This window comes from Mustela nivalis (genome assembly GCF_964662115.1).
Source record: "Mustela nivalis genome assembly, chromosome: 5".
Taxonomy (NCBI): domain Eukaryota; kingdom Metazoa; phylum Chordata; class Mammalia; order Carnivora; family Mustelidae; genus Mustela; species Mustela nivalis.
The window spans coordinates 139,274,443-139,418,621 of NC_139024.1; the positions used below are offsets into that span (position 1 = coordinate 139,274,443).

General features: G+C 42.0%; 2 protein-coding genes, 1 long non-coding RNA gene and 1 pseudogene across 6 annotated transcripts; 2 read left to right on the forward strand and 2 right to left on the reverse strand.

Annotated features, from left to right (window-relative positions):
- Positions 1-20,647: 20,647 nt before the first annotated feature.
- Positions 20,648-66,188, forward strand: DSP (desmoplakin; the record flags this gene model as incomplete). 3 transcript variants are annotated; one of them, XM_082729824.1, is made up of 24 exons in its annotated part: positions 20,648-20,838; positions 33,580-33,682; positions 35,945-36,093; positions 36,801-36,975; positions 40,291-40,419; positions 41,581-41,631; positions 42,993-43,154; positions 43,691-43,795; positions 44,687-44,782; positions 45,311-45,436; positions 45,762-45,914; positions 47,693-47,847; positions 50,288-50,414; positions 51,474-51,675; positions 51,925-52,148; positions 52,836-53,002; positions 53,494-53,632; positions 54,165-54,358; positions 55,424-55,586; positions 56,040-56,123; positions 56,929-57,036; positions 57,549-57,647; positions 58,943-61,237; positions 62,249-66,188. In XM_082729824.1, the coding sequence occupies 24 exons, from the start codon at positions 20,648-20,650 to the stop codon at positions 65,495-65,497; spliced, it is 8,646 nt and encodes a 2,881-aa protein (XP_082585950.1). In that variant the 3' UTR covers positions 65,498-66,188. The 3 variants fall into 3 exon arrangements, with proteins under 3 accessions (XP_082585950.1, XP_082585952.1, XP_082585951.1); XM_082729826.1 differs by having other exon boundaries at positions 58,943-59,440; XM_082729825.1 differs by lacking the exon at positions 20,648-20,838 and adding an exon at positions 21,709-21,833.
- A 3,580-nt stretch (positions 66,189-69,768) lies between these two features.
- Positions 69,769-70,521, reverse strand: LOC309864169 (large ribosomal subunit protein P1 pseudogene; annotated as a pseudogene). Its single transcript has 2 exons — positions 70,453-70,521; positions 69,769-70,167 (listed from the first exon to the last, which is right to left on the reverse strand). The product of its transcript is annotated as a large ribosomal subunit protein P1 pseudogene (transcript).
- Positions 70,446-88,972, forward strand: SNRNP48 (small nuclear ribonucleoprotein U11/U12 subunit 48). Its single transcript, XM_082730398.1, has 9 exons — positions 70,446-70,672; positions 73,937-74,050; positions 74,297-74,357; positions 75,183-75,257; positions 80,394-80,582; positions 81,019-81,140; positions 85,107-85,192; positions 85,594-85,758; positions 87,994-88,972. The coding sequence occupies exons 1-9, from the start codon at positions 70,520-70,522 to the stop codon at positions 88,040-88,042; spliced, it is 1,014 nt and encodes a 337-aa protein (XP_082586524.1). The 5' UTR covers positions 70,446-70,519; the 3' UTR covers positions 88,043-88,972.
- Positions 88,973-93,086: 4,114 nt separating this feature from the next.
- On the reverse strand, positions 93,087-96,021 carry LOC309864697. The gene is made up of 3 exons (XR_014311693.1): positions 95,752-96,021; positions 94,277-94,624; positions 93,087-94,072 (listed from the first exon to the last, which is right to left on the reverse strand). It is a non-coding gene; the product is annotated as an uncharacterized lncRNA (long non-coding RNA).
- Between the last annotated feature and the right edge of the window lie 48,158 nt (positions 96,022-144,179).

Here is a 144,179-nt window from a genome sequence, read left to right on the forward strand (position 1 = left end):
GAAAGGCTCATCCACGTGTCATTTGCATCTTCTGATTTTCAAACCATATGCTATTTGCATCCTGATTTACACATGTTGTGGGCAACTTGGTCAAGTGTTAGTGTCTAGGGATACTGGCCCGTGAATCTTTACAAGCACGGTCTCCTTACATCTCCGAGTTCTTCACATTATCAGTCAAGGGTGGTGATCCCATATGAAAAGTGTCTAGTTCATTGCTATGTTGTCAGAGTGGCAACACATGGATAGAGGGCCTGCTTGGTGGCAGCCTCTTCTTCGTCCCTCCCCTGTCTGATACCAGCTTTGCTGAGCCTGGCAAATGCATGGCCAGGATTGCAAAACCTCCAAGTGCTTATGAAAGCACGGCCAGACCTGCTGAATTTTCAGACTGCAGAGCAAACCTGCCCCTCCTCACCAGTGTACCAACAGGTTGAGAAAAGTCTTTGACCATCATTCCCCAAGCTTCAGCACAAGTAAATTCTTGAAACAGGTCTCTGGTCTTTGAAATTCTTAAAAAGATGGGACTTAGGCAGGTGACTTTTAAAGTTGTTCTGAGTGATTCCCATGTGTACCCAGGGTAGGTACCAATGGCATAGAGCAGAGACTGATTTCTTTGTTCTTATTAAAAAGTACTACACACTCTTGATAAAAACTTAGAAAACATAGGACAGGGCACCTGGGTGGCTCAGTGGGTTAAGCCGCTGCCTTCGGCTCAGGTCATGATCTCAGGGTCCTGGGATCGAGTCCCGCATCGGGCTCTCTGCTCGGCAGGGAGCCTGCTTCCCTCTCTCTCTCTCTCTGCCTGCCTCTCCGTCTACTTGTGATCTCTCTCTGTCAAATAAATAAATAAAATCTTTAAAAAAAAAAAAGAAAGAAAACATAGGACAGTGTAAGGAAGAAAATAAAAGTCACCATAATCCCCCGTATCCAAAGATGAGGTTAATATTTTGATAAATGTTTTTTATTTCTGTTTATTACATGTGCAGGTTTCTGCAGCTCAGAGAGCTTTTTTCTTCCATTAGCACTGATCCTCATTCGGCAACTCTATCAACAAGCATTTATGGGAAGCTTGATAGCACTGGAATTTAAGAATGGCAAAGATCAGGGTCCCCAAATCCTCCCTGGGAGATGGATGGCTGGGGAGCCCAGGAGCGATGGTTCTCGTCCCTTGCTACACAGGGGATTGGCTTTCAGAGCACCAACAAAGGATTCCAGTATGTACCCAGGGATGAGAACAGGTGCCACAGAGCAGTGATTTTCATCGAATTGGCTACACATTAGAATCACCTGGGGAGAGTTTTTAAAAATTAAAATGCCCACCGCAAAGCAAAGGAGTCAATCTTCAGAAAAGGAATCTGACAGTTGTATTTTTTTCAAAGCTCTTTCGGATGCCCTGGTACCCAGTGAGGGTAGGAATCATTACTATAAGCAATCTAGGTAGGGGGGCGGAAAATCGAGATTTGAACCCATTTCTGACTGCTTGGCTTTGCAAGTCATGCATGGCTGGCGTAGGACCACGAGTTATGCCGAGGAGGCCATCTGGGGTAATGGAAATGGCCCAGGCTTGAGAGGTCATGAAGGAAACTGAAGACATGGTTTTAGTCTTGGTTTGCTATAAAACGTTTGCTATGTGATGTCGGACAAGTCAGGTTGACCTCTCTGGGTCAGGAGTCCCTTTCCACCTGCTTATTATGGCTACTATTCTAGTGTTTTTTAGACTTTCTTCCTTAACTGATGCTTTATTGGTTTTTATTTTGTGATCAGAACATAAACTGGATGATCAACTTATATATAGTTCTTAGCGTGAGTATTGAAACTAGGAAAAGCTAGTGGCGCCTGACTTGCTCAGTCAGTAGAGCATATGACTCTCGGTCTTGGGGTTGTAAGTTCAAGCCCCATGTTGGGTATACAAAGTACTTAAAAAATAAAATCTTTAAAAATATATAATTAAAATAAAAAAATTCAATGAATTTATATAGGCTAAGATTTTTTAATGTATCTCATATTCAATTTCAAGTTTTGGAAAAAGAAGACTTCTCACAAAAGATATATTTACTACACTTCTTAATATATTTATAAATATATAATTGAATATAAATAAATAAGTTAAAGACATAAATACATATATATATATATATATTTATATAAAGCTACATAATTGTAGTTCCCCTTCCCAGTTATTCTACTGATTGTCCAGCTTAAAATCTGGGGACAGATTGTTCTTAAAAGAGGCTCTAAAGGGACCTCAAGAGCATTATGCTAAGTGAAATGAGTCAGAAAAAGACAAATAGTGTTGGATCTCATCCACGCTATGGAATCTAAAAAGCTGAACTGGTAGAAACAGAGACAAGTCATTTGTCTTTATGGAAAAAAAGAAACTCTAAAGGATTTTTATTATTTTCATACTTGAAAGGTAAAAATAGTTGCAACATTACATGGTAGGGAGACTTTCAAGGGAAGTTTATCAGCATTCCATAAAAGCATACACGCTTCAACCCGGGCTTCTTATATGAAGATTCTGTGCAAGGTTTCATGAATAGAAAGGAGTTGAGTTATGTTTTTCCAGTTGTGTTTTCCAGGTACAGTTGCCCTGTAACTGGAAGCGGGGGAAATGGGGAGCTGTAAGTTAAAGGATATGAACTTCCAGTGATAAGATGAATAAGTTCTGGGGCTCTAACGTACAGCATGGTGGCCACAAACGCAATACTGGGTCATGTACATGAAAGTTGCTAAGAGAGCAGGGCCGATCTTAAATAGTCTCACCCCCCACACACACAAAGGTAATTATGGGAGATGATGGAGGTGTTAACTATCCCTGTTGTGGTAATCGTTTCACCATGTATGTGTGTATCAAATCGTCACGTTGTGTGTCCTACACTCACCCAATGTTGTATGTTGATTACAGTTCAGTAAATGTGGAAAAAAATAGAGGCCTTCAAATATCATGATCTTAAAACACTGATAATCTGCTAGGTCTCAAGTTCCACAAGTTCATGACATCATATCACATACATTACATGCTCACACATTTCCCATCTTTCACGGCACATGAACACATTTATAAGGAGAAGCTGAATTACCTGAGAACAAGAGGTCTCAGAGGACATCCACTTCTGTAGGAGAAGCCAAGATCAGGGAGCAGTTTTAGAAATAATTCTACTCAAAGACAACAAGGGAGTAAGGTTAAGTAACAGCAGATATTTACGACAATTTAAATGCGTGATTATGATTTCAAATTGCCATTTGGTTATTTTTCTTGGATTATAAAAGGCCAATGCACTAGGCTGCCCCAGCCGATGATCAAAGCCTCCCTTAATTTGATATCTTATTAATTTCTAGTTGTACTAAAAAAGAAACAGCCAGCCAACGAACTCACTTCTTTAAAAAAAAAAAAAAGAAGTATTTACACTTACCAAAAAAATCGTTTTTTACTTCTTAAATGTGGTGTTCTAGTACTATTAAAATCTTTCATTTATGAAGGGGTTTTATTTATGAACTACTATTCTTCTGGATTGTACAAGAAAAATGGTACATGCCACTGAAACTGATGGTTCATGACGTTCATCAGATTTGGCTTCTTTCTCTCCTGCTTCATCAGAGGCCAACCTGCCCTGACTTTAGTGTTTCTGTTTACTGCCTGAAAGTCTTCAATTTCTTGGTTCACTTCCCTTTTGCCCCCCCTTTTCCTTTTGTCTGTATTTTTTGTTTGTTTTTGCTTGAAAAATTTTTTTTTAAACATCAATCAATGTTTGCATGAGAAGGTTCAGATGACGTCTGGCCTATCGGTTCTCGAACTCTCCCTTTCCTGCCTTCTGAGCTGCACTGCCTTTTTCTCTGGGCATCTTGGCAGAAGCTATGCTGGGGAGCACCAGGGTATTTGTAGGGACAGTGCAGCATCTGCGGAGTCACTGGTTTCAAACTTTGTAAAAACATAACTCAACTCCTTTCTATTCATGAAACCTTGCACAGAATCTTCATATAAGAAGCCCGGGTTGAAGCGTGTATGCTTTTATGGAATGCTGATAAACTTCCCTTGAAAGTCTCCCCACCATGTAATATTGCAACGATTTTTACCTTTTAAGTATGAAAATAATAAAAATCCTTTAGAGTTTCTTTTTTTCCATAAAGACGAATGACTTGTCTCTTCTGCCAGTTCTTTTAAAAAATTTTTAAAAATTTACTTCTATCAATTCTTGAGATTGGAGAAAACAAGGTAAAGGGGTGTGTCTGACAGGGAAGGCTTCTAGCTAGGACAGCTGTTCCAAGGCTGCTGTTCAGGTCAGTGAAGGAGGGCTCTGTACGGAACAGCTTGGAAGAGGGCTGCAATCGAATCTGAAGGTCCGAGTGTGGGACCTCTGTGTTGCTATGTTGCCTTTGCCTTCTTCACCCACTAAGTGTGGGGTGGAGAGTGAGAGAAATGCTTCTCTCAGAGTGAGAACATGGCTGTGGTATAGCTATAGTCATACCTCAGTCATCCCTGATGATCAATCAACTGCTAAATAAGACTAACAGAAACTACCCCCGAGCCAACCCCATTAGGGGATCCATGTCCCTGATTAATGGCCTCTAATCTGTATTCATTGTTTACCAGCACCATAAAAAGGCCTTTAATAATACTAGAAAAGAAAACAATTAGGGAAGTTCAGGTTAGCTGACCCTGTGACCTACAGAGGCATAGACTTTTCTCTCTACAGTCAGTTTTGGCCCTAGAGTAAGTGTAGCTCCATACTTCCTTTAATTACGTGGGACTAGTTTCTCATCTCCTTGGGAAGCTCAAAATGCCTGATTCATGAATAGGCACTTTTTATCCTAATTGTTAGTATCTATCCCTCAGGCATCTTCTTTAAAGAAAAATACGTATAGCTTTGAAATTGCTTATTCTTTATATGGATTCAATTACCAACACAATGTCTTGAAATAAGCTTTTAAGAAAGTTTTTTTTGTTGAAGTGTAGTATACATACATAAATATAGACAAATCATAAGAGTTACAGTTGGATGAATTTTCACACCCACGTACACAGGGAAATAGAACCCTACCATCACACGAGGAAGCCTCTTCTCTGATGTCCCCTTGGTTACTCCCCCAAATAACCACTACCCTAATCCTAACACCGTATACTAATATTTCTACCATTGAACTTTTCCATTTTAACAGTTTCAATCTGGTCCTGTGGACAGAGAATTTCCTAGGTTTTTTTTTTACCTTAGCAATCTCAATTCTATAGAATGCTAGTTATTTTGCTTTCTGTTTGTGTCTTGTAAGTTGGACCAGCTTGATATAAAACCGAAGAACACAAAGGCTAAGAAAAGTCTTTCCCACAGATGGGGTCAGTCTTTTTTGTTTAATCATTTGGCCACTGAGGAAGCAAGATGTGCACACGTGTGTACCTTCCTATTTTTTTCCTGTTCATCTTCTCTTTTTTCTTTCTATGCCCTCAGTAGACAGTTTTTTCTACCCTGTGCTGTCCTTGCATACGAACCTTCCTCAACACATCCTGCTCTCTGGAATTAATCACAATTGCATACACTGCCTTGAGTCGATTCTACTATTTCTCACACAAAAGACACATACAACCTTGGGGAACGCCTTTTTTAACTTCTGCTTTTTTCTTTTTAAGATTTTATTTTTGAGTAATCTCTATACCCAGTGTGGGACTCAAACCCAAAACCCTCAAATCAAGAGTCGCATGCTCCGTCAAGTGAGCCAGCAAGGTGCCCCTTACTTCTGTTTTTGATGTAAAAGCAGGCAAGGGCAACACAAGCTAAAATAAACAAATGTAATTACATCAATTTTAAAAGCTTTGGTACAATAAGGGAAACCAATGAAACAATTAGATAACTGACTATCTGGAGAAGACATTTGCATATCTTATACCTAAAAGGAGTTAATGTCCAAAATATAAAGAGGACTTATGCAACATAGGAGCAAAAACCCAGACCATCCAATTTTGAAAAAGATGGGCAGAGGACTTGAATACACATTTTTCCAAATAAAAGATACAGGTGGACAACAGACATATGAAAAGTTGTTCACCATCACTCATCATCAGAGAGATGCAAATCAAAACCACAATGAGATATAACCTCACACCTGTCAGATTGGCTACTAGCAAAAAATAAGTGTTGGTGAGGATATGGAAAAGGGAATATTTCTCAGCCATAGAAAAGGACGAAATCTTGCCATTTGCAACAATGTAGATGGACATTGAGGGTACTACGTTAACTGAAAGAAGTCAAACAGAAAAACAAATATTGTATGATGTCACTTATAGTTGGAATCTAAGAAACAAAAGAAATGAACAAACAGTCAAAACAGAAACAGACTCATAGATACAGAAAACAAATTGTTGGCTACCACAGTGGGAAGGGTAGTGGGAGGTTGGGCAAAATAGGTGTATGGCATTAAGAAGTGCAAACTTCCAATTATAAAATAAGTCATGGGGATGAAAAGTATCACATAGGGGATAGAGTCAATTATATTTTAATAACTTTGTATGGTGACAGGTGGTAACTAGACTTGTCATGGGGAGCATTTCATAGTGTGTACACATTTCAAACACTATGATGTACCCCTGAACTAATGAGATATTTATGCCTATTACACCTCAATTAAAAAAACTATCATCCATGTTTTACGAAAACCCATTATGTCACCATCAATTAAGTTTTCCAATTAAAATGACAACCTTTGATTAGTCTAAATCCCTATTATTAAAACTAGTCAGTGAATTCAATATTCCATGGTGTCATTTTAAAATTAATTATAGTATATTTTCATACAAGAAAAGAAATATATGTTAAAGATTATTTATTTATTTTTTCATTAATCTCTACACCCAAAGGTGGAGCTTGAACTCATAACCCAAGATCAAGAATCTCATGCCCTTGCATAAACAATGAATTCTGGTACACTGAAAAGAAATTAAAAAAAAAAAAAAAAAAAAAAGAGTTGCATGCTCCCACTGAGTCAGCTAGGCACCCTGAAGGACTTGTTTTTTAAAAAACTGTAAGAAATCTATACCTGGAAGGGGAAAATGAATAGAAAACCAGCTTTTAGCATGTATAGCTTTTTGTTTTATCAGCCTGAGTCTGAGCCTCTGCTCTTAAATGATGGTGCAATGTCTGTGTTTATACATCTCTTTGCTGAAACCATAAGCATCCCATTCATTAGCTCATTCATTAATTCATTTTCTGAGCCCTGTTATGTGCCAGGCATTGCATTAAGGCTGGACTTCCCGAGGAGAGGTTTAGCGCTTCGTATGGTACAGAGACTTGGAACCCTGAATGGATTATTTATAGATTTGACCTTTAGAGTACAAGAAACACGTGGCTCCTTAAAATAGAGGATCATTGCTTTTCATTATGACATGGGCCTGATGAGAGGTCTAAACACAGTTTTGGGATGAAGATAATAATTTTGTGCACGTTTCTCTATAAAAAAAATAAGAATAAGCTCTGGGTTGGTTAGATTTAAGTAAACCCTATCATTATTACTTTTAAAAGTAAACCTCATCTCAGTTCTCAGTTAAGTAACAACATTGTAGTGCAGCCCTGTATGAATGGGGGCCTGATTCTTTGTGGGGCAAATGCTTACTGGATGTACTACTTTCAGCTCTACCAGGATAGTCAGAATCATAGTCTACATTTGGGTGTTGTCTATGGTTTAAAGTCTGATGTGAGGAGGATCTTTACGCCTCTTTAAGGAAGTATTAGGTTCCCGTACGAGAAAAAGTACTGAATAAACTTTTCCTACTATACAGTAAATCGTATATTTGATTCTTGCAATGATTTCTTGCTGGTCCATTCAGAAACACTCTCTAGCCAGATAATATAGACTTGCCTTTAGATAAAATCCAAAGATTGATGATAAAAGTTTCAACAGAAGGCACGAGTTGGAAGGAGGTTGATTCTCTTCTTCCCATGGCGAGTTATTAGTTGACAACTGGCCCATTTTCAGGTTTGACTGAACTCATACCCATTAGGGCAGATTTTTCTGAGATCTGCACCATGGAGAGGTAAGCACCAGTTCAAATGAACTTGTGAATTGTATATAAATTCGACCCACTGAATCTACTACTGTTAATTCCATTAACACTTCTACTAATTGTATTGGATAATCAGCGAATTGAGACCCCAGGCCCTTTTTGTATTCTTGCTGAATATGGAAGACAGATAAATGTCAGAGCTCTGCCCTAAGTTAAGATTCCTCCCCATAAAAGAATTCTGGACTCAGAAGGGAAGAATCCTCCTTTACAAGGTGACATGATCCTGTCCACTTGTGGCTCAGGGTCAGCAAACTCATGGATCAGTGGTTTCTAGTCTGTGGGATGTGGATGCCTGCAGAGGTGAGAAGTGTGTGTCAAGGATTTGCGAGCATTATCTATAATGGCATAAAGAAAGTTTTATACCTACATATACTATTTTTCAAAAATATAAAGATATGAAATTACGATGAGTAAATTATACACAAGTTTAAAAGCATTATTAAATTCATAGAGGTTTTTTTGTCATTATGTATTTCTTCCATCAGTTGCTATCAGAAGCATAACTTTGCTTACGTGCTGGTTTGCAATTCTTAACAATAAAATGGTCCTCATAATTTAAAAGTGTGGCAGTCATTGTTTGGAAGTGTGAGTGATTTATATTTATTTCATGGATGAGCTCCTCTCAGCTCCATAAAATAGTGAGGTGCTGACATTACAAAACTATTACAAATGGAACAAATATATTAATCCTACTGGGTAAAAGTCACAATATTTTTTTTACCACATTGTTTCCCAATTCCCCCTGTCTCTTGGCATTTGCAACTCTAATTGGGGAAAGATAGTAGAAGTATGCAAAAAAATTAAATAATGAGCTAAGAAAATGCAAAGAAAAAAACGTGTAGTACATGATCAATTGTCGAATGCTTTGAGCTCAGAGGAAAGAGTGGGAGGAGGGAATGGAATGGGGAAAGAGAGAGAGAGAAAGAGCTGGGTAATGTGGTGAGAGAGAGTGTGTCACCTAGGAGTGTGGACGTTAGGACAGGTTTTTATAGACTCTTATTCCTGGCTCTGATAATTACCATGTGAGTGACCATGGACAGATAACCTGACCCTGCTAAGCCTCCATTTTATCATCAATAAAATCAGGATTTTAATACCTCCCTCACAGTGTTATTGTGAAGATGACCATGACGAAGTGTTTTCAATGCATTCTGCTACACCCAGTCTACAGTATCTGCCAAGTGAACGGTAGCTACTATTTGTTCTATTAGATTGTCAATCCTGCCAGCATCAGAAGGATGACTTCTTTATGTTTGCTTCCCTAGAATCTAGCAGGAGCACAATGCCAGACTCATAATAAGTACTCAAAAACAAAACAAAACAACCAGTGTTTGCTGAATGAAGGAATGGAAGAGTAGACAGTAGATGGTGAGATGAATTTTGAAAAGGAACTACAAGCTTTGGTGACCTGGGAGGGGCTCATGAAGAAGCAATATTTAAGGTGAACTTAGAAGAATGTGTGGAAAAGGTGGGAGGGCATTGGAATGGGGGATGGGTGTGAACCAAGGTACAGAAGTGAGAAAACACAATATTTGTAGAGAGTAGATTGGGATACAGTTGTAGAGGGCATGGAATGCCAGGCTGGGGGTTGTGTATCTTATCTGCTGACAGTGGGGAGTCGGTGAAGAGTTTGATAATGATATGGGGAGAACTTTCCAGAAGGTTAGTCTGGTGCTGGTGTGTGGTTGGAGTGGAGAAAGGAATGGCACAATCTACTCTACAGCAGGTGCTGGATGGCTTCTCTGGTGATAGAGGGCACAACTGAAGCCTGGTGAGGTGAGAGCCAGACTGGGCCACTCCTTCTCCTATCACTAGGGTCATCTTGTGGACCTCTCCTTGCCACTTTGTTTTCATTTGACCAGAAGCAAGCAGATGGAGCCTGGGAAGTAGAGTCAGAGCAAGCTGCTTGCTCTTCTTACATTTCCAAGAAAGAGGTCTGTCTCTGTGGAGGAAATTATTTTTCCCAGATAAAGGAACCATCTCTGGGAAGAAACACAGAGAAAGAAAGAAAAAAGAAGGGAGGGAGGGAGGAAGGAAGGCGAGAGGAAGGGAGAAAGAGGGAGGAAAGAAAAAAGGAAAGTGCACTCTTTTCTCCTTAGGAGAATTCATTCATTTATTTACTATGTCTGTTAAAAGAAATATCTACTTTCCTCTTCTAATAAACACCATGTTTACTGACCGCTGACTTTGTTTCTGCAGTAACTGAGAACCATAATACACTTTTTTTTTCCTACACTGGGGACCAAACAAGAAGAGTGTTGGTGGAAAGAGTGGGAGGAGGGATGCTCTTATCTAAAATCTTATCTCTTATCTAAAATGTGGAGAATGTCCTGATTACCGAAAGTTTCATAAAACATACAAAGAACCAGAGTGGCTTTGGACCTTTCCAAAAGCAGCTCTGCAAACAGAAAGGAGCAATGCTTCTGACAATCTGAGGGAAAGTGATTTCCAGTCTAGAGTTCTATACCCAGCTAAATAATCAGTCAAGTATGTCATGGAATAAGGATATTTTCAGACACACAAGTTCTCCAGAAAGGTATTTCCCGTGCACTTCTTCTCAGTAAAGCTGGTGGAATGTGAGTGCTATCAAAACAAGGGAATAAAACAAGAGAGTGAAATGCATGGGATCCAGAAAACAGACGGTACAACAAACATGGCAGGGAAAAGAAGTGAAGGGAGCTCCCAGGCAGACTGTGGAGAAGCAGGTCTGAAGAGCTGTCGCTCAGATTAGAGCAAGTCAGAAGATTTCAGGAAGGAATTTTTTTTTTTTTTTCTGATTACATAGCTACGGAACAGCCATCACCACACAGAGTTACAAAAAAATTTTTTTTCTTGCAATGGGAAATTTAAAGATCTACTCTTTTAGCACCTTTTATAATTGTAACACAGTATTATTAAGTATAGTCACCAGGCTGTACCTTGCATCCTCATGACTTATTTATTTTGAATCTGCAAGTTGGTACATTTTGATCCCCTTCTCTGATTTCACCCACCTCCCACCTCCCCAACCAGGAAGGATTTTTTTTTTTAACAATTTTATTTATTTATTTGAGAGAGAGAGTGAGAGAAAGAGAGAGAGTACATGAGCAGGGATAGAGGCAGAGGGAGAAGCAGACTCCCCTGCTGAGCAGGGAACCTAATGCAGGACTCCATTTCAGGACCCTGGGATCATGATCTGAGCCAAAGGCAAATGCTTAACCCACTGAGACACCCAGGCACCCCAGGAAGGACTTTTTTTAAGCAGATGAAAGTAATAGAATATTTGGTGTGAATCTTTGTGTTGAGAAAATATTACTCAACTAGGGGAGAGTTGAGGAACAAATTAATGATAATAGATAACTAAGCAAAAAAAAAAAAAAGTACAGTTATGAATTCTGGGAGGAAGGGGAAGTTGTAAGGAAAAGAATAAGTTTATAATAATTTTACTACTTAAAAAACAACATAGGAAAATAATAAGTTTATAATAATTTTACTACTTAAAAAACAACACAGTAGCATTATTCATAATAGCCTAAAGGCTATCAACAGATGAATGGGTAAACAAAATGTGCTCATTACATACAGTGGAATATTATGCAGCCTTTAAAAAGCAGGGAGTTTTAACCCATGCTACAACATGGGTGAAGCTTGAAGATGTTATGCTAAGTGAAATAAGCCAGACCAAAAAAATAACAAATATTGTATGATTCACTTACATGAGGAACCTAGAACAGTCAAGTTTATAGAGACAGAAAATAGAATAGGAGTTAGGAGTTCCCAGGGGCTGGGTTAGGGGAGGGGAGGAAGGTATAGTGTTCAATGGAGACAGGGTTTCTGTTTGGGATGATGAGAAAGTTCTGGAGACAGATGGTGGTGTAGTGGTGATGGAGGGATGATGGATGATGGTGATGGTCACGCACGTTGTGAATGTTCATAATCCCACTGAATTGTACACTCAAAAATGGTTAAAAGGATGAATTTTATGCCATATATGTATTTTTTATTACAATTTTTAAAACTGAAGAAAACCCCTGTAAGGTTCTGTACAATAAATGGAGTTAGAATTATTATTCACAGATTGTTGAATACTAAAATTTTAAGACTCAGGTATTGGGGAATCTCACTTTCCTTTTCAAAGCTAGATACAAAAGCTACCTTTTCCCTACAAAATCGCATACCTTTATTTTATAGTTCTATTATTAGAAATGTATATTCTAACAAGCAGACTCCACACTAAGTTAGGAGACCCACGTGGGGCTCAATCTCACCACCCTGAGAGATGACCAGAGAGGAAATCAAGAGTCAGTTGCTTAACTGAGTGAGGCATCCAGGGCCCTCTCTAACCCATACATTTTAATGTAAACAATCTGATCACACTATATATTTGGCTTAAAAGTTGCCTTTTAAAAAAAAAAGAATGACTCTTGAAAATTTTATTTATTTATTTATTTATTCTTTTAAAGTAGACTCCACACCCAGCATGGGGTTCTACCTCCCAGCCCTGACATCAAGAGCTGCTCACTGTACCGACTAAGCCAGCCAAAGGCCTCCGATTTTTTGTTTGCTTGTTTTACTTTACAATGCGTTTGTCTTCTTTCTACATTGAGGACTATCTGAATGGACGACATCCATTTTCATAACATTTATTTTTAATGATAACAATGGGATTGAGGTATTTTCCATGTTAATGTAGTTCCCTCTTACAAAGACAAATCCCTTTGTAGTTTAAAAAAAGAGGCTTAAAAAAACCCTTTGGTATATTACCAAACTCAATATATTATATTTAAGAAAATCCTTTGGCATTGTACATATTTTCTCAGGGCTATGAACCCAAGAGAGATACTGACTTTTGTTTTAAGAATGCAGTAATTCTAATGTTAAATCATGAGATTATTTTTTCCTTATTTGGTAAAACAAAATAAAAGGTTGTTTAGAGATGACGGGTGACATTTCTCCTCAGTACCTTGGTGGGAATGGACTCCAGATGCTTTGCTAGATTCTACCTGAAGCCAAATTACCAAGCAGGTAAAACTCCGGGGAGCCGCCAGACAGGTTTAACGAGAATGATGTGTAGCTCTCCACACCCACCTTTGCAAGACCAAACTGCTTCACGGGGTTTGTTGAAACTGCCATGGAACTGTGCTATAATGATTTCCTAAATTTGAAACCTTTCTGTCTGATGTCAGCATGGCTTAAATGTTTCAGGTGAAAATTCAGCAACTCATGAAAAATGTACAAATCAAATCCCGTTAGGATTCTTGCAATGGGCTCTCATTTACGGCAGAAGAAACAGTCCTATAGGTTCTCCTCTTGATTTGCCTGATTTTTTTCTTGAATCCAAATCTTGCTGAAGGGAAGGTTTCTCGTTTGGAGGTGAGTGTTCAGTTCATTCAGTTCTGAGGAGCTGATTAAGGAAACCAGAAATAGCCCAGGCTCTTAGAGCTTCCGAAGTTTGAATGTCTATGGATTACTAAAGGTTTTAGGAGAAAAACCTCTGGTTTCAGATGTCTGCAACCCTTATACCGGGCGTGACAGAGAGATTGCTGGAAGACCCTGCAAGGACTTGCTGCCCCCACCCTCCACAGGGCAGGATTGTTTTCTTAAACATGTTTGGTGGCTATTGTAATTGCCCTCCATAAGATGATGGCTCACTGCTTCAGATCTGCCTCTCCCTGTCTCATTTCCCATCCACAGAGGATGCTATTTGGTATTGATGTGAAAAATTCTAGAATGGTGTGAATCACTCCTATAGGAAGCTTCAGGATCTGCACCTTGCCACTTTAAAAGATCCTTTTTAAAAACAAACAACAAAATGGCATGCATCTTTTAAAGCATTGCTGATAAGACATTTTAAATGAGGTTGGAAAACGCTCACGGTATAATGCTAAATTATAAGAAGCTGGATACAAATTTGTATATAGAATCTGATATCAGGTTAAAAAAAAATTCACTGAAAAAAAACTGGAAGGAAATCTACCAAAAACGTGTAGTGTGATTGCCTCATTCGGATGGCGTAGTTATAGATGAAATTTTCTTAGCTTCTCTGCATCCCACGTTTTCTGAGTTTTTTACAGCAAACAAACAAACTTTTACAGTTGTCAGGGGGAAAACCCCAACTTAAGATTCACCCTTTTAAGCAAGCCTTTTACGTGATTTGCTAGCAAACTCTCATGTCACATCTAGGTTTTACCACCACCCTCCCCATCCCCACAGGCAGGACCCTGATAAGGACTGCAACTTCTCATTACCTTGGTTGTTTCTGTGGGCAGTGCAAGAGTTTGAACAGAGTTTTTTCCCTGAGATGTGTGATCTGACCAAGTCTGACAAAATGAAACTATTGTGACCCTAGATTATGAGAATGCGTTAAAGCTAAGAATTTTCCCCACCAGCGCCTGGTCTATTTAGAAGCTCACTCTTGGATTTTTGTTACTACTAGCACTTGGTTTATGTTTCTTATTTTGTCTCCTGTGTTAGATGCTTCAGATGTCAAGATAATTAAAGACAGGAGTTAATTCTTTAAACTCCCTTTATTCTTTAAACCCATGCGGACATTTCTCTCTGCAGCAAGGAAACAATGTAAGTACAATAAATCTTTCCTGATGATAAAATGATAATGGTTGCAGGAACGTCCTATTTTACCTATGAATATCTAGAATTTTGGAAGATGGTCACTTCAGAGACTAGGTGACATGTCCTCTGCGTCATACTCTACTCAAAGTTAGATGTGAGATCATTTACAGCTTCATTCCCATTCTGATTTTAGGGTGTTTGTATAGGAACCCCTAATTTCACTTTTTCTAAATGATGGAAGCTGTATTTGTACAAAAATCAACCTAAACAAAACAAAAACATGCACTGTGATTTGCTGACACCAAGTAAAACACTCACCTCACCTATAGGAATAGGACTAAAAATAATGACTAAACTTTTTTTGGTGTGACTTTTGCAGAACAGGCTGATGATTTTATAGTGACTGCTTTTCCAGACATCTTATGTGTCTAGTGTAGAAAAATAACAATTAATCGGATAGTTCCTTGGTTTTAAATTGATACCAAATTACTGCTCAGAAATGTATGCTTTCATGTCTGATTGTGCAGGAATTTTGACAGAGTGAAAAGGGCAGGATGCCAGAAATAGAATTGTAGTATTTTCGATATTAAGTAACTCAGAAAAGGTTCTTAACCTGTCTGGGACTCGCTATTTTCTTTTATTAAAATGTGGGTTTGGGGGCGCCTGGGTGGCTCAGTCGGTTGGGCGTTGTCGTATTGGGTTCCACGCTCAGCGAGGAGTCTGCATCTCTCTTTCCCGCTGCCCTTCCCCCTCCCCCCAGCTCATGCTCGAGCTTGCTCTCTCTCAAAAAAAAAAAAAAATGATTAGAAAAATCTTAAAGTAAAATAAAATGTGGGTTTTGATTTATATGGCACTTGACTTGGGGAAATCTTTCTGGGGCCACAGCACTAGAAGGCATAGGGCAGGTGCTGTGGGGGGGGACAGTGGGCTCCCCCCAAGCTATTACCAGTCTGACACTATGACCACCTGTTCTTGCTGTTGGTTGTTTCTCACAGGGCTTCCTTTGTAAAGAGAGTTCCGAGGCTCTTAAAATTTTGAGAACAACCGGTATAAAGACTCTTTAAGACAGCTTTTATTTCTGAAATTCTCCATGGAACATCAATTTGGAATTCCTTCCGTAAAAGCTAAGTAGCTATTCATAATTTTCTTCACGTGGCTATTAGCACATGATGAATCCATGCGGTCTTTGGGGATAACTGGGTTTACCAGCAATCTTCTGCATCTTGACTTATTTATAGAAGTTTCAGTAAGTGTTCCTGTCCCGATGTGGTGGACAGACAGTTCTTCACAATAATGATAAGCTTAAAATATTACTTTGAGGGCATATTTAAAAGGCTAACTTACTTGGCACCTATATTATATTTATTGACTGCGTGTCTTATGCACTAAAAATTAGTGTGAGCTATTGTTTAGCGTGGTAGGTGAGAAGTCATTTGGCCAAGGGTGTGAATGGTCCCTATGTGGTCCAAAGCTGTGCTTGCCATCATCCATACCCTTAACCTCCAGCCACTCAACCTTGCAGCTTGGGGTCTTAAAGCAAAAGAGATTTGGGCAGGAAAGCACGAGTGGATCCCCAATATCTGTGCTATCCAGTTAGAGGCAGTCAAAAGAAAAAACCAAACCAAACCAAACCAAAACAAAACCCCCCAAAACAAAAACCAACCCCCCCAAACCCAAAAACCAAAACCCAAACCAAACAAAAATCAGACTCTTAAAACATAAAAGATAGCACCATTTATTAGATATGACCTGCGTGAAAACCAAAACAAGTGCCAACAACAACAAAGAATCTTTTCACTACAGCGACAGAAAAGGTATTTGAGAAGTTTCTCTCAGTTTTTAATGTTTTTAAAAGTTAACCCCCTTCCCTTGGTAAAATCAAATAAAAAAATTCTCCTATTCCTGAAGGACATTTGAACCAAGGATAATAAAGAGAGTTCTGGGCTAATGTATATGTTTTGCCAACATTTTCCTACTTCTGAAATGAAATTTATGTGGTTTATCAAATTGCTTTCTTGAATGAGTAGTTTCAATAAGGAGAGCTCAATTTTATTTTGGGGATACTGAGAACCCAGATTTAATGATTTCTGGAGGATTGTAATTTACTCACAAGAAAGAAAAAGCAAAGATTAAACCATCTGGTATTTTAATAGGCATTTTCTTTACCTCACGTTATAGTTCCAATCCTAGCTTCTGTAGTTATGATTTGTTAAAATACCGCTTCCCTGGCAGAAGAAACAGCTATTTTAACTCATGGGCTGTAAATCTTTTCTGTGGCTCAGGGATATCATTTCACCAACAAAGAGATATGAGAGAGTTCCCATGGGGTTTTGAGCAAGTAAATGATCCCTTCTAATCTCATTGAAATCAAGGTGCTCCGTTTAGTTTTAAAAATATGCTCAGGATCTGACTGATGCCTCTTACCTAACCACAAGGTCATCTCTAAGGTCAGCCAGAGAGAAAGTTACATGTCAGTGATCTGTCTCTAACAGTACAAGGGGATGTATCTACAAGTGGCCAGGAAAAAAATAGCTGACCTTACTTAGGTCAGCTAGTGAGGGCTTTGCCAGATTTTGGATGGGGCACTTTATAAGCCTCATTGTAAGAAATAAGCTGAATTCTTGTGCTGTGCTCCCAGGATTCTATAAATATGTGTTTGTAATACTGTATCAAACGTACTGGAATGATTTGTTTTCCTATGGCAGGCTTGATATCCTACAGAAAGGGAGCCCCGCCTTATTCATCTTCCTGCGATCATTCGCTGAGCTTATTGTGAAGCGCATAGTAGATGTTTATCTTTTTTTTTTTTTAGATTTTATTTATTTTTTTTGTCAGAGAAAGAGAACACATGCTGGGAGAGAGAGAAGTGGAGCAGGCAGAGGGAGAAGCAGACTCCCCTCCCTGAGCAAGAAGCCCAATGCAGGACTCCATCCCAGGACGCTGGGATCAGGACCTGAGCTGTAGGCGGGTGCTTAACTGATTAAGCCACCCAGGCATCTCACATTGTGGATGTTTAATAACTGCTTTTTTTTTTTTTTAAAGATTTTATTTATTCATTTGACAGATCACAAGTCGGCAGAGAGGCAGGCAGAGAGACAGAGGAGGAAGCAGGCTCCCCGCGGAGCAGAGATCTGGAAGCGGGGATCAATCCCAGGATCCTGAGATCATGACCGGAGCCAAAGGCAGAGGCTCAACCCACTGAGCCACCCAGGCGCCCCTAATAACTGCTTTTTAAGTGAATGAAGGTTAAACATCTGCAAAAGGGAATTTTATTGATTCATGGGGGATTAAACACTAAAAGCTAAGATTTCTATCTAGCCAAGAGCTTTTGATTTAATGGGTGATAGCATTATACAAGGTTTCTGCTTTCAAGAACGTTCATCTATTATAAAATTAGCAGGGCAAGATTATTATTTCCATTTTGCATGTGAAGAAATTGATCTCCTGCCCAAGTAAATTGTAGCACTAAGATCAGAATTCTGATTTTCTGATCTCCAGCCTTCAATGTGGGACTTTCCACAAGGTGAGCTCATTTAGACAACTCATGTGTATATGTCTGGATTCCATCTAACATGTCAATCTTTTATTTCATCTTTTTATCTTCCTTGGAGAAAGATAAACAGAAGCCATTGTCTTCCCAAACCTGATATGTTTGGTTAGCAAATCCCCTTTCTGGAAATGCCCTAAAGGAGCTCAGGAATCTGTAGGATAGGCTACCAAGTAACGGTAGCCAGAGGTGTGTAATTGGTGGGTTGTACTTTTCACCTCTTCCCCTGTCTGTAAAGAGATGGAACAGCCCTGTGAGTCTGGGTGGCGTTTGGGTCCACTGTGAGTTAGGTGGAGCTTTTGTCATGAATGGGCTGTGGTTTACAGATTTGTCTTGTTTTTTAGGAGAATTTTCCTGTGCAATTGCATGATCTTCTCATTACACAGCATAAGAATAAAGAAATCCCTGAAGATTTTAAATTGAAGATTTACTATATTTTTCAGGGCGGTGACAATGCCTCCTCATTCATCTTCGTATTATCCAAAATCTTACACTAGCCCTCCATACAGTCGGTTATAATTATTTGCTGAACCAATGAGACGCAGAGAGGTAACAAAACACCCCAAATTAAATTACGTGCCTTATGCACCGACATCCCAAATGGCTTTTCTTCCCTCCAGCCAATGGATATTATGGCCCGTTTGTGCTGATAAAGACTTTGAGCTAAAGATTCAATGTTCAGAAGAAACACCGTTCCTGTCTGTACATCAGAGCTAGTGTGATCATTTGAATTTGAACTTTATCATATTACCATTTATTAAAAAGGAGTCTAAACTGAGACAGTGATGGGAATTACTGAGTGTGCTAACAGTGGTAAACTTTGACCTCATGGTATTTAATCTGGTCAACTCTGAGGTTGATTGAGAAGAACAAGAACAGCACGTTTTGTTGGAGATTTGTGCCTAAAGAGTGAGCTGTGATTCGGGGTGCTATAATATGGGAACTTTTAGAAAACTTCCTACTCCCTTTAGGACATGTAAATGTAGTTCCATTTACGTTCTTTTCAGTTCACAAACATTTTGGGATATATTGTGTATGAAGCTAAGTTAATGGGCATTCCTTGGGAAGAGGACAAATATTTATTATAAAGATCTTTAAATGGTGTTTATTAAAGAGTAATCTAACAGTTCTCCAGATGATAAAAGCAGTTTTTTGCGGATTGCCTGACTGGGTCTGCATCTCAGCCCTGGTCTCAGAGACTACAGTGTGTTTCACACCTAACTGGGAGGGGGCCCTGGAGCAAGTTGCTGGAATGTTCTGACTTACTCATCTGTACCAAGTGGGTATCTCTGTCCAGGATTCTTTGCTGTTCTCAGACTGAAGTCCCAGGAAGGCCACTGACTTGTGGGAAAAGCTGATTTTCGAAAGGGATGGATCCTGTGAAAAGGTGCTCAGGGGCGTGAGGCAAACGTTCCCAAGGTTCTTTAAAAAAAAAAATAAATAAATAAATAAATAAAACAACAACAAAACAACAAAAACTGGATCTGAAGGTGGAAGTCTTTGCAACTTACTCAAAATGACCACCAACAGGCAAAGTAAAATAAATGACAATGTATATTTTCCTTTTACTTACTGCAAAATGGTTAGTGTGTTCTTTTTAATCTTCACAACAAAGAAATTAACTATTCATGGGGAAGACTTCCCCAGGAAGTGGTGGCTCGTTTTACACATCGGAAATCGGACTTTTGAGACAACTTTTCTGAAATCCCGGAATAAAAGAAGATTCCAAAAAAAGTTCCCTAAAATGAAACCTCACCATCTAAGCGTGCTCTTCTCAATTATGTTTCTGTTCAAAGCTTGGCTGGCACCGTTTCCAGGAATTAGCAAAAGTATGTGTTTAATAAGTAACCCTCCAATCGAATGGCCCTTATTTTTTTTTCGTCTTCTTTCCGCCCCGGGGACCGAGGAAATCCTGAAAAGCAGGGGCCACGCTTGCCCCGCCGCCGCACGCCCTCCCCTCGGTAGCCGCGCCAGGGGCGCTCGGGTCTCGGGGACCCCGCCCCTGCCGGCGTTCCCCGGGCCTCGGAGGCGCAGGGCGGAGCCGCGGGCCGGCGGGCGCCGGTGGGGAGGGGCGGCCCGAGCGCGTCGGTGACACCCGCGGTGGGGCGGGGAGGCGCAGCGGCCGCACCCCGCCCTGGGAAGAAACCCGCCAGGTGTGGCCTGGGCGCCGGGTGCCAGCGGGGAGGAGACTCGCGCCCCCACCGACCAACACCAACACCCAGCCGCGAGCCCGCTCCTCTGCGCCCTCGCCGCCCTCCGAGCCACAGCTCTTGCGCCGCTCCTGCTCCCCGCCCGTCGTCGTCCCCGCGCCCGACCTCCGGCCGCCGCACCGCGCTCGCAGCGGCCAGGACGGCCCTGGTGGCCAGGAGCGTCCCCGCGACCGACTGCGCGCCCGCCCCGGTTCCCAGTTTGGGGGCCTTCCCTTCGAACCCCCCACCCCACATTCTCCGAGCCCGCCCGCCCTCGCTTATGCCTCGGCGCTGAGCTGTCTCTGAGTGCCCGCCGACATGAGCTGCAACGGAGGCTCTCACCCGCGGATCAACACGCTGGGCCGCATGACCCGCGCGGAGTCCGGTCCCGACCTGCGCTACGAGGTGACCTGCGGCGGCGGCGGCGGTGGGGGCGGCGGCGGGGGCACCAGCAGGATGTACTACTCCCGGCGCTGCACGGTCACCGACCAGAACTCGGACGGCTACTGGTGGGTACCGGCCAGCGGGCAGACACCGGGCGCCCGGCCCGCGGGGTCTCCGTGCTCTCCTCTCCGAACCCCAGCACGCTGGGACAGGGAGGAACGAGCCCTCCTCTGGTCGACGAAAAAAAAACCCAGGTCCTGGCGGAGGAAAGTGGTTTTGCTCGAGCTCGTGAAAGTACTTCCTGCTGGCTCTGGGGCAGCAGCCCGGTGTCCTCCCGCCCCGTGCGCTGCTCACACCCGGGTGGGTGGGTGTGGGCGCCCGGAGAGGAGCGGTCCTTCCCTGCAAACGGGTTCTCCGTCCCAACCTTCTTGCTTCCCGCGAGCCGGGGCAGGAGGGTGGCCGGCGAGCGGTGCAGGAGGACGCGGCGGGGACTCCTCCCCTCCACCCCCTGCGCCGCCGGGCCCAGCTGGCATCCCCTTTGTCCCGGCCGGCAGGTGGGAGGTCGGGCGGGGCTGTGACAACAAAACCCTACCTAACCTACTATTACCAAAAGTAGAACAGTAAACGAGCGGGGATTCCGGCCTGACCTGTAGGCAGGGCTCGGATTCGGGGCTCCGCCGCCTCTGGTGGCTTATCCTAAATTCCTGGTCACCCCGAGACCACCCCTCTCGGGCGCCTGGCGGCTCCGCCACCCAGGGCTTTTGTAAGGAGGCTGCGCGTCCGGAGGCTCTGGGTCGGGTCTCAAGAAGGCCCCGCCTCGGTCTCCCCTGCCTCCCAAACTGAGCTTTCGGGCCGGAGCAGTCGCCCGGGCCCAGGTCCCGGCTCTGCCAGGACACGCCTGCCCCCTTGCCCCGCTGCGCCGCAGCCCCCGTACCTGTGGCCCTGAGCCTGCGCCCTTGGTTTCCTCCTTTTAAAAAAGCCCAGGAGGAAGGACCTCGGTGTATTATTGGTAGCCGAGCGCGGGCGCAGGGTCTTCGGGTGGCAGCGGGGACATGTGGCGGGGTGGGCGCTGCTTCCCATCCGCGCCAGCCCGCGACGCTGGGGGCCTCTCCCGATTCAGGTACCCCGGAGGGACCCCCGGGATGTGGGGAGGGTCTGTTTCTCAGAATCATTGCGGAAACCGATCGCTGGGGTCGTTTGGGTGGATGGGGGAAGATAATGAGGCTGCTTTTACTGGGTCCGCAGAGCTGGATGCCAGATGCCCACGGGAACCGTGAGAATTTTGCGGTCGGCGCCCTCCCCGCTCCCCTGCAAGCCCTTCCCCAGCAGGGCTTTTGGGAAACTGGCCTGCGTTCCAGAAAATTATTTACCTTGCCTGTGGCCTTAGGCTGGGGAGGAGCAGCCTGAATGCACTCCAGGAGTTTTTTTGTTTTACCAGCAGATTTGAACGCAGGGACTGCTCGAGTTGCAACCTGTTTTCTGACCTGTTTTCTGCTTCGGTTTATTTATGTCTTTATTTTCCCCGAGCATCTTGGCAATTGATTTCCTCTTTTTGAGTTAGCAAAGAATTGTCTCGATCTTGGAGCTCTTGTTTTTTGGACATAATGCACCCCGGGGAATTCCAGGAGACACGGACCGAGTACTAGGAAAAATGGGGAGAAAGTTTTGCCAGTTATTACTTTGGTTTTTAAGTTTGTTTTAAAACTTAGCCAACCGATTAAATCTGACACTTTACTTTTCCCTCCCAGTCTTCCTGTATTTGGGAAGCATGCTCTTTTAACCCACACATTTATAGTCCAGTCGGAATTTCGCAAGGATTCTTGGGCAGCAATTTTTCTTTTCTGGCATCTTATGAACCAAGTATTTCATTTTGATTTTGTATTTTTTTAAAAAAATATGATTGTGTTCATTCAGAGTCCGTTTTTTTTTTTTTTTAAATTGGCAATAAACAATTACTGGGTATTGGACTATTTTGCTCCCTCGGCCTCTTGTAGAGGTAAATTTGTGAAGAATTATGTATCCGCTAACGAACTGTAAGGATCCTTCACGGAGACACTAAGTTTTGAGGAGGATCAATGTTTTCCCATAGTATATACCTTGTGTTCTGTTTTTCCAGCCTAAAAGCTGTTTATGAGTATGTCAAGTTTTACCTCTCTGGGAAGGGAAGACAAGACTGAAATTTTGAATTACGTAATTTGGGTGGAAGGCGTTTCTTTCTGCGCTTTGATGTTGATATCCCGCCCCTCCGCCCCCCCTTCCCCCCACCCCCCTCTTCTCCCCCTCCCCCGGCAGCGGCAGCGGGGCATCTTGCTTGGGGGCTGGAGTCATCCTGGGGCCCTTCTTTCTTGATCCAGTAATGGGGATTCTCCCAGCATGCCTGGCCAGCCCCTGGTGCGGCTGACCCCTCTGGAATGAGAATTAGCACGCGCGCGCGCGCACACACACACACACACACACACACATCCCCAGTAACTGCTGACTTGTGGATCTTAAAAATAAGGAGAACTGACTGAAGAGAGACAGGACTTGCCCCGACACTTTTTTTCTGGTGTTTTTAATGGTTTTGCATGGAGGGACTGTTGTCCCAGAGCATGTACTTTGTAGAAGGTGGATTTCATCTCTGACCCGACTGCCCCCAAATGGAGGATTAAGAATTCACTACGTGCTTTTCTGCCCCCAAAGTCTTTCTAAATAAAGGTTTTTGTTTCTTTTTAAGGCACAAAAACTGGCATGGAAGCTATTGGTTGAATTTAAGTTTGTCTATTTAAACTGCCACTTTATTGTCCGAGTGTTTTTTTTTTTAATAAGTGCGATTTTAAAGAATTGGTGTTTGTATCTAACCTTTCCCTAAGTAAACTAATTTGAGTGAGTGTTTAAAGAGCCTAAATCTCCTTTTTCTCTCTAAGATGACTTTAAAACATCTTCCTGTGTCTGTGCTTTATATTAAGAACACTGTCAGTTCTTAAGACAGTATTTTATCTCATTTGTGGTTCTTCTTCCTTCCCTGCTTACCCATCTTTTGTGTTTTCTTTATTGTAGGCTGAATGGAATCAAAACTACTTTCATTTCTTTTTCTTTACTCAGTGTTTGAAAGTTCAGTAAATGTTATGTGCTTGACGATGTAAGAGGTATATTTTTGAAAATTTAAACTGTGGATTTTGGTTGTATAGGATGTTATACTAATATGCTTTTTCGTTTAGTCAGATCTACCCCAGTCTTGTTCCTTTGGTTAAAAGAAATGACAAATCTATAGTGAAATTTGGAGGCCAAGCGACAAAGTCCCACAGTTGTATATTTCCCTGATCAAAGTGTGGATATTATTGGAGGATTAAAAGCCAAATAGGGTGATTAAGCTTCAGAAATATGTGGTCATAAAGTTAATGCTTACTTTTCTCCAGAACTTGTGATTTCAAAGCCAAAATACATGTGAACCTTACTTGATACAAAGTTTGTTTTAAACTATCTTTTAGGGGCGCCTGGGTGGCTCAGTGGGCTAAAGCCTCTGCCTTCGGCTCATGTCATGATCCCAACATTCTGGGATCAAGCCCCGCATCGGGCTCTCTGCCCAGCAGGGAGCCTGCTTCCACCTCTCTCTCTCTGCCTGCCTCTCTGCCTGTCAAATAAATAAATTAACTAAATTCTTTTAAAAAGAAGCCTCTTCCTTAGTGAGAGATACATGGGTCCATTTGCATTGAATTTTAAGGCTGGGGAGAGTGCAAAGGTGTACAGAAGCCTCATTCTTCCACTTTGGAGACCAGTAGAGTAAGACTTGCCCTAAATCCCCAAGTCCATTCATGGCCAAGTTGGCTAGGGAACTCAAGGCTACTCCCCTCTGCCCTCCTGTCAGCCTGTGCCTTTAGACCATGTATCTTTTGTAGTAGACTGGACAGCCCTGTACTTAAACAACGGAAGTATCTCAGTTCCACTCATTCATTCATTCATTCATTCAGTAACTACGGAACATGTGGTGAGTGTTAGGTGTCAAGGAGAGTCAAAGGTTGAAAATACAAAAACTTTTTTTGTTTTCTATGACAAAGACTTCTTGAAAGAAATGGAGTTCCTTAAAGGAAAATAAGCACCATAATACAAAAGGATGATGGACAGGAGAGTATCAGTGATTCCAAGGCTTCCTAAAGATAACATCTGTAGTGGAGGCACTAGTGAGATTTTATAAAGAAAGTGATGCTGAATTAGACTTGGGAGTGTTTCAGCAGGTCAGGATGGATGGGCAAAGAACATTCCAGGGGGAGAGAGGAGCAGGAGAAAAATCTGGGAGACGAAAGACCAGGAGCACACATTCAAGGCCTGTGGAACAGTCTCCTTTCTGAGTGAGAAGCTGTAAGACATCAAGGAGGAAGGGCAGGTTGGGACCAGCCCTTGGGACACCTTGACTCCATGGTGGGGAATGTGCATAGGCAGAGGGGAGCCATTGCAGGTTTTCACAGAAGCCAAGGGGTAGAGTCCTGCACTGAAGGAGCAGGGAGCTCAGACTGTCGTAGTGAGCTGTAGGATGGTTTCTGTGCAGCTGTGTGCTGGGTCTGGAGGAAGGTGGCTTAAGGAATCCATCAGGCAGTGAAGGAGAGAGGTGATGAAAGTCTGATTGAGGGTGGTGGCCTGACCGTGGGATAGGAAAGTGGTTGCGGCCGGGTGGAGTGGAGGCTGCCCCTGAGAGCTGGATGCGAGAAGCCAGGGAGAGTCTGAGAAAACAGGCTTGGAGTCCAGTGACTCACAGCAGGGATCTTCTAAATATTTTTCTGGGAAGCGATTGCAAAGTAAGATTCAGTTTAGCTTAATCAAGAGCAGATAACACTGACATGGTTATTAACTTTGAGTAAGTTCCATCTTTTATAAAAGTATCAGATCAGTAGTTAATAATAGTTACCATCACCCGGGAGACACCTGTGATGTGCCAGGTATCTTCTGTCCATTATTGGAAGGTTCCCATTGTACAGATAGTAAACTGAGGTTAAAGTAGTGACTGCGATGTGGCCCGGGTCACACAGCTAGTGAGTGGCTGAGCTGCGTTTGAATCCAGGATACCACAGTGGGTCAAGAAATGATCAAAAACCTTGGCTGTTAGAATTATCTTTTGTACTTGAAAACTCTTCTAGCTAAAATGCTTTTACTCTGTTGCGTTCCTGTGAAATATTTATTTCATAACCATTGTACTCTTTTGTTATTCCTCTGGTAGGGTTTCCATCTGCTTAGGAAGAAACACAGTGTGATGCTGCCTTCAGCCAACTCCTGTTGGTCAGCCCTACAGAACAGCTTTCAACAGCAGTTAACTTTGTCCTCTAAATATGGGCATAATTTCATCGTAGTTCAGGTGACTGAAATGTCTTGGGAAAGAGAAAAAACCTGCTGATGGCCCTGATGGCTCAGAGCTGACTACCTAGGGTGGAGCAAAGGCGGGCTTGGGTGTGACTTGGGGAGTCCAGCTCAATCCTCAGCCAACCGGTCTTTCCAGATGAGGAGGTTCTAGAGGGCTGCTTCAGTCTGGAGGCCATGCTGCTCACGGCCTGGCCCCACCCTTCCCTTTTCTCTTTCTCTGTCCTCCATGGGAAACAGTAGGTGTGGTTCTGATAGTAAAGGTACCGCCCCACAGACCCCCAAGTCTCAGTGAGCCTCTCCTTTGGGGCAACATCCTGGAGAAATGTTAGCACAGCCCAACCATTTACTTCTTATCGCCCGCACCTGGGACTGGACGGGTCCAGTACCTGGGAGGGCCTCTTGAAGGTGAAATCCACACTTCATGAAATTGATGATGCTTTAGCAAACAGATTTTAAGTGCTTGCTTGGAATCACATTGACAATTTTTTATTTATTTGTTTTTTAAAGTTTATTTATTTAGTAATCTCTATACCCAGCGTGGGGCTCGAACTCACAACCCCACGATCAAGAGTTTCATGCTCTTGCAATTGAGCCAGCCAGGTGCCCCTGGAATGAAATTTTTTTGACGTGCAAACATAACGTCCCTTGCTTCATCTAGCACCTGAAAAAAGTTGAAAAGGAGCTGACTTCGTGAGGAATAACCAGATGACTTGTAAATAATTTTTTCCCCCCTCAGAATGAATGGGAGGTTTCTCTTAGGGGAATAATTCAAAATAGAAATTCTTATGACATTAAGGACCAAATACCCATGTGTCATCCCCCCTTAATGAAGGAAAAGAGGGCACCTTTTTCTGAATTTTCTTATCCCTTGAGTAAGTTTTGTGCTGTTAAAATGTGTCACTCTCTTTGAATCATCTCAAACTTTTTATTTCATGTCTTGTGATAATTTGGGGAACCGGTGAAGTGCCTCATATTTAATACCTAATCCATTTCTTCTTTTTCATGTTTTGGTTTGGTTTTTGTTTTGTTTTGTTTTTCTTTTTTGCTTCTCACCTTATCCCAATTGGTGCAAAATATCCTTGGGCAAACCTCAGAATTACACACTGAGACAAAAACACAAAATGAAGATAAAACCGAAATCTCAGAATCCTATCTTCAAGGCAGCTGCAGTGAGGGCTGGGTTTGTGCGGGAGGCGGCCAACCTTCCGGCTCCCCTTAAGAATCCCGTCAAGCGGGGCGCCTGGGTGGCTCAGTGGGTTGGGCCTCTGCCTTCGGCTCGGGTCGCGATCCCGGGGTCCTGGGATCGAGCCCCGCATCGGGCTCTCTGCTCTGCGGGGAGCCTGCTTCCTCCTCTCTCTCTCTCTGCCTGCCTCTCTGCCTACTTGTGATCTCTGTCAAATAAATCAAGAAAAAATCTTTAAAAATAAAAAAAAAAATAAAGAATCCCGTCAAGCCCAGAAGGCGGGTGTGTTCCTGTGTGTTACAGAGGCAAATACTCCAGGCCCGGCGAGTTAAGTCATTTGCTCCGAGTCACAGGCTGTACAAGCAGGAGTGGCTGAGCAGGGAATGGACTTTTGGTCTACCGACCTCAGAGTATTCATGAAATTAATGTTAGGTCTTCTGTTTGTCCCACAATGCTCCAATCCACTGAAAGCAGTGTGAGAATCATAAAATGGAAAGGAAGTGGAGCTTTTATTACAGACGGCTTCCAAAGCTCCCGGGTGAGGACAAAATGAAGGCTTGGAGAAGACCCTATTTCTAAAATTTATACGAAAAAACCCTTTTCTCACATCGTTGTGGTGGGAATGGGGGGTAGGGGACAGGGCAGGTGCGCTCCCTGACTTGGATTTGGAAATCAGGGTAAGGAGATGGTGGTCATATCCTTGGATCAGTCTTTTATTTACCTTTGTTTTTCTTTTTCGTTACTAAACCAAACAAACATGCATTCACTACCTTCTGTCTGCAAAACGAGGTTGTTAGGTGCATGGAGGAGTCAAGGGTGACTAAGATATGGGACTTTGCTCTCCAGGACTGGGGTACACAGGTGTGTAATGACTAGTGCAGAATAAGGGCGGAGGTGGGAACGCAAGAGCTCCAGGCAGGCAGCATGTGGTCTGTGACTTCTAAAGGATGGACACATGACTTCTCCGCTGTGTAGCACGTTTGATGTGTCTTGGAGGTGTGATACCGTCCTCCCGTGAAAAAGTAAAAAGATCACTTTTTCCTCTTTCAAGATCCTTGAAAGAAGCTCCAATAGTACATGTTAAAATGCTTTGAAAATTCTAAAGAGCGAAGCAAATGGGCTTTAAGATCCATATGAATGCATCACACAATTCTAATTTCCAACCAGTATTTATGGAGCTTTTCTAAGGCCGCTCTTCGTCGAACCTGAATATATAAAGAGACATAAAATGCCATTTCTGGTACTTGTTCAGGACCCTAGGTTGATGGAATGAACGAAAGAAAGGCCAGAGATAAAGAAGGTGGCGCAGAGAGAGAGAGAGAGGGAGGAAGAGAGACAGAGGAAAGAAGAGAAGGGGCCCAAGAGGAGAAAACGTGTATCCACAGAAAGAAATGCAGAATTCACTGGCATGGGCTGGGGTGTAATGAACAGCATAGATACTATAAAATGACTTTAAAAAACAAACAGTAAATATTTTTAAAAATTACCTTGTAATGCTGCATGCCTCTGTTCAAAATATGTCTTCTGTTTTTGTTTTCCTATAGTATTCTTGGCAGTGTTAAACTAGTGTCTTAAAACAGCTAATTCTGGGGACGCCTGGGTGGCTCGGTTGGTTAAGCGGCTGCCTTCGGCTCAGGTCATGATCCCAGCGTCCTGGGATCGAGTCCCACATCGGGCTCCTTGCTTGGCGGGGAGCCTGCTTCTCCCTCTGCCTCTGCCTGCCTCTCTGTCTGCCTGTGCTTGCTCTCGCTTCTCTCTATGACAAATAAATAAAATCTTTAAAAACACACACACACACACACACACAAAAAAAAACATCTAGTTCTGAAGTCCTATTTTTTTTAAAGAAAAAATGTTTTTTGTCAGTAGTAAAATAAAAGATAACTGTCTAATATTGTTCACATATTCGTGTGCTTTGTCCCTAATATTTGGATTAAAATCCAGAACGCACTTTCCGTTTAGCCATTGTTGAAGGGATCTTTATGTAAACTGAACCACTACTTGTTTAAACAAGTTTCAGAATGAATTTTTTTTTTAAGTGTTTGTGTAGGCAGGTTCTTTGTCGTATGAACCGTTTGCCTTTGTAAGTTTGAAGATAAAAACCAGAATTTCAGAAAAGTTGAGGACAAATGTTATTTTTTTAAGGACAGTTATTAATTTTAGAAGTCAGTATTTTTTGACTGATCTGACCCAAGTGAGTTTTGTTTTCTTGTGGGTCTTTTTTTTTTTTTTTTCCCCACATGACATCTTTCATCTTCCATGTCACTGAGTCACTGAAATGGGATTTAATACGTGAACTTTGAGCTTGTTAGTTCAATTCCCACCGTGGTTTAAAATCTCTGCACCCCAACACCTATATGTACCCGTAGTGAAAAGTTCTTTCCGGCCAGGTATTTTTAAAATCTTTCCATGCTTGTTAAATAAGTACATTTATTTAAAAATTATTTCTTCACCTATGCTAGAATTGTGCATTTTCCCAATCCCTGGATGAACTTAAGAGGAAACTTCCCTGCCATGAGACAGAACAAACGTGTACAATATTCTCGGTAGGAAGGAGTTCATTTGGTAGTTTTATGGAACAGTTACAGAAGAGTGAACTAAAGAAATCTTAGGTATCATCTTGCCTAGTGGATGAGAAAACCCAGGTCTAGACATTTCTGATGTTAAAAGAAAAAAAGTTCCAGAATTGTTATGTGATCAATACAAAATATGATTTGACTCAAAAAGTTGTGAAGGGCGCATAACTATAAAAAAAACACACATGTTCCCCGAAGCCAGCCCTCCCGGCTCTCCTGCTGAAGAATCCTGCACCGCACAAAGTCAGGGGCCTGATGCCAGACCCACTCCATGAGTCACAGTCTTTTTGCCTGCCCTTCCTCCTTGATTTCAGTAGATCCATTTCTATGGGGATATTCCCTTAGGCCAGAGACCCTCAAACAGAACAGGAAAGTGGATTCTCTTTTCCCTAGTCACCAAACCTCCATGGGTCCAAGTCTCCCTCCCTTTGTCTCCTGTTGACAGACTGACCTATGGGAAAAAGCGTACACCCAGTTCCCTTTCTCACCTAGCTCTGTTTCAAAAGGTTGTTCTGGGCCACACGTCGGACCGAAGTGAGAGTCTTAACAGATTAAAGAGGGAATGTGTAGGTCTTGCTTTAAGAGCCAGGCAAAGTCTTGAGAAGTAGTGTGTCAGATGGAACTTGGATAATTAGGTCATATTTTTCCTATAGACAAACAGCAAGGCCAAAGAATCTCTGTTACGTTGTTCTGACACTTAGCTTTTCCTTTTTTGTTGACCCTTAAAAAGATTCGATTTTCATGCATTTCTCTTGCTGTATAGTTGTCAGTGTATTCACTTAATTGCCAAGCGACACATATGGGGTTTTAGTGGCTATCTAGGGCATGTGTGGTGAACATAGGCAGGTCCTTTAGCAAAGTGTGAAGACCTTTTTTTGAGAATTATTAGCAGCATGAAGTTACCTGGGGCTTTTTGTTGTTGTTGTTGTTTTAATTTAAATTCAGATGTGTGCAGGGGAGAGGAAGCAGTGAAGATGGCTTCTTAATTTATAGAGATGTCCACTGCTGTCCAGACAAATGTCTTCTAAAAGTAGGAGGGAACCAAAAAAATATACAAAGTCCATCAGTATTTTAAGCCAACATATAACTTCCTCACCTCCCTTTTTGCTGGATACAGTTCACTTTTGTGTCATGTAACTAATAATTGGTTTTGAAGAAGCTGGTGAGTTTTATATTTTGTCAAGTGAACTTAGAATTGAGTGTCATAAACTCACCCTTCAAAAGACTTGTATGTACACTGTGGTCCCTTCATTCACAGCTGAGTTGGCCTCCCTGCCTTTCTCTCTCTCTTTCTTTTAAGATTTTATTTATTTATTTGACAGGCAGAGATCACAAATAGGCAGAGAGGCAGGCAGAGAGAGAGAAGGAAGCAGGCTCCCTGCTGAGCAGAGAGCCCGAATTGGGGCTCGATCCCAGGACCCTGGGATCATGACCTGAGCCGAAGGCAGAGGCTTTAACCCACTGAGCCACGCAGGCGCCCCCCCCCCCTCTTTTTTAAATACATTTTTATTTTGGAATGATTTCACATTTACAGAAAATTCGTAAAGCTACTGGAGAATTTTCCTGGACCCTTCACCCAGTTTGCGATACTTTTTACAACAGCACAAGTTATTAAGTCTTTTAAGGGACTCTGACTTTCCATTGCCCGAAGAGAGAGCCCTTTCATTTGTAAGCTGGGGACTGGCTTTCTTTGTGGGAATCACTTTGTGAACAGGATCGCTGAAAATGCTTCCAAACAAAGGTACTCTCATCCCTGTTCAAGAGAGAAAACAAAGATAATTACACAGGACCTTCCTGATTTCCTTTTCCATCCTTGGGTTCTAAATGAGCTTTCTGTATTTCCCAGTTTTTTTTTTTTTTCCCTTTGTCTCTTGAATTTCTTTCCTGTGATTCTAAGGCGATTGGAATTTTGTGCAAGTTTTGACAACTGGTGGAGTCCTGCTTACATCTCAGCGATGTAATGTGCCAGATTTCCTGTATCATTCAGCATGGAAGGAAGAGAAGGCTGCATTCACGGGGGGTGAGGGGTGGGGCGCGCTGGTTTTGATGGGTGGGCGGTCCGGGCTGCACTCTGCCCGGGCCTGCCTGGACCAGCGGTGTCATCACCCAGGAGTGGTTCCCAGGGAGAGCTTGGGTCCTCACCCACATACGTCAGCTAGTGCTGGCTTGTAGGAGCCTCGCTTGCAGGGAGGGATGGCAAAGAAGTGGCAGGGAAAGCTAGTGCTTCTCCAGTGTGAAAAGATGCAGAATCAGGGCCATGGAAGAAATTTCTTGCGATTTCACCCCATCTGTGCATAATAGTATAGCCTGGATTTTACAACACCCCCCTTTTATTAAACAGTGAAAATCTTTCTTTACAGCACACACAGACACACACCCCAACCCCCAGGTACACACACTTGTAGGAGAAAGTGAATGCATCAAACAGGCGTCGAACAGTTTTTTTCTGCAGGTGTAGGCTTGCCCTGTCCAAGGGGCCTGGGTGCCTCCAAGGCCCTGTGAGGGACTCAGGCTTCTTGCAACGCATTTGGGAGACCTTTTCCTGAACATTTAAACCATAATTCAACATGTTTTAAATCTCTCTTAAGCTAAGCTATAGGAGGCTGTGCCATGATTTAGAGTATCCCGGCAAATGACCAAGCAGGACTATTTTTATCATACCTTTTCTTTTGACTTCTATCTGAAACACATTACATTCCTGGCATCTCTTTCTTTAAAATATGGTACATCTACATTTCACCACCTTTCTTTTAAGATTTCTGAATGCATCTACCAGAAAAGTGTTTTGGGGACACACCTGGGTGGCTTTCTCTGTTAAGCACCTGCCTTTGGCTCAGATCATGATCTTGGGGTCCTGGAATCGAATCCCGCGTCCGCTCCCTGCTCAGCGGGGAGTCTGCTTCTCCGTCTCCTTCTGTCCCTTCTACCCTGCTCATTCTCTCTCCCACTCTGTCTCAAACAAAATCTTTAAAAAAGAGGATTTCATTTGAGAGGTACATTTGGGTGATTGTCCTTGTAGAGAAGAATATTCCATAGGGCCATCTTGGAAGGAAAAGTGGCTTGTGTTTGTATTAGAGTTGTTTACATTTCCCTTCACTTTCCTGACACCATATTTCTTTATCATTATTGTCTCCTTGTGATAGCAGAAAATACTTCTTTAGAATAAGCTCGTCTCGTGCCTCTAGCTGTTTTCCTCAGCCAGACTGGCCAGTGAAACTCTCATACTCTGGGTCTGATCCGTTGAGGTCTTTCCTTGGAGGGGCTTGTGCAGATAATCCTCATTGTGGATTATTGGGGGATGAAGTGGGAAAGGTGATAGATAATCTGCTAGAAATGTGTTTTTACAACTCAAGGGACTATTTCTGGGTTGGATCTTAGACCTGGAAAAAAAAAACTTTAGTAATTATTAGGCTAGTTAGTAAAATTAAAAAATGTTCTATAGATTAGCCAATCATATTCAGTTTTAAATGTCCTGATTTTGATAATTCTACTGTGGTTATGTAATAGAAAGTCTTTATTCTTAGGAAACATATGCTGAAATATTTTGGCATAAAAGCTTATGATGATCTTCAAGTGGTTCAGACAAGCGTGGGTATCTATAGGTAAATACACCTGCAGAGACGGAAGAGGAGGATACAGGAAACATGTTAGCATTTCTGGCTGAAGGGTCTATAGGAGTGTTTTTGTTGCATTTTTGCAACTTTTCTGAAAGTTTGAAATTGTTTTGAAACTGGAAAAAAAAATTCATGCCTGCTTTTTTGTGTTTGCTTCATCAGTCAAACCGGGACGATGTCCAGGCACCAGAACCAGAACACCATCCAGGAGCTTCTCCAGAACTGCTCGGACTGCCTGATGCGGGCAGAGCTGATCGTGCAGCCGGTGAGCTTGCTTGTCCCGCTCCATTGGCCACATCTCGCTTTGTTCTCCGTTAGCGTCGCCTTATCCTCCTGACCTGTGCTTCCTCACTCACGACCCTCCTTCTCATACTTAGGGTTTAGAGATTATCTTTTTCTAAGCGGACTAGAGAGGGGTGTGTATCTTCGTAACCTAGTGGCGATGTTGGTTTAACAATGGAAACCAGGGCTCGCAGGGTTTCCCCCAGCAAATATTTACACAGATGCCCACCCTTTTGGCTTTGCAACAGCTCCTCATTTATTATTGTTTGTGTGATTATTGTAGCACTTTCTCTTCCTAGGAATGCAGCCTGACTTGTGTATCTTGTGGGTTTATGTTGTACACCACCAATTTAAGAAGTTAGTTTTTTTCTTTAGGAAAAATTACCATATTGTGAGAACAATTCTGTTTGAGAAACAAGGAAAGGAAGGAAGGAAGAAAAATGAGAGAAAAAGGAAGGAAGAAAGAAAGAAAGGGAAAAAAAGAAAATGCAATTGAAAATTGAGGAAAATGGTAGCATTTAACAAAAACCTCCCAGTATTTCTGGGTATTAGCTTAGATTCTCATTGAAACAGGCTTAGAAATCCTGGACACTGTGAGGTTGTATGAGTCAAGTTTCTATTTTGAAACACTGTAGCTAGCATTCAAATTTGCTAAAACTAGACTAGAGAGTGGTGAGGCCATAGACCCCTTCTCTCTCCTGCCCCTGATTTATTGCACATCCCTGTGAAGAGACTGAGTTCTAGCCTCCCCGATGCGGACCGGGAATCTGGCCCATCACAAAGTACCCCTGTTAAATAAATATAAAGAAGGATTTTAACCAAGTGAATTTGCAAGGTTCTGTTTGGAGAATATCTTAATGTTCCAATTTCTCAATTTTGGAGATTTGGGGTGGATTCTGGTCTATTTCACCCAGTTAAAAAAATAACTTCACTTTAGTCCCTCCCTGTAAAAGGATATTTGGGACTCGGCAAATGAGCTTGGTTCTAGTTCGGGTCGTTTCAAGTCTCTGACTTGCAACGCACTCCTTCTCACAGAGCTGTGGTTCCTTTACCTGGAGCAAAACGGGAAGCTCCTGCGACTCAGACTGAACACGTGCACGCCCCAGACCTGGACACGAGGTGTAGTGGCTATGGAAACGCTTTCCATGTGGTTTCGGAAATTTACATGGCATCACGTTCTCAGTGTATTTTTATTTCTGTGCACGGAAGTGGAATAACGTCAGGGAAATGTAGTGTGTTTGCTGCCATTTCTGTTAAGAGAAAGAAGGTTTATTTGGCTGAAGCCCGATGAAAGCAGCAAATGTAAAATTCCAGGGAAAGCTCCTATATGGCCCTGTGGCAGCAGGCTTTTGCATGGGAAAAGAGGGTGGTTTCCTTTTCTAAAACAATTTTTAATTAGAAAGTATTGATAGCCTCACAAGAAGTTGTAAAAATAGTACAGAGCACTTCTCATGTGCCCATCACCCCTCCCCCAAAGGTGACATCTCACATAAGGGTCACGTGTCATCAGAAGCAGGAGATTGATTGGCCCAAGATAATGAATTAGATAGGCTCCCTTTTTTTTTTTTTTTTTTAAGATTTTACTTATTTATTTGACAGACAAAAATCACAAGTAGGCAGAGAGGCAGGCAGAGAGAGAGGGGGAGGCAGGCTCCCTGCGGAGCAGAGAGCCCTATGCGGGGCTTGATCCCAGGACCCTGAGATCATGACCTGAGCTGAAGGCAGAGGTTCAACCCACTAAGCCCCCCAGGTGCCCCAGTAGCTTCCTTATTAAGAACGGAAAAACTTTGTTCCCATAAGATGGAGGAAAATCGCAGTTCGTGTGTAAAAGACCTTATCTAGCATAATAGTACTATGTTCTTACCCCAGTGAAATTCCCATTGGCCGAATGTTGTTTGTAAACAGGAAAGATAGCATTTAACACATTGAAGAAAGGGAAAACTCACTGCTCCATAAATACACTTTTAAAAGCCTAGTAAAAATTTAAAATACAGTCCACAAATTTTGCTTCATGAATCCTCCTGAATTTACCTACCTCTCTCAATTTAATAAGGTAATTTCCAGGCAGGAATTCTTTGCAGTCACATGCAAAATGGAAACTCACAGTGTTTGTTAAGTTCACAGCAGACGCTTTTGCTGCCATTAACAAAAGTGAAGCTTCTCTCTCCAGCATTTTCTGCTCTAGTGTGAACACCCGTGAAGCTGTCTCTCTACATGTTTCCTTCATGTGAATTCTTTCCTTTAGGAGCTGAAATACGGAGATGGAATACAGCTGGCTCGGAGCAGAGAACTGGATGAGTGTTTCGCCCAGGCCAATGATCAGATGGAAATTACCGATAGCTTGATCAGAGAGATGCGACAGATGGGCCAGCCGTGTGATGCTTATCAGAAAAGGTGTTGCCTTTACCCCAGAGCCTAAATGCAGGCGTCATAAACCCACTTTTGCTCGATCCCGTGAAGGGAGCACAGCTATTCTAGGGGGAGGGCTCCCTTGCCTTGCTGTTCCGTAGCTACTCTGTACAGATGGACAGCACTCACTGCCTCCATCTTATGTGGCTGCCATGAAAAGAATCAGACAGACCCGCCCAAAGGAGCTGGCTTGTGTTGAAGGGTTGAATTTGTTCTGTGATGTTCGCTGGACTTCCATCTGGGGAGCAGCAATGGCCTTTGGCACAGCATTTGCCTTTCAAGGGTCCAATACCAAGTCAGGCTCAGTTTCATGTGTACAAAAATGAGACCTGTAGAGTTGGAAAAGCAGTTTAAAGCAGAAACGGGTTGTCTTGATTTTGTTGTCATGGTACGTGGGGCCCAGGATACGAGGCAAATTCCCAGGGTGAAATTTAGGGGGGAAAGCCGAGGTTGCTACCAGGTTAGGCAAAGCCAGCTACACTTGCCCTGATGTTTCAGGCTCTGACAATCACAGTAGTGAGGTTTTCATATGGGATTGCAATTCAAGTCAGATGGTAAAGAATTCTCCAAATCCAACATTTGTGACCTCCATCCTGGCAATGAAGGAGACTCAGAAAGGGGGGCGTTTGCCTAGAACATGGGCCCATAGGCAGTTTTCCTGCAACAGTGTGATTGTTTTCCTTTCTTTTCAGACTGCTGCAGCTCCAGGAGCAGATGCGAGCCCTTTATAAAGCCATCAGCGCCCCTCGAGTCCGAAGGGCCAGCTCCAAGGGTGGTGGAGGGTACACCTGTCAGAGTGGCTCTGGCTGGGATGAATTCACCAAGCGCGTCACCAGCGAATGTCTGGGGTGGATGAGGCAGCAGAGGGTAAGCACCTTCCTGATGAGGTTGGTTCTCGAATGTTCCAAGCAAGCCTGAGTGGGGCAGAGGTATAGAACGTGGCAGGCTCAGCCCCTGCGGTCTGGCCACAGAGTGGTCTGGGATTTCAGCCAGCGGCGGAAACCTGGTATTTTCCGTAGTTTCCTCATATATAACTTATTTGTAATTTTTTACTTTTTAGAGAGAGAGAGTGGTGCACTCACGAACAAGTTGGGGAGGGATAGAGGAAAAGAGAGAAAGATTGAGAATCCGAGGCAGGCTCCATGTTCAGTGTGGAGCCCAATGTGGGGCTTGATCTCACAACCCTGAGATCATGACCTGAGCCAAAATCAAGAGTCGGATGCCTAATCGACTGAGCCTCCCAGGTGCCCGGCCTTGTGTACAATTTAAATTGAAGGCTTCTATTTTGAAATAAATCAAACTTCTGACATTTTTTTTTCCCCCCTCTTTTGTGGCTTGGGGAAGGAGCCTCATGGTTTTCTGGTCAAAACTTCTCTCATAGGTTAACACTTAGGTATAATTTAATTAGTAGATTTTGAATGTCTAGCTTTTACAATTCACAACCTGAAAATGTGTTGGCCTTTATGCACCAAAAAACCTCATTGTTCTATCTGAATGGTAGGTGACCTCATCTGTGTGAGTACTTAAAAAAACGTGTTGTGGAAATGCATTTAAAATGGTAAATCCAGAGCTGGAAACGGTAAAACCGGATATTCTGGTTTGGGCTCATCGGTTGCTTCCCTTATATTTTTGAGGTGTCGGTTGTTCTTGGGCAACCCTTACGGCACAGGTGTGGGAGGTGAGCGAAATCATGGCGACCGGAGTCTATGCTGAGCCTTTCCCCGCCATGGCAGTTTCTACAAAGTGTTTCCCCTGCTAATTATTGTTTTGTTGTTTTATGTGGTCATTTTGCCCTTTAATGAACAGGTGGCATTAGAAATATGCCTTAATCTCGTCGCTGGGAATTGTATCATGCCAACTGCCTGCCAATCAGCCACCCTTCTCTGGAGATGGGGGATGTGTTAGGTTGATTGATCGGACAGACACCATTTGTGGTGCCATGCGGTCATGGTCGTAAGAAGCATTAGTCTTACTGTTTGTCGTCAGCCCAGTTGAGTAGCGGTTCTAAAGTTTGCAGCCACTCGAGATTTGGGGGGATGTATTCTTTCCTAAGTGGGTTTATGAGTCTACATGTTCATTCATTCAGTTAGTTAAGCTTCCCACTCCGTGTTACAAAGACGGTGCGGCACTATCACAGAAAGTAGGGCTTCTAGAAGAGAAAAGTCCATTGTAATCCCAGAAACCAGACTAGAGTCCTAGTTTTCATATTCCCTTTTGATCTTTGAACACACATTTCTAGAACTCTCTATATGTACTGGCACCATACCAGAAAGTGAGTGTTCAGAAATTCTTGAAAGTGGATATTATTGATGAAAACATGGACGCCCACACGCCACATTTCTATCCAGAGCATGCAGGGTTAATTGCTATTTGAGCTGTAATAAAATCCTGAGCAGATAGGGCTGGGGGAGGGGTGGTGCTCCAGTCCCTGGGGAAGAAAGGGAACCCTGAAAAGAAGGCTTGGCAGAGCTGATGGGGCTTAAACTACGTTGTACGTAGGTGATGTTAGGTGAGACCACCTTTGAACCGAATTACTTAGGAAACATCCAGTCCCTTAATTTCTTCTTAGTCAGTATGACAGTTACATGAAAGGACAGCTCATAATTGGTCATTTTCTGCCTGCATGTTGGGTGTAGGTTTGTGACACTCCCTTGTTGCGAAGGCTCAGAATTTTTTAAGTTTTGGCAAACCTAAAAATGGCCTCGTCTCCTGGACTCAGTTTTGTGTCAGGTAGGGGAGTGTTTTTTAATAGGTGCAATTCATGAGCGAAGCTCTTCAGATCAGCTGGCCTCCAGGGTTTCAAGGGAACTAAAACTTGTTCGATCACTTCCTGCCCGTTTGCTCTGGGATTCTCTGGGGCCCTTTCCCTCTTATCCTTCTTCCCCCAAGCATAGCCAGCATTCTTTCTCACTCCCCCGAGGGACTGAGCTGCAGGCCAGGCCAGCTGATAAGGGAGCAGTGTCCCTCGTCATGATCTGTAGGCAGTCACACATCTCCTGTGCCAGGCTTTTGTTCTGTTTCCCTGATTTGTGCTTCTGCTGATGGATGGGTCAGATACTGCACCCCTGGCTGGTAATGAGGGGCGGGCACGGGAGCCTGGTCATCTCATTAACTTCCCAAGTGCACTCACCTGTTTCTGCTTTAAAGCCCCAGTGAGCCGAGGAAGAGAAAGGTCGAAGTCCTAGGTAACTTTCGGCAGTCTGGCTGAAATGGCTCCCCTCTCTGAAGGCTTGCCAAGTGTATTAGGACATGGATGTGGCTTAGAACAATGTGTGTTATGTTCTTGCCGCAATACCAGACTGGAATGTTTGCCCTTGGCATGTCTAAGAGATGACACAGGTGATTTGGAAATTTACATGAGCTCATGCGAAAGACAGATGAGCTGATAGACTTGTGGACCAGAATGCTTGATTCTTATTATTGGATGTTCTTAAATTCAAAGTAGGGGAGACTCAAATTGGAAAGGGAATTAGATTTAATTTTTAAAGAGTTCACATACGCCCACTATCTTAATATTGCCAGCGTTAATTGAAATGAGCTTTGAGTATGCTCTGTAGCAACTTCTCTTTGAAATGGGCTACAGAGAGTTCGGGATCCTGAAAGATAATGGTAAACACTGAATTTAAAGCGTTGACAATTACAGGGATCAAAACAATTTAAGGGAATAAACAATGCAAAATATGTTTAGGTAGGCTGTTTAGCTTGGGACATAGTACATGACTAAGCTTAATGAACTATCTCACGGTTGAAAATGACTGAGTATAGAAACTTCTGTCAGTAATTTCTAATGTGTCATACATAGATATGCACACCTATTACACACACATACACACACACACACCCCGCTTATACAAAGGTAGATTTTTTTGTCCCCCCCCCCCCCCCCAGAGGACATGATGTAGCTTTCAGGAATCTCGTTCCTCCATCATCTTCTCTTCAGCTGTGTTGCGCTGGGGTTCAACAAGTGGGGGGGAGTATTGGGCCAGCCCCGTTCTCTGTTGGAGAGTTCCAAGCCTTTACACAATTTTTTTTTGGTTTCGAAAATACTGAATATATACATCTTCGGTTTTATCGGAATGGGAGTTATATATGTCCCTTGGTGCTCGGACCCCTGATGCGAGGGGTAGGGTGAGTTGGACACAAAGCTTCGGGCATGAAGGCACGCTCTCTTTCCCCCGGCAGGCGGAGATGGACATGGTGGCCTGGGGCGTGGACCTGGCCTCCGTGGAGCAGCACATCGACAGCCACAGGAGCATCCACAACGCCATCGGGGACTACCGCTGGCAGCTGGACAAGATCAAAGCCGACCTGGTACTTGGAGATGTTTCAGTTGTCGAGTCTTGGAAAAGCATTGTGTCGTTCCTCAATCCTGGGCATTTTTGGCTGAGACATTAGCCTAAGATGGCTTCCCCAATGGACTGGAAATTTCTAAAAATCCCATTTCATAAATGGGGAAGTGGACTCGGGTAGACCTAGTAGAGATTGTGTTAACTCTTAAGGAAGACGTAAGCAAAAGGCAAAAGGCGTACCCACGTGGTTTTGTGCATAGTTTGTAGATGAGTGTTTTTGAGGTGGGGGGGGATGGTGGGATTTTTTGTTTGTTATTTTCAGCAAGCAGAGCATCTCTTCAAATAGAGCACAGCAATTGTAGAGTTTTGTGGGCTTGGCAAATCCTTTCTTATATGTCTCTTACCGACACTCTTCCTTGAAGCTGGGTCAAGAATTGCATCATGAAATAATCACCTGGTTTTTATTTTTTTTTTTATCATTTTAAAAAAAGAATTTATTTATTTATTTATTTGTCCCAGAGAGAGAGAGAGGGCAGGGTGCACAAGCAGGCAAAGTGCCAGGCAGAGGTGGAGAGAGAAGTAGGCTCCCTGCCAAGCAAGGACTCGATCCTAGGACCCTGGGATCATGACCTTAGCTGAGGGCAGTGGTTAACCAACTGAGCCACCCAGGTGCACACTCCCCCCAACCTTTTTTTTTTAAAGTTTTTATAATCACCTGGTTTTTAGTGCCTGGTTCCTACCCAGGTCTCCATGCTTTTAAATCCCTCTTGTTTTTTTTTTACTTTGATCAGAGATACTCATGCTCACTTGTACTGCCTTTTTTTTCTCCCCTTACTTTTGTCCCCCTAAGTCTCTGACCAAATTTCTCCCTCTTTTCTCTAAGATCTGGGGAGTTCTAAATTATATTGTCACACTTAACATTTTTCAACAAGTGAGTCCTCAAGTGACAGTGATCGACCCTCTACTTTGTGGAGATGGTACCACCGGGCCAGCGCAGGGAGAGGGTTGCCTTCAAGTCCGACCGGGAAAAGGTCCCTGTGGGTAAACGTTTCTATAGAGCAAACACTTCTTTCTACCGAGTGATCTGAAGTCATTATCTGACAAAAGGGAGGTTCAGAAGGGCTGCGGTTGGTATACACACCCACAAGGGGAATTAAATAATTACTCACTGTTTGCCTTCTAGCGGGAGAAATCTGCCATCTACCAGTTGGAGGAGGAGTATGAAAACCTGCTGGTAAGCTGACTGACTTCTGAAGTCTCTGTGTTCAGTGTGGTTCTGTTCCATTAAAATGCAGCCCGCCTGGGTGAGAGGAACCTGACGGCTGTGGGGGTATCTGGGTATATGCACGGTGCCTGGAGATGCTACTTCCAGGTCTCCTGGCCGGTTTCCTTGAGAAGTGAGTGTTAGAAGACTGTTTTCTGGAAACCGTACCCGGTGCTGTTCTATTGTAAGTTGAGAGTCACGTAGATAGCACCTATTTTAAGTACTTAGAGTTAAGGAAATAAAGCTTTTTCACTTGTGACTTGCAGCCTTTTTTTGAAGTATAAGCAAAAATAAGACTCATTTTCCCCAGAGAGGGGTTTCTTAGACCATTATCACCATTTTTTAAAAAAGATTTTATTTATTTATTAGAGAGAGAGATCACAAGTAGGCAGAGAGGCAGGCAGAGAGAGAGGAGGAAGCAGGCTCCCTGCTGAGCAGAGAGCCCGATGCGGGGCTCGATCCCAGGACCCTGAGATCATGACCTGAGCTGAAGGCAGAGACTTAACCCACTGAGCCACCCAGGCGCCCCCATTATCATCATTTTATGACAAAGTGGGAATCAATTCACTGGTCTGGTAAGAAGAAGAGCTGTTGTCTTTTTTTTTTTTTAACCCTATTGTGTCACCTTCACCTTTTTAGTATTTCCTTGTGGTAGTGATCCTTTGTATTTATTGATTGATTTTAAAGATTTATTTAATTTTTGAGAGAGAGAGAGAGAGACAGAGAGACAGAGAGAGCGTGAGTCAGGGGAAAGGCAGGGGGAGAAGGAGAGAGAGAAAGCCGCAGAGCCTAACTCGAGACTTGATCCCAGGACCCCGAGATCATGACCCCAGCTGAAATCAAGAGTGGGACGCTCAACTGACACAGCCACCCAGGTGCCCTGGCGGTGATCCTTTTTAAATAGTATAACTAGCAGTGACACAAGTGTCCTATTAAGTCTGGCCGTGGCTGACCGTCCCTTGAATTTTGGGGGTACGGAAGAGGGCAGGAAAAGCTTGATTTATCTTTTTAAGATTTGAATTTTCCCCTTGTAATCTGAAACTAATTATTGAACCCAAACCTCAGTGTCTGGGTCAAGATCCTTCTGAATTAGGCTCTTCCAATAATCTAAAATTGTTCCCTTGTTCGTTGTAAGTTTGGATGGGTCTTTTTTACATACTAGGGGGTCACTGAACATTTTATTGGTTCATGTGATTTAATTGGTTAATTAATTAATTAATTAAATTACTTTTTGGCGAAAGGGACCACACAGACCAATCTCTGGAATCTGCAGAGAATCCCATTAACGTGCCTGCTGTCACCCTAACGCTGCTTTTGAACTTGCCGTGCAGAAAGCGTCCTTCGAGAGGATGGATCACCTGCGGCAGCTGCAGAACATCATCCAGGCCACGTCCCGAGAGATCATGTGGATCAATGACTGCGAGGAGGAGGAGCTTCTGTACGACTGGAGTGACCGCAACACCAACATCGCCCAGAAGCAGGAGGCCTTCTCTGTAAGCTCGCCCCTCCCGGCCGTAGACGTGAGGCTCCTGCCTGGGGATGGATGGGGATGAACCCAATCAGCTACTTGGAATCCAGCCTCTGCTGAAGTGGTCTTGGAGAGCCATTCCTTTCTGGAAGCTTTCCAGGGACTCTAGAGAGGCGGGGCATTGCTTAACATCCCGGAAGCCCGTAGAGAGGGTCACCAGGCATTCCGATATCCCAGAGTGTGGGTAGCACAGTGGGAGGGGGGTTAGAACCCACAATTAGAAGATCCCTGCGTTACTTGTCACTGTCCCTTTACTTCTGTTATCTGTGTGGATTTGGGCAAGAAATGTCACCAGTGTGCCCTCTGCCAGGTACTGGGTGACCTCAGACATTCTCTTTGGTCTCAAAAATGCTATGATTCTGGAGGAAACCGTAACATGATTCTTTGAGTTGTTCATTTCCACAGCACAGTTTTCAGTTCTGACTTCCCTTGAATACGGCAGAAATGCTGGAAGGCTAATGGTGACTTGCTCTGAAGGGTCGGTTTTTCTCTCATTTACAGATACGCATGAGCCAACTGGAGGTTAAGGAAAAAGAGCTCAATAAACTTAAACAAGAAAGTGACCAGCTTGTCCTCAATCAGCATCCGGCTTCAGACAAAATTGAGGTAGGCTTCATGTGATTTATATTTTTTATTAGAGAAAAAAAAGGGAACTTTTGGAAAAGACTATCTAGATGAATGATTTTTATCTGTCATAAAGCCATGACGAGTTTATTTTATGTATTTTGGGATCAACACCCTAGACTGGCGGTTGGCAAGCTTTTCTGGAAAGGACCAAATAATACACATTTTAGGTTTGCAGACCATTTGGTTTCTGTTGAAATTACGTGACTCTGTCATTATAGTATGAAAGCAACCATAACAATATGTAAGTAAAGGAACATGGCTGTGTTCCAATAAAACTTTATTTATAAACGCAGGCAGTGGGCCAGATGTGGCCCTGGGGCTATGGCTTGCTGACCTCTGCCCTGCAGAGGCTGCCATCTGTGGGCTGTGCTCAAGGCTGACATTAGCTGGTATGACATCAACTGGTATGGCCATACTGGTTTGTGAAAGAACAAAACAAAGTGTTTTCCTATCAGTTGGTGAGAGTCACTGCCTTAAGACCCTTAAGCCCTCTGCATGGGTCCCTCGGACGTACCCATCATCTAGCAGCAGAATAGGGACAGGGTGTCCTGGAGCAACCCTGTGACAGTTCTGCCTCTAGTTTCTGCTCTAATTCTGATTAGTCAGTAGCTATACCACTTGAGTGAGTATTTTGACCAATACTCCTAATGGTATCTATTTGCTAAAACTGGTTTTTAGGTTGAATCACTACCATACCATGAGTTCCCTGTTGGGAAATTCTGTTTTCACTCTTTAGAAAAACGTTTGCTTGAGTGGGTATTCGATAAAGAAATGTTTTGTAGATTTTACTGGGGGTCACATACCTGTGAAAGGACGGATGTCCTTATATGCCTGCGCGGTGACGTGATGGCGGATGTTTTCTTGCTTCAGGCCTATATGGACACTCTTCAGACTCAGTGGAGCTGGATTCTTCAGATCACCAAGTGCATTGACGTTCACCTCAAAGAAAATGCTGCCTACTTTCAGGTTTTTACGCTTAGTTGTAATTTAATTGTCGTTTAGGTCCTAATACCTTATTTTTTGGAATGTATTTTGTAAAAGCCCTGAAAACAACCTTGGAAATATTTTACAAATACCACTTATTGGCTTTTAGTTTGGAGGAGCATAGATTGGTGACCTGGGCACCCATTGCTCAGATGGCTCTTACTGTTACATGACTTAATACCGTTTCTTAAGCCACCTGTTAACTAGACCCCAGAAAGGTAGTCCTTGACCTGGAAGTACTGGAAATAGTAGGAAATACTAGACATTGCTGCTTATTGAGTGCCTTTTCGTGAATACGCAATCATGCTCATCTTTATTTATCATCTTTATTTTTCTCAAGATTTTATTTATTTGACTGAGAGAGACAGTGAGAGAGGGAACACAAACAGGGGGTATGGGAGAGGGAGAAGCTGAGCAGGGAGCCTTAGGCAGGGCTCGATCCCAGGACCCTGGGATCATGACCTGAGAGGAAGGCAGACGCTTAACGACTGTCACACTCATCATCAACAGTTCTTTGAAGAGGCCCAGTCAACCGAAGCCTACCTGAAAGGCCTTCAGGACTCCATCAGAAAGAAATACCCCTGTGACAAGAACATGCCCCTGCAGCGCCTGCTGGACCAGATCAAGGAGCTAGAGGTACCATCACCAAACGAAAACAGAGAGAATACTGATTACTTGATGTGGAAGTTCCTTTGGGAAAAAGCATGCTTCAAATTCTAGCCCCTTAGGCTTTTCACACAATGACATTCTTTCCAGCCCACTTACTTCCTGGCTCTGTAGCTTCTGAAGTGGCTAAAAGTCCCTGTGGAGGGGGTAGTTTGTGGCTTTTTGGAGCTCATGCCACGCGAGCAATGTCTCATCTGTCATGTCGTAGCAGCTAGGCTGATGTCCCTTACAGGTCTTCTGTGACATTCACAGAGTTATCGGCGTGATGAAAATACGATCTTATTTGCAATTGCAGAAAGAACGAGAGAAAATCCTCGAATACAAGCGTCAGGTACAGAACTTGGTCAACAAGTCCAAGAAGATCGTGCAGCTGAAACCACGGAACCCGGACTATAGGAGCAACAAACCCATTATTCTCAGGGCTCTCTGTGACTACAAACAAGATCAGGTGGGCACCGTTATTTGGGGGTGAAGCCCAAGTTTTCCCCTTTCTTTACAGTGAGAGCTTTGCCAATAGAGGGAGGAGAGTTTAATCCAGGTTTCAGTGGGCAGCACAGTTAAATACCTTTCTTTCATACACAAAGCAGCAAGCCGTGGAAATGCAGCAGCTCTGTCCAGAGTCCTTAGCGGAGTTTTTAGGACAGCGAGTATTTAAGCTATTTAAGTATTTAAGCTATTTTATTTTTAATTAAAAAAAATTTTTTTTTGGTAAAGATTTTGTTTCTTTGAAAGACCAGAGGGAGCAGAAGCAGAAAGAGGGGCGGTGGGGGGGACAGACTCCTCACTGAGCAGGGAGGGGAGGGGAGGCTTCCCAGGACCCTGGGATCATGACCTGAGCCTAAGGCAGATGCTTCACCGACTGAGCCACCCAGGTGCCCCTAGACTATTCATTTTAAGTCTTAATACTTCTCTTCTTCTAATACGCAAAACTTTATCTGCGAGTACCCTTTAAATCTTAAATTCTAAAATCTTTAAGTTTCTTGAAATCTCTTTTAATTTCTGACATAAAAGAAATGAGAGATATGACCATTATGCTGCAGGGGAAGTGACGATCAGTGCAGATTTTCTGTCATCACAGAACACATCAATTCTGTGGGCTCTGCAGTACCTACAAGCATCTATATGGAACGATGACTTGGTTTTACTAATTATTTGTGTAATTCCCACAGCTCTGATTTTTTTTTTTAAGATTTTATTTATTTATTTGTCAGAGATCACAAGGAGGCAGAGAGGCAGGCAGAGAGAGAGGAGGAAGCAGGCTCCCTCTGAGCAGAGAGCCCGATGTGGGGCTCGATCCCAGGACCCTGGGATCATGACCTGAGCCGAAGGCAGAGGTTTTAACCTACTGAGCCACCCAGGTGCCCCCACAGCTCTGATTTCTTACAAGAATTACGGAGGGTTTAAGAAACATGATCAGTTGCTTAGATGAGTGTTGTAAAACAGTGGGGTTTATTCTGGCAGGAAGAAATATTTTAAGAACTTGCATGGAGAGGAGAAGTCGAAATAGAGGTTGAAATACGTAAATATCAAGCTCGTTACATTTACCAGTGAGGATAGTTGTCATATTCAAAGTGTACCCCTTTCAAGAAGCCAGGGAGTTAATTTAGAAAGTGAGGTGTTCTGATGGTGGAGTTAATTTAGAAAGTTGTTTTTCTGGGGGACCTGATGCCAGAATTTCTTGTTTTTACTTCTAAATTTTAAGAGAGAGTACACGCGCCAATTGAGTCCCACATCGTATATCTAATATGTAAAATATGAACTCACAAAAATAGGAAAGCTGTGGGGTGAGTTTTTGCTTTACGAAAGGATTTCTCACTTTAAAAATGGATTCTCTGGGTTTTCTTTGGAAAGTTACTTTACTTAAATCACTATAGACAGGTTTTAGTCTCTTGTGCATTGTTTAATGCATCAGTATTGTTGGAATGTGTAAAGATCATCTTCATTTAAAGAAAAATAATAAGGGCCACCTGGGTGGCTCAGTCAGTTAAGCATCTGACTCTTGATTTCAGCCCGGGTCTTGTTCTCCCTGTTGTGAGTTCAAGCCCCACGCTGGGCTCCATGATGGGCGTGGAGCTTATTTTAAAAAAATAAAATAGAAAAAGAAAAATAATAAGGCAAAAGCTCAAATGGTTTGTACAGTTTTATCTCTAGTTCTTTCTTTGAGAAAAAAAGATAATCATGTGCACTCATGAGTAAAGCCAAAACACGGGGCCGCTTGCCTTACAGAAAATCGTGCACAAAGGGGACGAGTGCATCCTGAAGGACAATAATGAGCGCAGCAAGTGGTATGTGACCGGTCCCGGAGGTGTGGACATGCTCGTCCCTTCCGTTGGTCTGATCATCCCTCCTCCAAACCCTCTGGCTGTAGACCTCTCGTGCAAGTAAGTTGTTGAAGTTTCTAGTAGCCACAACATGAATTTGAGTGTGGAAAAATAGGGCAAATGCTTGTACAAGAAACACAGACATGCCCCTTTTCACAAAAACCCCCTCCCTTGAAAAAAGGAGCTTCAGGAAGGTCCCTTGCATTGTCATGCAACTTTATGTTGAAGAACTGTAGTTTTTATTGGAAGGTAAAAGAGAATGTCTGACTGTATGGGGGTTGGAGGAAACTTTTTAAAATACTGAATATTTAATATGTAAATATTAAACAATACAGTACTGCCCAAGCAGTGGGCCAAATTAGAAATCAAACAGCAAACCAAAATATGTCTCCAAACAAAAGAAAAACTCCACAATATTCCAAAACCTATGGGATGCAGCAAAAGGAGATACAGTAGTAAAATTTATCTATAAATGCTGGTATTAAGAAAAAAAGTTCAAATAAACAACATTATACCACAGGGAACTAGAAAAAGAAGAAACTTAGCTGAGATTTAGTAGAGGGAGGAAAGAACAAAGAAAAACAAATAAATAAAATAAAGACTAGAATAAACAATAACATAATATTGAAAGTTGATGATTAGTTTTTCTAAAAAGAGAAACAAAATTAGCAGTACTTTAACTACAGTAGCTAAAGGGAAAAAAAGAGAGAAGACTCAAAAATCAAAATTAGAAATGGAAGAGAAAACAGTATAAAAATTAACTACAGAAATATGTAGTATGATTAACAGATTGTTGTAAAGAATCATATACTAACAAATCAGATAACTTAAGGAAAAAACCCCAGATAATTCCTAAAAATGCACAAGTTACTAAGAGTGAATCATGAATCTTGAATCCAAGTAACAGGAAATTTTCTTACACCAATAACAAGAATGAAAGCTGAATTAGGAATTAAAAATCTCCCAGCACAGAAAAGCTCAAGACCACATGGTTTCATTGGTGAATTCTACCAAACATTTAAAAAATATAATTAATGACAATCTTTATCAAGATCTTACAAATAATGGAATAGAGGAAACAGATCCAAAATCATTCCATGAGGACCTTACGACCCTGACCAAAGCAGGATAAAAATAACATAAGAACAAAACAGTCTAGTTTGTCCCATATAAGTATTGCTATTCTGACTTTCTTTTGAAATTTACATAATAAATGTTTTTTATTTGCATAATGTTTCTCTGCCTCCTCACTTTCAATCTGCAGGTGTCTTTCAGTCTAAAATGAGTCTCTTGTAGGAAGCATATAGATGGGTCTCTTTTTTTTTTTCCATTCTGACACCCTGTGTCTTTTGATTGGAATATTTAGTCTGTTTAAAGTCAAAGTAAATATTGATAGATATTTATTTATTGCCATTTTATTACTTGTTTTGTCATTGTTTTTGGAGATGTTCTCGGATTCTTTCTTGCGTTTGTGACTTTTTGTGTCTTCTTTGTGCACAAAGAGTCTCCTTTAATATTTCCTGCAGGTCTGGGTTAATGGTCATCAGCTCCTTTAGTTTTTGTTTGTCTGGGAAACTCTTTATCTCTCCTATTCTGAATGATAGCCTTGCTGGATAGAATATTCTTGGCTGCAGATTTTTCCTATTCAGCACTTTGACTATATCATATCACTACCTTCTGACTTGCCAAGTTTCTGTTGAGAAATCTTCAGCTAACCTTACAGGTTTTCCTTTGTAAGTTAAGGACTTCTTTATCTTGCTGCTTTTGAGATTTTTTTTTTTCTCACTATATTTTATGAATTCAATTACAATATGTCTTGGTGTTGGCCTGCTTTTGTTGATTTTGGTGGGAGTTCTCTGTGCTTCCTGGATCTGGATGTCTGTGAAGAAACAATTCTTACCATGTATCTTGAAGGCATTGTTTCAAAGTTCTTCTTCCATTCTTAGAATATCACTAATTTTGCAGGTAGCCACAAATATAAAATGCCCTTCATTTTAATACCTGCTCATCAACATGGAAGTAGAGCTTTCATTATACAGATTGCCCCTGGCAGATTCTTGTCTACCTTATATCATGGAAATCCTCAGCCTTACACGGAATAGGAAGGGTAGCAAAATGAGCCCATGTGTTCATTTCCAAGCTGCAGTAGCCATCAGCATCCCATGACTGCTTTCTCCCTGTCATCCTGCATGGTGTTAGACCTCTGTCAATTACAAAGTTGCTGACAGACAACACGAGAACAAAGAAATGTATATTTTGACCCAAAGTTCGTTATCTCTACTAATGTAGATCATCGAGAATGAGCTTTGGGCAAGTAACTTTGTCCAGATCTGTTGAAATGTTGAGTGTTTAAAAAATATACATTTAAAAAACATACATTTACTCTGTTCATTCTTGTTGTAGTTTTGTATGTGGTGTGTAAGCATGGCAAGGTTTCCCGTTTGGGTCAGGGTTTGAAAGCCAGGCTCCAGCATATTTTCTTTCCCCTTGTGCCTTCTAGGATCGAGCAGTACTACGAGGCCATCTTGTCTCTGTGGAACCAGCTATACATCAACATGAAGAGCCTGGTGTCCTGGCACTACTGCATGATTGACATCGAGAAAATCAGGGCCATGACCATCGCCAAGGTACATCCTTAGGACCATTCAGGCTGCTGGCGGGTGCCTCACGCTGTTCCCCAGGGTGCTTGTTCCTGCCAGACACATTGACTAGCAGCTGAGGCTTTGGTATTTCATCTGGAGAGTTAGCTCAGCCTGCCTGAGTGGTTAGGGTCCATCCTACGTAGGATGGGAGGGAGTCACACGCAGTCAGTTCTGGTACAGACAGAAGTATAAATTAAAGTTGCCCGGCAAGACAGAAGGGCCCATGGAAAAGGCATGCGGTCCTGTAATATCCTGGATCTGATTCTCCTTTGAAGTAGTAGAAAGCTAGGTCATCGATTATTAACTGGATATCTCAGAAGTGAAAGGTAGGGTAGAGTTCTTGGAATAACACCCAAAACAGTTCTGTAGACCAGTGGTTTTCGAGTTGTGGTCTGAAGAATCCCAGCTTCAGGGGGATCCTCTAGGGATGACAGGGCCAGCAGAGAGGAGAGAGGCACAGAATGGATAAGTCTGGTCGGCTCCCCTTACTCCCCCTTTTCTCCATTTTCAGTCATTGCAGCTTTGCTGGAACCTGCTTTAGATTTGCAACTTCTCAGTAATAGTTCCTGTGATGAATAAAATTTTGTAGAAAAAAAATAGACAATGCACTGCTGTAGCTCTTAGGAGTAATCTTGGAGTCCTCAAGGTCTATATGTGTGTGTGTGTGTGTGTGTGTATAAAATATAATGCAATATATATATATATATATATACATACTTATATATATATATTTACTTATTTATTTGAAAGAGAGAGAGCGCACTAGAGGGGGAAGGGGCAGAGGGAGAGGGAATCTCAGGCAGACTCTGCACAGAGCCTGATATGGGGGACTCGATCTCACAAGCTTGAGATCGTGACCTGAGCTGAAACCAAGAGTCAGATACTTAACCAACTGTGCCACCGAGGTGCCCCAAAGACCTTTTGTATCCTAATGGGCCTCTGACAAGTATTGCCTTAAGGCCCCTCTAGCATAGCGCATTTTCTGGCACTCTTCTTGTTCACGGCATGGGGACGATCCAACACTCCTGCCTGGTTTACTTCCAGCTGAAAACCATGCGGCAGGAAGATTACATGAAGACAATATCTGACCTTGAGCTGCATTACCAAGAGTTCATCAGAAACAGCCAGGGCTCAGAGATGTTTGGAGATGATGACAAGCGGAAGATGCAGTCTCAGTTCACGGACGCCCAGAAGCACTACCAGACCCTGGTGATCCAGCTCCCCGGCCACCCCCAGCACCAGACAGGTTTGGGGCATCTTTTTCTTTGTCTCAACCACACACACACACACATCTCCAACAGAAAGTAGTTTGCATATAACTAGTTTCAGAATCCCTTCTTCAGAAAATAACATATCTAAGGTCACTTATACTCTAAAGATTCAGAATCAAATCAAAGGAGGGAGCTACAGTTTGTGCAGTATGGGTACTTTTTGAGGCCAAGCACCCTTCTCGCTAGGAATTCTCTGATGTTTGCGGTCCTAACACTTTTTACAGTAACCACCACTGAAATCACTCATACTTCCTGCCAAGATCTCAACCATAATAAAGTGATTGAAACCAACCGAGAAAATGACAAGCAAGAAACATGGCTGCTGATGGAGCTCCAGAAGATTCGCAGGCAGATGGAGCACTGTGAGGGCAGAATGACCCTTAAAAACATGCTCCTAGCAGACCAGGGGTCTACGCACCACATCACAGTGAAAATAAATGAGCTGAAGGTAGGCCTCCAGTATTGTTTCAACCAATACTAGCTATATTTGTATTTATCTGTGAACTAATTAAAAAACCAATTGGTTTAAATATTTATAGAGAAGAAGCACGAATTTTCAAGAAAACAGGCTTCTGTCAGGATTTCCTTTTTTCTCTCCTCTGCTTTCAGTTTGTAGAAGGTTACCAGGCTGGGGATTAAGCCACCTTTTTGTTCGTTTGTGGGTTGCTGGATCAGGGTACAGCGTTTCCCTTTGTGGGACATAGGGAAAGTTTTCATAGACATTAATTTGGTTGCTGCCTGATACAACCTATGGTATGGGCTAAAAAGATAGAATTATTTTTATTTATAGACAGAAGACTGACACGGAGAGATTCGATGGGGTGAGGCAGGTGTTGGTAAAAGCTCAAAGCCATGGACAGGTCTGGGACTGCAGCCTCGGTGTTTGAACTCCCCGCTCTGTGATCTTTTCTGCTCAGCCATGCCTGGGCACTGCACTGGGAAGTGCAAGTTAGATACCCTACAGAAGAGGGCCATGTTTACACTGTGCTGATAAGGCCTCCCCAAAGAAAGAAATGCAATGTCAACTCTGTCTCTCGAGGCTTTTCCATTTAGTGGGCTTGTTTGGGGCAAAAAAAAAAAGGACCCTAAGAATCGGATGGCTACATCTAGCACTTTCCTTCTTTTTTTTGAACAGAGTGTGCAGAATGATTCTCAAGCAATTGCTGAGGTTCTCAACCAGCTGAAAGACATGCTAGCGAACTTCAGAGGTTCAGAAAAATACTGCTACTTACAGAATGAGGTATTTGGGCTGTTCCAGAAACTGGAAAATATCAACGGTGTGACAGACGGCTACCTTAACAGGTAAACGCGAGTGACCTCAGTCACACATATTCTGCTGTTCTCAGGCTTCATTTTGTCACTGTTCGTTTGCTTTCTCTGCCTGACTCACTGTAGCCTTGCCTCCCAGTTACTTGGTTCACTACGGGCTTCCTCACATTCTTCTGTGCCTCAGGGAGAGGGTCCTCCGGCCTCGGTGTTCCTTCCACCGTAGTGAAATCTGATATATCTTACAGCTGAGGTATATCTATAAGAGTCAGGACTTTGAAATCTTCAGTGAACACACAATGGCTGTCCGAATCATGGTGCAGGGGTGGGGTAGGGGAGGGAGTCTGTTGCTCCTGCAGTTGGTGCAGGGGTGGGGCGTGGGGAGTCTGTTGCTCCTGCAATTGTAGAATGGGCAAAATGAATTTTTTATTGGCTGTAACATTCTTTCATTAATAGCGGCCAGAGCCAAACGTTCAAAGTCTAATTATGTCACCGGCAATGTTCTTGGCCTCCTTGGCTCCTTGCAGCTTATGCACAGTGAGAGCTCTACTCCAGGCTATCCTGCAGACAGAAGACATGTTGAAGGTGTACGAAGCCAGACTCACCGAAGAGGAAACCGTGTGCCTGGATCTGGATAAAGTGGAAGCTTACCGCTGTGGACTGAAGGTAAACGGAAGTCACAGTCCGTTATCACAGTGCTCGCGGTTATGGGAAATAATGCAGGACTGCTCAGTGCCTGATCCTGAGGCTTCGGTAACTTTTTAATGAGTCTTGAGGATTCCTGGATTTTGCTGGCCACACATGGTTGACTTTGTCGTTATCTCTAGAACACTTGCTTTCCAGAATGCGCTAGCAGGAACTATGTGCACAGGTAATTTGTGGTGAGATTAGTTTGTGGAATGCAGAGTTAAACATAATTAAACTGGTTTCTTTACGACAGGACTTTTCTTCCTCTTCAAGAACGTTTGTATGTGTTATAATTATTTAGGAATGGAATACAGTATGGTATTTAGCATTTCTCAAACAAATGAATTTCTCACACTGAATCTTTTGTCAATGGGGTAGCATCAGGAACTAGATCATGGACATAAATATTGGAAAATGCAATCAGTGAATATGTCTTCCTGGATTGATTAGCACTTAAAAATACAAGTGTTCCAAGAGATTAACTTGTATTCTTTTCTTTCTCCTGTGACAGAAAATCAAAAATGACTTGAACTTGAAGAAGTCCTTGCTGGCCACCATGAAGACAGAGCTGCAGAAAGCACAGCAGATCCACTCCCAGACCTCACAGCAGTATCCACTCTATGACCTGGATCTGGGCAAGTTCAGTGACAAAGTCACACAGCTGACAGACCGCTGGCAAAAAATAGATAAACAGATAGACTACAGGTGTGCCAACCTCTTTCCCTGCTTTCTTCCCGTTTGCTTGTTCCAAGATAACGTCACTTGAAGTGATCACTGTCAAAGTCGTGGTTTGGTTTGGATTGGTGTGTAAGTTAGGCACAAGGGGCACTCTGTTTTTGGAGGCAACCCTTTTGGAAATGGGAAGTGGGCACATCACAACAGGTGCTTGCATCAACCCCTAACAGGTGCTTTCCAGTCCCTTAGAAAAAAATGGAAGCCATTGATCAGGTTCTTGTAGGCCCTATGAACTCTTGTTAGGACGGTTGGAAGGAACAGATGCTTTGAGTGAGTGTTCTTCGGAAATTTAAGAAAATTGTGTCTTCTACCCCCTCATTCCAAATGAGGATTTAAAAGTATCCTGAATTTTGATGTCGTTCCTTTTAGTAACTACTTTTTAAAAATATCTTTATTGACTAAAAAAGAACACAGCCATCTTTATTGATAGCTAGTTCACATGTCACACAATTCCCCACTGGCAGTGTACAGTCTAGTGAATTTTAGTGCATCAGAAGGGCATCACCATCACCACAATCTACATCTACAACATTTTCTTTACCCTAAGAAAAAAAAAGCTCTGTTCCCATTAGTAGTCATTCCTTGTTACCTCGCAACCATTTGGCCCCAAGCAACCACCCGTCTTCCCTCTGTCTCTGTATATTTGCCTGTTCTAGACATTTTGTAGGAATGGACTCAGCCCATATGTGGTCCTTTTTGACTGTTTTTCCCCGCTCATCATAATGTTTTCAAGGTTCCTCCGTGGGCCAGCATGTCTCCATACTTCATTCCTTTTTATGGCTGAATAATATTTGATCGTACGGCTGTACCACATTTTATTTATTCCTTCATCCATTGATGATTTTTGGCTATCATGAAAGATGTCCCTAGGAACATTCATGGATAACTTTTTGTACGGGTGCATGTTTCCAGTTCTGAGCATGTAGCAGGTGGAATTACTGAGCGATAACGTGTGATATCATGTGATAACTCTGTTAAATACTTTCAGGAAAGGTAGCATTGGTTTAATAATTTTATTCTTTCTGTTTCCTCCAGACTGTGGGACCTCGAGAAACAAATCAAGCAACTGAGGAATTACCGTGATAACTATCAGGCTTTCTGCAAGTGGCTCTATGATGCTAAACGCCGCCAGGATGCCTTGGAATCCATGAAGTTTGGTGACTCCAACACAGTCATGCGATTTTTGAATGAGCAGAAGGTACAAGCCAGTATGTCATTCCCTTAGAGAACACTGCGCGTAAGCTGTCTTTTCCTCTGGTTTTCTCAGCAGTACCTAGGTTCGAAAGGGTATTTAATAATATTACTAGTTCATCTTGTGACTGGCTGGCAGATGGCCCAAAGGAAAAATAATCGAGATACTTACAAAGAAATCAATTATTAACTAGAAATAATGTAACATTATAGTAAAGTATCTTTATAAGTTGAGTCCTTAGGATCAGAGAAGAGCACAGATTAGAAAGCTTCCTCTTAGAGAAAAAAAAAAGTGTCAGTTGTGCTTCTCTTTGCTGAAGAGAAAACACCCTCATCTCCTAAGGTTTAGCTGTGAGAATGTGAGGAAACTGGGGGAAAACAGTTGTTTAGCCATGTAATAATATTTATATAAAATTATTTGTACACTTTGTTGTTTATAAATATTTTGTTTTTTGTATAGAACTTGCATAATGAAATATGTGGGAAACGAGACAAATCAGAAGAAGTGCAAAAAATTGCCGAACTTTGTGCTAATTCAATTAAGGTATGCTGGTTTCACAAAGAATGTTGGCATTTCATCAGGAATAATATTAACTGTGTTTACTTCAGCAGCACATGGACTGGAATTAGAATAAGACAGAATATTAGCATGGCTCTTGCACAGGGATGACATGCAAATTTGTGAAGTGTTCCATATATTAAAAATCTACGCTATTAACTGCATTATTTTCTTATTTACTTTAAAGTGAGCACACCTCTTTTTTTTAAATTTTAAAGATTTCTTTTCTTTTTTTTTTTTTTTTTTTTAGAGAGCATACACACATATGCACATGCTTGAGCAGGGGGAAGAGCAAAGGAAGAGGGAGAGAGAGAATCCCAAGCAGACTCCAGGCTAAGCACAGAGCTTGATGTGGCGCTCGATCTCATGACCCTGAGATCATGACCCGAACCAAAATCAATACTCAGATACTTAACCAACTGAGCCACCCCAGCGCCCCCAAAACTATAAACTTCTTGAGGATAGCTATTAGGCTTTCATGTAGTCTTTCCTGAACAGACCATAAAAATTTGTTAACCTTTACCTTGAATTCACTGCACATGGGCAACATCTGTGGGGTTGGGTTGGTCTTCATTCTTTACACTGGTAGTATGTGTAAGAATCTTCGTTTAGGATATAAACATGTACCATTTGGTTTAATAATGTAATATTAGCTACTTGGACACTATCCGTACATGATAGCCTCTGGGGTTGGTCATTAGAAATACAGCTTGTGATTAAAAACCATGCAACTGTAGCTGCATGGTTTGGGTCCAATAGGTATGTTTATCTTAAATTTTTTATTTGTCAGGATTATGAACTCCAGTTGGCATCATACACCTCAGGCTTGGAAACTCTCCTGAACATACCTATCAAGAGAACCATGGTCCAGTCTCCCTCTGGGGTGATTCTGCAAGAGGTAGATATGTCATTACCTGTTTCCTAGTTGTCTCCCCTACATCTTTTTTCCCTGTCCCCTTCCTATCTTCCCTGCAGACCCCGAATTCAACGTTTGTTCCAGGGGATCCACTCAAAACAGGTTTAAAAGCAGTTTATGCTCCCTTAGTGTAGGTCATCAATATGTGATGCATTTTAGGAAATGGTCAGTGGAAGTCTGAATCTAGAGTTTATATGCTAGAATCTTTGCAGGACCTGGGCTAAAATTCTAGGCTTAATGAGGGAGGCTCTTAACAAGTGGAAAATGTCTAGCAGATTTTTAAAAGACAGCTTCTTCCCAAAGACATTGGAGAGCATCACTGGTCAGATGGCTTCAGAGAAACACCCTAGGGTTGTGAGGTTGGAATACAATATTATCAGCCCTTGGTTGTACCTCTAGATTTTGGAATTAGCACACATGAACAAGGGGAGTTCTCTCTTTAAATGATCATTTCAATTTTCAATTAAAATTCCTTTCACTCCTTTTTTTGCAAGGCTGCAGATATCCACGCTCGGTACATAGAACTACTTACAAGGTCTGGAGACTACTATAGATTCTTAAGTGAGATGCTGAAGAGTTTGGAAGATCTGAAGGTAATTTACTTACCTGACTTCCTTGGAGGATCAGAAAAGAAAACGAAATAGAACCTATTATTATTGCCTCATTATAATCTGGATTTGGACACACTCACTGTAAACACTCACTGGTACATAGTTTGTTCATAAGTCAGGTGTGAGTTCTGTGATCTGGGATGCGGCTGTGAATGGAGTTAGGTAATATTTATAAAATTCTAGCTACTTTACCTTATACAAAAAGCCAGTAATTTCCTTTATTGTTTGGTTAAGGGATTTGCTTTATTTACTTTGTTTGTGTGTGTGTTCAGTTAAGGAAGAGAATGTCCTGGATTAGCTGGATTTGGAATTTTTATGTTGAGTAATTGTTTCATTTACTTCTCATTTCTTTTTTGACTTTTTAAATTATTATTATTTTTTAAAATAATTTTTTATTTTTATTTTTTTTTTAATAAACATATAATGTATTTTTATCCCCAGGGGTACAGGTCTGTGAATCGCCAGGTTTTCACACTTCACAGCACTCACCATAGCACATACCCTTCCCAATGTCCATAACCCCATCCTCCTCTCCCAACCCCCCTCCCCCCAGCAACCCTCAGTTTGTTTTGTGAGATTAAGAGTCATTTATGGTTTGTCTCCCTCCCAATCCCATCTTGTTTCATTTATTCTTCTCCTACCCCCTTAACCCCCCCCATGTTGCATCTCCACTTCCTCATATCAGGGAGATCGTATGATAGTTGTCTTTCTCTGATTGACTTATTTCACTAAGCATGATACTCTCTAGTTCCATCCACGTCATCACAAATGGCCAAATTTCATTTCTTTTGATGGCTGCATAGTATTCCATTGTGTATATATACCACATCTTCTTTATCCATTCATCTGTTGATGGACGTCTAGGTTCTTTCCATAGTTTGGCTTACTCCTCATTTCTAATACACACATTGAGTTTCTATGGAAACTTTCTACCTTGAAAGAGAGGAAACATAATTCGTGAAACCCCAAGCTTTTGATCTTGGAAGAGATGGTCTCACTTACAGACGAGGCAGGGGAAACTCAGGGTGTTGTATTATTTGCTAAGATCCTACAGATGGTTGATGGAAGAATTATGATGAAAATAGAGATCTCATGAATTTTTGTGTAGTAGCTCAGTCTGTATGTGTGCTTCTCTGTGTGTGTAGTGTGTGTGTGTGCCCACGTGCAGGTGTGTAAAGAGAAAGGAGACCCCAGGATGGGCTGGGAGGGGTGACGAGCAGTTTCTTACAACGGGAGATGTTTTTCTTTCAACCTAATTTCTGCTTTTACTTCCCCAGCTGAAAAATACCAAGATCGAAGTTTTGGAAGAGGAGCTCAGGTTGGCCCGGGATGCCAACTCTGAAAACTGCAACAAGAACAAATTCCTGGATCAGAACCTGCAGAAATACCAGGCGGAATGTTCCCAGTTCAAAGCCAAGCTCGTGAGCTTGGAGGAGCTGAAGAGGCAAGCGGAGCTGGATGGAAAGTCCGCGAAGCAAAACCTGGACAAGTGCTACGGTCAAATAAAAGAACTGAATGAGAAGATCACCCGGCTGACTTACGAGATCGAAGACGAGAAGCGGAGGAGGAAGGCGGTGGAAGACAGGTTTGACCAGCAGAAGAGTGACTATGACCAGCTGCAGAAGGCCAGGCAGTGTGAGAAGGAGAGCCTGGGCTGGCAGAAGATGGAGTCTGAGAAAGCCATCAAGGAGAAGGAGTACGAGATAGAGAGGTTGAGGGTTCTTCTGCAGGAGGAGGGCGCCCGGAAGAGAGAATATGAAAATGAGCTGGCAAAGGTAAGAAACCACTATAATGAGGAGATGAGTAATTTAAGGAACAAGTATGAAACAGAGATTAACATTACGAAGACCACCATCAAGGAGATCTCCATGCAGAAGGAGGACGATTCCAAAAACCTGAGGAACCAGCTTGACCGCCTCTCGAGGGAAAACCGCGACCTGAAGGATGAGATCGTCCGGCTCAATGACAGCATCCTGCAGACCACGGAGCAGCGGCGGCGGGCGGAGGAGGACGCCCTGCAGCAGAAAGCCTGCGGCTCCGAGATGCTGCAGAAGAAGCAGCACCTGGAGCTGGAGCTGAAGCAGGTCCTCCAGCAGCGCTCCGAGGACAACGCTCGACACAAGCAGTCCCTGGAGGAGGCGGCGAAGACCATCCAGGACAAGAACAAGGAGATCGAGAGACTCAAAGCCGAGTTTCAGGAGGAGGCCAAGCGCCGCTGGGAGTATGAGAATGAACTGGCAAAGGTAAGGAACAGTTACGATGAGGAGATCATCAGCTTGAAGAACCAGTTCGAGACGGAGATCAACATCACCAAGACCACCATTCACCAGCTCACCATGCAGAAGGAGGAGGACACCAGCGGCTACCGAGCCCAGATCGACGCCCTCACCCGGGAGAACCGGAGCCTGTCCGAGGAGGTGAAGCGGCTGAAGGACACGCTGGCCCAGACCACGGAGACGCTCCGGAGGGTGGAGGAGAGCGCCCAGCAGCAGAAGGCCACTGGCACCGAGGTGTCGCAGAGGAAACAGCAGCTGGAGATGGAGCTGCGCCAGGTCACCCAGATGCGCACGGAGGAGAGCCTGCGCTACAAGCAGTCTCTCGACGATGCCGCCAAGACGATCCAGGACAAAAACAAGGAGATAGAAAGGCTCAAACAGCTGATCGACTCCGAAACCGGCGCACGGAAGTGCCTGGAGGAGGAGAACGCGAAGCTGCAGAGGACCCAGTATGAGCTGCAGAAAGCCAACAGCAGCGCCGCGGAGACAATCGGGAAGCTGAAGCTGCAGGAGCAGGAGCTCTCGCGGCTGCGGATCGACTACGAGAGGGTGTCCCAGGAGAGGAGCGTGAAGGACCAGGACATCTCACGGTTCCAGAGCTCCCTGAAGGACCTGCAGCTGCAGAAGCAGAAGGTGGAAGACGAGCTGGCCCGGCTGCGGAGGACAGCCTGCGAGGACTCGTCCAAGAGGAAGAAGCTGGAGGAGGAGCTGGAAGGCATGAGGCGGTCCCTGAAGGAGCAGGCGATCAAGATCACCAGCCTGACCCAGCAGCTGGAGCAGGCGTCCATTGTGAAGAAACGCAGCGAGGACGATCTGCGGCAGCAGAGGGACGTGCTGGAGGGCCACCTGCGGGACAAGCAGCGGACGCAGGAGGAGCTGAGAAGGCTCTCCGGGGAGGTGGAGGCCCTCCGGCGGCAGCTGCTCCAGGAGCAGGACAACGTCAAGCAGGCTCACCTGAGGAACGAGCACTTCCAGAAGGCGATCGAGGACAAGAGCCGGAGCTTGAACGAGAGCAAGATCGAAATCGAGAGGCTGCAGTCTCTCACGGAGAACCTGACCAAGGAGCACCTGATGCTGGAGGAGGAGCTTCGGAACCTGCGGCTGGAGTATGACGACCTCAGGAGGAGCCGGAGCGAGGCGGACAGCGACAAAAACACCACCATCTCCGAGCTCCGGAGCCAGCTCCAGCTGAGCAACAGCCGGACCCTGGAGCTGCAGGGGCTCATTAATGATTTACAGAGAGAGAGGGAAAATTTGAGACAGGAAATTGAGAAATTCCAAAAGCAGGCTTTAGAGGTACTCACAAATATTTGATCACAGCTTCACTGTCTTTTAAATCGTTTGCTCTTCTTCCAGCTGGTCTCGGCCATGCTCCTGCTCCCGGGATTGGATACTCCCGGACTCTCTGCTTTTCCTGCCGCTTGCCGCGCTGCTCCCTGTCGTAACCCAGGCCACTGCTCTGCCCTAGTGTAATTTCAGTGCCGGGTGCCCTTCTCTGCTCCTTTTGCTTTGATGCCCCTCTGAGTGGAACCGCTGTCTGGCCATGCCTTTCGAACATTAGCAGGGGTGTAACAGCCAGAGTTTGTCTTCTGAACGGTCCACTCTATTTTCTAGAAGATAGCTCTTCACTTAATGAGCTCTAACCTGCATTTTTCATGAAGGTTTCTGATAAAAGCCATATTAAAGGGGCTTAAAAATCACCTTTTCTTTTTTGCTTATGTGCTTTTTCTGCATGCATCATCCAATTCTCTTTTGATCATTATTCAAATCTATTTTGATCACCACCCTAATATGTTTCTTTTTCTTTGCCTTTTCTTCTTTTAACCCCTAATTTACAAATACCTTCTTTAAGTTCTAATATGATTGGCTTCTGTAGACAATATTTGTGTGGGGCTGGGTGTGGGGTGTGCATACGTCCGTAGATTTATTTTGCTTTATTAAATATGTTAGTGTAGATGTAACAGGTGGGATGTAGGTGTTAGCAGGTGCGATGACCGGGAAACAAAACCCCCTATATTTTTTCAAACCGTAATTCCTGTTAAGAACAAGAGAGGTCTACAGCTTCTCCTAGTTCCTTCTAAAACAATAGTAAGTATGAAGCCATTTATCAAAGTGGCACCCTATATTTACGGAATTTATTTTTTGTGAATTTATAATATAAAATAGCAGTATATCCAGGGAACACAGAGGAAGGGAAAATAAGTAAACAAGTTTTTTTTTTTAATGTAGGAAATAGATTGAATTATGATCACCATATGATACAATCACAACATTATTTCTTCCCATTTCTCTCTTTTTAAATTGCAGGCATCGAACAGGATTCAGGAATCCAAGAACCAGTGCACTCAGGTGGTGCAGGAAAGGGAGAGCCTTCTGGTGAAGATCAAAGTTCTGGAGCAGGACAAGAGCCGGCTGCAGAGGCTGGAGGATGAGCTCAACCGCCTGAAAACAGCGCTGGAGGCGGAAAGCAGGCTGAAGCAGCGCCTGGAGTGCGAGAAGCAGCAGATCCAGAATGACCTCAACCAGTGGAAAACCCAGTACTCCCGCAAGGAAGAGACCATTAGGAAGATCGAGTCGGAGAGAGAAAAGAGCGAGAGGGAGAAGAACAGCTTCCGGAGCGAGATCGAGAGACTGCAGGCCGAGATCAAGAGGATCGAGGAGCGGTACAGGCGCAAGCTGGAGGACTCCACCAGGGAGACGCAGTCGCAGCTGGAAACAGAGCGCTCCCGCCTTCAGAGGGAGATTGACAGGCTCAAGCAGCGTCCCTACGGCTCCCACCGGGAGACCCAGACTGAGTACGAGTGGACCGTCGACTCCTCCAAGCTGGTGTTCGATGGACTGAGGAAGAAGGTGACGGCCATGCAGCTCTACGAGTGCCAACTGATTGACAAAACAACCTTGGACAAACTGTTGAAGGGGAAGAAGTCCGTGGAGGAGGTTGCCTCTGAAATCCAACCTTTCCTTCGGGGTGCGGGAGCCATCGCCGGAGCATCTGCTTCCCCGAAGGAGAAGTATTCCCTGGTGGAGGCCAAGAGGAAGAAGTTAATCACCCCAGAATCCACAGTCATGCTCCTGGAGGCCCAGGCAGCTACAGGCGGTATAATCGACCCCCACAGGAACGAGAAGCTGACTGTGGACAACGCCATCGCTCGGGACCTCATCGACTTCGATGACCGCCAGCAGATATACACAGCAGAGAAAGCCATCACTGGTTTTGACGACCCGTTCTCCGGCAAGACGGTCTCTGTTTCGGAAGCCATCAAGAAAAACCTGATCGACAGAGAGACCGGAATGCGCCTGCTGGAAGCCCAGATTGCTTCGGGGGGTGTGGTGGACCCCGTGAATAGTGTCTTTTTGCCAAAGGATGTAGCGTTGGCCCGTGGGCTGATTGACAGAGATTTGTATCGGTCCCTGAATGATCCCCGAGATAGTCAGAAAAACTTTGTGGATCCAGTCACCAAAAAGAAAGTCAGTTACATGCAGCTGAGGGAACGCTGCAGAATCGAACCACACACGGGGCTGCTCTTGCTGTCGGTGCAGAAGAGAAGTATGTCCTTCCAAGGAATCAGACAACAGGTGACCGTCTCTGAGCTGGTGGATTCCGGTATACTGAGACCATCCACTGTAAACGAACTGGAATCAGGTCAGATTTCCTATGATGAGGTTGGTGAGAGAATTAAAGACTTCCTTCAGGGTTCAAGTTGCATAGCAGGCATATACAATGAGACCACGAAGCAGAAGCTTGGCATTTATGAGGCCATGAAGATTGGCTTGGTCCGACCTGGTACTGCCCTGGAGTTGCTGGAAGCCCAAGCAGCCACTGGCTTTATAGTGGATCCTGTCAGCAACTTGCGGTTACCGGTGGAGGAAGCCTACAAAAGAGGCCTGGTGGGAATTGAGTTCAAAGAGAAGCTCCTGTCTGCAGAACGAGCCGTCACTGGGTACAATGATCCCGAAACGGGAAACATCATCTCTTTGTTCCAAGCCATGAACAAGGAACTCATTGAAAAGGGCCACGGCATCCGTTTATTGGAAGCACAGATTGCGACGGGCGGCATCATCGACCCGAAGGAGAGCCATCGTTTGCCCGTTGACATGGCGTACAAGAGGGGCTACTTTAATGAGGAGCTCAGTGAGATTCTGTCAGATCCAAGTGACGATACGAAAGGGTTTTTTGACCCCAACACCGAAGAGAATCTTACGTATCTGCAGCTGAAAGAACGGTGTATCAAGGATGAGGAGACAGGGCTCTGTCTCCTGCCTCTGAAGGAGAAGAAGAAGGAGGTGCAGACGTCACAGAAGAACACTCTGAGGAAGCGTAGAGTGGTCATTGTTGACCCAGAGACCAACAAGGAGATGTCCGTTCAGGAAGCCTACAAGAAGGGCCTGATAGATTATGAAACCTTCAGAGAACTGTGTGAGCAGGAGTGTGAGTGGGAAGAAATAACCATCACTGGATCCGACGGCTCCACCAGGGTGGTCCTGGTCGACAGGAAGACAGGCAGTCAGTATGATATCCAAGACGCCATTGACAAGGGCCTCATTGACAGGAAGTTCTTCGATCAGTACCGATCCGGCAGCCTCAGCCTCACTCAGTTTGCTGATATGATCTCCTTGAAAAACGGTGTCGGCAACAGCAGTGGGATAGGGGGTGGTGTCAGCGATGAGGTTTTCAGCAACTCCCGACATGAGTCAGTGAGTAAGATTTCCACCGTTTCCAGTGTCAGGAACATAACCATCCGGAGCAGCTCTCTGTCTGACCCGCTGGAAGAATCGAGCCCCATTGCAGCCATCTTTGACACAGAAAACTTGGAGAAGATCTCCATCACGGAAGGAATCGAGCGGGGTATCGTCGACAGCATCACGGGTCAGAGGCTTCTGGAGGCGCAGGCCTGCACGGGCGGCATCATCCACCCAACCAGCGGTCAGAAGCTATCACTTCAGGACGCAGTCTCCCAGGGCCTGATCGACCAAGATATGGCCACCAGGCTGAAGCCAGCTCAGAAAGCCTTCATCGGCTTTGAAGGTGTGAAGGGAAAGAAGAAGATGTCAGCCGCAGAGGCAGTCAAAGAAAAATGGCTCCCCTACGAGGCAGGTCAGCGCTTCCTGGAGTTCCAGTACCTCACTGGGGGCCTTGTTGACCCGGAAGTGCATGGGAGGATAAGCACGGAAGAAGCCATCAGGAAGGGGTTCATCGACGGCAGAGCCGCTCAGAGGCTGCAGGACACCAGCAGCTACGCCAAAATCCTGACCTGCCCCAAAACCAAATTAAAAATATCCTATAAGGATGCTATGAATCGCTCCATGGTGGAAGATATCACTGGCCTTCGCCTTCTGGAGGCTGCCTCTGTTTCATCTAAGGGCTTGCCTAGCCCCTATAACATGTCTTCTGCCCCAGGCTCCCGCTCTGGATCCCGCTCCGGCTCTCGCTCTGGATCCCGCTCCGGCTCTCGCTCTGGTTCCCGCAGTGGGTCCCGGAGAGGAAGCTTTGATGCGACCGGGAATTCCTCCTACTCTTACTCCTACTCCTTCAGCAGTAGCTCTATTGGGCACTAGTAGTCAGTTACTTGCTATTTTCTTGGGTTCGTTTACGTGAATGCTCACTTTATTAAATACTTTACTAGAAGAAGACCTAGTGCTTGCAGTATAGTGATAGAACTTTCTGTGATTCTGAGATATAACCCTGGTTGAAATCAAGTAGTAAAGGCTGTTCTGGCTTTTTATCTTCTTAGCTCACCCGAAGTACGTAATATGCTGAGTGTAGTACGTATGACATGGTAATCAGTTGTAAGGATAGCACAAATTGAATCTAGAGTTTGTTCCTTCCGTGTTTAGATTTTTGATCGATGCTTGTACTCTTTTAGCCTATAGTATGTATTTCTGTTCTTGGAGATGAATTACGCTGATAATGGTTATTTTAGTCCTCATTCTGTTTCATCTAAATGCTTCCATTTTTCTGTATTAGGAGAAAATTACCCCTCCCATTCTCCCTAGAATACTCCACCGCAAACCCAAACATTTTGGAACAAGTCTCCTTTAGTTTTAGATTGTGGATTGTGTAACCTATATGCTCTTAAATGCACCCGTTTGGTTTGGCATTAATTTGACTATACGTGCATGATAGCAGCAATCTTTGCTTCTCTTTGGCCAAAGTTTTCTGTTTATTTTGCTCGTCATTTACTATGTACTTTAAAAAGGTGTCTTTATGAAGTTTGCTATTCTGGCAATAAACTTTTAGACTTTTGAAGTTTTTGAGTTTTGATTTCATATGTCTGTACACCCAAGGTATTTATCAGCATCTTTCTATTAATTATGTTAAATTATTTCTAAAACCCTCTGTTTACTAAATACCTATTAAGAAACACCATTAGGGCACCTGGGTGGCTAGGTTGGTTAAACAGCTGCCTTCAGGTCAGGTCATGATCCTAGGGTCCTGGGATCGAGTCCCATATCTGGCTCCCTGCTCAGTGGGGAGCCTCTCCCTCTGTCTGCCGCTTTGCCTACTTATGCTCTCTCTCTCTCTCTCTGGCAAATAAATAAATAAATAAATAAATATTTTAAAAGAAAGATTTTTAAAAAAGACCAATGAACAAAACTATTTTAGTTCTGAATTCTTGCGGGAAGCTGGTCTTTTGTAGTTTATTCAACATCTCTCAAGTGCCTGTTGTGTGCCAGCAGTGTACAGAGGTCAAGTCACAGATCAATGCCCCGTTCTTGTTTATTCTAGACAATAAGTTCTAAGGAGCATGGGCAAAAGTCACCATAATCCCATTAAAAAAAAATGAAGTGGCTCAGATTCCATTCGGGTATTTTCCAAATACATGGGGTTTCATTTTGTCCCCTAAGAGGAAAGAATTGTCATCGAATCTATAAAAACAAGTCCTGAAGAGTTCTTGACTCTCTGTTGAAGGACAGTGAGATATAAACCTTTTCTCTGTATCAAAGAGAAACTTTTGAAATTCAGACATTTGTCGTTAAATCAACACGACCTTTCTGAATACTTACTACGTCTAGGATTAGGCTAGGTACTATGAGGATTCAACAGAATTTACGAGCCACCCGACTTCAAGACATTTGCAGTCTGGGTGGGGACAGGAGACACATATAAAGCAATCAGAGGGACAACTTTCCTATATCAGCAGTATGTATTAATATACTCAAACATTTTGGTATTGTTATGTTAGTCACCATATAGTATGTCATTAGTTTCTGATGCAGTGTTCCAAGATTCATTGTTTACGTATAACACCCAGTGCTCCATGCAACACGTGCCCTCCTTAATACCCACCACCAGGCTCACCAACCTCCCATCCCCCTCCCTTCCAAAACCCTCAGTTTGTTTCTCAGAATCTACAATCTCTCATGGTTCATCTCCTCCTCCGAGTTTCCCCCCAATTCACTTTTCCCTTCCTTCTCCTAATATTCTCCATGTTATTCCTTGTGCTCCACAAGTAAGTGAAACCATATGGTAATTTACTTTCTCTACTTGACTCAAACATTTTATAGTATAGGTGAGAAAATAGGAAAACAAATGAGTTGCTAATTGTGAAGAACAAAAAAGATCATATGTAAGATAGTACTTAAAATCTTGGGGGCTTTGGGGACTTTGGGTGAAAAACAGCATTCATTTCCTCCTTGTCTTACTTACCTCCTGTTCTTCTCCTTGCTCCCTTCCCAAGCTGGAGGACTTGTAATTAACTTCATTCAGTAAGTATTAAGCTCTGTGTGCTACACATTGTGCCAGAAGCTATGAATCCCATGGTAGAAACACATGGTGCAAAAATAGCCCTCGTAATATAAAAGGGAGAGGGAGATTTGTGGTAAATGCTGTGTTGAGCAAAATGAAGGAAGATCTTCAGGCTAGAGCTAGGAAGCTGTATCAGTCAGCTTGGGCTGCCACAACAAGATGCCACAGACTATGTGACTTAAATTCATTTTCTCATAGTTTCAGAAGCTAGAAGGTTGGTTGCTGGTGAAAGCTCTCTTTCTGGGTGGTAGGCAGTAAGGGGCAGGGAAGGAGCTCCTGTATGTCTTCCTTATCTTAGAAGGGCTTTAGTTTTATCACATTAGAGCCCCATCTTTATTACCTCATTCAACTTTAATTACCTCTATATAGTCCCTATGTCCAAATATAGTCACACTGGAGGTTAGGGCTCCAGTGTATGTACTGGGATGGGGGTGGGGATAGCACACAATTCAGCCTATAATAGGGGCCTAATCTAGAATGGGTCAGAAGTTCTCCCTGGAAAAATGGTGATTAAACAGATTAATAAGGGGCACCTGGGTGGCTCAATTGGCTAAACATTTGCCTTCAGCTCAGGTCATGGTCCCAGGGTCTTGGGATCGAGCCCCACTTCGGTTTCCCTGCTCGGTGGGGAGCCTGCTTCTCCCTCTGCACTCCCCCTGCTTGTACTCTCTTTCTCTCTGTCAAATAAATAAAATCTTTAAAAAGTAAAAAAAAAAAAAAAAAAAAAATTAAACATCAGTGTAAAGCAGTTCTTCAGGTTGAAAGAGTATACCCCCAGGCTTTTGCCCAAGTTGTCATTAAGCTCTGAGGTGAGATAGGCTGTGTCCTGAAGAGAGGACATCCTTGACCTTGGCTAATTTTTTTAAATGATTTATTTGACAGCACAAGCAGGGGGAGCAGGAGAGGGAGAAGGAGGCTTCTTACTGAGCAGGGAACCCCACATACATATTCATCTGTGCAGGCACACTGTAGTGAAGCAAATCAAAATTAGTCAAGGTCAAAAGGTGTCTGGGTGGTTCAGTTGGTTAAGCATCTGCCTTTGGCTTGGGTCATTATCCCAGGGTCCTGAGATGGAACCGTGTATCGGGCTTCCTACTGGGTGTGGAGCCTGTTTCTTCCTCTCCCTCTGCCTGCTGCTCTTCCTGCTTGTGCTTTCTCCCTCTTTCTGTCAAATAAATACACAAAAAATTTTTAAAAAATCAAATCTTTTGATTCGATAATGAACAAGAAAGTGAATGTATGGTAGGGATGCCAGTTAACAAATATAGAAGCCATGACAGTATCAGAGAATCATCAATTATGACCCCTAACGTAACGACAGGTTCACTGAAGGATTGTGAGTTTGTTGGGGACAGGACATTCATATGGCCTCAGAGTATCATCCCTCAGAGGGAAATGGCCTACGGTGGAGTGATGTAACCATCTACCTTTACCTAATGATCAAATTTAGCATTACTAATAGGAACATTTATGATATGTGTTCTGTATGAGGTATAATAAGGTCACACACATCTTGCAAAAATGCTTGAACAAAACCTAGTCCTAAGGGGGAAAATGTTGTAAGTTCAGAAAGAGAAACATTCTACAAGACAACTGGCTGTAGCTCCTGACAAAATTCAGTGACTTAATTTGAAAAGGAGGGTGGGCAGATGTTCTAGCTTAAAAGAGACAACAGCCCATTACAGCTCATGGGTTGAAAAAACTCATAAAGAAATGGATATAAAAGGAACTCAGGGGACAACTGGGAAAATTTGAATATAAACTGAACATAGGATGATATGAAACTATTAGTTCTCTCAGATTTGACCATGTATGGCAGTTATGTAGGACAATGTCCTTATTCTTATGAGATGCATGCAGACGTATTTGGGGGTTGAAGCAGCTGCAACTGACTTTCAAATTCTTGAAAAATAGTATGTGGGGCTGTGGTTTGTGGAGAGAGAAAGAGAGAGTACGCAAACGTGGGTAAATGTTAACAATTAATGAGCTGGAGGATGGCCATGCAAATACTCTTTAAACTTTTCTGTAGATACAAACTATTTTTTTTTTTTAAGCTCAGCTTTTTATTGAACCTGTTTAAAGACGTTTAGTCAAAAAGACCAAAGCCCATGCCATCATGAGACTCATTGGGCTCTTCTTTCTTTGCTTCCCGTTTTTTCTCAGCAGCGGCAGACACTGGTGGACAGGGCAGGACCTTGGCTGGTGCAGCGTGAGCCGCTGGGGCAGGTCCACCAGCCCCTACATTGAGATGAGGCTCCCAATGCGACCACCGGCCAGGGCCTTTCCAAAGAAGCCTGGCCAGAAAGGTTCAGCATTTACTAAGAGCATTGATCTTATCCTCCGTGACCGCCACCTCATCCTCGTGCAGCATGAGGGCCAAAGAGATGCAGGCAAACTCCGAGGTGGAGGCCACGGTGCGCGGAAAGCGGCCGGCGGGAGCTGCTCCAAGCGGGTGCTTGTCGCTGTTTGAAATGAAGACCTAATCTCAATTGCAGCGAGGGATCTAGCTTCAACGGAAGGACCGAGCATCTTAGCAGCAGCTGAGGCAAGGGCGATGTAAACCATTTCTTAAAAGTTCTGGGGGCGGGAGGGAATGCAGTTCAGGGAAGCCCGGGCTCGAACGTACCGGGGAGCAGTTGCACCAGCTGCAACTCCTGGAAGACACGGAAGACCCCTGGGAACACCGCTCAAAATGACAGCTCCGCCCTTCCCGGGCCTCTCTCTATAGGCGGTTCCAATCACGTGGCAGCCTGGTCCCGCCCACAGTTCCCAGAGGCCCGCGCGCGGCGCCGGCAGTTCGACTGCTTCCTTCTGGCGGGTCGGGTGCGGCCATGGAGGGCGAGCCGCCCCCAGTGGAGGAGCGGCGGCGGCTACAGCTGGAGCTTAGCGAGTTCGTGGAGAGCTGCTGCCGGAGGCTGGAGGAGGTGACGGCGTCCCTGGGCTGGAGCCTGGATCGGCTGGACCCCGGGGAGGAGGCGGCACAGGTGAGGCGGGCTTGAGCCCCGGGTCCTTTGGGGGGCCCTGAGCCTGCGGTGTCCTCTGCGGGGGAAGGAATCCGCGTGGGAGACCCCTCCGGTCCGCAGAGCCGTGGTGGGCGCCCGGGACCGGGCCTGGAGCGCCCTTGACGCCTGCGGGCCTCGGGTGGGGCGCGTGGGCGCCTTCGGAGCGCTCTGCGCGGGTCGCCGGTGCGGCGCTCCTGCGGAACTTCGGTTCAAGGAGAGGGTGGAAATGCGGTGGGTGAGGAGGGGTGGCAGGTCTAGGGTTTATCCAGAAAATACGGGAATCGGCCCTCGGAGTGCCGCCGGCGGAGGTGTTGCCCGTTTGCTTTGTCATGTGTCACATGGATGCCGCAGTTGCACCAGATTTGGGGTCCGGAGAGCTTGGGAGTTCACTTCCCCCTTTTCTGCCTTAAAATTCTGCACTTCTGATGGGACAGCATCGATGCTAGGATTATTAGAGGGTATCACTAAGAGATGGTGACGAGCAACTCTTTTGAACATTAGAATTGCCTTAAAAAATGTAGGTAGGTGTATAAAAGTGAACAATCCTGATTGTTTGTTTGTTTCTGTTTTGGGGTGGGAGGAGAAGAAGCGCTTCAGTTTGCGATCATTCATGATCTCCAGTGCTCTTTCTGGGTTCATCACGCTGTAATAATTTCTCCCAGCTTTCAATTACATGACTGATTCCATAAAGACACCTAAGGCGTGTTTGACCTATACACAGGCAATTCACATTTATTGTATTAAAGGCGTCGTGGAAATTTTTAAAATTTGTTTAGAGTGATGTTTGAAGCTGTGAATTCCATTGAGTGGGTCCTTCCATGCTCTTACTTAACACTGTTTACTCAGCATCCTACTAGCCGGAAATTTCTTGGATGAACACTTAAATAGCACTTTGCTTATGCCGTTTACTGTACCTTAGTTACTTCGTTTAATAGTTATAATTACCCTGTGAGTACTGTTAGCCACATTTTACAGATGAGAAAACAAACCCAGAGAAGTGGTAAGGACACACTGCTAGTAAATAGCAATTGGGATTTTGAACCCAGGCATTCTGGCTCCTGAGAATCTCTGTTTAATTGCTATGCTGCCTCTCTAAAACGTCTTTATAAAATTCCAAAATTATGATAAATAACTCTGAGTGTACATCTAAATGCTACAGAACTAACGTCTGATATTCAAGAGAGTGACTAGTTTAAAAATCCTGTTAGGTGACATTCATCATTCCTGGGATAGTCTGCAGAGTTAACGAAGCCTCACTTTTCTGCTGGAGGGGTTTTTTTTTTTTTTAAGTTTATTTATTTATTTTGACAGACAGAGATCACAAGTAGGTGGAGAAGCAGGCAGAAAGAGAGGAGGAAGCCGGCTCCCCACTGAGCAGAGAGCCCCATGCGGGGCTCAATTCCAGGACCCTGGGATCATGACCTGAGCTTCAGGCAGAGGCTTTAACCCACTCAGCCTCCCAGACGCCCCTCTGCTAGAGGGTTTTAATACTGAAGTTTAGCGAAGAGCAGTCGCAGGTTCTATCATAGAGCTTACTGTGTGGTCATAGTGAGGGGAAATCTAGAGAAATCAGCCTACATTACAATGTGATAAAGTCTATGAAGGTGGAATAGCTGTTTATTATAGGCTGGGGTAGGACATTACAGGTTTCCTGGATAAAGTGAATTCTAAGCTGATTGAAGTGTGCAGAATAGCTAGGGAAGCACAGAGAAAGTGTCAGTGGTAGGGAAGTCCAGAGAAGATCAGGAAACCCAAGGTGGTTAAGGATAGCTAAGCATAGACTGTAGAGAAGAATGATGGTGGGAAGGATCCAGATCTTAAAGGTCCTGTGTCAGCTGTATTAAAGAATCTGGGTTTTTGTTGCTGTTGTTGTTTAAATGAGGGCAGTGGGGAAGCATGGAAGTGTCTTAAGCCAGACAATACCATATTTGCCTTTTAATAAACTCGTAATTGCTTACATTGGAACACTTGCTATGTACCAGGCCCTGTTTGATTGCTCTATATGTATAAACCCATGTATAATTTATTTAATCTTCACAATAGCTCTGTGAGAAAAGTTTTTCCAATATTATAAGTGAGGAAGCTGAGGCAAAGAAAGGTAAAATACCTTGACCAAGTTCATACGGACCTGGGATTCAGAGTAGCCACAGTGCGGAGAATGAGAAGGACAACAGGTCTGGAAGCAAAGCAGTTAGGCAATGGCTGTTGTAATCCAGAACAATGTTGATGTCCTGAAGTGGGGAAGTAACAGTGAGGATGGATTTTGTGGAGGGATTTCAGAGTTACTTAGGGGTGAAAAGGGCTGGGTATTGATTAGATGTCAATGACGAGGAAGAGGAGATGGCTTTCTGCATGAGGAAACTGGGAGACAGAAGAGGAATGGGTTTGGGGTTTGGAGACCAGGACTATGATGAATTTATTTCTGTTATATTGAGTTGTTAGTGTTTTTAGTATAAGATACTTAAAAGAAAAACAAGGTCTAAAAATCTAGATTTCGGGAGCCATTACTCTATAGTGAAAATTAAAGCCATGAGATTTTCCAGTAAGTGTATATCAAATGGCAAAACGTCACTAGTTTGACTTACATGAAACACCAACATTTAAAGGGGTACAGGTAGAACAAGGAAGACATCTTTAGAGAAGACCAAGTAGAAGAACTAGAGAGGTAGAACATGAAGACTGTATCTGGGTGACAGAAATGGGCAATTGGATTGTGACCTTCAAAGAGTTAAAATATTTTAAAGAGTCTGACATGTTCTTTGACACATCTTCTTTAGTAAGAAGATTGTTAGTGACCTACTGACTGGTAGTTTGTAAGCAAATCTTTTAAACTTGGGCTTTGGAGAGGTGGAGAGGGGGCTACAAAGGAGAGAGAGAGAAATTTTTTGTTTTTTGTTTTTTTAAATATGCACATACATCACACTGGGGTTGGGAAAGAAGCCTCCAGAAGAGGAGATAAATGGATAGCACTACTTGATCAAGTAGTAAACATTTAATGATTTAATCATTTGAATATTGTATTCCGATGGGGTGCCTGGGTGGCTCAGTTGGTTAAGTGTCCGACTCTAGGTTTTGCTTCAGGTCAGGATCTCATGGGTCGTGGGATCCAGCCCCACCTGGGTTCAGGGCTCAGCAGGGAGTTCACTTGAGATTCTCTCCCCCTGACCCACACACGTGCTGTCTTTCTCTCTCTCTCTCTTTCTCTCCAATAAATAAGTCTTAAATGTTTCTTTCTCTTTTTTATAGGATGAAGTTGTGATATGTCCCTATGATTCCAATCATCACATGCCTAAATCATCTTTAGCAAAGCACATGGAGTCTTGTAGATTGAGGAAACTGGGCTATACCAAAGAAGAAGAGGTACCATATATTTATTATGTATATGTCATGTAATTCATGCATGAATAAATTCAGAAGATTTTGTGGGTATAGTGTGAAGTGTTCTGACATAAATACTAGTCACTTGTGGGGTAGAATGGTATTTGCCTAACTGCTAATTTTTGTAAGAAATACTGAAATGATAGTAATCTCTTGTTTGTTCATGTCAAATCTTAAAATAGGCAATTATTGGTTACAAATACTAACTTCTTTGTTTTTATTGTTTAGGATCAAATGTATAATTCTGATTTTTTCTATGAGAATGTGAAGATACCTTCAATTACTTTGAGTAAGTATTAATTTAATAGATTATATTAAAGATAGTATAGGCATTGATATTTCATTTTTGAATTATCAGAAGAATGGACTCTTTATAAGTATGCTTGTGATTAAGGACACTTCATACTTTAAGAGAATGTAAGATTAATTAATGTGTAGTGAAACTAGTTTGCTTAATCTGGAATTTAGAGACCAGGCTTATATTAATAGGCAGTGAAAACCCTTCAAAGCTTTGTGCAGTAAGACAGGTACCTTCCTTCTTGGATATAACAAAAATCTGGCCACACAACACAGTTTGCAAACGGAGGCTGGAAATGTGTTCCAAGTGTTCACAGCATATGCGGTGGTTAAAATTCCAGACTCTAGAATCGAATGCCCTGCTTCAGCTCCTGGTTTTATCACTGGTAGATTTGCGACTTTCAGCAAGTAATTACAGCTTTTTGTTGCCTGAATTTCTCCATGAAATGGGATGATGATAATGCACCTTTGCGCTGATTAAATGTTGTAGTATACGTAAAATGCTTAGAATACTTCCTGACACTTAGCAGGATTAAAAAAATGGTAGCTGTTACTGGTTGCTAAAATTTGCAGCAGCTACTACAGTATGCCGATGGTAATGTTTTCTAGACTGCCTGAAATCTAGTTGCTTATTGGTTTCTAGCTAGGTCTGAAAAATTTCTGCATTCAGATTACCTAGGCAGCAGTGTAGGTTTTTTTACTTTTCAGATTCTGGAGATTTGTCAGTGTGCCCAAAGAGCTTGGATTGGAAACAAGTTAATAATATGATTGTGGACACTGATGATTCATACTGTGTTTATGGGTGCTTTTTTGACAGATAAGGACTCACAATTCCAGATAATTAAACAAGCTAGAACTGCAGTTGGAAAAGATGGTGATGGTTATAATCAAAGTAAGTGGCATCATAGTTTGAGCTAATTAATGATTTAAACTATTTTTGTCCCATAAGCAAATAAAAATCTTGTGGAAACAGTTGCATGGGGAAAGTTACATTTTATATTTAATATTATATCAGTGTATTTAGTGTCAGCTTCATTTGGTAGATATTTTCTGCTCAAAACGGCAAAGTATTTAGCTAGTGTCTTAGCTAGGGATTCATGCTTTGGAATCACCCGATAGGTGAGATTACCTTGTAGATAATTTTTATTATGATTACTAGGTAACTAAATTGCATTGAGAGCGTCTTACCCTGAGATTTGCTCTTTCTCTTGAGAATTAGTCAATTGTTAAATATAAGAATGTTGAAATGCAGTGTAAAAGGACAGGCTTATGTTAAGAGAGAGCCGTCTTCATAGCTGGCCCTTCAAATAAAGCCCAAACACAAAGTTTTACATAGTGTCAGAAAGTTTGTGGATCCCTTCATACACAGCTTTGGAGCTGGGTTAAGAGTTTCTGCCTGGGACTTAACTTCAGCAGAGAACAGGTTAGAATTTTTAAGTATGAGCTTTTAGGAAATGAAAAGAAAAAACAAGCCACTGGAATGTTAATAGGGTTAATAGATTTATTTACTAATAGAGTTTAATAGATTTAATAGATGAGTAAATAGTGTTAATAGATTTCTGAACCTGGGTATAACATGTAGCCAAAGCATGACTTTGCTTGTCTTACAAGGACTTCCGAGTTGTCCTTGAACCTTCTGAAGGTAGCTTTCTCTGGACATCTTACCTTTTTTTCCTCCTCTCGTTATTCTTTCTAGCTGAATTCTATTCATTAAATTAGTCCAGAGTTAGGATTTGTTTCTCCCTTGTTGAAATTCAGTCTCTACCCATTGTTCTAAACCAGTATCTGGACTTCATCTTTTCCCAAGTTGTACTGTGGCTTCAGGAGGAGCTGTCTTACCATTAGTGCGCATTACAGTGGTTCCATACTACAGACAGAATAATCTTTGCTATATTTCCTGTTTTAAAGGTCCCATTTTTATGTACTTTGTGCTAAATTCTGTGTTGTTGTTGTTGTTTTCGTTGAGGGAGACATTTGGCTCTTATTTGAAAAGATTACTGAGCTGTGATCAGTCAGTCCTTTTTTGGGCTCCTATTATTGTTCTGCCCCCTCCTCCTGTTTAGTTAATGAGCCAGAAAAATGTAGAAGATTTTTGCTATTGATTTTTGGAGGGGTTAATAGTTTGAGGCCTTTTTTGACCTAACTAGTTAGGTAGATTTACTAGATGTATTTTGTAGTTGAAAGAGAACTGGGAGATCATCTAATCCAGTGTCTTTGTTGAGGAGACACACCCTTTCTGAGAGGAGTAAGAAAGTTCTTGTGTGTTCATTCTGAAGACTATCAATACTTTAGTTTTTTTAAAAGAGATTCTTTATAGTTCTTTCATGTATTCATTTCTCTTCATAACACACTTACATAAGCTGGACAACTACTTTCCCCTCCTATTAGGTGAAGAAATAGATTAACACTCCTTTGCTAGATGATCGCAAGGCTTACTAATGGCTGCGCTGGATTGAGAACCAAGTTTTGGATTTGGTACATATTCTGAACTGAGTTATTCTGTTTTCTGATAGAAATTGCATTTAAGTGAAATTTATGGACTAGGAATCACTGCTCAAATATATTCATTATTTATTATGTCTGTTATAATTAAGTAGAATACCACAAACTTTAAATCTGTACCTACTCACTGCTTGCTATTATTAGCACTGTTCTTTGTTTATTCTGGTTTGTGTAAGCCTGCTTTAAAGAAACTAGTTTCTTGGCCTGGTACAAATGACAGCTTTTTTGAGGTTTTGTCTTCTTGTCTCTGGTATGAAACTATCTTGTAGTGTTGTTTAGGGTAATGGAAATAATGAATGCTAAACTAGCCCAGGCTCTAATAATTGGCTGCTTATGTGTAAGCAATTTAATTTCTAAGCACATTAATGTACAGAAAGTGATTTTTTTTAGATAATGAAATGGTTGAGAATTTTATGTATTTGTGTAATTTAGAGAATATTCTCAAATTTTTTAATTAATAAGACTAAGTAATAAGGTAGATTTGGACCTTGAGTTTAGTTCTTTACAAAAGCGAAGAATTACTTTGAATAAGTAGTTCCTTCAGTAGAAAGTTAAGAGGAACTTTTGTTTTGGCACTCTCTTAAATTAAGATTTAACTTAAGAATTTTGTTATATGATATGATCCTCTTTTAAAAATTTTTTTTCATATTGTATAGAGTTCTACTGTTTCTCAATAGACCTTATTTTTGTGGCCCACTTGTGTGTTAAGAGATTTTAAAATCTAATAGCTAAGAACAGAATCTCCTAATATCTTGCTAATTTATTTACTTTGAAGGAAGAATGACTAATACGAGCAATTTTACATTTTCCCATTTAATTAATATTTTGTTTGTCACATACTAAATTATATGTTTTTTGATGAGTTATATTTATATTTCCATTTTATCACTCATACTAGGTCTCCACCAGTGTATAGAATTCCAAGTTCATTTACCTTTGTGAAAGCTTGAAACAACCATTAGCTCTACTTACTTATTTTCAGATATAATTACCTTTGTTAATTTTATAACCAGGATGCTAATTTTAATCATAAACAGTCATTTTATATTTAGTAGTTTATCTTTTTCCTTCATTATTATTTGCTGTACTTCAGTTTCATGACATATATTTGAATCATGGCCATACTTTGAAGATCATGACCATGATTTGAAGACAAAGTAGTGCATTATACTAAAAGAACCCTCAAGAGACCTAAGTAACTGATTAGGCCTAATCTGTTCCTACCACTTGTGAGAATTGGGCAAGTCATTTTACTTCTTGTAGGCCTTAATTTCTTTTTCTGTGATATTTGGAAATTGACTCTGTATGAATTCTCTGTAAAATTCTGAATTTGTAGCTTTGAACCAGTACTTTTTATGAATATTTAGTATTATATGTCACATGTTTAAGATGCTCTGTCGTGGCAAAGGTGGTAAAACAAGAATTAGAGTTATTAAAAAGCTAGATTAGAGTTTTAGTTTGGGTGACAAAAAAGTTCTGGAGATGGATAGAGGTGATGGTTGCAAAACAGTGTAATGTATTTAATGCCACTAAGCTGTACACTTAAAAATTCTTAAATGGTACATTGTATGTAATGTGTATTTACCACAATTTTTTAAAAAGCTACTACAAAAATAGAGGATCATAGAATTAAATATGGTTACAGCACATTCAGATATACTTCTAAATCTACAGAAGCTTATATTTGAAAATTTACTTTTTATGGAAATGTAAGCTTATTTGTGTTTTCCTTTTTTTTTTTTTGGTCAGAAATATCTATATGTTCTCAATGATTTGAATGCAGTCTGTTGTTTAACTTTTCCTGTACTTTTTCTTTTTCAGTAATTGGGGTGAGTATAAAGAGGAATTAGGAACCTGAATATACTCCTTATTTAAAGATATGCAGTATCCTTTTTGCAGATGATATCCTTTTAAAAGTATCACTCAAATTTCTAAACTTTATCTTAACCACTGTCACAATATTATAATCTTTGGAATTTTAGTTGAATTTCAAGGAATTTAAGTATCCATCTTCACCATACAGAAATTTCAGATGAATAAAGATGACTCCAGTATATTTTAAGGAGGAAATTATATTTCTTTGTCTAAAAGTAACAGGCAAAGGTTTATGTGGAGCTTGTTTATAATATATCAGTATTTTCTAATCTTTGTATTTTTCTTCCAGTTTTTTATAGCCTATATTCAAAAGAATTAGGCTTATCAAAGCTAAGTCAGTTTTATAGTACAAAGTTAAATGTTTTAACACTTAACTGCATAAAAAGGCTTTTCCAAGTGTCTACCAGAATTAGAGTGAAATTGATCAACTTGAAAGGAAACCCTTCTCCACTAATTCAGAACCCTTTGACTAATACAAATGACCATGTATTGTTATCCATGGCTATTCACAAACTCATATTCAATGTAGCACTCCTCTTAATTTGTAGACACATGTAAAGTCACCTCTTTTTTTGTGTGTTGTAGTTCTTAGTTCATAGTTTGCTCTTATTTTAATTTATCTTTTGCCTCTTTACTTAGGAAGTCAATGAGGTTAGGCTTTATCAGATAAAAGTACTGGGAAGAGCTACTGATCTTACCTTGTTCTATGAACCAGAGTTATTACTTTAGGGTAACTTGGGAAACATTAGTAGCTCCTGTTCATTGTTTTCATCAGTGAATAATGAAGGCTAGAAAGAATTGTTTTAAAACAATTGCTTTATTTACAGTTACAATTTTTTTATTTCTTTGAGAAAATTTGAATCTCAAAAATTTTCTTCAATGTTTAATACATCATATCAAGGTATTGTATTTACTTTCTTTCATTAATGAACAGATTTTAGAAAGTTCTGTGACTATTGTGGGGGGCACTCCTGTTAACTTTTTAAAATGAATTTGGTTATGCCAATATGCTTCTTTAGAAAATTAAAAGTTTGGTTTTAGTTTAATCTGTCATTCTCTGGTCTGGGGAAGTTTGGGATTTCTGCTACTTAAGTGATTGTGTTTTGGTCCTTCACTCTGAATCATTGTACAGTTGGGATATATTTTGAATATGGAACACCTAACATGATGCCTCATATAAAAAGACATTTTTTACACATTTTTCGTACTTCCATAATTTATTTTCAGAAGGACTACAATGTGTACTACATTTCCCCCCCTTTTATGGGGAAAAGCATATAAACAGAAAGAAGGTTAATATCTACTTTTATAGTATTGGTAGCCTTCTAAAATTGTTACCCAGGAAGTTTTATGAGCAAATTATCTCATGGTTATTACTGCCTGCCTTCATGGGATCTGTCCTAGCATTGTTAAAGAGAATAGCAAAGAATCCACATACATCTTTACTGGGGATATAGCATTGAGGATAAAGTTACTATTTACCATTTATCACATAGATGAATATTTTGTATATTAAGGGATTACTATGAAAACAGTTGTGTTAATGTTGCATTATTACAGCGCATGTTTAAAGATAAGGAGTAGATTTTATGTCCATAACATATTCATGCTTCATGTATTGTTTATTCTTGTGGCTTTATTTTTACTTTAGGGATTTATTCTTCGTTACCTGTTGAAGTTCCTCTGAATCACAAACGGTGTGTTTGTGATCTGACCCAAGCTGATCGTCTTGCCCTCTATGATTTCGTAGTGGAGGAGACGAAGAAAAAGCGCTCTGATTCACAGATTATTGAAAATGACAGTGATCTGTTTGTAGACTTGGCTGCCAAAGTCAATCAAGGTTTGAGATGAATACCATGTTTTATATTTCTTAATAGTCATTTCATTCTTTGTGTGTTACTAAGATTTAGTTGTCAGACCACTTTGAATAGAAATAGGATGGTTTTGCATTATTTGATATTCACATATATGTTAAAATGTTTACTCAGTGTGCGAAATTTTGCTCTCTGACTTTTATATTAAGCGTACCTTCCTTCTATAAAATTGTTACAGCTGTGCTTGTCCTTTAATCTTTGTACTTTAACGGTCTTAGCTTCAACTAATGGCTAGAGAAAAAGGAATAATATAAAACAGCCTATTTCTATAATATGGAAATTTTGGGGATGTTTTTAGATGCATGGAAACATGTTGAAGTATGGGATTGTAGTCTTTCTTCCTGCTAATTCATAAGAATTTAAAAGCTTCCAAAGATGTAATTTATTTTATTCTTTTATTAGATAATAGTCGAAAAAGTCCAAAATCTTACCTTGAAATCCTGGCAGAAGTGAGAGATTATAAAAGAAGACGCCAGTCCTATAGAGCTAAGAATGTTCACATAACCAAGAAATCATATACGGAGGTAAGTTTTACATACTCTTTCAGAGCTTTGTTGAGAACAGAAATTTCCCTTAGTTATGTAAGTCTGCTCTATGGGTTTCCACAGTTCCTTAGAGGTTCTCTGAAAGAAGTATCTTCAAGACAGCCACACCTGATTTGTATTTGCTCCATTCCTTTCAGATCCACTGTGCCAGGGAAAGGCTTTTCAGGGTACAAAAATCTTATGTGAAGAGGCTGTACAATCTTAAAAAAATACCAACTTTTGAGAAAGTAGCATATCACAATAAAAGCATAGATTTTGGCTTTAGACCTGTGTTAGAGTTTTGATCCTACTGTTTATCATTGCCTGTTTGACTTGAACAGCTTATTTGAACATTTTAAGTGTCAGTAATTTTCATTTTAAACATTTTATGTAGACTTCGTAGGATTGTTACACGAATTGATTGAGAATGCATGTGGACACAGAAATTGGTCAACAAATAGACTTTCTGTTTTCCTTACAGAAGTTTTAGCATGCTTTTGTGTACTCTGTTAAGTATTTGGGCTTAAAAAATGTCTGGCATAAATTATTTATACTTTAATCTCTTGATATAGATCTAGACTTATTTTCAGAGTTTCTTTAGTGGATAGAGCTGGTGAATTTTTTGGTACATGACTTACCTTACCCAGACTCTACAAATAATTTCCTCATTGAATCTCTAAATTCTTACCACATTATTTCTTATTTCTTACTTCTTTCTATGATTTCTAAGACTGTCCACAAATCTGGCCTCATTTTACTGAATATTTTCTTTTGCTCTAGTCAAGAGTGTCTCTTAAACTATATCTGATTACACACATTTACTCTTTCCTTTGTGTCAGGATAACAAGTTGTTAGCTCACCTGAAATGCTCTTTGTTGTTGCTCTTTTAAATCTCGAAAAGTTTAAGGTCCACTGTCACCATGAGGTGCTCCTTCCCTGGTTGATTGCTGTTATGCTCTCTGTACCCCATAGCTTGGTATTTAAATCTTCTGCTGTTCCTTTTACAATTAATATACATGTTCTAGGCTTATCTGTTCCAGTGGAGGCCTGAGATCATGTCATACAGCCTAAGTATTCTTACAGTCCCTCAAGTACTTGGTGGTTCATCTGTGTTTCTTCTCCAGTCTCATTACCTTGTAATCAAGTGAAAATGTTGTTACTAGTGTTCTTCACAATTGTATATTAGCTTTTTGTTATGGAAATACTCAAACATAGACTAAAGTGACTGCAATAGTCTTATGAACCCTTTTGTCCCTGTCACTCAGCCTCAACAATTATCAACATATGACTTTGTCATTTTATTTATATTCTCACTTACTACCTCCCATTCTCCCCTTCCTCCACATTGATAATTTTGGAAGCAGATGTGAAATACCTTTCATCTGTAAAAACTTCAGTGTTTACAAATCTTTCAGTGATTTATCATATTTTTGGTCATGGCTTTGTCAACATTTTACCTCCTAGTTCATTCATATCATCTAAAATTTTTGTTTGCTTTGGATTAGAACCTAAACTTTGTTAGATTTTAGAAAAAAAAAATTATTGCTGCCTGTACTCAGTATGCATAACACTGCTGTTGGGTAGGTAAAGATAAATGGCACACAGCCCCCACCCAGCAGAAGCTTAGTATAGTTTAACAAGTGAAACTTCTTTCAAAATACAGATTGCATTAAGTGATAAAGTGAGATCAAAGTATGTGGGAGAAAATAGCAATTCTTCTTTTAAAATATTAGATTGGTATACCATCTTTATATGTTTTCTGAAAATAAGCTGGTATACCAGCTTTATAGAGAAGATAGCAGTCGAAGGAAAGGGAGAAGCAGGAATGGTAAAACATGTCTGTTCATAGGCTCTTTCCTGTGTGCTGAACCTGGAAACTATCCAGTAACATTCGAGCCTCGAGGAGCTCATGTAGAGCTACTACTAGTCTGGAGTCATGTTGCGCTACTCTGGAAGTGCTAGAGCTGGGAGTGGGAATTTAGGGGTGTGTGTGTGACTCATGTTACATGTCTTAGATTTTCACAAGAGAGTGTGGTAGAGGAGGGGAACTCGTGGGTAGGGATATTCCAGGTCAAAAGGCTAGTGTTCCTAAAAATATAAAAGAGCAGGAGTTTTCCAGAGACCCATCAGTAATCCAAGGTGCCTAGAGCTTAGGGTTTCTGAACTATGCAGTAAGAAATAAGGCTGGTTTCAATTACGTGATGTAGTAAAATCATGAAAGGCTTCAGAGGCTCTATTAAGGATTTTGGACATTGTTCCATTTTACTTTGGGAGCCATTGAAAGTTTCTTTAAAGTGGAGAGAAACTTTCCCACTATATAGTGACTATATAGTGTGTGCCTTTGAGATTGCCCATTGTCCCCTGTACCTTCTGTCTGTCTGTCTATCTGTCTGCAAGAGATCATGACCGGCGGTGGGGGTGAGGAAGGGGTAGAAGGAGAAGCCAACTCCCCAGGACCCTGGGATCATGACCTGACTGAAGGCAGATGCTTAACTGACTGAGCTACCCAGGCGTCCTCCCACCCCTTTTTAAATTTTTTTATTTTATTTTATTTTATTTTATTTTATATTTATTAAAAGATTTTATTTATTTATTTGACAGACAGCGATCACAAGTAGGCAGAGAGGCAGGCAGAGAGAGAGAGAGAGAGAGAGGGAAGCAGGCTTCCTGCGGAGCAGGGAGCCAGGTGCAGGGCTTGATCCCAGGACCCTGAGATCATGACCCGAGCCGAAGGCAGCAGCCCAAACCACTGAGCCACCCAGGCGCCCCCCCCCCTTTTTAAATTTAAATTTAGTTATCCCCTGTACCTTCTTTTTTTCCCCCTATACCTTCTTCTTTTTTTTTTTTTTTTAAAGATTTTATTTATTCATTTGACAGACAGAGATCACAAGTAGGCAGAGAGAGAGGAAGGGAAGCAGGCTCCCTGCCAAGCAGAGAGCCTGACTCGGGGCTTGATCCAGGACTCTGGGATCATGATCTGAGCTGAAGGCAGAGGTTTTAACCCACTGAGCCACCGAGGTGTCCCTCCCCCGTACCTTCTTAAAACACTTCCTCAGTAGGCATGAGGGAAGTGTAAGCTATTTTAGTTTCATCTGTGCTCCCAGGTGACCAGCCCTATGCTTGTTGTTTGCATGGATAAATAGGAAAGAAGAAACTTGCAAGTTGTTCTGAGAAATTAGGGGTTTGTATAGTCTGTTAGGAAAGTATCTGTGAAGTGACTGAGATGTTTTGTATTTTATCGGTCATCTTGACTTAATTATAAAATTAAAAAAAATTTTAATTGTAAATAATATCAAATATACAAATAAGTTGCAAAACTAAAAATAGTGTAAAGAACTCCTGAATATCCTTTACCCAGATCACCTGTTGTTAACATTTTGTCCCATTTGCTTGTCATTTGTACTCTGTACGTTTTTCTCTTTTGATCTGTAACTGTACATTATTTTTTTTCTAAACTATTTGAGAGGAAGTTATCCCTTGATCATTTGTCACTAAATACTTAGTATGTACTTCTTTTTTTTTTTTTTTTTTTTAAAGGTTTTGTTTATTTATTTGACAGAGATCACTGGTAGGCAGAGAGGCAGGTGAGGGCAGTTGTAGAAAGCAGGCTTCCTACTGAGCAGAGAGCCTGATGTGGGGCTTGATCCAGGGCTCTGGGATCATGACCTGAGCTGAAGGCAGAGGCTTTAACCACTGAGCCACCCAGGCGCCCCTAGTATATACTTCTTAAGAACAGGGATAGTTTTCCTAACATAATCATAATATGGTGGTCAACTAGTGAGTTTATCAATAATTACAGTACTTTCATCTACCATTCATATTCCAATTTGACCATTGACTTTTTTATGTTCTCTAAACTGCTTATGTCCCATAGTCCATTCTGATTGTTAATAGTGATTTTTCTAGCTTTGTATAATTTTTTGAAAAACCTTTCTTATCTGAAATTGGGTGCTTCTCTCCCCTCAGGTGATTCGGGATGTCATAAATGTGCACATGGAAGAACTCAGTAGTCATTGGCAAGAAGAGCAAAGAGCGGAGGATGATGCTGAAAAGTATGTCATGGTGTTTACTGGTGAAAATACTCTCTTTTTAATCTGTTACATTATAATTATTTAACTAAATTTTAGCCTTTCCAAGACCATTAATAATAGCACATCATAATTCATTAAAATGCTGAAATTGTTCCATGTTGTCATTGCTCAAGATTATTATACCAGAGTTTTTCTGTTGACATAGCTCTTTGACAGTTTTGTAGAGACATATATATTAGTGAGATAGAAAAGACATAAAACACAAGGGCTATATTTCCTTGCCCTCTCATATAGAATGTAAGGTTATACCTATTTATATTGACTCAATCATTGTTCTGATACAGAGTATTCAACTTTAAGTTAGTGGGTCTGTGTGTGTTTGGTGGAGACTAGTGGTTAAAACTAACTGTTCTCTGTTTCAGGAATGAAGAAAGACGATCAGCTTCAGTAGATTCCCGGCAGTCTGGTGGAAGTTACTTGGATGCTGAGTATTCACGACATAGAAAGGATCGGAGTAGGAGCCCACATAAACGGAAAAGAAATAAAGATAAGGATAAAAACTGGGACTCGAGAAGAAGGAAGGACAGGTAAGTCTTAACACTGCATCATCTGATGTTGAATTGTTTACTCTTGAAAGGTAAATAGATCCTTTTGTTGTAGACAATGTTGAAAAAATGAGTTGTAAGAGTAAATTACAGTAAGGAGAGTAAGTTATTCGTGAGAATTCTTATCATTTGATTTTAGTTCAAGTAACCATAGCTCTGGTGGCATAGTTCTCTGTATGCCTGATTCGATATGGGTTTCCCTCTTTTACTCCTTGTTTCCTAGCAAGGACATAGGGAAGTTGTCTAGGTAGGAAGGTATGTAGGAAGTTAACTCTATAAATTAGGTGTTTGCCTAGATCTTTTTTTTCTGCTCCTTCCTCCTTTTTCTTGTCATTTCTTTCTCCTGCTAATTCTTGAGTTAAAGGGTCTCTAGGGTCAGAGAGAAGATCCAAGCTTTAATATCAAGTCAGTTTTGTCCTTGTTAATATCACTGATAGAATTTTGACAACTGGAAAGTTAGGAACTAATGGTAAAATAATAAATTTATATCACTTGCAATCTATTCCAGTAGTCCAGCTGCTTACAGGGCATCTGCATGGATCTCAGTGTTAGTCAGAACTCTTTCTCATACTGACCTCTTTCCCCAGCATTCCCTATTCTGGTTAATGGGACAGACATCATCTATTCACCTAAGCCAGAAATCATGGAGTTATTTTAGTTGCTCCTTTTTTATTCCCGCCATCTGGTCAGTTCCTCATTTCCATCAATTCTACCTGAAGATACCTTTACGTGCACCCTCCTGTCCACCTGGGAAATAATGGTTTTCGTAATTGTTCTAACCATTTGTAACCTTGTGCCATGTGGAGTCATCCCTGCTTTACTGCCTGAGTGAATTTTCACTCTTACAACTCTTCAGGAGCAAAATCCACATTGTTTAGAATGGCTCACAAGACCACCAGCTTCAGGGCTTTTGGCTACCCATCTTTGTTTTTGCCACCAGCCCATGAAATTATGCTTTAGCTAGCCTGAATTGCTTAAATAGTTTCTCATCTGTACGTGCCACATTTATGCCTTTCTGTGTCAGGCTCTGCTGCCTAATTTTTATTTTTAAAGCCTGCTTGGTCTTTTAAGACCCAGCTTAGTCATTTCCATGAAACCTCTTATCACTCATTGAGGCAGAGCTAATCTCTCTGATTTTGTCAGCATTCCGCCTACCACGTATTTTTTATTGAACTTAAGTTATTACTCTCCCTAGTAGACTGAGCTCCTTGAAGGCAAGTCCATGTCTGATTTAGTAGTATATGCACAGTATTTGTCTAATAATAGCTTCTCAAATGGTATCTTGTCCCTCTCCAGGGCCACTGGTGATCATGAATTAGTAATGCTTATTGATTTAATAATTTTGTTCATGATACTGTCCTTCAGTTCATAAGCTTAAAGCTGACTGTGATTTAGTCCTCTTATAAAAATGAAATATTTCCTTAGTAATCCCTTTGATTCATATAATGAATGATATTTTTTAATAATTATATACAGATTAACTTAATTATCAGAGTTATTACGCTCTTTTACTACTTTCTGGTTTGTTAATGCTTCTTCCATTGAAGTAATTTTTGGCATCTCTGAACAGTTTTTATTGACTTAAATACATTAGCTTCAAATGTAAACATGAGATAATTTGCTTTTAGAGAGGATATATTTAAAGTCTAAATAGTATTAGTGGGAAATACTTCTCAAAAGTACAGGGTTGGTCTTAATGAATAGCAACCAGCATAAGGATATCAGACAATTTTTGAATTCCGTCTATGACTTTATGACTTCAATATTTTATTTGGAATAAATTCTCTGGTCCTCATACATATGTATGTGTATATATATATATATATATATATATATATATATATATATATATTCGAAGTCAATTTTAAAGCAGAATTCTAAAATGCAGTTTAAAAATATTCTTATTTTGCCTATCCCCATGTCCATTTTGTCCTTTAGTTTTAATGATCCACTTTCCATATTTACTCTTAAAAGAAATTCCTGTTTAGTGTATCTGTTTGTCTTAGTTGGCAGAGCATGTGACTCTTGATTCCAGGCTCATGATTTCAAACCCCACAATGAGGGTAGAGCTTACTTAGTTAAAACAAGTATTCTTTAGTTCTGACTGTATCTTTTAACTTGTTCTGAAGTACATTACTGGTGAATCACTATTTTAAAATTCTGATATTAAGATGTCCATCATTTGTAATACCTTTTTTTCTACTCCTGTCATTTCAGGGATGGGGAAAGACATCATAGTCATAAAAGAAGAAAGCAAAAACTATAATGAGGTATTGGTGCGTGTATTAATTATGCTTATGTCATGATAACCAGTATGACAGCATTTTAATTACAATTTCTTTGAGTAGAAGAATGTTTATATGACTTGTTTAGTGCTCAGATCATTAATTTTTTGTAAGTACTTATGTTTCAAACCATGAGTATACTATTACGTCCTTTAACTTTGTTTTGCTTATATTTTAATAGATGATTGCTTCCTATTACAGATTTTGTTTCATTCTTTGTGATAATTTATGTATCAGAAAATTCTTTAAAGTCAGTACTTAAACTGTATAAATAGTATACGAACACATTCTCATTTTTAAAAATGAGACCTTATAGCTAAGGTTAACAGCCCCTTGGAACCACAATGTATAATTCCTGTGGCCACCTCAGTAACTACGACTTAACCACTGCACCGGTGAAATATAGTAGGGAAAAAACCACCTAAATATCTGTCAGGAGGGGAATGGCCTGGTTAAATAAAATATGGTATAGTCATGTGATAGATTACTATATTGGATTTAAAAGAAATAAACTTTATAATAACATGGATAGATCTCAGAAACATAATGCTAAGTGAAAATAGCTAACTGCAGAAAAATGTATACAAGTTATATTTACATTTTCTGTGACCATGTATGTATGTAAATATATTTTTAAAGCTTCAGAAGGACCAATACCAATCTCATAACAATAATTATTTGTGGAAGGAGGTATGGATGGGAGAGATATGGAATGAAAACCAGGATTGAGAGGTGGTCAGAGAAAACTTCAGCTTTATCCACAATATGTTAAGTTTTTAAAGGCATTCATTTTTCACTTGTGTAATTAAAAGTAGATTTTAATTAAAATTAAAAATATACTGTCATTTTCTTTTATGTAAGTCATCTTTATTGAGGTACTGTTTATATAAAATAAAATGCACCCATTTCAAGTGTACGTTTCATTTGATTTTGACCAACTTAGACCCAAGCCGATGAAGTCGTCCCTGTGATCAAGATAGAGAACATTTCCATCATGCCCCAAAATTCTCATATACCCCTTTTACCAATTTCTCTAGGCAACCGAGATCTGGTTTTTGTTGCTGTTGACTAGATGTATCTTTTTCAGAATTCATATAAATGGAATACTATAATATGTACTTTCTTCCACCCCACGTATTTTTGAGATTGACCCATGTTTTGTGTGTCAGTTGTCTCCTCCTTTTTGTTTGTAGTATATTTTGTTGTATGATAGGTCACTCAGGTGAAAGTTGGCCATTAAATGTTAATTACCTCCTGTCTAGTTAACAATATTTGGAATCTTAAAAACTCAGGGCGAAGATTCCAAGGTGGGTTTCAATAGAAATGAAACTTAAAATAAGTAACCAACAGTGACAGAAAGGTTGACTGGCTTTAGATCAGAATGGCTCTTGGGCTTTAGGTATAAAAAAACAGCTCTCAGATTTATAAGTTGGAAATCAACAGTTTACCTGCCAATACAAAATCTTACTACTGCTATTGTACTTGATTTCTAAATATATAAAAATTCAGATTTAAAAATCTTAAGGACTTTGGTGTTACATAATGGGGAACCATGCGGAATTGCTGCTTTTGTAGGTCAAAAACTATTTGAATTCATCAGCAGTTTTATATGTTGTAACTTAATTTATTGTTTTGTTTTTCAATGTGATTTCAATGATTTTGCTGAGTGGAAGAAACTAAAAAGTGAGATTGAAAGGCATACTTGGGTTTTCAGTAGAAGAGAGAAATAAGTGGAAAGAAGTATGTTGGTCAACTTAACGAAAAATAGAATAGGTGGCAAAAGGAGATCATCTAACCGGAGTGCTCGCTTCAGCAGTGTAGGCACCAGAATTGGGAGGGTACAGGGAAGATGAGCATGGCTCCCGCGCAAGGATGAGAAGTAAAATGTAACCAGAGTTCTTTACGGATTTTTAAGTATAATACCAGCTACTGCAAACTATCCAACAAAATAGATTTAGATGAAAAGAGGCTTTGTTTGACACTTGCACATATTAATTTTCCATGCTTATCTATTTGAGTTTTAGACTCCTTCACTGGTTTATGAGCTCTTTGAGAGAAGGTTTTATATCTTTATCAGTATAACCCCCATGCCTAGCACAATAGCTGTCAATTTATCATTTTAAATTTTGGCAGAAGGATTTGCAAGCCCCTGTCACTTAACATCTAATTTTTGATTCACAAAATATTGATATTTATAAGTACTATAACTGCTGTCCATCTTATCCATATTAAATCCTACCTCACGTGGCACCTTCATGCCTACATTTATGATCTACTGGCCATAAACAATTTTCTCTGCTGAACTCTTTTAAAAGCACTAAGGATAGTTAACATTCATTGAGCACTTACTATGTAGCAGGCCAAACTTTTTAAAAATATACATATAGAAAGTATACATAGCAACATTTACCATTTTAGCTATTTTTAAGTACATAGTTCAGTGGCATTAGTAATCACTTTGTTGTACAACCATCACCACTATACATCACCAGAATGTTTTCATCATCCCAAACTGTATCTGTTTCTACCCATTAAACAGCAGCTCTCCATTTACCCTTTCCCTCAGCCCTTGGTAATCACGACTCCACTTTCTGTCTCTATGAATTTGACTATTCTAGGGACCTCATAGAAGTGGAATCAGAAGTGTGTGTGTGTGTGTGTGTGTGTGTGTGTGTATGCGCGCGCGCGAGCGTGTGCTTGTGGTTTATTTTACTCAGTGTTTTCAAGGTTCATCCATCTTGTAGCATGTATCAAATTCATTTCTTTTAAGGCTGAATAATACTCCATTGTGTATATATTCCATATCTGTTCGTCCATTCATCTGTCGGTGGGCATTTGGATTATTTCCAACTTTTGGCTGTTGTGAATATGCTGTACAGAGATCTGTTTGAGTGCCTGTCTTCACTTCTTGTGGATGTCTAGAATTGGAATCGTTCGGTCGTAAGGGAACTCTGGGTTTCGTATTTTGAGAAACCTTCATAGTGTTTTCCACAGGGCTTATACATTTTACATTTCTACCAGCAGTGCAGCAGGGATACAGTTTCTCTATGTCTTTGGCAATACTTGGTATATTCTGGTGTTTTTTTATGTGTGTTTTTGGTAATAGCCATTCTTATGGGTGTGAAGTGGTATCTGTTTGTGGTTTTGATGAGCTCTTTGTAATAAACATATTTAGTTGTCAGGAAACACTCTGAGGTGTAAAGACTAGTATTTTCACTAGTATTTTCTTCAATAAAGAAATTGAGGCTCAAGGAACTAAATAACTTGCTCTCGTTCTCAAAGGAAGTCTTGGTACTCTTGCCCCAGGGCTCGTGCTCTTTCAGTAGGTCCCTCTTGTATTATAATTACTTACTCACAATTGTTTGTGTCTTCAGCTAGGTTTTAAAATTTTTTGAAAGTAAGATATGTTTATCTGAGTCCCCAGAGTGCTTAGTATAATTCCTTGAATGATGTAGGTGATAAATGTTTATGGATAAGAAAATTCAGGCATAAAAATGCTTAATTATCTTCCTAACATCATACAAACAGTGCAAACAAAGATTGGAATTAGAGCCCCTGCTCTTAACAACTATACAGACATTTATTTATTTATTTATTTATAAGGGTGTTTTTGTTTTGTTTTGTTTTTTTGTAAGTAATCTCTACACCTGTCGTGGGGCTTGTACTCACCCCAAGATCAAGAGCTGCATGTTCACTGACTGAGCCAGCTGGCGCCCCTATATAAACTATTATTAACTGTGGACACATTTGGATAGACTTATATCATGGTAGTGTCTACCATTTCATAACAATCTCTGCATTATCCACCAAGTTTTCTGAACTCCTTTATAAAATCTGAAAAAATGAATGTTTCCCACCTATCATTTTGTTAAATTCAAACTGATTCATAAATGAACTTGCCTTATGTCTTGATACCTATTAATTATATACCAAAGTTCATTGCAGTGATCAATTTTACGTTTCACATGAAGACCTAAAAATCAAAATCTCACAGTACCTTGTGAAAGATTTTATTGATTTATTTATTTGTCAGAGAGAGAGAGAGCGCGAGCGAGTGCACAAGCAGGCAGAGTGACAGGCAAAGGCCGAGAGAGAAGCAGGCTCCCTGCCAAGCAAGGAGCTGGATTCGGGACTCGATCCCAGGACCCTGGGATCATGACCTGAACTGAAGACAGCAGCTTAACCGAGTGAGCCACGCAGGCACCCCAAAATCTCACAGTACCTTCAAAATTAAGAGTGACCGTTAAATGTGAGGTTTTTGGAAGAATCTTAGCCAACATAAGGAAGTTGGAAGCAGCTGAGGAAAAATTGAAACCTGCTCTGTCCTCCTGCCCACTGCCTCCTATCTCTCCTACTCTTAAAGAGGATGTGGCTACGGTTTTTTAATCTGCCACAGGAGAACAGCACTTACGCTGAAGTTTAAAGGAGAGGCATTTGCAAGCAAAGAGAAGTTAAGGCAACTTCTCAAATATTTATGGACTCGTCTTGGTTGCTTTAATTTACATGTCAAGGTGGCTACTGTGCAGAGCCCAGGACACTGATTACATGCAATGGGAAACTGAACCTGTCACTCAGATTTATGAATAAGATCAGTGATCTCCAAGTCTTTGTCACTGTGGAGTAAGGCTGATGGGGTAATCTTGAGCCTTTTAGTGAAAGTTAGTTGTCAAATGGCAAATTTTACATAAAATGTTTTAATTTGGCTTTGAAAAAAAAATTTAAACCTATATATTATGTTGCACAGAAATATTAATACCATGAAAGTGTGTGTAAGGTCTTTACTCCTATCTTTTTTTTTTTTAAGATTTTATTTATTTATTTGACAGAGAGAAATCACAAGTAGATGGAGAGGCAGGCAGAGAGAGAGAGGGAAGCAGGCTCCCTGCCAAGCAGAGAGCCTGATGTGGGACTCGATCCCAGGACCCTGAGATCATGACCTGAGCCGAAGGCAGCGGCTTAACCCACTGAGCCACCCAGGCGCCCCCTTTACTCCTATCTTTGAGGACACTTTGTTTTTATGTTTAGCGAATTTCTGTAGGTCCAAGAGTTCTGGTGTGAAGCTTTGTTGCATTGAGTGTAAAAAAACAAAATCTATTTGTAGTTTTTGAGTATGTTTATGAGGTTGATTTCTTTTTATGTAGCCTGCTTTTGAGTTGTTATAACTAAGCCAGCAGGTGTGTTAATTATGAAACTAAATCTCACTTACTAGATTTGCATTTGTACTTCCTACTCTGGTCATAGATTTGGGAGTTTGGTATCCTGGAAAGTCCTCACAGCTTTTGGATATTTGGATTGACACAGGTAATTTCTATTGCTCCTTTTTAGGAAAGAAAAAATGTAAGATTTGTCAGATTCAAGGGGCTGCAAGTTGGATTCATCTTTACTAAGCAAGTTGAGTCAGTTTTCCATCTGAAAAACCCAGTATGGTCACCTAAGAGAAAGGATGCCATCATAAAATAGAATATAAACTTCAAACTTACTTTTAGTCCTTTGGCATAGTAATAAAAGGCAGGAAGCACTTCCAGTTTAAAAAGTCGCTAGGAGCCTAGGGGGCTCAGATGGTTAAGCATCTGCCTTCTGCGGAGGTCATGATCTCCAGGTCCTGGGATCCAGCCCTGTGTCAGGCTCCCAGCTCACTGGGGAGTCTGCTTCTCCCTCTCCTTTTGCCTCTCCCCTCGCTTATGCTCTCTCCGTCAGGTGAATTAAAAATAAAATAAAATGTTGCTATACACAGCATCTGGACAATGCTAAATTAAGGAAGACTGCAGGCCCCCGAGAGGCCATGCCTTCTGAGGATCATACCTTGTGGCACCAATTAAGGGATTTGGGGTTGGGTTGCTGGAGTGCTATGTTTATGAGGCTAATTTCCCATAATCATGGAACTTTGGTAACCCATGTTTTTCCTCCAGCTCCAAGGCATGATTCCTCTTCTAGAATGAGAAGGCTAATTAAGGGGAGCTTTCAGGATTCCAGAGAGTTGAAGCATGAGCCTGGGCTTTTATTTGCTATTGCTGATACTATTTCATACTAATGAAACATTTGTAAGTAACAAATTCTTCACATAATGGAAGGAATAGCCTTGATCAAAGGGGGAGATGGATACAATACAGGTCTGCCTTTCACTGTGGGGGTGGGGGGTAGGGGGGTGGGAAGGATGGGGGGGTGGGAGTTAATCTTTCCATGCCTCCTGTTCCTCATCTGCAGATTAGAATAACAATATGCTCCCAAGGATCAAGGTGAGGTTTAGAGATCATGGATGTGACTTGCCTCACACAGTGATGGATAGCAAGTACTAAATACCTGCCATTATTATTTATAACACACATGTGAATATTTTCTTTCTGCTCTGCCTTCTACATTGGACCCTCCTAGATACCTGTCTTATGCCCTCAGAGAATTCTGTCCTGCTGTAATGTTAGCACACAAGCCATACATCCTGGAGGGCTCTGTAGAGAAGCGTTTATAGGGAAGTGCTTCACATTCCCTATCTCCAGGGCATGTACACAGCTGCACGCACCTGAATGGCTGACCAGCATAAAAATACTGAAATACCTCTTAAGCTGCTGGATAAATAACTGCTGTCCCAAGCCCCACCTCCCATCTCCCCTTCTTTGCCATGGAAATTCCTGACTGTCTCCTAGGCACCACCATGATGCAGCAAAAAGAAAAGCGTGATGTCTGGCACAGCTGGAGGCCTTGGAGTACCTAAGGCTGGTTGGCGGCTAATTAACTGGTGACTATGCAGTCAGCCTGTCCCCAAACAGTGAGATGACTGTTAACACAGATGTATTATTCCATTTCTCACTTTGCCCTATGCAGTGGGCTCTGTGTGCAGGTTTCTATATGGTGGGGGTACTGATCGTGGGCGTGGTTACAGGTGGTTGAGTCAGCCACAGCTCCCTATAGACGACAGTAGTACAAGTGTGGAAGGAGGAATCAGAAGTTGTAAGGGTTTCGCACTATATAATATCCGAATATGGTTACGGTAAGTGAATATATAAAATGCTAGAGAAGCCACTAAACAAACAAAACAGGAATAGCTAATAAGCCATAGTAGAGGGGAAACAGAATCATTAAAAACCATCCAAAAGAAGAAGGTAGGAAGAAAAAGAGAAGGAAAGAACAGATAAGATAAAAAATAGCAAGAAGGTGGATTTAAACCCACCCATATTGACCTTATTAAGCATTAAATGTAAATGTTCTAAGTGCTCAAAAGGCAGAGGTTGTCAAATTGGATAAAAAGGCAAGACCTAGGTGTATATTGTTTATAAGAAACCCATCTTATTTTATTTTTTTAAAGATTTTATTTATTTGACAGAGATCACAAGTAGGCAGAGAGAGAGAGGAGGAAGCAGGCTCCCTGAGGAGCAGAGAGCCAGATGTGGGGCTTGATTCCAGGACCCTGGGATCACGACCCGAGCCGAAGGCAGAGGCTTTAACCCACTGAGCCACCCAGGTGCCCCAAGAAACCGATTTTAAATATGAGGATACCAATAGGTTAAAAATAAAAAGATAGAAAAATGTGTCATGCTAACACTAAACGAAAGCTATTTTACAATCAAAGTAGACTTCAGAACAATGAATGTTACCAGAGATAAAGAGGAACATTTCACAACGTCACAGAAGTCAGTTCATCAAGAGAACATAACAATCCTAAACATATGTGCACCTCATAAAAGGTGCAAAATACCTACAGCAAAGGACTGAAGGGACAACAGGGCAAGTTCACAATTATGGTGGAGATTTCAACACTTGTGCCTTATCAATAGATAGTGTGAGCAGATAGCACTTCAAGAAAGAAGTGTTGCACAAGTGACATTTGTAGAACACTCCACCTGGACAACCAGAAGAATATTCTTTTCATACACACTTGTGATAGTGACCAAATGGGCCATAAAACAACTTTTGATGCATTGGAGAGGATTGAAATCATACAAAGTATTCCTCTGAACACAAAAGAAACTAGAAATCAATAAAAGATATTTGAAGAATCCTCAAATATTGGGAAATTAAACAGCCTACTTCTAAATAACTCATGGGCCAAAAATTATAAGGCGAATTAGAAAATACTCTGAACTGAATCAGAACAAAAACATCACATCATATCAGAATTTGTGGGATGTAGCTAATGCAGTGCTTAGAAGGACATTTGTGATATTAAATGCTTGACTAAGAAAAGATGAAAGTATTAAATTAATGACCTAAGCTCCCATCCTGAAACAGTATAGATAAAGATCAAATTAAGCAGAAGGAAGGAAACAACAGAAATCAATGAAATAGAAAACTGAAAAGCAGTAAAGAAAGTAAACAGAACCAAAGGCAGATTTTTTAAAAATGTCAAGCATCCAACTCTTGGTTTTGAGGCAGGTCATGATTTCAGGGTCCTGGGATAGAGCTCTGCATCAGGCTCTGCACTGACTGCCAAAGTCTGCTAAAGTTTCACTCTCCTCCACTGTGCTCACTTGCTTGCTCGCTCTTAACGAATCTTAAAAATTTTTTTAAAATGATGAATAAAATTGACCAGCCTCTAGGCAGGTGAATCCAACCAGACTCCAGCCAGGAGGAAAAAGAAAAAAGAAAAAAAAAAGACAAATGATTGATACCAAGAGTGAACACAAAAAAGAATGAACATGGACAAGTTGCTATACATTCTAGAGACTTTTTTTTTTTTTTAAGATTTTATTTATTTATTTGTCAGAGTGAGCACAGGCAAACAGAGAGGCAGGCAGAGGGAGAAGCAGGCTCCCTGCTGAGCAAGGAACCCGATGCGGGACCGATCCCAGGATGCTGGGATCATGACCTGAGCCAAAGGCAGACACTTAATCAACTGAGTCACCCAGGCATCCCTAGATTCTAGAGACTTTAAAATGATAGAAAGGGAATTTTAACAATATCATGTCAATAAATCCAACAACTTAGATGAAATGGATAAATTCCTTAAAATACACAAATCACCTAGACCTACTCAAGAAGAAGCAATCTGAGGGGCACCTGAGTGGCTCAGTGGGTTAAAGGCTCTGCCTTCGGCTCTGGGTCATGATCTCAGGGTCCTGGGATCGAGCCCCACATTGGGCTCCCTGCTCAGCAGGGAGCCTGCTTCCCCCTCTGTTTCTGTCTGCCTCTCTGCCTACTTGTGATCTCTCTGTCTGTCAAATAAATAAATAAAACATTTTAAAAAAAGAAGCAATTTGAGATACTTATATCCAATAAATACATTGAATTCAGTTAGAAACTTTCCCACAAGAAAACCAGTCCCAAACAGCTTCACTGGTAAGTTCTACCAAATATGTAGGGAGGACTAATACCAGTTCTTCACAAACCCAGATAATAGAAGAGGGAGGGAACTCCCAGCTGTGCTCTTGATACCAAAACCAAAGATATTATAAGTAAACTTTAGACCAACAGAGCTCATGAACATAGATACCTTAACAAAAATTTGGCAATGTTTTACAAACAAATCCAGCAACACATTAAAAAAAAATGACTTATGATAATATACGTTTTATTCCAGGAATTCAAGATGATATAACATTAAACATCAGGGTAATTCACCATGTCGATGAAGAAAAATCCTGTGATCCTCCATAGATTCAGGAAAAGCATATGATTAAAGTTCAATACTGTTCATGGTTTAAAAACAAAAACAAAATACTCAGCATCTAGCAATGGAAGGAAACCTCAACCCAGTAAGGGACATCTACAAAAAATCTGGAGCTGGGGCACCTGGGTGGCTCAGTTGGTTAAGCAGCTGCCTTCGGCTCAGGTCATGATCCCAGCGCCCTGGGATCGAGGTCCGCATTGGGCTTCTTGCTGGGCAGGGAGCCCGCTTCTCCCTCTGCCTCTGCCTGCCATTCTGTCTGCTTGTGCTCGCTCTCTCTCCCTCTCTCTCTCTCTGACAAATAAATAAATAAATAATATTTAAAAAAAAATCTGGAGCTAAGATTGTATTTAACAGTGGAAGAGTGAATCATTTCTTCTGATTGGGAACAAGGCAAAGCTGTCTGCTTTGCCACTTCTGTTCAACATTGTACCAAGGTCCTAATTCGTACAATAATGCAATGAAAAGAAAATGTATAGATTGGAAAGTAATACTGTCTTTATTCACAGATGACATAATCATCTGTGTAGAAGATCCTAAAGAATTTACAAAAAAACCAATTAAAACTAATAAATTTAGCAATATACAATATTTACCAATATACAGAAATCTTATAATTTTTATATGCTAGTAATGAAAATTGGAACAAGCATCAAAGAACATAAAATATATAGCGGAAAATTGAACAAAACACATGCAGGACCTGTACACTGAACACTATAAATCTTGCTGAGAGAAATTAAAGAAGATTTAAATAAATGAAGAGAGATGTCACACCCACCAATCAGAACACTCTTTTTAAGGCACCAATTCTCATTAGATGGAACAACAGATTCTATGCAATTGCAATAAATTACCAGCAGGCCCTCCTAAAAAAATGGCATAATATATTTTTTATTGTAAGATATGCATAACATTGACCATTTTAACCATTTTTAGATGTACAAGTCCGTGGCATTGAGTCCATTCACATTGCTGTGCAACTCCCACCACCATCTATCTCTAGAACTTTCTCATCTCCCCAAACCCATTAAACAACTCCCCATTTCCCCTCTTCTAGGCCCTGGCAACCACCATTTCATTTTCCATGAATTGGGCTACTCTAGGAACCTCGTATAAGTGGAACCATAAAATATTTGTACTTTTGTGTTTGGCTTTATTGCACTTAGCATAATGTCCTGAAGGTTCATCTATGTTGCAGCCTGCCAGCAGACCGGCTGGCCTGCATTCTGTGTTTCTTTGTACCTTTTCTTTCCCTACCCCCTTCTCCTTCCCTCCCTCTCTTCCACCTACCCTTCCTTCTTGCCTTCCTGCCTGCCTGCCTTCCTTCCTTTGACAGACTGATTTAAAAATTATATGCAAATGCAGTGGACGTAACCAGAACCTTTTAGGAGGAAAAAGAACAAAGTTGGAAGACTTACACTACCTGATTTCAAGACTTATTAGGAAGTTACAGTAACCAAGACAGAGTGGTATTAGCAAAAGGATAGACATGTAAATGAGTAAAACAGAAGAACAAATCCAGAAGTAAATGCACAGATGTGTGATCAGTTGATTTTTGACAAGCTGCGAGGTGATTCAATGAGGAAAGGATGGCACTAATATGCTGGAACAACATGGTATCAATAGGAAATTCAAGGAACCTCAAGTTTTACTTCAAGTCATACACCGGCATCAACCCGAAGATAATCATAAACTACATGTAAAAGCTAAAGTAAAATTTCTAAAAGAGAACATAGCAGAAGTTGTTTGTGACCTTGGGTTAGGCAAAGATTTCTTAAACAGGACACATAAAAGAGAAAACCACTAAGTTGGATTTCATCAAATTGAACTTTTGTGGGCGCCTGGGTGGCTCAGTGGGTTAAAGCCTCTGCCTTTGGCTCAGGTCATGATCCCAGGGTCCTGGGATCGAGCTCCGCATCGGGCTTTCTGCTCAGCTCTGCCCTGTTTCCCCCCTCTCTCTGCTTGCCTCTCTGCCTACTTGTGATCTCTGTCTGTCAGATAAATAAATAAAATCTTTAAAAAAAATTGAACTTTTGCTCTTTACAAGACATTGTTAAGGCAAACCGTAGAATGGGAGTAAGTATGCACAAAGCATGTAGCAGACAAAGGACAGATCTAGGATACATAAAGGACTCTTAAAACAACCTCCCAAAAATGGACAAAAGATCTGAGTAGGCACTCAAGGGAAGATATATGGATGGTAAATAAGCACATGAAAAGAAAACAGAATTACTAAGGGAAATGCAAACTAAAACCACAATGAAGTAACACTGCGCATCCCAGAATGGCTGAAAGTGAGAGATTGATACTACCAAGTGTTGGTGAGAATGCGGAACAACCAGAATTATCGTTTATTGCTGGCAGGACTGTATCATTGTACAACCACTTTAGAAAACTTAGAGTGTGATTTTTTTCTTTAATTTTAAAGTTTAACATACCATACAATCCAGCAGCATTTCTCCCAAGCTATTCCTAGATTGGAATTTCTTCCTAGCTATTCCTATTCCTCTGTGTTACCAAAGGTAAAAGGAAACATGTCCGCACTCTGACCTGCCCACAAATATTTAAGCGGCTTTATTCATAGTAGCCCCAAAGCAGGAACAACTGAAATGCCCATCAGCTGGTGAATGCATAGACAAATTATCTGTCCATCCAGTGGGATACCACTCAGCCATAAAAAGGAGTGAACTATTGAAACCTCAATGGATGAATCCCCAAAGCATGTTAAGGGAAAGAAGCCACACATAAAGGACTATATACTGCGTGATTTCACTCACATACAATTGTAGAAAAGGTAAAACCTAGGGACAAATCAGTGGTTGGTAGGGATTGGGGAGTGAGGAGAGGGAGCTATAAAGTAACACAAAGAAGCTTTCTAAGATGATGGAAGTGTTCTATACCACTATTGAGCTGGTTGCAAGACTGAATACATTTGTTAAAACTTACCAAATCATACACCTAAGATGGGCGAGTTTTATTATAGTAAAATTATACCTCAGCAATGAAAAAAGAACAAAAGGAAAGAGAGAATAAAGAATATGATGGCTTCTTCCCTCCAGGAACTCCTCTATGTAGGGAGTCAAGATAGCCTGGAAAAAAAACTTAAGACAATGAATGATTAGGAGTCCGGTATAATTCACTTGAACATGTTCTATCACACCCGGGATTGGTCGTTGTAAACCCATGCTCTGGGCTGGTGATCAGTAATGCTTGGCCGTGCCATGGCAATGAGGGAAGCAAATCCAGCTTCCTTCGAGGAAGTAATTTAAAACGGAGGCTTTCTCCTTAACAAGTCAGCGTGGACCTTCCCATCTTTTATCTATCTGGAAGGACTCTGGATTCTGCCCTGTGTAAGGCAGCTGGGAGCAACTGTCCTTTAACTGGAACGCACTGTGTCTAGTCTGGTCTTGGGAATATGAAAGAAACAAGACTTTAGGGTGATCATTGGGAGAATAAAAGCCAACACCTGGGAAGTACCCGAAGGTTGAGAGTAAACGGGAATACATAGACTGCAGAGTATTTGTGGACATATCCCTGTGGGTCATGGGTTTGGAGTAGCAGATTATTGGAGATGAAGTACTAAACCTAGTGGTTCTGATAATCCTAAAGAAGCAGGAGATGAACTCAGACCAAATGGAAAGGGTTCGAATTTGAGATAGATGCTGAGTCCTGAAGAGGGGAAAGGAAAGACTTTTCTCCCTCTTACAGAAGATCCATGTGGACAACCTACTTAAACACATAACAGCAACCCTACCTCCCCCCAAAAAATACTGCTACAGGTTTAAAGAGTTTGATTTCTTCGGAGAAAAAGTAGAAATTTGGAGCGAAGGAGGCAAAATTGATAGCTTTGTTGAATTATGGTTTCATGAAGCATAGCTACACTTCCCATAATTTTTTTGCCAAGTTAGAGTGTGACTATATACACAAGGCAAGTTATTCCATGAGATGCATGAAAAAAAGGTTCTGCACCTCAGTTCATTTTATGAGAGTTATCATTAAAGATGATGATTGGGGGGGGGTCAACAGCTGGGGAGGCTGTGCACATGGTGAAGGGGTTGGGGATGTGTAGGAGTTCTGTACCTTCGCTCCATTTTGCTGTGAGCCAAAAGTATTCTAAAAAATAAAAATGGGGCGCCTGGGTGGCTCAGTGGGTTAAGCCTCTGCCTTCAGCTCAGGTCATGATCCCAGGGTCCTGGGATCACGCCCCGCATCGGGCTCCCTGCTCAGCGGGAAGCCTGCTTCCCCCTCTCTCTCTCTGCCTGCCTCTCTACTTGTGATCTCTGTCAAATAAATAAATAAAATCTTTTAAAAAAATAAAGTCTATTTGTGGGGCGCCTGGGTGGCTCAGTTGTTAAGTGTCTGCCTTCAGCTCAGGTCATGATATCAGGGTCCTGGGGTTGAGCCCTGCGTCGATGGGAAGCCCGTTTCTCCCTCTCTCACTGCCCCTGCTTGTGTGCCCTCTCTTACTGTGTCACTCTCTGACAAATAAATAAATAAAATACTTAAAAAACTAAAGTCTGGGGCTCCTGGGTGGCTCAGTGGATTAGGCCGCTGCCTTCAGCTCAGGTCATGCATGATCTCAGGGTTCTGGGATCGAGCCCCGCATCGGGCTCTCTGCTCAGCAGGGAGCCTGCTTCCTCCTCTCTCTCTGCCTGCTTGTCATCTCTGTCAAATAAATAAATAAAATCTTTTTAAATAAATAAAATAAAGTCTATTTTTTTAAAAAAAGATTATTGGAAAATGTGGCTTTGTTTGACAGGGTAAGAATCGAGATTTGGAATTTTCAAAAAATTCTAGGAGGTCAGAGTTTTCTGGGTAATAAGTGACAGTGAAAGGGGCGGTGTGCCCACATTTTTCTGGCTCCAGACTGGCTTCTGTTTAAATGGAAGCACATTTGAAGGCAAAGTGAAGAAGCAAGTCTAGATTTCAGAGCATCGGCTTTTCTGAATTAGGAAAAGCCGGGGAGTTGGATTCTCTGACGAAGGGAATAGCTGCTCCCATTTCCCTGCCATTCTCCTCCTGCCTTACCTGTCTCGTTGTCAGTGTGGGGCCGGAGGGGGTTGAGCAGCACCAGGCATCATCCGGGTGCCTGAGGGAATTGATGGAGGGACGGGGGCACGGGGGAGTGAACAGCAGCTGACCCCCTCTCAGAGAGCAGGCAGGACAGGCAAGCCTCCAGACTTGGCATCCCTTAGAGGGGCGTGCAGGTGTTAACCAGGAAGCTGCAAGGAACTCTTCAGTTCCCCGAAAATTCTCTAGCTGTGGAACATTCCAGAAATGATGTCAGGAACGTCACTGAGACATAACACCTAGACCGGAGGTGGCAGCTGGTCACAGAAGCAATGACACTGCACTCATAACAGCTGTCATTTTCTGGACACCTGTACTGTCTGAGTTCAGTGCACCTGCCACGCATCATTTCACGGCATCTCCACAACACCCAGGTCTTGACCCCAGAGCCCGCGGGCTGCACTCTTGGCAGCTCAGACTGCATTCTTTGGTAAGAAAGAAAGAGGGAGGGACGCCTGGGTGGCTCAGTCACTTAAGCATCTACCTTTGGCTCAGATCTTGATCCCAGAATCCAGGGATCAAGTCCTGCATGGGTCTCTCTGCTCAGTGGGGAGTCTGCTTCTCCGTCTGCCTGCTGCTCCCTCTGCTTGTGCTCTCTCTCTGGCAAATAAATACATAAAATCTTAAAAAAAAAAAAAAAAGTAAGAAAGAAAGAGGGAAACGTGTGTGTCCAGCCCTTGTAAGAATTTTTACCCAGAAATGCAGAACTAGCAAGGACTTCTTGCCACGGTGATGCAGTGGGGGCAGCCAGGCTGGCTGACTGTTCTGCGGTGTCCGCAGTCTATGCCCGTGTTTTCTCTTCTGACCTCATATGCTTGTGAGGTGCTGGAGGATGTAGGCTCAGTCCCCATTTTAGAGGTGAGAACACTGAGGCCAGGGAAGATAGGAGCTCACCGAGAATCATGCAAAGGTGTGACCTGATGACCAGGGCACAGATGTGTCACCTAGTCCCTGCACTCCCTACATGGATCCCAGTGGAGGCACCTTTTTTTTATTTTTTTAATTTTTCTCCAAAGATTTTGTTTTTCAGGAATCTCTATACCTAACGTGGGGTTCGAACTTACACCCTGAGATCAACAGTCCTATGCTCCACCGACAAAGGCAGCCAGGCATCTCGCAGTGAAGGCTTCTTAGCAGAAGGGTGGGTGAGATGTTGTCCCCTTTACCTCTGAGGTGAGTCGGGCAGGTGATGCTTAGATGAACCCCTGGTCTCCTCACCTGCTTGTAGAAACAGATGTCACCAGTCTTGAAATGGTTCATGGGAAGCAAAAGTAAAGCATTTCAGAAAAGTTCTGAGATTTCTAGGACTTTGTTGGCTTAATTAATCATTAAGAAGGGGCAGTGTATTTGCAGGGAAATAAAGCTTTTCAGTGAATCTACTGCAAAAGTCATAAAGGCAACTGTCTTCGTTGAAAGGAGCATTCTTTTACTTTATCCAGGAGTTTCACTTCCTCGGCTGCTTTGCAAACCAGCTCCTTCAAAAAAAAACATCTGTCTTATTGCTGGGTAGATAATAGTGGGAATCATTCTGGTGTGGGGACGAAAGTCACCCAGAAGAAAAGAAACAGGTTAGCGTTCCCGTTTTATTTGACTCTTTCCTATGGGAAGAGGGAAGGCATGTATCAGTTTGCATTGGAAATGTACTGGGCACTTCCTAGGTGACGGGCACAGTGCTAGGCTCTTTAGCGAAGTTCCCTGGGATGGGGGGGGGGGGGTTGCTCATTCTACTCTCCCAGTTGTTTGTTTTCCTGCACTAAGAGCTGTGCTTCTGGGTCCCAGCAAGAGTTAACGAGGTGGCAGGCAGCCAGTCCTAGGGTCACACGTGAGTGTGGCCTCAGCAGACCTCCCAGGCAGGGAGCAGGGCGTGGATTCTGTAGGGGTGGTTCTTGGGGAGATTTCGTGGTGTTTCCTGAGCCAGGAGCATGTCTGGAGCTTTCTCATCACCAAGTCTCCAGATCTTTGTCCCTCAGAAGCTTCCAGACTCCCAGCTCCTGGTTGGGACAGAGGCGGCAGTTTGAAGCGGGCCAGGTCTCAGGTGTTGCTGTGGGATTTGTTCCTAAAAGCCCAGCCTAGGTCCAAGTCCTCCAGCCCTTCCACTGGTTTTGTGAGCTCCTAATCTCTTAATGAACACACTTTGAGGCTGTTCAGGCTGCAGGAACAGAATATCATAGGCCGGCTGACTTCTACAACAGACATTTAGTTCTCAGAGTTCTGGAGGCTGGGAAGTCCAAGACCAAGTGCCAGCACGTTTGGTGTCAGTGAAAGCTTACTTCCTGGTTCGTAGACAGCTGTCTTCTCACATGGTAGAAGGCGCGAGCAGAGTGCACCACTCTCACGACCTAATCACCTCCCAAGGCCCCACCTCCCAATACCATCACATTGGGGGTGAGGTGTAAACATACACACGTTGTGGGCGACACAGACGCTCCATCTACAGCAGGCGTCTTGTGACTGAAGCTTTCTAGACTTGAAATGTGGCAGCTTCCCTCTCTTGAGTGGCCAAGAGGCCACCTGTTTTTGTTGTCTGTGAACTAAGAATGTTTTTACATTTTTAAATGATTGGGAGAGAAATCAAAAGAAGAAGAATATTTCATGACACATGAAAATCATATAAAATTCAAATTTCAGTGTCCATAACGGTTTCTTGGCTCACCGTTGCCCCTGATGGTTTTACATATTGTCCACAGCTGCGTGGGAACTAGACTTGCAACCGAGACAGGTCACCCAAAACACTCACTATCTGCCCTTTTTTTGCAGAAAGTCTGCCCACTCCTCCTCAAAAAGGCTGAGTTTTGTTTTCTTTTCTAAAAGAGTGACTAATCGTGTGTGTGTGTGTGTGTTCTAAAATAAGCAACGGCATCTTCCAACGTTCCTTTTGACTAGTGTCTGGATGTCTGCGTAGTGTATTCCTATAATCCTAACGCTCTTATGGGGTCAGCCTCAGGGATGAGACCCTGAGCCCCATGCTCAGAAGGGGAACCTGTGCTTGGGGTTCTATACTCTGTCATTGCCATTCTGAAATTCTTAACAGCTATTTTATCTTTGAGTTTATGTCTTTTTGTGGGGTTCTTTGGGACCCTGGAGCACGTGATAGGGTTTAGAGCCTTGGTCCCCATGTGGTCTCTGTCACCTCCCGTCTTGCTAGGACAGCCCCTCACGCCCGTCCTGGCCCTATGGGGGCTTGGATGCATTCACCTCAGTGTTCCTACCAGTCAGCGCTTGACCTGTGACCATCCTCACTCCTGGAGGAAGCATGACATTGGAAGCAAATAAAAACAACCTTGACAGGTCAAGAAAGAGATCATGAAAGAGGAAAAAAATCATTTTTGTTTTCCCACTCTATGGACAAGGAGCTCTGCATTTTTATTTTTCTCAGGGTCCTGCAAATGATGTAGCTGCTCTGCTCTTATGACTCATAGCCTAGTGGTTTTATTAAATATAAGGAACTATTTGTCCAAATTAGAGAATGTTGTAGCACATAAAACAGGAGATAAATTACACTTGTTTTTGCTCTTTTATGTCCATTCCCAATATTAGCATTTTAAAATAATCACTCTTTTGATTTACTAACATTCCTTAATATTTATTTGGCAATGAATAAAGGCATTCATGAGCAAATGAAAGACTAACATCAAAAGTTAAAAATTTTCCTTTGGTTGCAGAGTTCAGTCATATTACAGATACTTAATAAATGTTTCTTCTTATGGTCTTTCCATTCAATAATGATCAAGTGTTGTATGACTTTACTATTTTGAGAAAAAAATGCAGAGAAGTTTAAAAATACTTAGTTTTGATTAAATGAATTATGCATAACTTAAAGGGCAATTTTTAAAATTTTTTAATTATTATTTTTATTTTATTATTCTGTGCCCAGCCTGGAGCCCAACTTGGGGTTTGAACTCACAACCCTGAGATCAGGACCTGAACTGAGATTATGAGTTGGACACTTAACTCACTGAGCCACACAGGCACCCTAGCAATTATTTTTAATAACAGTTTTGGTATGTTACAGATCAAATAAATGTCCCAAACAGGGGCATAGTGCGTTTACACATTTATATAATAATCCTTCAGAATCTCATTGTCACAAAGCCCCCAAAGCAATTCTGATGAAAAAGCCTGATCATTCACTGGTTTATTGGATGACATTGAAGAACTACTGCTCGATCCACAAATCATCGGCCTAAAGCCATCACTGTATTGCTTTTGTTTTTGTTTTTTAAATTTACATATAATGTATTATTTGCTTCAGGGGTACAGGTCTGTGGATGGTCAGGCTTACACATTTCAGAACACTCTCCATAGTACATACCCTCCCCAATGTCCATGACCCAGCCACCCCAACCTCCAGCAACCCTTAGTTTGTTTCCTGAGATTGTCTCTTATGGTGTGTCTCCCTTCCTGCTACCATCTTGTTTCATTTTTTCCCTCCCTTCTTCCCATGACCCTCCACCCTGCCTCTCAAATTCCTCATATCAGGGAGATCATATGATAAGTCTTTCTCTGATTGACTTATTTTGCTCAGCATAATACCCTCCAATTCCATCTACATCATTGCAAATGGCAAGAGTTTATTTCTTTTGATGGCTGCATAGTATTCCATTGTATATATGTACCAGATCTTCTTTAACCATTCATTTGTTGGTGGATGTCTAGGATCTTTCCATAGTTTGGCTATTGTGGACATTGCTGCTATGAACATTCAGGTGCAAGTGCCCCTTTGGATTATTACATTTATATCTTTAGGGTAAATACCCAGTAGTGCAATTGCTGGGTCATAGGGTAGCTCTGTTTTCAACTTTTTGGAGAACCTCCATGCTGTTTTCCAGAGTGGCTGCACCAGCTTGCATTTCCACCAACAGTGTAAGGAGGGTTCCCCTTTCTCCGCATCCTCGTCAGCATCTGTCGTTTCTTGACTTGTTAATTTTAGCCATTCTGACTGCTGTAAGGTGGTATCTCACTGTGGTTTTGATTTGTATTTCCCTGATGCCGAGTGATGTTGAGCACTTTTTCATGTGTCTGTTGGCCATTTGGATGTCTTCTTTGCAGAAATGTCTGTTCATGTCTTCTGCCCATTTCTGTATTGGACTATTTGTTCTTTGGATGTTGAGTTTGATAAATTCTTTATAGGTATTGGATACTAGCCCTTTATCTGATATGTCATTTGCAAATATTTTCTCCCATTCTGCCAGTTATCTTTTGGTTTTGTTGATTGTTTCCTTTGCTGTGCAAAAGCTTTTGTTTTTGATGAAGTCCCAATAGTTCATTTTTGTCTTGCTTCCCTTGCCTTTGGTGATGTTTCTAGGAAGAAATTGCTGCAGCTGTCGAAGAGGTTGCTGCCTGTGTTCTCCTCAAGGATTTCGATGGATACCTGCCCCACATTGAGATCTTTCATCCATTTTGAGTCTGTTTTTGTGAGTGGTGTAAGGAAATGGTCCAGTTTCATTCTTCTGTATGTTGCTGTCTAGTTTCTCCAACATCATTTGTTGAAGAGACTATCTTTTTTCCATTGGACATTCTTTTCTGCTTTGTTGAGGATAGTTGACCATAGACTTGGGGTCCATATCTGGGCTCTCTATTCTGTTCCATTGATCTGTGTGTCTGTTTTTGTGCCAGTACCACACTGTCTTGATTATTACAGCTTTGTAATAGAGCTTAAAGTCTGGAATTGTGATGCTGCCAACTTTGGTTTTCCTTTTCAACATTCCTCTGGCTATTTGAGGCCTTTCCTGTTTCCATACATATTTTAGGATTATTTGTTCCATTTCTTTGAAAAAAAAAGTTGATGGTATTTTGATAGGGATTGCATTAAATGTGTAGATTGCTTTAGGCAGCATGGACATTTTCACAATATTTGTTCTTCCAATCCATGAACATGGAATTTTTTTTCATTTATTTGTGTCTTCCTCAATTTCTTGCATGAGACTTTATAGTTTCCTTAGTACAGATTCTTTGCCTCTTTGGTTAGGTTTATTCCCCAGCATCTTATGGTTTTGGGGTCAGTTGTAAATGGGATTGACTCCTTAATTTCTCTTTCTTCTGTCTTATTGTTTTGTATAGAAATGCAACTAATTTCTGGGCATTGATTTTATATCCTAACACTTTACTGAATTCCTATATGAGTTCTAGCAGATTTGGAGTGGAGTCTTTTGGGTTTCCACATAAAATATCATATCATCTGGAAAGAGTGATAGTTTGACTTCTTCTTTGCTATCTCAGTTGCCTTTTATTTCTTTTTGTTGTCTGATTGCTGTTGCTAGGACTTTAGTACAATGTCGAATAGCAGTGGTGATAGTGAACAGCCCTGCCATATTCCTTACCTTAGCAGAAAGACTCTCAGTTTTTTCCCATTGAGAATGATATTCGGTGAGGGGTTTTCATAGACGGGCTTTGATTATACTGAGGTATATACCCTCTATCCCTACACTTTGAAGAGTTTTGATCAAGAGGGGATGCTGTACTTTGTCAAATGCTTTTTCAGCATCTATTGAGAGTATCATATGGTTCTTGTTCTTTCTTTCATTAATGTATTGTATCACATTGACTTCTGAGTGTTGAACCAACCTTGCACCACAGGAATGAATCCCACTTGGTCATGGTGAATAATCCTTTTAATGTACTGTTGGATCCTATTGGCTAGTATTTTGGTGATAATTTTTGCATCTCTGTTTATTAAGGGTATTGGACTATATTTCTTTTTTTTTTTTTTGATGGGGTCTTTGTCTGGTTTTCAGATCAAGGTAATGTTGGCCTCATAAAATAAGTTTGGAAGTTTTCCTTTCATTTCTATTTTTTGGAACAGTTTCAGGAGAATAGGTATTAATTCTTCTTTAAATGTTTGGTTGAATTCCCTTGGGAAGCTGTCTGGCCCTGGGCTCTTGTTTGTTGGGAGATATTTGATGACTGCTTCAATCTCCTTACTGCTTATGGGTCTGTTCAAGTTTTCTATTTCTTCCTGGTTCAGTTGTGATAGTTTATATGTCTCTAGGAATGTATCTGTTTCTTCCAGATAGTCAAATTTGCTGGCGTGTAGTTGCTCATAATATGTTCTTATAATTGTTTTTATTTCTTTGGTGTTGATTATGATTTCTCCTCTTTCACTCATGACTTTATTAATTTGGGTCCTTTCTCTTTTCTTTTTGGTAAGGCTGGCCAGGGGTTTATCAATCTTATTAATTCTTTCAAAGAATGAGCTCCTAGTTTCATTGATCTGTTCTATCGTTCTTTTGGTTTCTATTTCATTGATTTCTGCTATGATCTTGATTATTTCTCTTCTCCTGCTGGGTTTAGGCTTTATTTGTTCTTTCTCCAGCTCCTTTCGGTGTAGGGTTAGGTTGTGTCTTGAGACCTTTCTTGTTTCTTGAGAAAGGCTTGTATTGCTATATACTTACACCTCAGGACCGCCTTTGCTGTGTCCCAAAGATTTTGAACAGTTGTGTTTTCATTTTCATTTGTTTCCATGAATTTTTTTCAATTCTTGTTTAATGTCCTGGTTGACCCATTCATTCTTTAGAAGGTTGCTCTTTAGCCTCCATGTATTTGAGTTCTTTCCAACTTTCCTCTTGTTGTTGAATTATAGTTTCAAAGCACTATGGTCTGAAAATATGCAGGGAATGATCCCAATCTTTTGGTACTGGTTGATACCTGATTTGTGACCCAGGGTATGACCTATTCTGAAGAATGTTCCATGTGCACTAGAGAAGAATGTGTATTCTGTTGCTTTGGTGTGGAGTGTTCTGAATATATCTGTGATGTCCATCTGGTCCAGTGTGTCCTTTAAGGTCTTTATTTTCTTGTTGATCTTTTGCTTAGATGATCTTTCCATTTCAGTGAGGGGGGTGTTAAAGTACCCTACTGTTGGTGGGGGACAAGATGGTGGGGAAGTAGGAGGAGGTGCCTTTTCAACCTGTACCCTAAAGTGAGCTGATTACCTACCAAAGAACTCCGATCACCCATGAAATCAGCCTGAAATCAGAATTATACATGTCTGGATCTCTACAGGGGCAGAAGATGCCAGTGGGCAGGTAAAGCGGAATGGGAATGGTGGACTGATATCGGAAGATAAACAAAAGGGGGAGGGAGCCACCAGAGGTGACCGGTTGGAAAGTAATATCCCCAATACGAGCGAGAGTACACTGCGTGAGAGAGTCCATGGACAAAAGGACGAGACTGATACAAAGTGAAGGTCAAGCAAAGCTTTATTTTGCACCAAGCATCGAGAATCAAATTGACGGGCCAGGGCCGTCTCTTGCAAAGAGGCGACCCCTCCCAGGCTCACAGACTAACTTTTATAGATTAAAGGCCATGTGGTTGAGTCTGGCCACACACAGGTGGCCAATTGAATTACAATTCACCCCATGATAGTCATTTAATTCAGCCTATGACCTTGACTGGAATCGGCACCTTTGTCTGGCGCCTGATAGGCAGGGCTCACACTCCTTGGCGGGTAATACGTGTGCTTTCCCTTGATTGGATGTCTCCACCTGGCCTGGCTCATCCTTGGCGGGTAGGGAGGTAATACATGCGCTTTTACTGATTGGACCTTTGCACCTGGCCAGACACGTCCTCGTATGTGGGCTACGTTATCAGGGGCTGGTCAGGCATATTTTACCAGTTCTGTTTCTAAGCGCTTTCCACTTGGAGGGAAGGGGCAGGTTCAGTCTAAGTTTACTGCATAAACAACAAAATGGCTCGCTCTGGCTAAGTAGGCTCTTACACTGCGTCTGGGGACCAGCATTAACTTGGAGACTGGTTGAAAGCACTCCAAAAGAGCAAAGGATCGCCGGGGTTGGGGGATTGTGGGAATTGGGGTGGCTAGGGACAGGGGCTTAATTCCCCGGTCCCAGGACAGTCTCCCCTGGTGCTGAGCCAGAGAGAGTGCGGCGGAGAAACCAGGTCTTGGTCCCTAAGCCTCCAGCGCACCCGAGAACGCATGGGGTCTGGCTCCTGTGAGGGGCTGGGAGCCTTGCCAGATGGCAGAACGCGCAAGCCCTGCTATAGAGCCTGAGATGCGCGTGCCCCTCATCCTCCCCTGAAAGAGGTACACAAAGGCCCAGCCAGCGCTCTTTGACCCATGCCATTGTTTCAGAGCTTAAGACACATGCCCCAAACTCTCCCCTGAAAGAGGTTCGCGAAGGCCCAGCCTGGTGCTTTTGGACCTGCACGCCGTTCTCAGAGCCTGAGATGCGTGCGCAACCCACAGCCTCCCCTGAAATTGGTGCACGCAAGCCAGGCGCTCTTAGACCCAGAAAGACCAGGCACTCCCAGCCCAGGCCAGCGGAAAAATCTCAGTGTTCGATCGCTGCTGGGAAACTCTCTGGCAGTCTGGAGCTGCCCAGACAGCTGCCGCTGCCGTGGTTTTGGGTATAAGTAAAAGATCGTGCATCCCCAGGGACTGCGACTCGGAACCTGCTCTGCCAGCGACCAAGTGGGAACTTATTTGGGCTCTGCAGCCAGACTGAGGCTTCTCTCTGAGAGGGAGATCAGGGTGTGGTTTGTTTTCCTCTAAAACTGCAAAAACCATCAAAAGCGGTCAAGGTGAGAGAAAAAAAAAAGTGAACAAACATAAAAACCTCCAGAGAACAAAGCCTGAAAAAACCCAGTTTCCTCAGAGCCCAGCCTTTTGAGGGGGGCGGGAGGACTTAACTCAGGGAACATCATTGACTGAAAACCCACGTGGCAGGCCCCTCCCCCAGAAAACAAACCAAGAAAGCGGGGGGGGGGGGGGGGGGGGGGGGGGGGCACTACAAGAGAACAACCACCACTACTTCATAGGACAACTATTATTTTTAACTCATTCCCACTATTCTGGTTTATTTTTTTTATATAGATAATTTTTTAACCTATTTACCATCACAGTGAGCTGTCCAGTACATCAAACTCCATAATAACCTTCTAACCTGAACTTTCTGATACATACATTTGTGTTTTTCTTTTGCATTTCTATTTTTTTAATTTCTTTTTTTTTAATTTTAGTTTAGTTTAGTCTAGTTTATTCCTTTTTATTTTTATTTTCTAATATTCATATAGAGTTAAACTTCAAAGTAATCCCCTTTCCCCAATCAATACTCCCCCTATAGGTAAACCTATTTTTAATCCCCCTTTATCTTAGGAAAGTTGAGTCCTTTAACAAGATATCAAGATACATCCAGGAAGATGTATTTGTGTTTGTCCTGATAGTATGTAAATCTTACACTTGGGGTTCTTTTTGACAAGTTTCTTCCTGTATTTGCATATATTTTTTTTTCTCTTGTCATATACTCATATCAGTCTTTTTGTTTGTCTGTTTTTGTTTGTATACTCCATAAATCTTACCTTGGGGCCCATTTGGGCTGAACCTTCTCTTTTATCTTCCCTTTCTTTCCTCTCTCTCTCTCTTTTTCTTTTTCTTTTCTTTTGTCTCTCGTTTGGGTGGGGAATCCTGATTGCTCAGAAGTGTTCCAGGGTACATCTTGACTGCACCATGGTCGAATACATCCAGCTACATCTGTTCAGTCATCTCTCACCAAAATGACTAGGAGGAGGAATGCCCAACAGAAGAAAAATACAAAGGAACGACCTTCTGCAACAGAGCTAATGGCTATTAACATAGACAATATGTCGGAAAGAGAATTCAGGCTAACAATTATCCAGGCAATAGCTAGGTTGGAGAAAGCCATGGATGACCAAACGGAATTGATTAGGGCTGAGCTGAAAGCGACCAGAGATGATGTTCACAATGTTAGGGCGGAGCTAAAAGCTACCAGGGCTGAGGTTCACAATGCTCTCAATGAGTTCCAATCTAATCTAAATTCTCTCAAAGCTAGGGTAACTGAGACAGAAGATAGAATTAATGATCTGGAGGACAAACAGAGAGAAAGGATCAGGAGGAAGCCTGGAACAAACAGCTTAGAAATCACGAAAACAGAATCAGGGAAATAAGTGATGTCATGAAACGTTCCAAAGTCAGAATTATTGGAATCTCTGAAGGGGAGGAGAAAGAAGTCTAGAAGATATAGTGGAACAAGTTCTTCATGAAAATTTTCCCAATCTCGTGAATGGAACCAGTGTTCATGTGCTAGAGGCTGAACGGTCTCCACCCAAGATTATAGATTCCAAAAAAACATCAAGGCACCTGATAGTCAAATTGAGGAATCATAATTGTAGGTATAATCTCTTGAAAGCTACTACGACAAAGAGGCTCCTTACTTACAGAGGAAAGCCCATCAGAATAACGTCAGACCTGTCCACAGAGACCTGGCAAGCCAGAAAGGGCTGGCAAGATATACTCAGGGCATTAAATGAGAAGACATGCAGCCAAGAATACTTTATCCAGCAAGACTGACATTCAAAATGGATGGAGAGATAAAGAGTTTCCAAGACTGGCAAGGCTTAAAAGACTATGCAACCACCAAGCCGACACTGCAGGAAATATTAAGGGGGAGTCTATAAAAGAGGAAAAATCCTAAGAATAGCATTGAACAGAAATATAGAGACAATCTACAGAAAGAAAGACTTCAAAGGTAACACGATGTCAATAAAAACATATCTATCAATAATCACTCTCAATGTGAATGGCCTAAATGCACCCATAAAATGGCACAGGGTTGCAGATTGGATATAACAACAGGACCCATCCATATGTTGTCTACAAGACATTTTGAACCTAAAGATACACCCAGACTGAAAGTGAAGGGATGGAGAAGCATCTTTCATGCCAATGGGCCTCAAAGAAGGCTGGGGTAGTGATTCTCATATCAGATAAATTAGATTTTAAACTAAAGACTGTAGTCAGAGATACAGAAGGACACTACATCATTCTTAAAGGGACTATCCACCAAGATGATCTAACAATTGTAAATATCTATGCCCCAATATGGGAGCAGCCAATTACATAAGAAAACTGTTAATCAAGATAAAGAGACATGTTGATATGAATACATTAATAGTAGGAGATCTTAACATGCTTCTCTCAGAAATAGATCATTGAAGCAGAAAATCAATAAAGAAATAAGAGCAGTGAATGACACATTGGACCAGATGGACCTCATAGATATATACAGAACATTCCACCCTAAACCAATAGAATATTCATTCTTCTCAAGTGCACATGGAACCGTCTTAAGAATAGATCACATACTGGGTCACAAATCAGGACTCAACCAATACCAAAAGACTGAGATTATTCCCTGCACATTCTCAGATCACAATGCTTTGAAACTGGAACTCAATCACAAGGAAAAGTTCCAAAGGAACTCAAACACCTGGAAGCTAAAGGCCACCTTGCTTAAGAATGCTTGGATCAACCAGAAGATCAAAGAAGAAGTGAAACAATTCATGGAAACCAATGAGAATGAAGACACTTCTGTCCAAAACCTATGGGATACAGCAAAGGCAGTCCTAAGAGGGAAATACATAGCCATCCAAGCCTCTCTCAAAAAAATTGAAAAATCCAGAATACAGTAGCTGTCTCTACACCATAAAGAACTGGAGGATCTACAACAAATCAAACCAACTCCACACATAAGAAAGGAAATAATCAAGATTAGAGCTGAGATCAATGAGGTAGAAACCAGAGATACAGTAGAATGTATCAATGAAACTAGAAGCTGGTTTTTTGAAAGAATCAATAAGATCGATAAACCATTGGTCACACTAATCCAAAAGAAAAGAGAGAAAGCCCAAATTCATAAAATTATGAATGAAAAGGGAGAGATCACAAGTAACTCCAAGAAGTAGAAACAATCATCAGAAGTTATTATCAACAGTTATATGCCAATAAGCTAAGCAACCTAGATGAAATGGATGCATTCCTGGAAAACTATAAACTCCCAAAATTGAACCAGGAAGAAATTGACAACCTTAATAGACCAATATCTAGTAACGAGATTGAAGCAGTGATCAAAAACTTCCCAAAAAACAAGAGCCCAGGACCTGACAGATTCCCTGGGGAATTCTACCAAACCTTCAAAGAAGAAATAACACCTATTCTCCTGAAGCTGTTTCAAAAAATTGAAGCAGAAGGAAAACTTCTGGACTCTTTCCATGAAGCCAGCATTACCCTAATCCCCAAACCAGGCAAAGACCCTACCAAAAAGGAGAATTTCAGACCAATATCACTGATGAATATGGATGCTAAGATTCTCAACAAGATCCTAGCAAACAGGATCCAACAGCACATTAAAAAAATTATCCACCATGACCAGGTGGGATTCATCCCTGGGCTACAAGGATGGTTCAGCATTCGCAAATCAATCAATGTGATAGAACAAATTAATATGAGAAGAGAGAAGAACCACATGGTCCTCTCAATCGATGCAGAAAAAGCATTTGACAAAATCCAGCATCCGTTCCTGATTAAAATGCTTCAAAATATAGGGATAGAGGGAACATTCCTGAACTTCATCAAATCTATCTATGAAAGACCCACAGCAAATATCATCCTCAATGGGAAAAAGCTTGCAGCCTTCCTGTTGAGATCAGGAACATGACAAGGATGCCCACTCTCACCACTCTTGTTCAACATAGTATTAGAAGTCCTAGCAACAGCAATCAGACAACGAAGAGAAATAAAAGGTATCCAAATTGGCAATGAAGAAGTCAAACTCTCTCTCTTCGCAGATGACATGATTCTTTATATGGAAAACCCAAAAGACTCCACCCCCAAACTACTAGAACTCATACAGCAATTCAGCAACGAGGCAGGATACAAAGTCAATGTACAGAAAGCAGTGGCTTTCTTATACACTAACAATGAAAATACAGAAAGGGAAATTAGAGAATAGATTCCATTTACTATAGCACCAAGAACCATAAGATACCTGGGAATAAACCTAACCAAAGAGGTAAAGGATCTGTACTCGAGGAACTACAGAACACTCATGAAAGAAATTGAAGAAGACACAAAAAGATGGAAGACCATCCCATGCTCTTGGATCAGAAGAATAAACATTGTTAAAATGTCTATACTGCTTAGAGCAATCTATACTTTTAATGCCATTCCAATCAAAATTCCACCGTTATTCTTCAAAGAGCTGGAGCAAATAATCCAAAAATTTGTATGGAACCAGAAGAGACCCCGGATTGCTGAGGAAATGTTGAAAAACGAAAATAAAACTGGGTGCATCACGCTACCTGATTTCAAGCTTTACTACAAAGCTGTGATCACCAAGACAGCATGGTACTGGCCTAAAAACAGACACATAGACCAGTGGAACAGAGTAGAGAGCCCACATATGGACCCTCAACTCTATGGGCAAATAAACTTTGACAAAGCAGGAAAAAAATATACAGTGGAAAACAGACAGTGTCTTCAATAAATGGTGCTGGGAAAACTGGGCAGCTATATGTAGAAGAATGAAACTCAATCATTTTCTTACACCATACACAAAGATAAACTCAAAATGGATAAAAGACCTCAACATTAGACAGGAATCCATCAGAATCCTAGAGGAGAACATAGGCAGTAATCTCTTCGATGTTAGCCACAGCAACTTCTTTCAAGATATGTCTCCAAAGGCAAAGGAAACAAAAGCCAAAATAAACTTTTGGGACTTCATCAAAATCAAAAGCTTCTGCACAGCAAAGGAAACAGTCAAGAAAACAAAGAGGCAACCCACGGAATGGGAGAAGATATTTGCAAATGACAGTACAGGCAAAAGGTTAATATCCAGCATCTATAAAGAACTCCTCAAACTCAACATACACAAAACAGACAATCATATCAAAAAATGGGCAGAAGATATGAACAGACACTTCTCCAATGAAGACATACAAATGGCTATCAGACACATGAAAAAATGTTCATCATCACTAGCCATCAGGGAGATTCAAATTAAAACCACATTGAGATATCATCTTACACCAGTTAGAATGGCCAAAATTAGCAAGACAGGAAACAACATGTGTTGGAGGGGATGTGGAGAAGGGGGAACCCTCTTCCACTGTTGGTGGGAATGCAAGTTGGTGCAGCCTCTTTGGAGGCTCAAGAAATTAAAAATAGAGCTTCCCTATGACCCTGCCATTGCACTACTGGGTATTTAACCCAAAGATACAGATGTCGTGAAAAGAAGGGCCATCTGTACCCCAATGTTTATAGCAGCAATGGCCACGGTGGCCAAACTGTGGAAAGAACCTAGATGCCCTTCAACAGATGAATAGATAAGGAAGATGTGGTCCATATACACTATGGAGTATTATGCCTCCATCAGAAAGTATGAATACCCATGTTGTAGCAACATGGACGGGACTGAAAGAGATTATGCTGAGTGAAGTAAGTCTAGCAGAGGGAGTCAATTATCATATGGTTTTACTTATTTGTGGAGCATAAAAAGTAGCATGGAGGACATGGGGAGTTAGAGGGGAGAAGGGAGTTTGGGGATATTGGAAGGGGAGGTGAACCATGAAAGACTATGGACTCTGAAAAACAATCTGACGGCTTCTAATGGTGGGGGGGGTGGGAAGTTGGGGTACTAGGTGGTGGGTATTATAGAGGGCATGGATTGCATGGAGCACTGGGTGTGGTGCAAAAGTAATGAATACTGTTATGCTGAAAATAAATAAAAAATAAATTTTAAAAAATGTTAAAAAAAAAGTACCCTACTGTTATTGTATTACTGTCCATGTGTTTCTTTGATTTTGGTTTATATAATTGGCTGCTCCCATGTTGGGGCATAGATATTTAAAGTTGTTATATCTTCTTTTTATACAGACTCTTTAAGTATGATTTAGTGTCCTGCTTCATCTCTTATTATAGTCTTGACTTAAAATCTAATTTATCTATTATAAGGATTGCCACCCCAGCTTTCTTTTGATGTCTATTTGCATGGTAAATTGTTTTCCACCCCTTTTTAAATCTGCATGTATCTTTGGGTATAAAATGAGTTTCCTGCAGACAGCATATCGATGAGTCTTGCTTTTTTGTCCATTCTGATACTCTGTCTTTTGGTTGGGGCATTTAGCCCATTTACATTTAGGGTAACTATTGAAAGATATGAATTTAGTGCCATTGTATTTATTGCCTGTAATGTGACTGTTACTGTGTATTTCCTCTGTTCTTTTTGGTCTCTTATTTTTAGGCTCTCTCTTTGCTTAGAGGACCCCTTTCAATAATTCCTGTAGAGCTGGTTTGGTGTTCGCAAATTCTTTTAGTTTTTGTTTGTCCTGGAAACATTTTATCTCTCCTTCTATTTTCAATGAGAACCTAGCTGGATATAGTATTCTTGGCTTCACAGTTTTTTCTCATTTAGTGCTCTGAATATATCATGCCAGTCCTTTCTGGCCTCTCTATGTTTGGGTCTGCTGCCAATCTAATACTTCTACCATTGTATGATATAGACCTCTTGTCCTGAGCTGCTTTCAGGATTTTCTCTTTGTCACTGAGACTTGTAAGTTTTACTATTAGATGATGGGTGTTGACCCATTTTTTATTGATTTTGAGAGGGGATTCTCTGTGCCTCCTGGATTTTGATGCTTGTTCCCTTCACCAAATTAGGAAAATTCTCTGCCATAATTTGCTCCAATATACGTCTTTCTCTCTTTCTCTCTCTCTTTCTTCTTCTTCTGGGATCCCAGTTATTCTAAAATTGTTTTGTCTTATGGTATCACTTATCTCTCAAATTCTCCTCTCATGGTGCAGTAGTTGTTTATCCCTCTTTTTTCTCAGTTTCTTTATTCTCCATCATTTGGTCTTCTATATCACTAATTCTCTCTTCTGCTTCATTTATCCTAGCAGTAAGATCCTCCTTTTTTTTTTTTAAAGATTTTATTTATTTATTTGACAGAGAGAGATCACAAGTAGGAAGAGAGGCAGGCAGAGAGAGAGAGAGGAGGAAACAGGCTTCCCTGCTGAGCAGAGAGCCTGATGTGGGACTCGATCCCAGGACCCTGAGATCATGACCTGAGCCGAAGGCAGCGGCTTAACCCACTGAGCCACTCAGGCGCCCAGATCCTCCATTTTTGATGCACCGCATTAATAGCTTTTTAAATTTCAACTTGGTTAGATTTTCACTCTTTTATTTCTCCAGAAAGGGATTTTATTTCTCCAGAAGGGGATTCTCTGGTATCTTCCATGCTTTTTTTGAGCCCAGCTAGCACCTTGATAATAATTATTCTGAACTCTAGTTCTGACATCTTACTAATGTCTGTATTGATCAGGTCCCTAGCTGTCAGTACTGCCTCTGTTCTTTTTTTTTTTTTTTTTAAGCTAAGGTTTTCCACCTTGCCATTTTATCCAGATAAGAATAGATGAGTGAGAGAACAAGAACTAAAAGGGTAACAATGACCCCAGAAAAATATACACTAACCAAATTGGAAAACATCTGAAACTGGGAAAGAGAAGAAAGGAGAGAAGGAAAAACAAAACAAATATATATATATATATATATATATATATATATATATATGAATAAATGTTTATATTTATATATTATATATGTATATATTACATATTACACATACATATATTAGACTGGTGAATAGAACAGATCCACACACTTGATTTTGGGTGTATTTTGATCGTCTAGGAGAAACTGCCTCCCAAAATGTTAAAGAATGAAAAACTTATATATATACAAAAATAAGTGTAAACACAATGAAGGGACAGAATATGACTATAAAGATGAAAATTTAAAAAGATTCTAAAAAAGGGAATTGATAAGAAGTTGGTTGAAAAAAGAATAAAAGGAGGAAAAAATGTGATCAGGCTGGAGACTAGGACAAAGCCATGTGCTAGATTCAGGGTATATTTTGATTTGTTAGAAGAAACTGTATCCCAAAATTTTATAGAAAGAAAAACCTATATGTATACAAAAATAAGGTTAAATACAATGAAGCATAGAATATGACTAGAACAATGAAAATCTAAAAAGATTTAAAAAAAATGTATTGATAAGATAAAATAGTTTCAAAAATTTAAATTAGGAAAGAGGAAAAAATTAAAAAAAAATAGAATAAGAGACCAAGAAAATTTTTAAAATTTAACTTTCAAAGACTAAAGGGTCATGGGGAAAAAGCCATGAATTCTATGTGTTGTGTTCCCCTAGCTCTGGAGTTCTGTAGTTCTCATTGATTGGTGAACTTGGTCTTGGCTGGATGGTCTTGCTGATCTTCTGGGGGAGAGACCTGTTGCCGTGATTCTCAAAGGTCTTTGCCCGAGGCAGAATTGCACTGCCCTTGCCAGGGGCCAGGCTAAGTAATCAGCTTGGGTTCCTTCTTGGAGCTTTTGTTCCCTGAACACTTTCTATACAGCTTTGGAGGACAGTAATGAAGATTGTGGCCTCCCAATCTCTGGCCTAGAGGCGCTGAGAGCTCGGGGCACCCCTCCTCAGTGACTCAGGAAAAAGCAGTCAATCCTTCCCATCTCCCTGGTCTCTGGCTGCACTCCAAGCTCACCAAGCCTGTGATTGAGCATTTCTATCTCTGGCAGATAGCCCCATTTGGAGTCTCCAAACCCAGCAAATTCCTGCCATGTGATCCCATGCCACTCCCCCTGGTGGAGTAAGGTGAGTCTCTCGCATCTGCCAGGGGTCCCTGCTCGAAGAGCAGTGGCCCAACTGTGCCTTGGATCATGGTTTAAGGTAACCCTGAGCTGAGAGCTCACTCCTTGGCTCCATCTCTGCTGCACACTTCTCAGCTTTGATACTAAGGAGCTCTGCCACCCTCAGACACCCCTGATCTTTCTGTAACCCTGTGAGTCCTGAGACCCCACTGTCCCTGCTAGGACTTCACCCCTACTTAGCCTCTGGAGCAACATCCCTCAGACTTCTAAAGTTCTGATTTTGTGCTCACTGCTCCACTGCTTTCTGGGAGCTGGCCCCTCCCCCCGTGGTCTATCTTTCTATTGTTTGGGATTCACTTCTCCGCACATCTTACCTTTGGGAAAGTAGTCGCTTTTCTGTTCCTAGAGTTGCTGCTTTTCTTTTCTTCAATTTCCTGTTGAGTTTGTAGGTGTTCAAAATGGTTTGATATCTATCTAGCTCAACTCCTGGGACCTGATGATATTTAGCTCTCCTACTCCTCCACCATCTTGCTCCTCCCCCGTGACCAGCTTTTAATACAGTTCAGCCTTCTTTAGGGGTCTTAAAAATTATCATCTTTGAGGGTCATCTGGCTGGTTCAGTTCTTGGAGCATACAACTCTTGATCTCAGGGTCATGAGTTTGAGTCCCATGTAGGGTGAGGAGATTACTTAAAAGCAATAAAGTGTTTAAAAAGAAAACTGTGATCTTTAAGGCAATTGTTTGATTACAGGTTTGATTAGAGAGGGAGAAAGGGAAAGAATTATTCCTTAGAGGGGAAGGGATGTATAACAGATAGAGAAGATATCTCTTGATAAAAGACCTAGATGAATAAACATAGTATGTTTGTGCTTTTAACAAATACATGTTTAGATGAGTTTATTTTTAAAGAATTTTGAGTTTTACTTTCATATCAGAAACTCATATCTTCTTTATTCATTGGTCTTCCAGGGATGAAGGCAATAGTTCATGAGCATTCTTGGTGATTCTTAGTTAATAGGTAATTGGGCAATGATTCTTGATTAAGGGGCAATAGGGCAATGATTCTCCATTATTAACCAGTTCAAGATTTTACTAGTCAATTTATAGTCATATATTTCCTGTCTCTCCTCCCATTGCCTACTTCACCCTCATCAACATCTCCATCATAAGCAGGGGTAAGAGATTAGAAATGAAATACAAGTACATTCCAGTGTTGCTGTGATCAGCTCAGAGTATAATTTCAGGATGCATTTAATATACTCAGTGTCTTTGTGGATATTAATTCTCTCTGACTTTAAAATGAAATGCAAAGTTGGGGCACCTGGGTGGCTCAGTGGTTAAAGCCTCTGTCTTCGGCTCAGGTCATGATCCCAGGGTCCTGGAATCAAGCCTCACATCGGGCTCTCTGCTCAGCAGGGAGTCTGCTTCCTCCTCCTCTCTCTCTCTGCCTGCCTCTCTGCCTACTTCTGATCTGTCTGTCAAATAAATAAAAATCTAAAAAAAAAAATTATGTATAAAATGAAATGCAAAGCAAAACCCATAATCAAATAGCAGTCAATCACATTCTAGGAAGAGTTTGCATAAATGTATTCCCTTTGCAGGGCTTTGAAATTTTGGAACATAACTCTCATAAAATAAAAGAATTTGCTTACCTTAAAGAAATGGAATTTCCAGGGGTGTCTGGTTGGCTCAGTGAGTTAAGCCTCTGCCTTCGGCTCAGGTCATGATCTCAGGGTCCTGGGATTGAGCTCTGCATTGGGCTCTCCACTCAGCAGGGATCCTTCTTCCCTTTCTCTCTCTCTGTCTGCCTCTCTGCCTACTTGTAATCTCTGTCTGTCAAATATATAAATAAAATCTTTAGGGGAGAAAAAAAAGGAATAGAGTTTTCAAATGCTGATGATTGTATAGGGATTTTTTTTTTGAGGGGGGGAGTGGGTGCTGATAAAATGGTTATCATACTATATCCTTGCTTAGGCTGTCTATAATGTCTAATGTCTAATGTCTAATATCTCTTGTCACTCTGTGGTATCTAGGGATGGTGGAGGAACTGGACTGGTTTCTTCTCTGTCACCTCTCTGTCTCTGTGAAAGGACCAAAATGGAAGATGGGGATACACTTGGCTGCTGTAGCATCAGGAAGTAGAAACCAGTTAAGGCTGGTACTAACTGTGACCAAGAACAGCTTAGCCTTGGGCTATGGGGTAAGTTTGCAGGGAACTCTGGGTTAGAGGAGCTGGGTCTCTCCAGAAATGCATGTTAGCTACATGGCATTAAGAGATATTGTGGCTTTCTATAAAATATGCAGGCTAAACAGAAGATAAGGATTTAATTCCAATTCTTTGACCAAGTAGTTTGGCTTTAGGCAAGTAATATAACTTCTATGAATCCTACTTTTCTTATCTGTAAAATAGGGAAATCTCTAAGTTCCTTCCTGATGATATTAGTTTAGGTCTATGAGCCTATTAGGAAAACAGTCATTATCATGACTGATCAGAAATACTGTAGGATTAAGGAGCATGAAGAGAAAGACTGAAAATTTGGTTTGTTTGTATGGTCTAATAAAGAATACATCTAGTGTTTGCCCTCAGTTCCAGAGCTTCAAGCACCCATAGAATTTCCTGAATGACCACAGTGTTTGGTTATGCTGATGAGACAACTCAGGGTAACTCCTGAGACAGCTTCAGGATCTGGTCACCAGAAGGACCAACCATGTAAGCGTTGGAACATTGCACCAGCCCAGCCTCCACAGAGAGGAACTGGAGATTGAGTTCAGTCATGTAGTCAATGATTTAATCAGTTGTGTGTAATCATGTGTAATCATGATGCCCCAATAAAAATCTCTGGACACCGAGTTTCAAAAGAGCTTCCCAGGTGATGAACACATTGGCATGCTGGAAGGAAGACATGGCTAGATTCCATTAGGAGAAGGCATGGCAGTTCTGTGCCCTTTCTCCTGCCCCCAGACCTGTTCTATGTGTTTCTTCATTTGGCTATTTTTGAATTGCATCCTGTATACTCAGCTATAATCACAGTAAAGCTTTAAGTGATCTCTGTGAGTCATTCTGGCAAATTATTGAACTTGAAAGGGTTATGGGAATCCTCAAATGTATCGCTGGTTGATCAGAGGTGCATGTGGCCTGGGAACCCCACTTGTGGCTGGCATCTGAAATGAGGGCAGTCTTGTGGAGGATGGAATCTTTAAGCCTGTCTTAGTGTGATACTTAACTCCAGGTAGTTATATGAAAACTGTGTTGTAAGACACCCACTTGGTGTTGGAAAGTTGTTATTAGTTTGCCTAGAATTAATATGAATTATAATATTTTATATGAACTTCCCACCTTTATGCTTTATTTCAATAGAACCAAATAATGATTGTATTTGTAACTGAATATGTGAACTTATGTATTTAATATAAAATTATTTGATTACAGTCCCAGACTCTGTTCATGGATACTCAACCTTTAATGAATATTCACTTATTTTGGTCATCTGCTTACATAGTATGTGCATGACTTTAAAAAGAATAAGGAAATAAAACTAAGAGAGTACTTCAAAAATTCTTTTTCTTTGGGGCACCCAGGTGGTTCAGTCAGTTGAGCATCCGACTCTTGATTTTGGCTCAGGTCCTGATCTCAGGGTCGTGAAATCAAGCCCTGCATTGGAACTTGCTTAGGATTCTCTCTCTCTCTCTCTCTCTCTCTCTCTCTCCCTCTCCCTGGGCCTTTCCCCCTTGAAAAAAATGGGTTTGCTTTTAAAAAAGATGTATTAAGTCATCAGGTATAAATGTAAGAGCACTAATTGATCATTCAGATGATAGATGTCAATGTAGAACTAGAAGATAGAAACATTCAGGGACAGAGTCCAGGTTCTCATAATTTGAGAAGGAAAGTATCTGTGACACAGACTAGATGTGTTCATCACATTTAATTTTTTCTTCACTTTCTTTACTTTCTGAGCACATGAGAAGACTTTCCAGATCCTTAGCAGTTATGTGAGGGCCATATGTTTTGGCCAATGGGTTGTGAGAAGGAACAAGGGTCATTTCCAGTCAGAAGGCCCTTAATGAGCCGATGGGACTGCTCTGTGTCACATCAGACTCTGAAACTGTGTCAATATGGTGGCGTCACCAGCTGGCAGATCCTCTGTCCTCCTGGATTGCTGAGTGACAGCGGAGCCATCCGCTGATCCATGTGGGCTGTGCAGCATGAAGAACTAAATATTTGTTATGTGAAACTACTGATAGTTCAGGATTAATGTGTTACCATAGCGCATCATAGGTTATAGTAGTGACTTTGGGTACCTGTGACTTTAAATTCCTGTCCTGGGTTGAGCTCTTGAAGGGATCTCCAGGTTCTCAGTGGAAGATCTGAGCTGATGTAAAAGAAGGAAGAGGCAAATCTTATGGTGTGCACATGTTAGCGATAAGCACTGTTTAACCAGTGTTATATATTGGTTTTTCACACGGTGACCAGATATTTGAGCTGCAAGGACCCTTAGAGATCATTCAGCTCACCAGCAGACAGCACTGGTTGTATACCTAAATCCGTTCCTCCCCCTTTTTTTCTTGCTTTCAGAACCCAGGAGCTCAGGAAAGGTCTTCCCTGGGCTCCCTCCTCTGAGCTAGTCATGTGACCCCACCCACTTGGCAGTGATCTATCTTGGAGTGGTCATGTGACTCCATCTGGCCAATGTTAGGTAAGAGGCTGTCTCCTGGGGGCCTTCTGGGAAAGGCTTTCCTTGCTCTCAAACAAAAACATCTCATAAAAAAGCACTCACTTTTATACCTCAGCACATGGCTGTGTGAAGCATGATGCTTGGAACATAAGAGAGTTTGGGTTGTTGAGACTCTGAATAAGCCAACCCGAGAGGGCCCTTCATCTGGACTTCTCAGTGTGTGAGATGAAATGTCCTTGTTGTGAAGTCACTTGTGACCCCAAGCCTCCTGTCAGATGTGCCTGATCCCATCATTTTGCAGGTGGAATCTGATGTGTGTTGACTTTAACTCTCTTCCACTGAGTATAAGTTCTAGAAGAAATCTGTGTAGGGTGCCTGGGTGGCTCAGTTGGTTAAGTGTCTGCCTTAGGCTCAAGCCATGATCTCAGGGTCCTGGGATCGAGTCCATATCGGGCTCTCTGTTCAGAGAGGAGTCTGCTTGTGCTTCTCCCTCTACCCCTCCCCCGCACTTGTGCTCACACTCTCTCTCTCACTCTTTCTCTCAAATAAATAAATCTTTACAAAATCTGTGTATAAAATGTTATCACTGCTTTAAAAACAGCTTTATTGCTACAGTTTACATACTATACATTTCACCTGTTTAAAGTGCACAATTTGGTGGTTTTTGGTTATTTGTGGAGTTGCGTGTCCATCACCGCAGTCAGTCTTCGAACATTTGCATTACCCTAAAAAGAAATTATACCCATCGGCAGTCACTTCCTAATGAGTTGGCTTTGGCTGCTCTAAGAAAATACCCCAGACTGGGTGGTTTGAAATGGAAATTTATTTCTCAACAATTCTGGAGGCTGAGAAGTCCAAGATCAAGGTGCTGGCAAGGTAGATTTCATTCTGAGGCTTCTTCTCTGGGCTTATAGGTGCTGCCTTCGCTCTTTGCGCTCATGTGACCTTTCTGTGCATGCTCAGGGACAGAGAGCAAGCTCCCCGGTATCTCTCGGTATAAGGGCCCTAATCCTGTGGAGTAGGGCCCCACTCTTATGACCTCATTTAATCTTAATTATTTCCATACAGGTCCTATATGCAAATATAGTCACCCTGGGGGCTAATGTCCATCTATGAATTTTGGGGGAACATTATTCAGTCCATAGCGCTCCCTATTCCTTCCTCCCTTCCCACAACCCCTGCAGCCACTAACCTGCTTTCTTTTTCCACAGAAACACTGGACACCCATTGTTTCATAATTGGTATGATTTATGATACCCCTTCCCCCTACCCAAATTTAAAACAGGATGGACAGGGGACTAGATTGAACAGCAATGTCAGCTTTACTAATGTGAATGCTCAACTGAAGTATGGGGGACCCCGAAGTTCATCCTGAGAACCAGTGAGGCATTCCCCACTAGTGTCTGCACACCTGAACAAATGCAGACCCCTCCCTCGGACCCTTGTCCTATGTGGCAGAGGGAGACCCAGCACACCTGCCTTCTGCAGGCTGAGAATCCCCAGCTCCTCCTCCCAAACTCACCCATCATCCAGGCCTGGCCCCAGGAAGAGTGAAGGGGGCAGAAGGTGACAGGAGAACTCCCTGTGGAGCCTTCACAGGAGCCCCACCCCAGCCGCGGGGGCTATGCTCTTCCATGCTGTGACTGAAATAATTTTGTTTCTAGAACTTCCTGTTGGTCTTGATTTGCAGTCATTCTGAGACTCTCTGGCCATGTTGCAGTAACATTTTTTCCTCCAAGGTGTTTGAAACCCACATTCCTAAAGCCAAGGTGAGAGGTCAGTCTGGCCAGGACCCCCTTCCTTCATTGCCCGGGGCTCCAAGATACAGGGATCTCTTTCTCCTAGTGACAGCTTCAGCCAGTGGGCTGAATTCCATCCATTCAGAGGCCTGGATTCTCTTGCAAGGTCTCTTGTTCTCAGGGAGGATCCTGCTGCAGGAGGGTCAGGAGTTTGCCGCCCTCTGTCCCTCGAAAGCTCAGTCTCAGCAGGCTACTGAATGGTTGATCCTCCTCCCTGCTTTATCTTGTTCCCGGGTTAGTGTTTGGCCCATGCTAGGAAAAACCAGTCATGCTGATCTCAGATGACTGGACAAAAATCCAGAACTAAGAATGGACATTGCCATACCTAACCCAGCCTGTCATAGTGGATTTTTTGTACGTGGATTTACGTATGTGCACATAGTTATTACCCAGATCCCCAGGTCATTCCTGCCCCAGGCGTGAGGGCCCTCCAGAAGAACTGCTTTGATAAAGAAGGGTGAGGGAGATTAAAAAAGGAAATGAGTTTCTCTCTTGAGGCAATAATCCCAAGGATTCTTTGTCTCTTGGGCATTGGAATCACGGTATTAATAATAGAAGCGAGGCACAAGAGACGAAGTCTGGTTTATCTCTTACACATCTCATTATCTCCACACTTATGGTTTCCATAGTCACCCCCCATCATCTCCACACTCCCCCAGGTCTACACTCCCCACCATCTCCACACTCTACATTCCTCCATCATCTCCACATTTACCCCCATCACCTCCGCACTCCCCCAGGTCTACACTCCCCATCATCTCCACACTATCCCATGTCTACACTCCCCGACATCTCCACACTCCTCCCCAGTATCGCCACACTCCCCCATCTCCCATCATCTCTACACTCATGCCCCTTTTCTCCCCTAACCCCCTATGTCTCCTCACCCTGAGTTCTGGAATTGCCAATCCTATGGCATGAGCCAAAGAGACATCTTTCAGAGCCTGACTCTTCACACAAATTTAAAAATGCAAGACATTGTGATAATTTTGATCATTTTAACTTTTTCTGTTGACAAGCTATCTTATTCCTGGTTTCCTGGAGCTAGGGAGCGTTCTTGAGGCCACTTCAGTTACAGTGCATGTTGCTTCCTGATTGAGGGACTTTGCAGTTTGTACTCCGCCTTTATGTTTTACAGTTACCAAGACTATTCCTATAAATCAGACTAGGTTCAAACTCTGTAATTGCTTGGTTTTGTTCTAATATTTAGTACACACATTACTCAGGATTAATGTGTGTATTAAATATTAAATGTTCACCCCTTACTTTCAGGGTTCATCTTCCCAGCCTGGTTCAAGGGGACCATGTCAGTGTGTGTGTGTGTGTGTGCGTGTGTGTGTGTGTGTGTGAATGTACACATGCACATAAACACACTCACATATGCTACTTGGCAGATTTATTGGAATCTTACAGATACAGGTTCAGATTGGAGTCATGATAAGGTAACAGGCACATGATGATAAGGGAACAGATGCTTCTATTCTTCCTCAGGCTGCTGTGTCACTTCTCTCTTTCTGCCTCTACTCCCTTCCCAAAAACATTTTCATATCCACCATTCTCCCTATTCCGAATGGGCTGAGTGTGACCTGAGGAAAATGACTCTGACCTCCCTCCGACTCTGACTGAATAAATATGACTATCAGGAAATGTCTCCAGTACTGAAATGTCACTCTCCTGGAAGTGTCCAGGTCTCAAATGGTGCCTGATCATTTTGGCAGAGCCATTCCCCGGGCGGAGTCACTTCCTGTTTGTAGAGTCCTCACCACAAATGGGAATGATGTCTGAACAAGTCTTCATGCTCACGCTCTCAATACCTGTTTGGGGGATGATGGCAGGAATGTTGTCCCCACTGTACATGCCTGCCTCTGTGTCTTGCACCATGATGATGCTCAGTTCAGATTTCCGCAAGAAGGAGTGACTGTGGACAGGTACTGTGTCCCCCAAGCCCCAGAATGAGGCAGAAGTTCCTATTTGTGCCCCAAGGAGGTTGAGGATGTGAGAAGTGACACAAATGCCAAGTCAGGGAACTGAAAACTTGGGTGAGCTCTCTTTGCAGGATCTCTCAAAATTTCATTCTTCTTCTTTTTTTTTTTTTTCAAAAATTTCTTCTTGCACTGGTTTTACTATGCCACAGAAACAGTTAACTGTGCAAACAGCCTTCTTTTGATTGCCCAATAGAGTTTTGCATGATACAAGCACATTTTCTACTTATTGTAGGAAATGTGAGAAATAGAGGCAGGCCAAAAAAAAAAAATTTGTTTGTGGTCTAATTCTACCACTCCGAGTTTCTACTACCGTTTCCGGCGTGGTCTTTGTCATTCGCTGGTTCCCTCATTTGGCATCCATACTGAACACCCACTGTGTCTGTGCCTTGTTCCAGACGCCATTCTGGGGAGATAGCAATGAACAAGATAAGATCCCTGCTCTCATGAAACTCACAGTCCAGAGCGGGGCAAGGAGCAGATGGGGAAAGAGGAGAACTTTCAGTGTTGCCACAATTCTGTGCAGACGGTTGGCATGCTGTGATGGTGAGGGGCTGGGTGATGGCTCTGGTCACGAGGTGGGGAAGGTCTCCCTCCCTGAGGAGGGGACGTCTGAGCGAAGACCTGACTGATAAGAACCTGTAGGTTGAGCTGAACAGTCTTGAAGGGCCAGACCTCAAAAGGCAGACTGTGACTTCACAGGCTATGGTCCTGAGTTGGGATTTGATTTAGATATTCGAAACATTCTGGTCTCTGAATGGAGAATGAATGAAAGCCAGAGAAGAAGGATCAGAGAAAATCAGGACAGGATTGCATTAACCCAGATGAGAAACTAAGCACCATTGTTCTTCCAGTGTTTTGAACAACAATAATAACAACAACAATAGACATACTTTTATAAAATGTATTGTATAGATTTAATATAGTTTTGAATGAGATTATACTGTATGTATAACTTCCAATCCACCACTAAGCTTAATGCTCCTATTATGAACACATTTCTTTGTCAGCTGATAATCTTCAAGGCACCATTATAAATGGTTAGTCACTATATTGATATGGAAACTTGAAACACACTAGCCTCATGAACTGATTCAAGATGGCAAAGAGAAACTGTATGCTTGACTCTCGAGGTCCCAGAAGACTAGTAGACCAAGAGAAGAACAAGTAGATTTATTAAGATTCTCAGTAATAGTCATCACAGTGATGCTAACTTAATAGTAACTATTCTTACTATATGTCAGCCTCTATTGCATGTGCTTCCCACGTATGAACTCAGCCTGTCCTCATCTCTCCTAATATCTGGGAGGAAAGCCCCGTTATTCTCATTCTTACTGATGAGAAGAAGGAAGCACAGAGCATTAAGTAAATCCTTGTGAGGTGTTTTATCTAAAGAAGCACAATAGCCAAAACGTGAAAGCAACCCATGGTCTATTCACATGAAAAAATGTTCATCATCACTGGCCATCAGGGAGATTCAAATTAAAACCCCCTTACACCAGTTAAAATGGCCAAAATTAACAAGACAGTAAACAATGTGTGTTGGAGAGGATGTGAAGAAAGGGGAACCCTCTTACACTGTTGGTGGGAATGCAAGTTGGTGCAGCCACTTTGGAGAACAGTGTGGAGATTCCTCAAGAAATTAAAAATAGAGCTTCCCTATGACCCTGCAATTGCACTACTGGGTATTTACCCCAAAGATACAGATGTAGTGAAAAGAAGGGCCATCTGTACCCCAATGTTTATAGCAGCAATGGCCACAGTCACCAAACTGTGGAAAGAAAAAAGATGCCCTTCAATGGACGAATGGATAAGGAAGATGTGGTCCATATACACTATGGAGTATGATGCCTCCATCAGAAAGGATGAATACCCAACTTTTGTAGCAACATGGACGGGACTGGAAGAGATTCTGCTGAGTGAAATAAGTCAAGCAGAGGGAGTCAGTTATCATATGGTTTCACTTATTTGTGGAGCATAACAAATGGCATGGAGGACATGGGGAGTTAGAGAGGAGAAGGGAGTTGAGGGAACCATGAGAGACTATGGACTCTGAAAAACAACTTGAGGGTTCTGAAGGGGTGGAGGGTAGGAGGTTGGGGGAGCCAGGTGGTGGGTATTATAGAGGGCAACGGATTGCATGGAGCACTGGGTGTGGTGCAAAAACAATGAATACTGTTACACTGAAAAAAATAAATTAATATATAGAAAAAGAAAATGTGGTCTATATATACAGTGGAATATTATTCAGCTTCAAAAAGGAAGGAACTTTGGACACACGTTACAACATGTATGAAACATGAGGATATGATGTTCAGTGAAGTAAGCCACTCACAAAAGGACAAACACTGCATGAATCCACTTCTATGATAAGGTCCCAAGAGGAGTCAAATCCACAAAGACAGAAAGCAGAAGGGTGGTTGCCAGGGCCTGGGGCAGAATGGGGATTGGAGAGTCAATGTTTCACAGATACAGAGTTTCAGTTTGGGGAGATGAAGAAGTCCTGAACAAGGTACTGCTTGCCTAACACTGTGAATGGACTTCCTGTCAGTGAGGGAATGAAAAAAGGCTGAAATGCTGAATTTTATGTGTTGTATCTTTTGCCCCAATCAAAGAAAAAATGCACACTTCTTTCTCTAAAGGAGTTTCCAGCCTTTTCAGTGTGAAGCCTTCAAATGTAAACATAACCACATTTAATACGAGTGAAACAAATTTGTCTGGCTTCAAGGAGCATTCCTCAGTCCCTCCAAAGTCAGTTGGAACACACTCAGGCTGAATATTCTAGGCATGGAAATGTTTACCTTTAAGAGGAAATGTTTTCAGAGGGTACAGTTTGAAATTCGGCAATAAAAATGAAACATATTTCAAACGTAGCTATGTTGTTTGTTATTGTGAGTGAAGGGACACAGAAAGGCACTTTCCAAGAACCTACACAAAATGCATAAAAAGCCTTGATGACTCAGAAAATTAGGTGGAGCTGGAGATTCTCTTCCTGATGAAACAACAGACCTGCTTTTAGGGGAATGTGAATTTTGAGCTGTCTGGATGCCACATGCCCATAGCAGACACTCTTGGTGCCTGACCTACATCTCCCTGGCCTGTCCTTGAGGTTGACTGCCAACAGTCCTTGTGTGCATCCATGGCCTATGCCCCTCTCGGAACCAGAGCATTGGCTGGCCTCTGGTGGGTGCTTTGCCTGGTGCTGGCAGGCTAGAAGTGTCAGAGAGTTAAATGCTCCTGGAGTAAGCATGGGACTGCAGGTGGTGGATAAACACCCTGGCTCCCTCACTCTCAGGGGGACCATTCTGAAGTGTGCTCTGCTCAGAGAAATGGTGCCCGCTTGCCTACAGTGGGAACTCATTAATATACCCTGGATGGGATTTTTTTTTCTTCCCTTATGGTGCTTCCTGGGGTTTCCTCCTAAAGGAACTACTTGGATCCATATTCTTTTTATTTTTAAGAAATGATTTTTTAATTTTTATTGTATTATGTATGTAAAATATCCATAACATAAAATTAAGTCTTTTGACCATTTGTAAGTGTTCAGTTCCATGGTATTAACCTTATTCATATTGTTGTGCCACCACCATCACTGTCCATCTTCAGAACTTTTTCATGTTCCGAAACTGAAACTCCATCCTCATTAAGCACTAACTTCCCCATTCCCATTCCCTCACCAAACATCAACCCCTGGCAACCACCGCTCTACTTTCTGTGTTCATGAATTTGACTACTCTGGGCACCACACACAGGCGGAACCATACAGTGTTTGTCCTTCTGTGACTGGCTTGTTTCACTAAGTATCATGTCCTCAAGTTTCATCTACATTGCAATAAATGACAAGATTTCCTTCCTTTTTAAGGCTTGATAAGATTCCCTTGTAGGTGTACACCAAGTTTTGTTTATCCATTCATCATCTAGGGACACTTGGGTTGCTTTGGATCCACACTCTTTCCTCAAGGTATTTTTTGGAGAGAAACTAAGACATTTTGAATAATATCCAGGAGGGAATTCATGTGATGGTTACTGGAAGTTGGAATCAACTAGTTAAATGGAAGAATCTCAGAACTCCTTGTGATGGAGACCCCCTCATCTCAGCCTGAAGAGGCATCTATACCATCAATATGCGGACAGTGGAAACAGAAGTTAAGAAACATGGGTGGCATTCAAAGATAAATACATGAGAATTCCAGTTCAGTAAAGGTGATCATATTGGGGCTCCCTGGGGTGGTTCAGTCAGTTAAGTGTCCAAATCTTGATTTCAGCTCAGGTCGTGATCTCAGGGTCGTGAGTTGATCCTCAAGTTAGGCTCTGTGTTTGGTGTGGAGCCTACTGCGATTCTCTCTCTTCTCCCTCTGCCCCTGCTCCTTCCCCCGCACTACCCTACCTCACAAGTTCTTTCTCTCTCTCAAAAAAAAAAAAAAAAAAAAAGATAATCACATTGACTTCATGCCTAAAGAAATTGAATTTTTAGGTTGTTAATCTGTTTTGTGTGTGTGTGTGTTCCTTAAAAAGACTGGATGCCTTTGAAGAGAATTTCTTTTCTTTCTTTCTTTTTTAAAATTTTATTTATTTATTTGACAGGGAGAGAGAGGGATCACAAGTAGGCAGAGAGGCAGGCAGAGAGAGGCAGGGAAGCAGGCTCCCTGCTGAGCAGGGAGCCTGATGTGGGACTCAATCCCAGGACCCTGAGATCATGACCTGAGCCAAAGGCAGAGGCTTTAACCCACTGAGCCACCCGGGCTCCCCTGAAGAGAATTTCTATTAACTCTGATGGGCATTTCATACTAAAAGGAACTGAAATGGAACACCATGGTTGGAACACTACATAAATGGTTGGAATTGTCAGTTCTAATGGTCTTTCACTCTCATGAGAACCCTCCTGAATAGTCGACTGGGCTGGGCTGGCAGTTCCTACTGGTACGCGAGCTCCCTTATTCCAGACTCTTCCACTCCTGTGGCTGCATACACACACAGCCATCTTGGTGGGACGAAGCCATGCATGTGCCAGGGTCAGAGAGTGGAGGAGAGAGTAAACCACAAAAAGGGGCAAGAGGTAAGAGTGGTATTTATTATTTGCCAGGCTCCAGGGAAATCATTTGAAATAGCACTCTCCACCACAGTAAGGCTCTCATGGAAGGGCTCTACATGGCCTGCCATCACCTTCTGAAACATCCCTTCCTTGGTGTTTTCCATTTGCCTCAGAGCCAAGTACATATGTGCGGCAGGAATGTTTTCCATCCCCTTGGAACGTTTGGGAGAGTTGAAGTCATTGTGTGGTTAAGTAGTGATTGGATCTGGCAGCAATAGGAAGTTTGCTTTTTTAAAAATGGAAAGGAAAACTCCATTATTGGGAAGCAGCACATCTATTCGAGCAGCTCAGTTCTGCCTGGTGAATTTCTCCAGAAGCGAACAGTCCTGAGAGCCATGCGGAGATGGAAATGGCGGCCCACAGTCAGGGAGATTCACGACCCACAGTCAGGGTGATTTGAGACCACTATTTAGAAACTGTGCCCCGCACCTGTTTGGAAGTGCTTCCAATTGTCTTTGCACATGAAAAACAGTTTATCAAAGCATTTTACTTCTCATTAATGTTACGCAATGTTTCATTAGCTTCATAAACACTCCCCTCCACACCTATGATCTTAATCCTCTATACTAGGAATGAAAAAGTACATTATTTAAGCAGTTGGTGTGACAATCCTTTTAGGAGAGACACAGGAGACTTTCCTCTGAGCTCCCACAGCTCTTACCCTGTACTTTTTAAGGTTTTTTTTTTTTTAATGTGGTAAAAATATAACAAAATGTACAATTATAACTATTTTTAAGTGTGCGGTTTAGTGGCATTAAGTACATTAAGTACATTGTTAATGTAGCCATCCTCACCATCTGTCTCCAGAACTTTCTTCATCTTGTAAAACTGAAACTCTATACTTATTAAAAATAACTCCCTATTGCCTCCTCCCCTCCAGGTCCCTGACAACCACCATTCCACTTTCTGTCTTTGTGAATTTGACTTCTCTAGGTGCCTCATATCAGATGAATCATATAGTATTTATTTATTTATTTTAGGGAGAGGCTGGGGGAGGGGCAGAGGAAGGAGAGAGAGAGAATCCTCAAGCAGACTCCCTGTTGAGCACAGAGCCTGACGTGGGGCTTGATCCTGTGACCCCAAGATCATGACCAGAGCTGAAATCAGGAATCAGACACTTAACTGACTGGGCCACCCGGGTGTCCCAGAATCATATAGTATTTACTCTTTTGTGTCTGGCTTATTTTATTTAGCGTAATGCCCTCAAGATTCATCCATATTATAGCCTGTGTCAGAATTTCTTTCTTTTCCAAGACTGATAATATTCCACTATATGCTTTTTAAAATTAGGGTTTAATTGACGTATAACATTATATTAGTTTCAGGTATACAACATAATGGTTTGATATGTGTTTATATTATGAAATGAATAAATCTAGGTAACATGCATTACCACACTCACATACAGTTACAATTTGTTTCTTATAATGAGAGGTTAAGATTTACTCTCTTAGCACCTTTCAAAAATACAATACATCTTACACAATACAATACACAAATATATTAAGCTACAGTCACCATGCTGTACATTACATGCCCAGGACTTACTCGTTTTATAACTTGAAGTTTGTACCTTTTGACCACCTTCTGCCATCCCTCTCTCCCCTTACCCCTGGCCACTGGAAGCCACCAATCTGTTTTCTGTATCTAGTAGTTAATTTTTTTTTCTTAAAGATTTCACATGTAAGTGAGATAATATCATATTTGTCTTTCTCTGTCTCATTTATTTCACTTGGCATCATACCCTCTAGGTCCACTCATGTTGTCACAAGTGGCAGGGTTTCCTCCTTTTTTATGGCTGAGTAGTATCCCATTCATGCCACATTGTCTTTACCCATTCATCTGTTGATGGACACTTAGGTTGTTTCCATGTCTTGGCTCTTGTAAATAATGCTGTCATCAACATGGCAGTGCAGATCAACTTTTGATTGAGTGTTTTCATTTCCTTAGGATAAATACTTGGAAGTGGAATTGCTGAATCATAGGGAGGTCCTATTTTTAATTTTCTGAGAAACCTCCCTACGGTTTTCCATAATGGTTGCACCAATTTACACTCCTACTAACAGTGCACAGGATTCCCTTTTCTCCACATCCTCACCAACAATCACATTTCTTGTCTTTTGGGTACTAGCCATCCTAACAAGTGTAAGGTGCTATCTCACTGTGGTTTTGCTTTGCATTTCCCTGGTCTGTATTTTGATATAGCACTTACCAACTGCTGTCTCTTTCACCCTATAATCTGCATGGGGACACAAAGACACTAAGGATTCCTCCTTTGAATTCATTCACTTTGTCATGTGGCAGGGGAGTTAGCACAGCGTAGCAGCAATGTCCATGATAGCCAAACTGTGGAAGGAGCCGAGATGTCCTTCAATGGATGAATGGATAAAGAAGATGTGGTTCATATACACAATGGAATATTACTCAGCCGTCAGAAAGGATGAATACCCACCATTTGCACTGACACGGATGGAACTGGAGGAGATTATGCTGGTGTATGGGACACAAAAGAAACATACACATCCTCTAAGGAGATTTTTAAATTAAAACAAAATGTATTTCTCCGGTGGCTGAGGGAATTCCTATCTTGGAAACTTCTTTCCTCCAAGACTTAACAGGGTGAAAAATGAAAGAAGCAGAGTCAGGAGAGGGTGATTGTTAATAACAAGGTAAGAAATGAGTGTCCAATAAACAGCTCAGCAACCTCATCCCATTCCCCTGAGTGCCTAACTCTATGCTCTATAGAAACACTGAGAGAAATACGTATACAAAACCCTGAGAGATGGCATGGCACAAATGACCTCCCAATTGTAGTGAGGCAGAAGAAAGGCTGCTGCGTGGCGTGAGGAGAGCCGGTGACAACAGCAAGTGCCCTAGGAGACCATCAGGCTGGATGGCACAGGGAGAGTAGAGCTGGACAGATGCCACCATTTAGCTGTCAAGTGGAGAATTAGGCAAGCAAAGAAGAAGAGAGGTCAGAGATGAAGGGGGAGGAAACCAGGGATGTGGAGACATGGAGAGAAGAGAATATGGTAAATGCTCTGGAGAGGTGCCCTGGGGGGAGCATGAAGCACTGTCCTTGATTCTGGCAAATGGAGGCAAGAATTTCCTCACCCCGGGGTCTTTGCATGGTCAGATTCTCCTCCAGCTAATGATACTCGGGCCCCTTGAAAGTCACTTTGATCAGTGGGTTCCCACTGCCATCAATCTGCAGTGGTTGGTGGAGATGCCCAGGGACGGTCCATTGAGACAACATCACGGCACAATGCAGAGTCGCCGCCGTGATGGTGGAATCGGTCCGTTGGCTGCCGGCAGGACACTAAGCAGCCTCATGACACGCGCCCCACAACCTCCTCTTCCAGCGCGCTCTCAGTGTCTCCACGAAGTCCAGCTTCTATTCTCTGTTGCTTGAAAAAGCAGAAGATCTGAGATTAAGAAGACATGTCTGTATGGGGAGAAAAGCCTCAAAGCCCAGCACAGCGGGTGGTCATTGCCAGAGATGAGCCCCCGGGGGCGGCGGGGGGCTTCTTTTGGTCTTCAAGTCCTCCCCTCTGCTTCAACCAGGTCTGTGAGCCTGAGCGCTTTGTCTGCCTTGAGTCAAGGATGCTTGCTGGGTCTGGGTGAGCAATTTCAAAGTCACTCATGCAACTGGAGGGTCTCCTGAAAGATCTTCTCTGCCAGGCAGAATGTGAGCGGACAAGTAATCCCCTTTCCTTTTGGTGTCAATAATTCTAGTAGTTTTGTGTCTTGATTTTGTCATTTAAAAACACAAATTATTAACATGTCACAAAAATTACTCGGTATTGGTGGGATAATTCTGTAGCATTACTTTATGTTTTCCTTCCCGTGTATTTTTCTTTCTCTTCTCCCATTCAGGTAGCTAACAAGTTACTTGGGTGGAAAGACTTTCCAAGACTTTTCCCCCGACCCTGATTTTTATTTATAAGCCTTTTTGGGTATTGCGTCCTTCTCCCAGAGGTGGCAACACCTCAAGGAGAAATTGGCTGTGGGATCCCTAGCCCTGTCAAATATTCCTGTGCCCTGAGCATCTGGGTGGCTCAGCTGGTTGAGCATCTGATTGATTTCAGCTCAGGTCATGATCTCAGGGTCGTGGGATCGAGCCCTGTATCTGTCTCTGCACTCAACTCAGACTCTGCTTGTCCCTCTCCCTCTCCCTCTGGCCCTCTCCCACCCACTCACACAGGTGCACTCTCGCTCTCTCTCAAATAAATAAATAAATCTTAAAAAAGTATTCCTGTGTCCCAAGACCCTTATAGGCATATCGGGGGTGCTTGACATTTGGAGCTACATGGACAAAGAGGGACTTCCCATCCTCAGTCCTCCAAGATTAGCAGAAATATCTTAGTAACTCTCTAGCACAGCCAAGTGACCTGAGGGCGGGGCAGTCGGTGTCCCAGAGGAGCTGATGACTGACAGAGCAGGACCCATCCCTTGGCCTTGGTCCAGGTAAGACCCTGGCACATTTTCATTTCACTGGAGATAGGGAAAGAACCCTAAGAATGATTGAGGTTGAGTTTCCTTCCAGCCGAGGGAATGTAGGCTCCAAGTCAAAATTAATTCAATTTAGAGAAATTTTTTAATGCATTTTTTCCTGGTGCATTCGCATCTGAGGTCCAAGAATGGTCATACGCGTCTCACATTACATTAACCTGAAGACGTCAAAGCGCAACAGGTTCTGACTTTGTGGCCCATGGAAAAGAATGGCACATAGAAATGAAGCCCTCTGCTAATTCCAAACTGCTTTTCCTTATTGAAAGCCTTTTATTGATTTTTCACTAAACAACAGCAGGATGATTTTTCCTACTTTCCCCCTTTCCTCGCCTTGTCAGTATCATATACAGCCACTTTGAAAAGGAATTTGGCAGCTTCCTATAAAATTAAATATACACTTACCACATGATCTGGCAATCCCACGCCTAGATACTTACCACAAAGAAATGAAAACATGTGTGTCCACACAGAGGCCTGTACATGAATGTTCCATGTAGCAGCTTTATTCATCATCGAAAAAAACTGGAAATGATCCGAATGTCCGGCTGGTACGCAGAACCCACATTTGGTGTATCCATATCATGAAACGCTATTCAGCAAACTGAATGAGTTACTGATAATGCAACCCTAGGGAAGGAGCGCCAAAGTATAATGCTAAAGGAGAGTGGCTGAACACAGACGAGTGCATGCCCTGGGATTCCACCCATAGGAAATCCTCTTCAAAGCAAAAGCCCCAGGGATAGATGCTGCCTTGGAGTTGATTGGCAGCGGGATGGGAGTGGGGGGTGGGGGCTGGGAGGGGTAGAGGGAGGTGGTGAGGAGAGAGGAGGGACTGCAAAGGGGCACGAGGGAGCTTTTGGGAGCGCTCGCTGGAAATGTTCCATATCCTGATTGCGGTGATGGGCAATGTGACCATGTACATTTGTCACCACCTCTCAGATTGTAACTTCAAAAATTGGAGAACTTTATTGTAGATCAAAAAAGCTCAAAAAGGCTGACAAAAATCCTAGGGAAAGAGTAAAGATGAAAGTAATGAAACTATTGAATAAGGAGTTCCTGGACGCCTGAGAGACTGTGTAAAGCCTCCCCAGCTTGTTCATGCCCGTTTTTCCTTTTTTCTTTTTCCTTTCTTCTTCAAATTTATTTATTTGAAAGAGAGTGAGCGAGAGAGAGAGAACACGGGCAGGGGGAGAGGCAGAGGGAGAGGGAGAAGCAGGCTCCCTGCTGAGTAAGGAGCCCGATGTGGGGCTTCGACCCAGGACCCTGGGATCATGACCTGAGCCGAAGGCAGATGCTTAACCCACTGAGCCGCCCAGGAGCCCCTCGTGCCGATTTTTCCTCAGTGTTTCTGAATTACATGTTGCTCACTCCCTCCACCCACCCACACTCCAACGCTCCAGCCAGAGGAGGTCCTCTACTTTCTCCAACACTCCTTCTTTCACTGCGAGAAGCCAGGTTGCCTTGGCTCCACTCTACTAACTGGTATCTGGCTCCCAGTATAACACGAACCAACACTCCCCCACCACATCTTCCTCTGTGGTCGCTTTCCCTTTTGCCTAGCTTCGCTCCACAGCCTTATTGGTGACTGTGGGCAATGTTTACCCCATGTGTACTTGGGTTCTCCAGAGAAACAGACCAGCAAAGATCTCTATATCATCGGTCTGTCTACCCATCCATCTATCCCTCTGTCTATCCATCTATCATCTGTCTGCCTGTGTATCCATCTCTCTATCTACCTCTCTAGAGAGAAAGAGAAAGAATGAGAGAGACTTTTAGTTTAAAGGAGTTCACTCCCACAGTCGTCAGGACTAGCAAGTCTGGAGTTTGCAGGGCAGGCCAGCCGGCTGGAAACTCAGTGAAGAGCTGAGGTAATCTTGATTCTGAAGGCTGGGAACGCAGGCAGAATTTCTGTGTGGCAGTCTAGAGGTAGAGTTCCTTCTTTTAAGTATTCTGAGTCTTTGCTCTTAAGGCCTTCTACTGATTGGAAGAGGCCCACCCACATTGTGGAAGGTCACCTGCTTTACCCAAAGTCTGATTTAAATATTAATCACATCAGGGTTCCTGGGTGGCTCAGCCGGTTAAGCATCCGACTCTTGATTTTGGCTCAGTTCATGATCTCAGGGTCGTGAGATTGAGCCTCAAGTGGGTGCCACGCTGGACATGGAGATTGCTTGGGATTTTCGCTCTCCATCTCCCTTTGCCCCTCCACCCCTCTACCCTCCTGCTCTCTTAAAAAATTGTAAAAGAGATATATATTAATCACATCTAAAAAATACCTTGACAGCAATATCTGAACTGGTGTTTGATCAAATAAATGGTGCCCTTAGCTTAGCTAAATTGACACATAAAATTAGCCATCACACATCTTCTTTAGCATCTTTCCTCCCATTTAAGGAGATTAAAAGTCTGAGTTTGCACTTCTGCTCTGCGCGTGGCTAGCTGTGTTACCTTGGGATAGTTACTTGTCTTTCTGAGCCTCCATTTTCCCAATACAAATCTGGGGCAATAGTAGGGTTGATATACAAGAATTAAATGAGTGATGGCTCAGTGGGTTAAAGCCTCTGTCTTCAACTCAGGTCATGATCTCAGAGTCTTGAGATCGAGCCCCGCATCAGGCTCTCTGCTCAGTAGGGAGCCTGCTTCCTCTTCTCTCTCTGTCTGCCTCTCTGCATACTTGTGATCTCTGTCAAATAAATAAAATCTTAAAACAAAAGAATTAAATGAATGAATATAAGAGAGTTAATACATTCAAAGAGCCTACAGAAGGGTACCCAGTGTAGGGGCCTCCTTAGCCAGAGCAACTCCTTCTCGGTTAAACAGCCATTTTGTTGTTTGTGCAGTAAAACTTAAACTGACCCTGTCCCCCGCCCCCCCCCCCCCCCCCCCACCGCAAGGAACTTACTTAAAAGCAAGTCTGGGAAACCAGTAAAATATGGTTGACCAGTCCCTGATAACAGAGCCCAAATACAAGATGGACGGGTCAGGTCAGGTGGAGATAACAGAGCCCAGAATGCAAGGACGAGTCAGGCCAGGTGGAGACAAATCTCATTGGCCAGGCTCAACCACACGGCCTTTGCTCTGTAAAAGCTAGTCTGTGAAGCTGGGAGTGGTCGCTCTCTCCGAAGGAGGTGGCCCAGGCTGGTCGGTTTGATTCTCCGTGCTGGTGCGAAATAAAGCTTTGCTTGACCTTCACTTTGTATCAGTCTCGCTCCTTTGATTACGGACCCCATCACCCAGCGCTATAACCCACTTACTACATGCCGGGCTCTATTTTATATTTTACATATATTAACTAATTTTTGAAAAAAATTCTATTCATCTTAAAATGACATTTATAGTTAAGAAACTTCCCAGTCATGGCCAATGAGTGACTTGAGTCAAAGAGCAGGGAGGGAACCACATGTTTGAAGTAAATTGGACAGAATAAAGAAACATTTCAAATGCACATGTTCAAAAAAAAATGCCCCCGAGCCTTCTCCTACTGACTTCCTTAGCGACATTTAATCAAGGCCTAGGATTTAAGATAATTTTCAAAAGCTTTTTGCTCAATGATATTCTTGTTTTGCTGTTTTATTTAATCACTAGTATGGTAAAAGCCTTAGGTTTTTCTCTTTTTGGTAGTATATGAAAAGCATTTCTCATACATTACAACTGAAACAGCCCACTTGTGGGCTGATGGGGGCCCAGTCACCATGGATCACATTTCTATGGGAAAATGTATTCCGAGATCCAAGCCAATGACTTACAAATGAACTTTTAGTAAATATCCCATCTCTAATTTGCTGACTGTCTGCTTTAAATACAGGCAGCCTGACGAAGTGGGGAAGGATGAGAGCTTTGAAGCTTTCAAACAGCTGCGAGGGTGACTCCCAGCCTGGCCACCTACGGACGTGTCCCTGTGGGCAAATTGCTTAACCCCCAGAAGACTCAGTTCCTCAACTTGTTGTGAAGATTAATGAATTTTTCTAGCACTTAAAAAGTACTCAGTAAATGAAATTGTCCTGTTCTGGAGATCATCTCAAACGAGAAAAAGTGAGTAGAGACATTATAGCTACTCTTCTTAACACTCCTTGCATGTGCCTTTGTCTGCATTTCTCTAAAGAGTGTTTGTTCCCATTCAGGAACCTCCTGTAATGCCCTGCTATCCTGTAGCAGCAACTGAGATCCATGACTTCTGCATTGCCAAAACCAAAGGGCAGTTTGCATCTTTTTTTTTTTTTTTTTAAGAGAGAGCATGTGTGTGCATGTATGTGTGTGAGCTGGGGGAGCTGGGTGGGTGGGAGGGACACGGGGAGGGAGGAGAGAGGGGAGAGAGAGAGAGAACCTCAAGCAGACTCTGTGCTGAGCCTGGAGCCTGACAGGGGGCTCAATCTCGCAACCCTGAGATCATGACCCAAGCTGAAATCAAGTCAGACATTTAACCGACTGAGCCACCCAGGCGTCCCTGCATCTTTAAATTATTGGGCCTCTGTGCTCTGTTTAATGATCAAACCATATTTATGGGCTAAATTGTGTCCCCCTACATTTATGTGCTGAAGTACTAACCTGTAGCACATCAGAATGTGACTTTTTATTTGGAGAAAGGCCTTTGCGGAGGTATTTAGGTCAAACCTAACCAAGTAGGACTGGTGTCTTTCTAAGAAAAGGACGTGAAGACACAAGACACATAGAGAGGACAGACAGCATGAGGACACAGGGAAAAGACTGCCATCCACAAGTCCAGGAGACGGGTCTTAGAGAGAACCAACCCTGATGACACCTTGATCTTGAACTTCCAGCCTCCAGAATGGTGAGCAAATACATTTCTATTGTTTCACAGCCCCGTCTGTGGCCCTGTGTTACGGCAGCTCTTTGCAGACAAATACAACCAAATTTACCACTACTGCCTCAATTCCCCCAGCTCCAACTGGTTTT

What these genes read in the sequence shown, in the direction of transcription:
- SNRNP48 (XM_082730398.1), top strand. Translation starts at nt 70,520, where the DNA reads ATGGAGGGCGAGCCGCCCCCAGTGGAGGAGCGGCGGCGGCTACAGCTG. An exon ending in TGGTGATGGTTATAATCAAA is followed by an intron (nt 75,258 to 80,393) that starts GTAAGTGGCATC and finishes TTTTTACTTTAG; the next exon opens with GGATTTATTCTTCGTTACCT. An exon ending in TCGAGAAGAAGGAAGGACAG is followed by an intron (nt 85,759 to 87,993) that starts GTAAGTCTTAAC and finishes CTGTCATTTCAG; the next exon opens with GGATGGGGAAAGACATCATA.